Here is a 112,330-nt window from a genome sequence, read left to right on the forward strand (position 1 = left end):
GGAAGTTTTTTTTTGTGGACCTACAACCTTCAAGGGACTGGGTTGATATCACTTAGACTCCATTCAAACAGAACCAGAACAGCTGACAAAGACAGCACAATCTCATCCCACCACTATGGGTTGGATTCTGGCCCAGATCCCAAACAAGCTGATGAAACAGTTGTCACTGAGCCACCCAAACCCCTTACCAATTCAATAACTCAGAATATAGTATGTCAGTAACAGACAATGGGTCCAAGAACATTTTCTTCAACAAAGTCTACAGCTCACCTTGATATCTTTGCAAAAGGCAAACAAAGACAGCAGCAACAACAGGGGCCTGTACTAATCTTGACAGGAGTATTTTCAAAACGTTTCAGGAATGCCTCATCACCTCCAAATTCTTCTATCATCATCTTCTGGAACTTATGGATAACAACTGCAAAGTACCTATAGCAATAATAACAAAATAATCCAAGAAACTTATCTGACAATATATAGTTCAGTTAAACGGCTGTGTATTCTACCTAGATGTTACATAATCCTGAATGTTTTAAAATGTCTCTCAGTTACCATGGCCTTGAAGTTCCGTGGAGGGTTCCGCTGGTCTCCCGCTGAAGTTAATGCTCAAGTCAGGGCCTATGTCTCATGCCACAAAAATTTCTAGTGCAAGATTGTGAAATTACCCATTTCAGATTAAAAATAACTTTAAAGCTATACGTCACCAATTTTGTTCCTAAATCTATCAACTATTAAGGTGTACCTCATAATGAAGAAATTACTTAAAAGGGAATTGTATTCATCTGCATTCTCATGTCATCTTAGATGTTATAAAGGGATACAGTTGCACATTTATTGGTGGCTCTGTTTTCTATTGTTTTTTGTTTTGTACCGGACATTATCCAATTCCATCTCCAATGACCATGAACATAATTTTTTTTGTAGAAAAATTAGAGGTTTGATTGAGGAGCTCCTGATAGCTTGCTGTAGACAGTATGTAATTTCAATCCATTTCTACTTTCCAGAATTTAATGTAGACAATTAAAATGTAGCGTATTCTAGGAGCAAAAAAACCCAAAAGAAATACATACACTGCTGTTGTCAAATCTGTGATCATTGATGCTAGAGGAACCCACATCCCAACACAAGATGTACATGCTATCACCTGAAACAAAAACATAAAGCAACTGTTACTTTTAAATATTCTAAAAGTTAACATTCTTAAATATTGTAAAACAGTTTCCAAATAAACTGTACAAAAATACAGCGATTTCCAGAATTGGTATTTGTGGATAGACATCCTAATGGTGTGTAAGGCATGTTGAATTTGGGTGTTTAGTCACATTTTAGATAGAAAGCTGATATATTTACTTTAAAATATAGGAATTTTGTTGAAATTCAGAATGTGCTTTTTATTTTCTTTGCCAGTAGCTTCCACTTGCATTATTTTATAATACTTAAAATACAAAATTGAGCACTCTTGTGAAGGACCTTGCAACAGGAAGGTCTTGAAGTTACACAAAAAAATAGTAACATAAAAACATTTAACACATTCATTTGAAATTTCTCTTCTCCTTTATTTTTGCACAGATATTAACTTGTTTAAAATAAATGTGTCAATACCTTGCTAAAATGAGGAGTGGGGGGGGAAAGAGAGGAATTTCAGACAAACACATTAAATGCTAGTATTCCTCAGTAATTTCAGGGCAACAGTTTTTAAAAACAGAATTCCAAACTAGGCCAGTACTCTTTATGTGGGCAGGTGGCTTTTCAATTTGAAAACCTGTAGGTGAAATTAATATATTAAAGCAGGACAGAAAAGGGGAGATATTTGAAATCTTATGGAAAATTGGAAGACAATTCCTGAAAAACATGGGAGTATGAATTTCCCAGCTAGATAGTGTAAAGTGCACTTACAGGTGCAGCCCCGCTGACCCACATAATAGTCGTTCTCCTGTTTGTGGGAGGGACTTTTCTCACCAGGTAGATAACTTCCTCAAAATACACGAGATTTGCAATTACAGCCATTAGAGTGAGAACACTGTACAAGATGATAGTGGGCACATTCAAATCTGTGGAAAGAAACAAAGTTAGTTACTTTAAATGAGCTGTCTCCATTGTCATTTTGATAAACCACTTCCTAAATGTATTTCTAATGTTTATTTTTATGATTTGAATAAATGCTTGACATTGGTTGGGAAATGATCAATTAATACTTTTTTTAAAGAAACAGGCTGTGGTATATTTAAACTTCTGTATGTAGTGGTGCAATTATATAAATGTATTTAGAATTTTCAACAGAAATTAAACTTATTACAGATTTACTTTGAGCAGATGCCTTATGATGCAGATGATATGATTAGCTTGATTATACCTAGCCATTTTATTATTGTTACAGTTGAAGATTGTTAATTGAGTGCCCAGATATAAAAGAAATCCTCCTATTGATTAGATTATATGCACTGAGCAAAGGCCTGCTATAAATACTGAAATAATGGCAGCCAAGAGGTCCATTAAGAAAGAACCATGGGAACGAAATTCCGTGCAATAACTTTTTTGCCACAATTAACAGGAGGAATTTCCTTATGTGCAGTCTAAAGTGGGGAGTGTGTTTTCTACATAGGTGTAAAATAATCATTTGCCCATGACTGAGTGATCACTTCAGGGAATTATCAAGTTTCTTTTCACTTCACTGAAGTAATTATAGAATTTTACATCACAAAAAGAGGCCAAATGGCCCAACGTGACTGAGCTGGCTCTCTGAAAGAGCTATTCATTTAATCCCATTTCCCGGCCAGTTCCTTATACTATTTTAAATTTTCCTTTTTCAGATATTTATCCATTATCCTTTTAAAAGCTATTATGGATTCTGCTTCCACTACTGTTGCTGGTAGGATATCTATATTCTAACAATCTTCTGTGTGAAGAAAATTTTCATAACCTTTCCATTTTATTGGAATTAGTGACAATAGAGATTAAAACATAAAAATACTTGTAACAAAAATACAAGAACTTCACAATAGCCACAGTGCACGTTATTAATAATCTGAACTTTCATTTCACTCAGCTATCTGAACTATTCTGAACAATAACTTGATGCTACAGTTCTTTTCTACGTTCCCAAATCTGTGAAGGCAAGTTGAAAGAGTTTAAAGGATTACTCCACAATAATGCACGATCGTAATACAGTCTTGGGTTTATCTTAATGTTCAACTACGGCCACATTAAATTGGGAAAATGGATCCTGTCAAGAACTTTTGGGGAAAATCTTGAAACATATAATGCAAGTTTGGATATCTGTAAACTCATATGCGGTTATTTTAGTGAGAATAGTTTATCTCAAAAAATGGCCCCATAGATTTTTTTTATTCATTCATGGGATGTGGGCGTCGCTGGCAAGGCTAGCATTTATTGCCCATCCCTAATTGCCCTTGAGAAGGTGGTGGTGAGCCATCTTCTTGAACTGCTGCAGTCCATTTGCTGAAGGTTTTCCCACAGTGCTGTTAGGAAGGGAGTTCCAGGATTTTGACCCAGCAATGATGAAGGAATGGCGATATATTTCCAAGTCAGGATGGTGTGTGACTTGGAAGGGAACGTGCAGGTGGTGTTGTTCCCATGTGCCTGCTGCCCTTGTCCTTCTAGGTGGTAGAGGTCACGGGTTTGGGAGGTGCTGTTGAAGAAAGCTTGGCGAGTTGCTACAGTGCATCTTGTGGATGGTACACACTGCAGCCATGGTGTGCCGGTGGTGAAGGGAATGAATGTTTAGGGTGGTGGATGGAGTTCCAATCAAGTGGGCTGCTTTGTCCTGGATGGTGTTGAGCTTCTTGAGTGTTGTTGGAGCTGCACTCATCCAGGCAAGTAAAGAGTATTCCATCACACTCCTGACTTGTGCCATGTAGATGGCTTTGAGGAGTCAGGAGGTGAGTCACTTGCCGCAGAATAACCAGCCTCTGACCTGCTCTTGTAGGCACAGTATTTATGTGGCTGGTCCAGTTAAGTTTCTGGTCAATGGTGATCCCCAGGATGCTGATGGTGGGGGATTCGGCAATGGTAATGCCATTGAATGGAATAGTATCAGCATATACATATCAGTAACTGTAAAGGGTCTCTAAAGATTATTAAGCAAAATGATAGTAAACTAAGAACACAAATAAATATCTTGTAGATGATGTGGTGAAAGGCAAGAATATAGCTATTGGTGGAGATGTCAAGTTAATGGAAACTCAAAGAGCTGCGAATGAGGATGGAGGAAGGAGCAGATATTGGAAGAACTGCTTTTCCTCAGAATATGAATGTCAGTCAGAATACAGAACAGATTTTTTTTAAGAAATAGAAGTTAACAAACTAAGTAGAAATATACTAATTTGGGATCTTCTATAACTGCTGTATTAGTATCTTCTAGAACAGAATAACTAGTGTCAAAGGGAAGGCTTGGGTGTGTGATAGGGGAAGGGAAGTACTGGCTATGTGGGAAGTCGGGAGATTTACTGAGTGACCGCATGAATGGTTCCATAGTGTATTATCGGCGCCCCCCTTTTGCCATGAGAGCCAGTCTACTCCTGGAAGCTAATTAGGTGACGTGATTCATTGTAGAAGAATGCAATATGCAATATTTCTTTTGGTAAATGTTCAATATATTCTGTTAATGTTTAAGTTAATGTTTATTTACTGTTGGTGTTTAAAATTATATATTTTATTATTTTTGTGTGATTCTCTAAGAATGTATTCAAAAATATTTAATAAAACAAAATGTTTAGGAAAAAGTAAGAGTAGCAGAATGAACACTCCATACCACGACCACATAACAATAGTCACTGCACTCCATAAAACAAATTCATTGTATGAAGTACTTTGAGACCACATGATAAATATCACATAAGTGCAAGTCTGATTTTCTTCCTTTCTCTTATGAAAAAGACTGGCTTCTTCTGTTAACTTAATGGCAGCCACATGTTTTGGCAATGTTTTGCAATCACTGGCAACAGTTATGTTGACACTGAAACAGTATGGTCCGGATGTGGTTGAAATATTTTTAATAACTATGTAGCCTGCCAAGACTTTCTTTTGTAAAGCAATTGAAGCAGTGAGCACATCAGTGATTGTATATAGAGCTCAGAAGTGTGGAGTTGTGCTAAGAAGCAGATCCAACCTGCACTGAAACACTTATTACCTATTAACTCTTTAAATTGAGGCCTTCAATATCAGTGCATTTTTCTTCGTTTATTTTGAAAGCAATATCTACTTTCTGCGATTCTCAGGTTTTTCCTAGTCAGTCAAGATGGCAAGCAAGTGTACTGCTCCAGATGCTTTGGCAGTTCTGTTTTTCAACCAACTGCTAGAAATTTGGGGGAATCATCAGTGGAAGCAGTACTTCTTTTACAAACAGTTGCAAAGAAGCATGACTAACTTTAACATCCTTTTTCTGTTTCATTTTTGATGTTATGGTACGTTCACATTCCACAAGTTCAGCATCAGTGTGAGTCAAAAACCTTCCCACCAATTGGAGCATAAATTAGATGTGATGGCCCAAACTGACTCTGAAATGAAGCAGAAGAAGACTTGGTTGCAGAGATTCAGACTTTATTTACACTTTAGCTGCAGCTAGGTGCCAAGTGAAACCACTTCATACTGACACTACAGTTGTAAATGCATCCTTAGTAAGTGCTGATGGCATTATTAGAGGAATCATCTGGAAACAAGTTACAAAACTGGCAACATAGAAGGTGGTTAGTTAAGCCTTGACCTGCTGTGTAAACTAGAATAGCATATGGTTAGCATAAGCTGTGATGGACAAATTAAGAGTTAACCACACAAAAAAAATCTGAAAAGGACAGAAAAAAAAAATTGTTGATAGAATCATTGAAAGGTTACAGCACGGAAGGAAGCCATTCGGCCCATCGAGTCCGCACCGGCTCTATGCAACAGCAATCCAGCTAGTCCCACTCTCCCGCCTTATCCCCGCAGCCCTGCAAATTTTTTCCTTTCAAGTACCTATCCAGTTCCCTTTTGAAGGCCATGATTGAATCTGCCTCCACCACCTCCTCAGGCAGTGCATTCCAGATCTTAACCACTCGCTGTGTAAAAACGTTTTTCCTCATGTCACCTTTGGTTCTTTTGCCAATCACCTTAAATCTAGGTCCTCTGGTTTTTACCCTTCCAATGGGAACAGCTTCTCTCTATCTACTCTGTCTAGACCCTTCATGATTTTGAATACCTCTATCAAATCTCCTTGTAACCTTCTCTGTTCCAAGGAGAACAACCCCAGCTTCTATAGTCTATCCATGTAACTAAAGTCCCTCATCCCTGGAATCATTCTAGTAAATCTCTTCTGCACCCTCTCTAAGGCCTTCACATCTTTCCTAAAGTGCGGTGCCCAGAGCTGGACACAATACTCCAGTTATGGCCGAACCAGTGTTTTATAAAGGTTCATCATAACTTCCATAGTTTTGTACTCTATGCCTCTATTTATAAAGCCTAGGATCCCGTATACTTTTTTAACCGCTTTCTCAATCTGCCCTGCCACCTTCAATGATTGTGAACATATACCCCCGGATCTCTCTGTTCCTGTATCCCTTTTAGAGTTGTGCCCTCTAGTTTATATTGCCTCTCCTCGTTCTTCCTACAGAAATGTATCACTTCACATTTTTCTGCGTTAAATTTCACCTGCCACGTGTCCACCCATGCCACCAACCTGTCTATATCCTCAAAGTCTATCACTGTCCTCCTCACTGTTCACTACCCTTCCAAGTTTTGTGTCATCAGCAAATTTGGAAATTGTGCCCTGTACACCCAAGTCCAAGTCATTAATATATATGAAGAAATGCAGTGGTCCCAGCATGAACCCATGGGGAACTCCACTATATACCTCCCTCCAGTCCGAAAAACAACCGTTCACCACTAATCTATGTTTCCTGTCACTTAGCCAATTCTGCATCCATGTTGCTACTGCCCCCTTTATTCCATGGGCCGCAATCTTGATGATAAGCCTACCATGCGGCACTTTATCAAACGCCTTTTGAAAGTCCATGTACACCACATCAACTGCATTGCCCTCATCTACCCTCCCGGTTACCTCATCAAAAAACTCGATATCAGGTTAGTTAAACACGATTTGCCTTTAACAAATCTGTGCTGGCTTTCCCTAATCAATCCACACTCGTCCAAGTGACTGTTAATTCTGTCCTGGATTATTGTTACTGAGAGTCTGGCAGCATCTTCTTCCTGTACTCATTTAGTACCTCAGCCAATCCCTCTGCCTCCATGAGTAGATCTCCTTTATGGTCCCTAATTTCTTACTACCCGTTTACTGTTTACATGCCTGTAGAAGACTTTTGGATTCTCTTTTATGTTGGCCACTAGTCTCTTCTCGTACTCTTGTGGAAAACCATAAAGACCACATTAATGTAGAAATACGTGAACAGTTACTTGACCATAAAAAGAGAAAAGCATGATGGGTATTTGACCAATGTTAACTCCTTGACTCCCATACATAGGGTAGTTACAATTTCACTCACACACACAGAAAGACTCAATTGTCTTTGGTACGTTGATAATTAAGTTGGCTGTCCAGGTGCTTGGTACTGTCTGGCCTCCCCCCCTCCCCCCGTGCAGATAAGGGTATTGCTGGCTTATAATATAATGAGAATAGTTTCTTGAGAGGCCCTGTGGCCTTGATTCTGACTTCAGCCCTACTGAATAACCAGCTTTGGAATTTAGGGAGGTGGTGTTCTCGGGCCTGCGAGGCCTACTACGTGCCAAAACAGGAATGAGCTATGGATGTCCAGAGGAGGCAGGCTCCCTGCTTGATTGACTAACCACTTGAACTAATGGGGAATGTACATGTACACCCATATTCTATGATAGACAGATATTGCTGATTGAACTGTATAAATGTGAACTGTGTCCTTTGTCCAGGGAAGTGGTAGTTCTGACCATCGTCAGAGCAGATCTTCCCTTGAGCTCAAGTTTCTTTCAATTAAAATTCTTACTTGTCTGAAAATAAGTGTTTGGAGTTAATGCATTGTGTATAATAGGTAATTAAGTTTGCGACACTCTCTCTTTGCCCCTCTTATTTTCTTTATCACTTCCCCTCTGAACTTTCTACATTCTACCTGGTTCTCACTTGTGTTATCAACCTGACATCTGTATACACCCCTTTCTTCCATTTCATCTTACTCACTATCTCTCTTATCATCCAGGGAGTGCTGGCTTTAGTTGCCCAACCTTTCTGCCTCATGGGAATGTGCCTAGACTTACCCAAACCATCTCCTCCTTAAAGACCGCCCATTCTTCAATTATAGTTTTGCCTGCCAATCTTTGATTCCAATTTACCCTGACCAGTTCTGTTCTCATCAAAATGTTGAAATTGGCCCTCCTCCAATTGAGTCCTTTTACTTTAGAGTGGACCATGTCCTTTTCCGTAGCTATTCTAAACCTTATGATATGATCACTGCTCCCTAAATGTTCAAAGAATAAGCCCAACTATCCAAAACCAAAAATGTACACATTGTATTACTGCATGGCTGGATGGGTTTACTTGTTGCGCTGGTCTAGGGAAGTTCAGAAAAATTGAACTAACTTATTTAGAGAGGGTAGGGACCACTCCCATGAAGAGGCCGCAATGGTAGCAGCGGCCAGGCAGGGTCCGTTAGTTCAGAAAGCCTGTGGGGTCTCTCATAACTACAGCCACAGAATTGCCCACGCCCGGTACTCCCGCTCGTCCTCACCAGCCGCTGCTCCCAGCCTGCGGCATCTACTGTTCACTGGGGGGGAGGCAGTGCCCGAGCCGCCGGGGTCTCGTCCTCCTCCCCCCAGCACATCCCTTGGACTTTAGTTCGGGGCCCGAATCCCCGCGGGTGCGGCCACTTCGGTGTCAGAAGCGAACCCCCAAACCGCTTTACATCGGCACTAAATAAAAGGGAGCAGCCGCCCACTGGGGGAGTTAGAAGGACCTTCACCATCTTCTTTCCAATGGGTGATTTACAAGTCCCAATGTTCACGGATTATGCCGGCAAGGACTGAATCAAAGACCCGCAAAGTAACTTTCATTTTGTTTACTTACTCATTAAAATATCGCCGGCTTTGGGTGGGCTGGAGCCGCAGTAAAGGTCCAAGGTCTGGTTTGCCGCTTCAGTCATCTCTCGACCACACACTGACTTTCTGTTATTATGGAGGAGACAGGCTGAGAACCCCCGGCTCCGCGTCTCTTACACACCACGCCGCCGCTTTCCCAACCAGCCTGACTGCAACTTGCACAGTGTTCAGCTGCTGCCCGCACCTTGATTCATTTTCGGTTCTTGGGAGTTCACGTTCTTCAGAAGGTAAACATCAACTACGGGAGTTGTAAAGCAATCGGGAGATTACCAACAAACCCTTTTAAAATTGAAATGTAAATCCCGCCTCTCCCGGCAGCTAAAAAAAAACTGGGTCAATGATCATGTAGTATAGGTGATCCAAGTGCAATGGCCTGTAGTGCAGTAACTTCCAACACCTACAACTAACCACATTGGTGCCAACAGATTGCCTAGGTTTATACGGTCCACCATCTCCACCTGGGATATGGTGTCACTAGGTGCTGAGTTTCTGCCTGTCCACTACACTCAGAAGGTTGGGTCTGGCCACACTGGCCGAGCAGATACAGGACGTCCTGTCCAGCTGGACTGTATCCCACCACCTGTCCCAGGTGGAGATGTTCCTGAAGAGGAACCCTTTCGACCACAAGGCCGTCAGACAGTGGTGGGTACGTAACGTTCTGGGGGTCCTGCAGGGAAAGGAGAGGGTGGATCCGATCGGGCAGTTCCCTGACCAGACGGTCAAAGCCATTTGGCAGAATGTCTCATCGCCAGAACTGACCAACAGGCACCAGGATGTAGCTTGGATGGTGGTGAGAAGGGCCCTCCCAGTGTGGTCTTTCCTACTTGCACGGCATTTCAGCGCCACCGCAAGCTGCCCTCGAGGCTGTTATGGGGACGAGACCGCCGTCCATCTCCTGGTGGACTGCTCCTTTGCACAGAAGGTGTGGACAGCGATGCGTTGGAATCTGTCCTAGTTCATCCTCAATACCTCAGTAACACAGGACGCCATGAATAACACCGCAGGAGATTCACTAGTACAATATATATTGTCTGTATTATTTCACAGTAATCAATCACAGATTATCATTTTATAAACTTGCAGTAGTTGTATTGCAGTGATTACCCTTCAGTGAAGATATTTTCGTGCATCCACTGTAAGAGTTCAATTGTTTATTTTAAAATAATAAGATATTGCATGTAGTTGAGGGGTCCAGTTGATTGTGTCTATCCTGGTCATATCTTACAAATAGTTTAATAAACAGGTACATGGTGAAGAACAGCTGAATAATAAAAGGAAGTGTGTATGTATTGAAGAATAATCTTTTAAAATATATTTTTCAGAAGATCTTTATTTTAATAAGTATAGTTCAAATAAAAACAGCAGTGTTGCGTTATTTTAGGACCAGTACTTTCTACGCCACAATTTAAGGTAATAGTCATTTAAGATCAAATCCACGCTTTCCATCTCATGCCACAATAAATTGGTTATCAGTTATTGGAATGATGGTCGCACATAAAGTTCTTATCATTTATGATCAGTTATCTACTGAAGATATTGCCTCTGGTAATGTGATCCGCCGCTGACGCCTGTTGAATTTTACTGGGTCAGTACACTACCTGCTTCTGCAGTACCGTGATGAATGAGTGTGCATCAATGCAGTTTATCCTGGAGCGTATGGCAGTTCCATGCTGATTTGCAGATGAGACAATAAGCCGATCTTAACTTTACATAGAAATTATAGCACAGAAACAGGCCATTCAACCCAACTGGTCTATGCGGGTGTTCATGCTCCACACGAGCCTCCTCCCACCCTACTTCATCTCACCCTATCAGCATATCAACTTCTACCATGGATGCTCTGACTGCTGTCAGTGAGGCCTTTGCACCAGAATGGAGAGAGCTATCTCTTCTGGCCTCCAAATTACTGGGACACAAATACACAAGTATCTCTTAGGAATTCAACAAGCTGATTGGTAACATTCAGGCAGCATTCCCTCTGATGAATGGCCAAGCAGAGCCAGGGCCCAGTAGTAATGGCCAGGCAGTATGCACTCCGATGATAATATTGTGTCTCAGGACAATAAAAGATATGTGCTCTCCTGCTAGGCCCCTCAGATGTCACCTAGTGGCAGAAAGGAAGTGAGGCTGGGCTGCCCTTGCAGCAACACAAGAGATGTAGCCTGCAGCATGTCCCCCTCAGGACTCAGCTGCCCTGAGACAAAGATCCCCTCACTCCCCAGAGCTCCCGAATAAACACAGCAGCTAGCCACTCCTGCCACTTAGGAGAAGCAGGATGCTAGGTTTGAAGCACCAAGGGGAAGCATGGTGGAAAGAATTAATAACGCGATAAAGAATGGGTGCTCATTAAAACTATCAGTTACACTAAAGTTATTTGTTCCGATGTTTTTGGCAAGAAATGAAAATGTTGGAATGGTTTTGAGGTAAACCAGGATGGTACAGGAGTGATGGGTTCATCTCAACCTGGCAGGAGCAGGTACACTAGCTGCCAATATAAAAACAAATATCTAACCAAGGTTTTATACTAGCCTTTGGGGAACAATAATACTAAGAGGGGATTGCAGAGCACAAAGAAAAATGTCAATAAGTAAACACTGGGGAAAAAAAACAAAGGATAAAAGAGAGAGAGGAGGATAATAACATTTTTATACGAATGCTAGCAGCATGTGAAACAAGATTCCAGATTTGGAAATATATATGTTGAAAGAAAAATACAATATACAGTATTCAGAATAATGGAGACCAGATTAAACCGGGAGTTGCCTTGGAGATTCAAATAGCAAGATATGATCTTGGAACCTGCTGCTGCGTGCTATATAGGGATTATCTGTGGATGACTAAAAGTTTATGGGAAAATTAATTTGAACTTCTACAATCGCTTAGTTTTTGCAACTGGAGTAATTATGGTGGGAGTCCTTCAGAACGGCTGAGGAAATTCAGCCCCAGTGTTGCTGAAAGTGTTCTGGGCCACTTTATTTTGTACATTTGGAGAATGCTTCCTTAAAGAGGAAGCTTTGGAACTTAGCTAAATGTATCTTATATAGCACTTAGAACACCAGTCTACCTGGATGCACTGATATTTCAGGAGCTACATCCTTGTGCTTGATGTCTGCCTTTCCTCCTCCATGGTTAATCTTCTTTGTATGGCAAAGTTATGGAGCGTATGACAGATAATGCTGATCCTAGAGACCATGTGCTCGATTTTAAAACAGAAGTGTGGGTGAGTTGGGGGCGGGGTGGCGAAGATAGTCGGGACTTCCAGGAACAGGCAGAAATCCCGGCTCCAGCACACCTAAGAATGCGCACGACCCAGAGTCGTCTGGGTGCACGCGCAGCACCGTGTTGTGGAGCTACAAGTAGCAGAAGTGCATGCCATGCCTGGCGAGGATGTTCCTCCCCCTAAGATGTACTGGTGAATGCAGCCATCGTGCCCCCCATCCTGATGGTGTCAGTTTGAGGGAGTCCTGAAAAGTTGGTAAATATGTGCATGCGCCGTTCCCGAACCTGGAAGCCCACGGGACGATATTTAAACAGGGAATTCAAGTACTTAAAGTACTTTAAATGTACATAAATCTAATTAAGAACCAAGGCAAGCGATTTCAGCGCTGCCTCAGCATGTTTCCCGTGCTGTTTGAAACACGACATGGGGAACAAGTCGTGTTTCAGCCGGCAGCCACTTGGACATTTAAATCCCCGTTTGACAGATGGGGATAAAAGGTGAGTTATTACAGCAGGGCACTCAGTTCTCTCAGACAAACTTTTGGCTGGGAGATCTTTGTGATTAGACTGAAAATTCTTGGTTTCCACTCAGAATTGTTCTGTTTACACAAATTTACCAACTTTTCAGGACCCCCTCAAACTGACACCATCAGGATTGGGGGGGGGGGGGCGTGATGGCTGCATTCACCAGTACATCCACGGGAGAGGAACATCACCATCACCGCCAGGCACAGCATGCACTTCTGCCACTTGTAGCTCTACAACACAGTGCTGTGCCACAGGCACCTGCACAAGAGCACAAAGGGAAACAACAGAGGGAGTGACGTCGCAGGAGGCACTACCCTTGTCAGAGGGTCTACAGACCGAGGCTCATCTTCCTGGACCTCTCTGAGGAGCAGTGCATACGGAGGCTGAGAGTGAGTCGCCAGGTGGTTGCAGGCATCTGCAGCCTCCTTCATGCCAACCTGCTCCCGGGTGGGCCTGGCGGCATCTCATTACCCGTCGCAGTTAAAGTGACCACTGCCCTCAACTTCTTCGCCTCCGGATCATTCCAGGGTGCCACCGGTGACATCGCCAGGGTCTCTCAGTTGTCTGTACAAAAGTGCATAAGGTCACCGATGGTTTGTTTCGCAAAGCCTCGCAATAAGTCAGCTTCCCCGTGAATGACCTCAGCCAGACGGAGAGGGCAGTGGGATTCCACTCTGTGGCTGGCTTCCCACGTGTACAGCATATAGCAATCCAAGCACCTCCACACGAGCCAGGACTGTTCATCAACAGAAAGGGTTATCACTCCATCAAAGCTCAGCTCATTTGTGACCTCTGCAAAAGATTTCTTCATGTGTGCGCCAGATTCCCTGGCAGCTGCCACGATTCCTTCATTCTGAGGGAATCCAACATCCCGGGCCTCTTCCATACACCAATCACCCTTAAGGGCTGGCTCCTCGGAGACTAGGGATACCCCCTGCACACGTGGCTCATGACACCTCTGAGGAATCCCATCAGCAAGCAACAGTGTCGATAAAACGACAGCCACATCGCCACCTATAATTGAACATGTGATAGGACTGCTGAAGATGCGATTTCGGTGCCTCAATCGTTCTGGGGAAGTGCTTCAATACGCACCATCGAGAGTGGGTCGCATTATGGTAGTGTGTTGTGTCCTGCACAACATGACGCAACAGAGAGGGGTACCGGTTGATGAGGCCCAATCCCCTTTTCCACCATCCACATCTGTCATCCACATTGAGGAGGAGGAGGAGCAGGAGGAGGAGAAGGAGGAGCAGGAGCAGGAGGAGGAGGAGGAGCAAGAGGAGGAGGACGAACCCATAGGCAGAGCAGCGGCTCACCTGGCTGTTCGTGAGGCCAGGGAGTCACTCATATGCGGAAGGTTCTAGTAAGATCAGAAAATGAGAAGAGTCAGGTCCTCACACCACCTGGAAAGACCAGCGCCAACACCAGCCCTCTCCCCTCCCTCTCCCTGCACAAAACAGTCCTGGAACTATACATACACCCACTGTAAAGTGACCCACTGGGTGGCATCAAATGTCGCCGTTCATGATGAAGCACATGATAGGGCGCTATCACAAAAGCCAGTCAAGAATGGGTACGACATGGCAGTAGTGGTGAGAATGATAACATTTAATGTGACTTTAACAAAAAACAAATATAAATGAAAAACATGAGAGTCTGTCAGACACCCTTGTGCGTACCCTACCCTTTGTGATCACAAATCCTTAGCCTTTCTCTTCCTACAGCTTCCACGTGGTGCATCCCCTGTGACTGCAGCAGAGGGTAGTGGCAGGTTGCTCATGTCCATGGCCGGACTGCTTAGACGCTTTCAGCCTACTCTCTCTGGGTTTTGGAGCCCGTGAGGGCCCCGCCAAAGACTGCTCCACCTGCACCTGTGCAGGGGCAGACTCGGCCACTTGGAGAGGAGGCATCATTGCAGGTGCTGGTTGAGAGGGGAGCAACGGGTGAGACGTGGAAACACTTTGAGTAGGGTCCCCACTTCCATGTCCCCTTTCACCATCACTCCTCTCCTGGACCAGGCCCATATCACTCCTACCACCCTGCTGGAGAACAGTTTGAAGGACATGTATAATGCCTTGGAAGACCACTTCTAAAGTTTCTGTCTACCCGTTTAAGGCGGCAGAATGTTGTTCACCATGAGGCCGAACGGCCATTGTCAGGGCCTGAATGGACTCATTTGTGAGCCGTGCTTGAAGCTCAATGGAGGATAGCCTTCTCCCCGTCGCAGAAATTCCTGCACTTACCTGCGACACTATCTCAGACATTTCCGCAGTTACTTGCGACACTATCTCAGACATTTCAGCAGTTACGTGTTACACTATCTCAAACAGTTGCTCATGTCCCTGTGACACTATCTCAGAGATTCCCTCACATACCTGTGCCACTATTCCACTCATGCGGAGTTGGACTCCTCCATCCTCTGTGCTATTGTGGAGAGTGCGCGTGGCACCTGTTCCAGTACCTCACAAATGTGCTGCTGTCCTTCGATCATTCTCCTTTTTAAAGATGGCCCCCGGGATTCAGCATCTGCATCCAGCTGAGGAGTGCTCCCACTGATGTGGACACTCCACAGCTGCCCCTACCACCAGTGTCTGCTCGTGCTCACTTGTGTGTGGTGAATCATCAGGTGCCAACCCAACTAACTCATTACTAGGACCCACCGAGGTGTGAGTATCTGCGCTAGTGGATGGCTCACTAGCATGTGATGGTGCACCTTCAGAGGCCGGAAGCTCCTCTGAGGAATCACCCTCTCCTGTCACTGCGGTCGTTGAACAGGCCTGTAAGAGAACAGAAGGCAATATTAAGCATCATCACAGATGTGTCATGTTGTGATGTGTTCAACATGCCAAGCATTGTTAATATCAATTCATGTTGTGTGCGATAAATGTTAAAGTTGTATCATCAGACGTTTGTCAGGTGCCAGTCTCAGCATCCCCGACGGACAGGCATTCGGGAGTGTGGCTGATCTGCAGGGCCTCCTACTCCACGTCTGTGAGGACCACTATTAGTCCTCGCCCTCTCGTATGCATTTTGTGCTCTCTTCTCCTAGAAGGGGAGATAGTACAGACCTGTGAGTGAGTGATGGTGAAGAGGTCAGCCAATGAATGCATTGCTTTTGGTGTGGCTAACCGTGAAAGAGGTGCATCAGAGGGTGAGTATGAGACAGAGACATCACGTTAGATGAGGATTGGTGTGAGTGGCAGTGGTGGGGTCACAAATGGGGAGGTGAGGAAGTGCTCAGGAAATGAAGGTAAGTTGAGGATGAGCCTTAAGTGGGTGTGAGGAGTGATGTGATGGAGTAATCTTGGCAGTGCTGAATGAGTTGGCAGTATTGGGGGGGGTGTTGTTGATGTGCAACACGGAATGCAGGAGAATCAATAAGTGAACTCACTTTTGCTGACCTGGTTAGGTCATTGAAACGCTTCCAGTACTGGACACAGTGCGGGATATGTTGCTGCTGCTGGTGACCTCCTCTGCCACCTCGAGCCAGGCCTTCTTGTTGGCCGAGGCAGGGCGCTTCCCCCTGTCAGCCGGGTAAAATAGTTCCCTCCTCCTCCTCACCCCGGCCAGTAGCTGAAGTGAGGCACCGATGATTCTTGGAGCAGCCTTGCCTCTGTGCTACTCCATTGGGTTTTCTTGCTCTTTGCTCCAGCAAAATCCACTAGAGCAATGGCCCTTTAAATCTAGGCGATCCAGCTGACAGCCTGTCATGCGGTTGCACAGTCCACCCACTGCGCAGCTTTTGGATGTCAAATCCGGAAGCAAGGTTAAGGGGCACCAATTAAGTCACAATCACGTGGGGAACAGTAAGTTTTTATTATTCGGGTTTACCGCGCGCCCATTGACCACCCCCCACCCCCCACCCCGCTGCCATCCAGCCGCCCTTTTAAAATCGAGCCCCTTATGTGGGCTGTATTGCTGTGCATCCCCTAATGTGTATAGACATTCAAAGTGCTGCTTCAGGATGCCAGTGATACGCTCAACAGTTTGGCCTCCACCACCCTCCTCCTAACAACAAAATTCACCAACTTGCACACTTACCCCGGTGTCCAGACACATGTACCTACCTTGCGGACCCCCTCAGATGTACGTCTTCCGGATGGGGGCCGCCATAGTTGCAGTCATGACCTCCTTGGAGGGCGAACAGCATCACCAGCCTCGCCGGCCATGCCGTCCACCTCTGACACGTGGAGCTCCACAACACAGTGCTGTGACACATCCACCTGCACAGCAGGAGGGACGGCAACGGCAGAGAGAGATGTGTCGCAGAGGGCACTACCCTCGCCACAGGGTCCACAGATCAAGGCTCTGCTTCCTGGACCTCTCTGAGCAGCAGTGCACACGGCGGCTCAGAGTCATTTGACATGTAGTCGTGGACATCTGCAGCCTCCTTCATGCCGAGCTGCTCCCGGCTGGCCCGAGCACCATCTTCTTACCTGTCGCTGTCAAAGTCACCACTGCCCTCAACAACTTCTCCTCCGCATCCTTCTGACTTCTCTCAGTCGTCTGCACAGAAGAGCCCTGCAAATACACCTACACCCACTCTGCAGTGACACAATGGGTGGCATCAGTTGTGGATCTTCATTGTGATCCTCAGGAAAGGGCATTATTGCACAAACCAGACAAGATTCGCAAAGACGTGACAGTAGTGGTGCCAATATAATATGTAATGTGAGTTGATCAGAAATTAAATATAAGTAAAAACCATGACAAACCCTCAAACACCCTTGTGCATCCCCTTCATGCTCACGACACGTTTGCCTTACGCTTCCTACTGCACATATGTGATGCAGGCCCTGTGGCTGCAGCACAGTAGCGGCAGGTTGAGTGAGGCTGACTGTGAAAGAGATGCATGAGAGGGTGAGTATGAGATAGAGCCATGAGATTGTATGAGGATTGGGTTGAGTGGTAGTGGTGGGATGAGTACTGGCGAGGTGAGTAAGTGCAGGTAAGATGAGGATGAGGTTTGAGTGGGTGTGAGGGGTGATGTGACAGAGTAGTGTTGGCAGTGCAGAAGGAGATGTGGGGTGGGGGCGGTGATGTGGCAAACGGAGTGTAGGGGAATGAGTAAGTGTACTCACTTTGGCTGACCTACTGAGGTCATTGCAGCGCCTCCTGCACTGTATGCAGGTGCGCGATATGTTGGTGGTGCAGGTGACCTTCTCTGCCACCTCAAGCCAGGCCTTCTTGGTGGCAGAGTCAGGCCGCCTCCTCCCGCCCACCGGGGGGAAGATCTGTGTCCTCCCCCTCCTCCTCACCCCATCCAATAAGAGCTTGAGTGAGGCATCATGAAACCTGGGAGCAGCCTTCCCCCTGGGCTGCTCCATGCTGTAATTTTTCCTATTTCTTGCAGCATCAGTCAGTGGAGGACTGCCCCTTTAAATAGAGCTCCTCCAGCTGACAGGCCTTACTGCGCATGCGCAGTCCGCCTGCCACGCAGCATAGCAGCGGGGAACCCGGAACAACAGGTAAGTGGATCCAATCAGCCTGCGATTGCGCGCGGGGCAGACTGATTTCACTGGCCCTAAGGTTCTGTCTATGATTGTGATAACGGTGTCATTAGCCAGGCCTGAAAAGGGTAGCCTTGATCATCCAGGAACCATCTTTCCGGTCTCCTTTCATATTCAAATAAGCCTGGCATAAATGATTGGCAGAAAATAAAAGCAATGTGGCTGCATCTAGGGAAGTGGGCATTGACCTGCATGATATGGTGGTCATGATATTGATAGAGTAGAACCCTGTTCTGTTCATGTAGGTCTTTGCATTATGGACAAGTGGCCAAATGGCCATATGGGGGCCACCACTCGCCTTCTGTACTTTAGAAAAATCAATAGTCTTGTAAAATTAGGCAGCCCTGTTAAGCTGCTGTTGCTGCTCAGTGGGAAAGGAGATGACGATGCAGGCCCTCTTGAATAAAGCATCTGCAAGTGTTGACATTGTCTGCAGTAGCCTAGATGGAGCTGGAGGCATAAAAATTGTATATCAATTGTAACCATGATGGCCACTGACAGTGTCATCTCTTTTGGCAAGGTTAACTGCAGATTATTCTGAAGCCAGGTGGCACAACTGCATAACTGCCTCCCTGCTAACTGTCAACCTCTAGAGGCAGTGCTAGTCAGTCATTGCCAAGTAGTTTGTCCGGTCATGTAGATCCAATAGGTGTCATAATGGCAGGTGTGGACAGTATGCCCTTGATGCCATCTGACAGACCTTCATTGCTCCTGATTGTCCTACACAAGTATGTCATGTGCCAGGGAGCACTGAACTTTCTTTCACCAGAAGCTCAAGTGAAACAGCAGTTCCCTTCAGTATCCCTTTACGTGAGAACTTGGCTCAGCTGCAATGTGTGTAATTTGGCGTGCTATGCTCTTATTGAACAATTATACTGGTAACAACTATAGCAACAGAGCTAATCGGAAGATAGGAACATAGGAACAGGAGTAGGCCATTCAGCCCCTCGTGCCTGCTCCGCCATTTGATAAGATCATGGCTGATCTGTGACCTAACTCCATATACCTGCCTTTGGCCCATATCCCTTAATACCTTTGGTTGCCAAAAAGCTATCTATCTCACATTTAAATTTAGCAATTGAGCTAGTATCAATTGCCGTTTGCGGAAGAGAGTTCCAAACTTCTACCACCCTTTGTGTTTAGAAATGTTTTCTAATCTCAGTCCTGAAAGGTCTGGCTCAAATTTTTAGACTCTGCCCCCTACTCCTAGAATCCCCAACCAGCGGAAATAGTTTCTCTCTATCCATCCTATCTGTTCCCCTTAATATCTTATAAACTTCGATCAGATCACCCCTTAACCTTCTAAACTCTAGAGAATACAACCCCAATTTGTGTAATCTCGCCTCGTAACTTAACCCTTGAAGTCCGGGTATCATTCTAGTAAACCTACGCTGCACTCCCTCCAAGGCCAATATGTCCTTCCGAAGGTGTGGTGCCCAGACTGCTCACAGTACTCCAGGTGCGGTCTAATCAGGGTTTTGTATAGCTGCAGCATAACTTCTGCCCCTTTGTACTCTCGTCCTCTAGATATAAAGGCCAGCATTCCATTAGCCTTATTGATTATTTTCTGTACCTGTTCATGACACTTCAATGATCTATGTACCTGAACCCCTAGGTCCCTTTGGACATCCACTGTTTTTAACTTTTTACCATTTAGAAAGTACCCTGTTCTGTCCTTTTTTGATCCAAAGTGGATGACCTCACATTTGTCTACATTGAATTCCATTTGCCACAGTTTTGCCCATTCACCTAATCTATCAATATCGCTTTGTAATTTTATGTTTTCATCTACACTGCTTACATGCCACCAATCTTTGTGTCATCGGCAAACATAGATATGAGACTTTCTATGCCTTCATCTAAGTCGTTAATAAATATTGTGAATAATTGAGGCCCCAAGACAGATCCCTGCGGGACTCCACTAGTCACATCCTGCCAATGTGAGTACCTACCCATTAACCCTACTCTCTGTCGCCTTTCGCTCAGCCAACTTTCTAACCAAGTCCGTAATTTTCCCTCGTTTCCATGGGCTTCTATCTTAGCTAACAGTCTCTTACGTGGGACCTTATCAAATGCCTTCTGGAAGTCCATATAAATAACATCCATTGACATTCCCCTGTCCACTACTTTAGTCACCTCTTCAAAAAATTCAATCAGGTTTGTCAGGCACGACCTACCTTTCACAAATCCATGCTGGCTCTCCCTGATTAACTGAAAATTCTCGAGGTGTTCAGTCACCCTATCCTTAATTATAGACTCCAGCATTTTCCCCACAACAGATGTTAGGCTAACTGGTCTATAATTCCCTGGTTTCCCTCTCTCTCCTTTCTTAAAAAGCGGAGTGACGTGCAATTTTCCAATCTAGAGGGACAGTTCCTGAATCTAGAGCACGCCTTAATTTCAGCAAGGCACTTTCAATGTCTCCACAACAATTTTGGAACAAGGGGAAACCATGTGGTAAGTGAACTGCACTCACCACATTGCTAGCCATTATTGCACATTGCTGTCAGCATGAAGGTTTGTGCCAAAAGCGGTTTCTGGACTATACAGTCAACAAAAGAGAAAGATAAAATAAAACAGAGGAATGGTAATGTGGATAAGAGAGAAACTTTCACAAAATCATGTAATTTAAATGCCTTATCTAAGAGAGTGCAGTAAATGAAAATTTGTTGTTGTTATAGACTTTCTTATCCAGAGGAAAGTACAGCCAAGAAAATGTTTTCTGGGTCATGAAGGCCTGTAAAAAAAATTCCAGTATATCAATCATAGGGAATTACAATTGCTCAGATGTTTAACACGAAAATAGGGGAAAAAAAACTCAAGAACCATGAATGTTTCTAGAGATGATGCAGGATTGCTTCCTTACTCATTTGGTCAAACGGCTGACAGAGTCTGTTGCTATTTTGGATCTAATCTTCAGTAATGATCCACGTATGGTAAATAAGTTTGGGGTGCTTCTAGGATCTAATGGTTGTGATATCATGACAACTAAAATGATTGTGATAGTATGTAAAAAGGACAGTGACAAAAATAATTAACTTTAAACAGAGTAGTCTCTGACTGAATGCAAATGACAGTTAAAAAAGGTTAATTAGAATGCAGTAATGGTTCGGACAACCACAGTAGAAGAATAGGAAGTATAAGGTAATGTCAATCAAAATTCAATCCAGCGAAATCAAAACAGAATCAAGGGCAACAGAGACCAATGTGGTTAACTAGGAATACAATGATGGTTGTTACTTAAGCAGAGACTTACAAAATGTACAAAAATCCAGTAGACAGAGAAAGAAACACTTGCATTTATATAGCCTTTCATGACCACGCCCCAAAGCACTTTACAAGCAATGGAATACTTTTGAAGTGTAGTCGCTGTTGTAGGAAACACAGCAGCCAATTTGCACACAGCAAGGACTGACAAACAGCAATAAGATAATGACCAAATAATCTGTTTTAGCGATGTTGGTTGAGAGATAAATATTGGCCAGGACACTAGGAGTTCCTGAGGAGATTTAAAAAACTAATGAGAAGGCAAGAGAAACATTAGATGTAGGATTTCTGAAAAGATCTGAAATAGTAATTTTAAAACATATATATGTATATATACACACAGTAAACAAAGGATGAAGGAAAGTATATTTTTTGTGGATCTTGACTTGAGCCAAGATGAGCAGTGAATCTGTATGATTTCTGAAAGCCCAATATGCACATACACTACCGTAGGGATCTGCTTCAGTAACTTTAAAAAAAACAGAAAAGCCTGGCTGGCAGTGACTGTGTTTGTTAGTTTGTGCAAGTCTGGCCACTTGTAAATGTCACTTTCTTTATACATTTCTTGCCACAGTCCAGTTTCTTTTGTGTGGGAATGAAACCAGGGTAGTGACTGGAAAAGGCCTCGAGATGATGAGAGACACAAAAAGACAAAAGGAACATGTATTCAGGAGGCCAAACTTATTTCCAAATTGAATATCTTGCCCAAACTTTTGCTTTTGTCTTTTTTTTTAAACATTTCTGGCATTAATCCTCTTTCTCTGCTTTTGTTTGATTTATTGCTATGTTTCAAGAAAACAACAAAGGAATAAAAGTCAGCCTATCTACAAGCTATGAAAGAAGTGACTAAGAAACCAGGGATTGTCAGAACTATTATATGGGGAAAGGGGACAGGAAGAGAACAGCTCACTGGAAAGGTTGTGATTAACAGCAACTGGAGAAATGGCTGCAATATGGTTGTAGATGCCAGTAGAGTAAAAATTAACCCAGGAGTTACAGCATGGAGTGACTATGGGGAAAAAGTAATCAAAGCATAACAGTTTTTCAGACTGGAGGGAAGTGTGCAGTGGTGTCCCACAGGGGTCGATATTGGGACCGCTACCCTTTTTGATATATATTAATGACCTGGATTTGGATATACAGGGCATAATTTCAAAGTTTGCAGATGACACGAAACTCGTAAATGTAGTAAATAGTCAGGAGGACAGTAACAGACTTCAGGAGGACATAGACAGACTGGTGAAATGGGCAGACGAAATTTAACGCAGAGAAGTGTGAAGTAATTCATTTTGGTAGGAATAATGAGGAGAGGCAATATAAACTAAATGGTACAATATTAAAGGGGGTGCAGGAACAGGGAGACCTGGGGGTGTATGTACACAAGTCTTTGAAGGTGGCAGGACAGGTTGAGAAGGCTGTTAAAAAGGCATTCAGGATCCTGGGCTTTATAAATCGAGGCGTGGAGTACACAAGCAAGGAATTTATACTAAACTTCTATAAAACACCGGTTAGGCCCCAGCTGGAGTATTGTGTTGCATTCTGGGCACCACACTTTAGGAAGGATATCAAGGCCTTAGAGAGGGTGCACAGGAGATTTACCAGAATGGTACCAGGGATGAACGACTTCAGTTACGTGGACAGACTAGAGAAACTGGGGTTGTTCACCTTAGAGCAGAGAAGGTTAAGGGAAGATTTGATAGAGGTGTTCAAAATTGTGAAGGGTTTTGATAAAGTAAATAAGGAGAAACAGTTTCCAGTGGCAGAAGGGTCAGTAACCAGTGGACACAGATTTAAGGTAATTGGCAAAAGAAGCAGAGGTGACATGAGGAAAACATTTTTACACAGCGAGTTGTTATGATCTGGAATGCAATGCCTGAAAGGGTGGTGGAAGTGGATTCAATAGTAACTTTCAAAAGGGGATACTTGAAGTGTAAAATTTTGCAGGGCTATGGGAAAAGAGCAAGGGAATGGGACTAATTGGATAGCTCTTTCAAAGAGCCGGCACAGGCGCGATGGGCTGAATGGCCTTCTTCTGTGCTGTATCATTCTATGATTCTATGATAAAAGCAACATTCTGGATTTTTGCACAATCATATTTTCCTAAAAATTAAAGAAGGAAATTTCTGTTATTGCGAGAATGAATGGTGGTTTTCTTCAGCAGTTTAAATGCTCTTTCAATAACTATTGAGTACATTTAACTTGAATACTTCTAATACAAGGAATGTCAGATTATATTTCCACATATACAAAAAAGTTTTGCAAGACTTAAAACAACATAAATTCAGTCCCATCACAAACTTTCATCACAAACTCAAGGTGACATTTTTTTATTCTTACATACTTTCCATCAGCATTTTGTATGAGTTGAATCATAGCTAGTATTTCAACAAAGATAAATGTGAGCAATAAAATGATCCCACAGATGGTTATCTGTATGTTCTCCAGAGCAATGAACCTATATGAGTTTAATGTTTTGTCTATGGCCTAGGAATTTGATCGCGCTATGCCACTTACTAAGCCTCCAAAATGGCGGGCAGGAAGCACACGTGCATTTCCAGCCAGACGTGAGCCGCCCGCCATTGTGGATCAGGCTTTTCCTTTGGCGTTAGGAGCGCACATCAGAAGTATTTAAAGTAATGAATTATTATTTAAATTAGGGTCCTGCGGTTCTTGGTCCCTTTTCCGATTTTGGAATGCCCCAGCGCCTGATTCACCACGTGATGAGCCCGCCCAGCAACACATGGCACTAACCAGCAGAAATGAGCCCGCACCAGCACTATTTAAAGGGATCATGCAGAACTTACAGATTAATTGCTGGTTTGTCATTTCAGGCTGCTGGTTAATTTCTGGGCATTTCTTAATGCATTTTATCACACTGGAAAGTTCACTTTGCACAAAACAAAATTTTGCTGGTGTTGCACTGCTGTTGGCTGCCTCATAAATAGTTTGACTGCAGTCATGGGTGATCTCACAAGGCTAACTTCGGGATTGAAGGAAGATGGGAAGCACCAGGGAAGAGGGCAGAGAGCAGGTGCAGCTGCCACACAAAGTAGCAGGAGGAAGCGACTGCGAAGGAGGGGATATCCATAGCAGGCATTAAGGACGCACTTCTACATTAACTTAACTGAGGAACAGTGTATGAGGTGCCTTCACTTCACAATGGAGGCTGTCATGCAGCTATGTCACCTGCTGCAGCCACAACTCGAGCCTCAAGCCAGGGGTTGGACAGCACTGCCTGTGGCTATCAAGGTCATCGTGGCCCTTAACTTTTATTCCGCAGGTTCCTTTCAGGCTGCAGCAGGTGACATCAGCAACATAGCACAGTTCACAGTCCACTGCTGTATCAGGGAGGTTACTGAGGCACTCTACGCAGATCGCCTACATTTCATTCCCCATGGACAGAGCGAAGCAGGACAAGAGAACACTAGGCTTGACCCGCATTGCAGGCTTCCCCAGGATGCAAGGTGTCATGGATTGCACATACATTGCCTTGTGTGCTCCCTATTACCAGCCTGGCATCTTCACTCCCTCAACGTACAGCTGGTTTCCAACCACAGGCTGCACATCATGTAGGTCTGTGGCCGGTATCCTGACAGCAGTTATGACTCTTTCATCCTGTGCCAGTCCTCTGAGCTACCTTTATTCCAACCAGGTCATCAGGTTACAGGCTGGCTACTGGGCAACAAGCACTCCTGTCAAGAACCTGGGCACAGCTGCAGAGCTGGCCTACAATGAGAGCAATGTCGTCATGAAAAATGTGATCAAGTAAACAATCGGCGTGCTCAATCAACACTTCGTCTGCCTGGACCATTCGAGAGGATCTATACAGTACACCATTGAGCAGGTATCCAGATTTGTGGTCATCTGTTGCATGCTCCACAACTTTGCCATCATGAGGGACCAGCCCTTACCACCATCTGGGTAATGAGATGTGCAGCAGGAGCAGGAGGAGGAGCATGATGAGGAAGAGGAGAAGAAGAGGCATCGACCCCCAGTGCCCTGAGCTGCCAGAGCTCTCAGGGAGCAGCTCAACGAAGAGCACTTCACCTAAACCATCTCTCCCATCTCCAATACACCAACGGTCCCACAATCCTTATTACCACTGTCCTTACTACCACCATGTGATTGCCTTCATTCAATCCAGCTTTATGGGTCTTGCCCTTACATCACTACAAAGATAAACACCCAACATCAAATATTTATCAAACAACTCAATTCCACCTCCATCTAATAGTTAACTGAAATAATTATGAATCACCCTTGTGAAAGCCCTTAGTGCTTATCTTGTGTGCTCGTTTATCTGTCCTAATGCTCCTACGAGGTGTTTCCCAGTGGCTATACCTTGGGAGGCGAAAGGATGCTGAGCTTCCATTGAGGCCGTGGTGGCCATTTCAAGGACTCTATTTCAAGTCCCTCCTCCTGTCCACAGCCTGGACCAGGGCCTGTAAAGCACCACCCGAGAACCTGGGGCATGATCTGCAGGTCCAGTAGCCACTTCTTTCCTTCCATGTGATTTCCTGGTGTCCACAGCTGGGATGCACCTCCCTTTAAGAGGTACTGGCTGCCTTTAAGTGGCAGTAGAGATGCCCAATATCTGGCCTCACCCAAACAGACGAGCAACCAATGATAGTGTGGGTAGCGCAGCCTCCACGCCTGAGTTATGATAACAACAATAGCCAACGTGTGCAGTGCACACCGAGCCCCCTGCTTGGGCACGATCGAATTTCTAGGCCAAAGTCTTTCTGTTCATTTAATTTTCCTACATCAGCTTTTAACAAGACAATCAAGATTCTTTTGTGTTAATGTATCCAGATATTTTCAGGATGTACAAATAGGGCATAACTTTGCAATGGACCGTCCATTATTACCATCATTTCTTCATCTTTGGTTATTTCACTTCCATGAAGTGTACCGTAACAAGGAAATTCAGACTGATTATATGAAAAATTCACATGGAGCATCAACCTTCCCTCCACAATTTCCATATAACAAAATGTCAGAAATGCACATTGATTTGTATTATATACATGTGACGTCAAGCATCATAACTAGATATCCTTTGCTGTGTCTATTCTTAACATTTTAAAAAAGGAGTGTGAACAACTTCTGTTGGCAAATAATAATTAAATGAATGCATTTAACTGTCTTGTAAATATGGACCAACATTTCTAGGATATTTCTTCAAGAAAATATAAAAAAATGTTAAAATCTTACTTCAGATATCAAAAGTTACAGCAATTTTAAATTAAACTTAAAATTAATTTTAACTAAAGATGACTGGAATCAGGAGTTGATATGACCATGTAATTTCTCCTACTATTTAATTTTTCCAATGTTAAATTACCAAAAAGAATGGTTAAGAATTTCTTGATCACAGTGGGAAATATTAGTATCTGAAATTCAACTGCTGGAAAAGCAAAGGTCTTTGCCAGAAAGGGACTATCATATAATGCAAGACCTGATGAAGCTGCAGAGTTTTCATCCCAAGGCTGTTTCGTGGTTTTCCATTTTCATGGAAGAATGCACAGAATCTCAGAATATGAACTCTAAAGCAAGAGTAAAAATCCGAGGATCCCATGAAATCAAAGCATAATTTGACTTTATCGGTCACTTTAAAGTCGTGGTCCAATTGATATCGAAAGGCTTAGGTAATGCAAGTATTTATTTTACTACATACCACAACTAGTATTATAATCTTGGCTGCTCTTTGTTTGAAGATTCCATTAGAAAATTTGTTTCTATTTGTCAAAGGCACAACTATATACACTTTTAGTTTATATTCTATCAATTGGCCTGTAACTCCTGAGCTGTGTAACGTGTTAATCATTTACGAGGAATATCTTTTTTAACTCTTGTAGCCATAAATCCTCTCAGTGGAAACCCTTATCTAATTTCAAATTAAAGGTTAATGGCACATAACTAATGAAAGTGATACAAGTATTACAACAAAATAATGTCTCAGAACTGCATCAAAATTGATGTACTTACTTACTGCTAATTTAACCATTTAAAGACTACAATAGCAGCTCTGAATCAAACTCATATAGAATATTACAGCAGAGCCCACACAAGAGTCACTTTCATAATAATACATTGCAGCTGTTACCAACTTCAAAGTCTTGTAGTACATTTACATTAATATTTTCATACACAAAACAAATTATACATGTTATATGTAAGCTTGATATTCCCTTGTATTATTCAAATAAATAAGTCGCTATATCATTGCTTGCCAAATTATGTGTATCAATTATAAGATGCTTAAACCATGGAGACCATGTCTGGAGTACTGTGTACAGTTTTGGTCTCCTTACCCGAGGAAGGATATACTTGCCCTAGAAGCGGTGCAACAAAGTTTCACTGAATTGATTCCTGGGATGAGAGGGTTGTCCTATGAGGAGAGATTTGAGTAGAATGGGCCTATACTCTCTGGAGTTTAGAAGAATGAGAGGTGATCTCATTGAAACATAGAAGATTCTAAGAGGGCTTTACAGGGTAGATGCTGAGAGGCTGTTTCCCCTGGCTGGAGAGTCTAGAACTAGAGGGCATAGTCTCAGGATAAGGGATTGGCCATTTAGGACTGAGATGAGAAGAAATTTCTTAACTCAGAGGGTTGTGCATCTTTGGAATTCTCTACCCTAGAGGGCTGTGGATGATCAGTCATTAAGTATATTTAAGGCTGAGATAGATAGATTTGTGGACTCTAAGTAGATCAAGGGATATGGGGATCAGGTGGGAAAGTGGAGTTGAGGTGGAAGATCAGCCATGATCTTATTGAATAGCAGAGCAGGCTCGAGGGGCTGTATGGCCTACTCCTGCTACTATTTCTTATGTTCCTATGTTAGAAGAAAAATATTATTGCTTGGATAAAATTTGAACTTAAGCATAACATGATCAGATTTCTAGGTTTTTTGTTGCTTTTTATGCTGTTAAGGGAATACTGTACATATAGTTATAATGCATCTTCATTCCTCATGAAAATACCTTTTTAAAAAATATATATTTAAATAATTGGAGAATCAATGCCCTTATCAGTGCCCAATACTCTCCTCCCCACCTCTAGAATACACCATCTTATTTTACTACCTATTGCTTAAGAGTCAGGCTGCATGGACAGGGAAGGTAGAGCTCGTCTGCTGAGCTCCTGCACAGAGTGGTGTTTCTAGAATGGCGGGAGTTTGCAATTCATTTTAGTTAGAATTGCTTTCGCAGATTGTTGCTAGGATCTCAATATTGATGACTACCACAAACGATGTCAGGTTAAGTCAGACAGCTTCTTTATTTGGAATAACAGGTATTAGCCTGAAAAATGTAATTTATTTAGTCAAATCAATTCATACCTGAGCATAAAATACATAAGATCCTCAATGATATTTTCTTAACCAATTACATTTAAATTGGCAAACTTGTTACAAGTCCATTTCCAAAGGATTGTATTTACTTTTTGGAGTGACTTTCGGTTCTGGTAGACCCTGCTAGCAAACTTGGTGCAAAGTTGTGCTGCAACTTTCACGTGGCGCAAAATGGTTTTGGACGTGCATCAGTGCAAACCAGACAAGTCAGATCAGCAGTTTGATTCCTAGCCATCCAAAGTGAAGAGCTATAACACGACTACCAGAAGGTAGTATCAAAGCATGTGCGCTTCACATTGGCCGCAGTATAACTACTGTCCGGTACAAAGTCTTATTATAAAGTTCCCATTGGGATGTCTGCAAACATTTAAAATTTGAGTGTTTTCCATGTTAGACTGACCGTGACCTCTCGTCTCTTTCCTAACATTATAATTTAACCAGCTGGGAAGTGGAGCTCTGCATGTGTGCTGGCACAAAGCTGCAGAGTTCCTTTGTTGTTTGGCAGTGTGTGTCTCAGAGCAAACAGCATAATTCTAGTCTGCCAACTCTGCATCACACTCTACAATTACAACTGGCTCCTAAAACTTTTTTTTTGCCCTTCAGCTGAATATGTTTTTGCATTTGGCCAACTATACAGCAAAGAAATTTGTCACAGCTTTGCTAGCTGCTGAGATAGGGTCTAGATTAGGACACTTGTAGTTGCTATGAACAGGAGTAAAAGAAAAAAACTTGCATTTATATAGCACCATACATGACCTCAGGACCTCCCCATTCCATTTAAGAGCCAATTAAGTACTTCAAAAATGTAGTCACTGTTGTAATGAAGGAAATGCAGAAGCCAATTTATGCACAGCCTGGTCTCACAAACAGCAATGAGATAGTGACCAGATAATCTATTTTGGTGGTGTTGGTTGAGGGATAAATATTAGCCAGAATACCAGAACTTCCCTGTTCTATTTTGAATAGTGCCATGGGATCTTTTGAGAGGGTAGACAAGATCTTGGTTTAACATCTCAACCGAAAGACAGCACCTCCAACATTCCCTTGGTACTGCACTGAAGTGTCAGTCTAGATTATATGCTCAAGTCTCTGGAGTGGAACTCAAAGCTTCCGACTCAGAGGCGAGAGTGCTATCACTGAGCTAAGGCTGATACCTTGATTGATACTGAATTCTTTTCAAATACTATATTTAGAGCAAAAAACAATGTAGAAAGTTAAACCACAAAAAAATGAGTAAGACAATAATGACTTGATACATTGTGTGAAAAACATGAAAATATATTACCGAGTAGATTCTCAAGCCATGATTAAAAAGTCTTATAGTAATAATACTGCGATGTGGAAGTGAGTGAGGGATACACATCTCCATTGAAAGGATTTGGAAAGAGGTTTTTTAAAAAAAAGATAAAAGATAAGCAGTGTTTTTTGATTGATTCCTGGAAAAATATTTTCCTTACCCACTAGAGGTAGACAAAATTTGTTCCCTTTACACCAGTTACATAAATAAATACATGTCTTCATGCAACATGGGGGAGCAGTTTAGGGCATGGGTTTTTACAGTGAAGACCAAGAAATACATAAAGCTTAAAAGATTAAACTAATTTGCATATTTTCATTTTACCAAATATTTCTGAAACAGCAGTTACTATTACTAAAAGATCTGCTTAAATAAATGTTCAAATTCAGGGCCTTTAAGAACCTTGCTCTTGAATAATGATACAATTATTCCATAATTTCCACAGGTTATATTTTTTGGTGGTTATTTTTGATTTCTCAAATAAACTTAAATAAGAGCATTGCAGCTGATGTAACCATTTAGATTAGATTACAAAATATGAATATTAACCAATCCAAATTTTCAAAATACAGAGTGCAAAGTTTAATATGTAACATGCTGAATTTGTTAAGCAGCCCTGAGAATAACCAGCCTAGGTTATAGTGTGTTTTTTTAAGCAAAGTCACCACAAAAAAAAGTTGCAAATTCATGCTTTATCTTGTTTTGGGAAAAAAAAACTCATTTTACTTACTTTCACTGCTGCTAAAATGGTTTTAGCCCTCAGAAATTTTCCATTGATGGACAAGAGCAAAGGGGGTGCTTTACAAACAGCAAGTCCTGGCATGTCTGTGAATGGCCAATCTTGCTCAGTACTATGTTTCTAGGAGTTGTAGATACAAATGCATGTTGGAACTATAGTTCGCTACTTTATTGAGCCTCTTCAAGTGCGTGTGATAATTCCAAGCTCCATGAACTTAAGTTTTAGGCTTCTCAGAGAGGCACAGGCCTTTGACAGAATATATTGTTGGAGGTATTTCGAACACAGAAAATACTATTGTATAGACACATTTAATAAAAAATACAAAATTTCAAGAAAAGTATGTCTATTTTACAGGAAGTTTATAAGGCACTTGTGCAGTGGAACATCTCCAAGTGCTTTACAATAAGAAAATGGATACAATGAACATTGAGCTTGGGAAAAGGGGAAAGGAATAGGTAGACTAGGATAGGCAGCCAAAGGCATGGTCAAACAATTTTGCTAAGGTTTCTGAAAGCAGGGAGGGAGGTTGTCAGGTGAAAGAAACTAGGCTGGGAGTTCCAGAGGGCAGGAGCATAGTGGCTGAATGAGCAGCCATCAACATTGGAGTACAGGGAGCAAGGGGTGAGGAAAAGCCTGGTGTTAGGGAGTAGAGGGTGTATGTGGAGACATAAGGCAGGAAGAAATAGTAAGATAGGGTGAGACGATGCCATGGGGAGATACGGAACTTGAAGAGGAAAAGGGTGATGGGACTTTGTCTGGATGAGGTCCTTGGAGAGATTGATAATATAAATTTGCAGGGTAGACTAATATGGTATACATGCATCAAGACTTTGCCTACTACCTTCACTGAGTAATGAGAGAGATGGGAAAGAATATTTTCACTGGGATGTTACTGAGAAATAACCAGCCTAGCTATTACATATGTTATGTACTGGACTAATGATCCACCTCCCAAGTTTTTGACTTCAGGCTATCAACTGGTCTATCAATGGAAATGAGAGATCATAATTAAGCTGGTAAATGGCTTATTTTGGGAAGGGGGGGGGGGGTCTAAGTCCTCTGACCATCAACTCAAATTTAGACTGCAGTTATCAGTACTGTCCAGGTTGGTGGGCTTTGAAGTGCAATAATGATGGCTGCATCCTTAAAGATGCAGGCGGTGTCAAAATATGTGTGTGTGTCTGTGTTGGGTAAGGGGTTCTGTCGAGTTTCACTGCTCTTGGATAGTTTATCCTAGGCTCCTCCAGGAGGCCAGATGTAACAATATCTGTAATTTTCTTCTGTATTAAAATGGGGCTAATACCCTGTGATTTCATCATCCTAGTGCAGAAGTGATCTTGCACAACAACCTTTTCAGGATTTACCTCTGGAATATGTTTGTTTTGCCCATCCAGTAATCTAGAGCCTTAACTCAGTGACGCTCCAGGTTCTATTCACCTGTGTTCTAATGCAAGAGTGACAGCTCATGTTGACTGCCTTATCTTAAGAATTGATTTTTCCTGCCGTTTTTGCCTTATCAGAACCATTCAAGTGCACTAGTGCAAATATTACGCCCGAGCTATTTTTACTTCGGTCTCCCTGTGTAATGCCCCATTCCAGATACAAAACAGCTCAGGCACACTGCTGGGTAACATCTGAGAACAGCCTGTGGTTACGTCTCTAACTTATCTTATTTTGTCAGGAATGGAGGTGGGGGGGAAACTTCCTGGTCTCTGTTTTGAATCCCCTACTGATAACACAGCTGAGATCAGCTACTAACCATGTAAGGAACAATGATGCAGACCATCATCCTGCTAATCCATGGCACACTATATCAGAGGGTCAATACTCTACCAGTACAACACCTGTATGATCTTTCTTGTTAATATTGCTAAATGCATTTATGTTTAGGCTACATTTAATTTTTTTAAATTGTATTTGCTATTCCTTATAATCCCAAAGATTTATTAACTGTTAGTATTCATTACTAACAGTGAACAGCACAATTACTACCAATGCACTTACAAAGACTGTGGGGAAAATTCAGTAAATGATGCAACGGAAAATAATCTGAATTTTATTTGTTTACAGATTAGATGAAGTACATTGTTAAGTACAATAATGTCACAGAGGATGGTTTAGTTTACAGGCACAGGGACAAAACTTCCTTCTCAAATCAGCTGGCTTTTTATAGAACAGTTTACATTTTATCCCAGTAAAAAAAAATTCTGCACCCATTCAAAAATTTCCATCGGCTGCCCCCAAAAACTGATCAAATCCGTTAAACAATTCAATTGTTTAACAGCTAAAATTCTTTTTCAAAGCATGTAATTATGTCTGCAGAATAAGCAACTATTAACGGTATATGTCTTTCATTTTTAAAATAAATTTTAAACATATACATTTTCTCTTATTGCCCCTTCTCCATCACTTTTTCATTATTCTCCAAAAGTCTTAATAAATCGGACCAGCACCATTGTGAGGATGGTGTGCACCAAAGCCTCTGGCACTACAAGTATAATGAGTGCTCAAGCTCGAACAATAGCACAGCATCTGTTGTTGGTGTACAGTTTAAAAAGTTTTTTTAAGTTCAGAGTAGCAAATTTAACACCAACTATGTGTTTCTGATGAGACAATAACTCAACTAAATTTCAACCAAGTACAGTGGATATTATGAAACTCATGAATATCCATTACAAAGCACAACAGAGAGACTGGGGCATTGTTGCAATATTAGGCTCATATTAATTTGAAAAGGATGGGGGGGTGTGGGGATGAAGATAGCCAAACAAAATAGTAGAACATTTACATAACTGCTATGTAGCATCTATTTCAGTGCACTGCAAAATCTGTTATTTCAAGCAGGTACCAAAGAAATAACAGCAGTTTACGCTGTGTATTTTGTAGTAAGGAGGAGGTCAAACATCAATTACAAAGATTAAAAAAAATTGCAATCTTTTTAGTACACCTCACACACCAAAGCATTCTGGAATGATTTCAACAAATTTATTATTTAAGAATTAAAAATTCTTCAAAGCATTTTCCTCAAGGATAGAATATGCTACTTTAGATGACTGCTTTCTGAAGAATTTAAATGATGGTTAATCACTGTGCTTCTGAAAATCTTTTACTGTAATGGAATGTTGTCTTGTACCATGTTTCCTTTTAAATGATCTATTTTCCCCCATTTTCAACCAAAGCAGTCTAATTACGTTGAGAACATGTAGAAAAATTAGAATTTTGCCAGTTATATAATGATATAATTTGTAGCACTTCCATTTTAAATTTATTTCAACTTATATGCCATTTATATGTTGCTGATGTACATAAAGACCAAATTATTACATTTCAGACCTTGCAGGATGCTGTACAAATTAGAAGTAGCACATTGTCTCGAGGTTGTAAAACAATTTTTAAAAATTATACAAACCTGAAATTCCTGAATTATATTGCGATTTGCTTTATTTGTCTTAACTGTCCAATTTTATTCTGTTTCTCAAGTGTATTTGAAGGTTGCTTCAGAAGGTTACTCCACTTTGTATTTTTACCCAGCTGTGGTTTCTCAATACTTTAAAAGTTGCATCCTTTTTGTATTTGCATTGTAAAGATTTGGTTAGACAGATAACACCAGTCTCTCTCTTCACGCACCCCCCCCCCAACCCCCCACTATGACCAGACTGAGGTACATTGTGTGAAGTAGGATACTGCATGCATCTGCATTATCTGTTTTAAAATATAGTTATTGCAGCTTGTGCAGAATAGGTACTACTAATACGTACATCTTTTTCCTTTAAACTGCTAATTTAAGATTAAGCTGCAGTATACTACAGAAAGCACTGGACTTTTTTTTTAAAACATAGAGTGCTATTTGTTTTATTTATACAAGATACAGACATTGGCAAAATATAATTCTGGAAAAATGTGTACACTTGTAAAAACATGAGCGATGTCATTCTTTTTACACAATATCTGGAAGAGTAAATTAGCTGAGAGAATTCTGCCACAACGATACATTGCTAGACCACACTTCACACAGGAATGAAGCACATCTGGAGATACAGGTAAAATGCAGTAAGGCTCAAGATTATGTCAGTGAAGTTTTTTCTCTTTTTTTTAAAAAACATGAAATTGCAATAAAAATTGAAATCCAAATAAGGACTGAAAACATACTATTACCAGAATACATTGCAGCATCAGAAGCATAGGTGAAAAAATAAAAATGTAGCTCGAACACCAAATGAAATATTGAAACACCGAAGGATATGCTGAAAACATGGATTTCAGCCAGTTAGCAAATAAGCATATAAACTGTAGCACTCCAACAAAACTGAGCAATGAGACAAACTGATAAAGGGCCACATTTGCCATCAATAATTAATCTGAAGCTAAATTGTTCTTGTATAAAATAGCTAATTTTGGGTCCAGTAATTATATAATGGCAGGGACCATAAAACTGTAGCTGATTGGTTGCAACTAGCTTGTTACTTTCATCTCTTAAAAGAGCTGACACCACGTTGCAAAAAATGTCCATTTAATGGATTTCTAAGTCAAGGGACATACAGCGTTTCAATTTAAGCTAGATCTCCAATCTATGGCAATACAAATGGAGAGGGGCGGGGGGGGAAAGTTAGTTCAGTAATCAGAGTGAACTTGAACTTCCAAGTCTTTAACTATGAATGGACACATATACTCTTTATCGTACAATGGATGTACTAGAAGTAGGTGCTTCCTAACTTGAAAATTGTTCATGATAACCCTTCAACCAAAACAGCATCCTTATGATGTCGAGAGATATGCTGGTTCTTTTCTGAAGGCCTTCGGAAGCCTTTCTTGCAGTAATCACAACGATGGGGATAGTCCTTTGTGTGAATAGAAATAACATGCCGTTTAAAGCCTGAGGCATCCGTAGTGCTATACTCACAGTACTCACACTGATAAACCTTTTTGCCACTGTGGGTCTTCATGTGCTTCTTGAGCTCAACCTGTTGCCGAAAGCCCTTTTTGCAACGTTTACATCTGAACGGCAGATCCTTGGTGTGAACTGAAAGAATATGACGGCTAAGAACAAAAGGGTCTGCAATTTTAAAGTCACAGTGCCTACACTGGTGCAGTTTTTTACCCTTGTGAGTTGACATGTGTTTCTTGAGCTCCGAGGGTCGATGAAAGCCCTTGTCACATACTTCGCACTTGTGAGGGTAGTCCTTGGTATGGACTGAAATAATATGGCGCTTCAGATCACTGGAGTTGGAACTCCTGTGATCGCAGTGTGTGCACTGGTGGGTTTTGTGTCCCTGATGAATGATGGCATGTTTCTGCAGTTCTTTGGCATCTGTGAATGTCATCAAACAATGCTCACACTTGAATGGCAGATCCTTGCTGTGCTTTGTCTTCATGTGGGTTTTCAGGTTTGAGGCATCAGCTGACTTATAGTCACAATACTGGCACTGGTAGGGTTTCTCCCCAGTGTGGGTTCTCATATGCTTCCTTAGCTCTGATGGATGGCGAAACCCCTTGCCACACTCCACACATATGTGAGGGAAATTCTTGCTGTGCACGGCCAAGAGGTGGCGATTCAGAAGCCCCTGCTCCGCAGTCTCATACTCACAAAATTTGCATTTGTGCATCTTTGTGGCTCCCTTTTCCCGGTGAACCAATTTATGGGAAACCAGTGCTCCTGGGTGAGAAAACCTCTTGCCACATTCATCGCACTCATAGGTCTTCTCCACTTTGCTCATGAGCATGTGGCTCTCCAGGTGGTTGTGTAAACTGGTTTTCTTGTTGGTAGTGTAATCACAGTCAGTACACTGGTATTTTTTCTTGGTCAGCTGCTCAGGATGATTTTTCATGTGTCTCTTCAGGAAGCCTCTGGACTTAAACTTTTTTCCACAGATCATACATGGATAAACAGTTATAGGATGTCCATCAGGCCCTATGATGATTGCTGCACCAGAACGAAGAAAAAAAGGTCAACACCGCCAGCATTCTGCTCCAAACAATTTTATGTTATGCAACTGTTACTTTGTATGGTTAATTAGCTCACGAGTTTCCAAGAACAAAAATTGGAATAACATGGCAATGTGTTTCACTAAAAGCTTCAATACAGATAGACAGTTAGCAATTTTCTGTAATTAAATTTTAATTCTCAGCATCCCTGTAGCAATCTTTTTTAGATACAATATTTTGTATAAACTTTAAAATTACACCTTTTACCCAGAATCTTGGTTTGCAACCTTCTCATCCACAAGTGCAATAAAGCAAATTAAATCAACTTCTTAAAATAAAAATAAAATCTCCATCCTTCCTCTCTAGCCCCCAGGAGTGCTGAAAGGGAAGGTTGTGTAGTTAAAAATGCTATACGGTAGCCCCTCCCCCATATCTAGATTTACTAAAATGATTCCAGGGATGAGGGACTTTAGTTACGTGGATAGATTGGAGAAGCTGAGGTTGTTCTCCTTGGAACAGAGAAGGTTGCGAGAAGATTTGATAGAGGTATTCAAAATCATGAAGGGTCTAGACAGAGTAGATAGAGAGAAACTGTTCCCATTGGCGGAAGGGTCAAGAACCAGAGGACATCGATTTAAGGTGATTGGCAAAAGAACCAAAGGTGACATGAGGAAAAACTTTTTTTTTAACAGTGAGTGGTTAGGATCTGGAATGCACTGCCCAAGGGGGTGGTGGAGGCAGATTCAATCATGGCCTTCAAAAGGGAACTAGATAAGTACTTGAAAGGAAATAAATTGCAGGGCTATGGGGATAGAGTGGGGGAGTGGAACTAGCTGGATTGCTCTTGCATAGAGCCAGCACAGATTTGATGGGCTGAATGGCCTCCTTCCATGCTGTAACCTTTCTATGATTCTATATTTCAATTGGTTCAACAATACAGTTCATTCTGTTAGCTGACCTCAGCCAGACTGGCATTAGGGGTGCTACAGTTGGCCTTAACATCCTCTGGCTAGGGAAGGGGGAGAGAAAAAAAGTAATGGTTCCCATTCTTGATTGCAACCCAGTGACCTCTGCTGCAAAGTGGATGGCAGGTCAGAACAGGATTGGATAAGCTGTGATGCACATACCCAGGTCCAGTAGCCTGTCAACAATTACTCTCTGGGCTCACATATTAAGAAAAGCTGCTTGGATGACATATCAGAGAGCCCCTGAGGCCTATGAATCTATACACCAGTGTAAGCCAGTGCCTTCAGAAGAGGGGGAAAGCTTAAAAAAAACCCATAAGGGAGCGCATGGAGGCATACAAGTATCAATGTAAACTTAAAAAGCCAGATACATGAACGCTGTCCTTCAGGTTTACCAGCGTAGTGGGAAATGGAAAAGGTGGATTTTGTGCCTGCCTAATTTGAAGAGTGCTGATCCTGTAGAAACTCCCAGAGTTACTATAAATGTGCTCCTGGTCCGCATTGGAAGCTTGTCAGGGGGAAGGAGTGGCAAAATAAAATATACGTCCGCAACCCTGAAAGGGAACATTTGAAAGGACACAGCCACAAAAGGTAAGTGGCCATTTACGGGGGAAATTAGTTTTTAAAAGGACTAAATATCTGAGGCATGTTTGAGCCCAATAGCGAATATTGGCAAAAACATGGCTGGTAATATCCAGTGACCGGCACAATTAACGTGGAAGAAAGAAACTGAGTCAGTGGGCTAGTGATGGAGCAGCACATCACCTAACTCCCTGTTTGATGGCTGGTGTACTGGAGGTGCCCTTGTATGAGGTGGGTGCGAGGAGGGTTACCATGTTTGCCACTCCAGAGTATCCTCCGCAGAGATCAACGGGGCAGCATGTCTAGCAGGTGGTGGCCAGGCTTAACAGTGTATGCACTACCTACAAGATCTGGAAACAAAGGTGGAAGATGGTGCACATTATGGAAGCTAAGGTAAGCCTGTGCAACTGTTCCATTTACCAGGTACATGCCCTGCATATGCATGCGCCAAGGTACTACTGAGCCATGCCGAGCTCTCACACAACTTTACAGCTTTTTCACTGCTGACCATGCATGTGCACATATTTCAGCTGTAATTTATAACAGGCCATGGCTCGCATCTTCACAGAGCTTCACGCACAAAAACATAGTACAGCCGCTGCACATGAATTGTCACTTAACGACACCAACGATGGGCTACAGTTTTGGCGTATGTTTCTGTCACTGTTTCATGTGTTCCTTCAATTCATCGTGTCAAGACTACATTAGTGCAACATGACAGCAAACACAGGCAAGTAGGTCCAAACAAGAGAAGGCCTCAAAAATGACAAGCCCTTAACTCCTTTGGAGGATGTCATCCAGGATGACCTCGCCTATGAGCATTGAGGGGGTAAAAGAAGGCGAGTCCATAAGCCTGCCTGTATCTGCTGACAAGAAAAGCCTACTGCACTTGGTAGTCCCAGGCAGTCTCCCAAGTACGAACCAGGCTTGACTCTGTTTTGCTTCCGAGATCAGAGGGGATCGGGCGCTTTCAAGTGGTGTGGCAGTAGACCAATATTTGGGGGGGAGGGGGGGGAAGGTGCAAAAATTGAAATTTGTAATGACAAATAAACAAACAAAGTTCCCATAGTGCTAATTTTGCTTTAACTAATTCTGGAGTCTGAAGAATGAAGTTAGGTTGAATCTAACTTGAGGGACAATTAAAGGCTCTTAAATATATATGTAGGCTCGCAGCAAGTTGCTGCTCACAGTGCAGGATAAAGTGGCAGGATGCAGAAGTTTCACTTTGTAATCCGCACATAGCAAGTTCTTATCCACTCTGCCAGAGGATGTGCCAGGTGCAGATTAGGTACTTTCCCACAAGGATTGAGGGAGAACATTTTTTTATAAAGAAAATGAATGACAAAATCTCCCAGCATTACTCTCATGTCGTTGAGGTCAGTGTAAGGATAATATTGGCAAAGGTTTGGAAGTAAGTTATCGTTCAGTCAGGGAACAGTGCAATGATATGTGGTTAAAGGGAGATAATAACATTTTATAATGGAATGGGAAAAACAAATTAAGGATATGTATGTAGATAGTTTCCAGTTCTCCTCTTATCAAAAGGAAACAATTATCAGAGAATGCTTCCCTCCAAGTTTAGCATTTTACAGTTTTGGGATCAACAAGTGAGTGTTCAAACAGAGACTGTGATTGATAGTTCCTTGCACAATGAACTTTAAAAAGGTAACAAAAGATGATAGGCAATCCCTTTAAGTTTGAAGATGAGCTAAAGACATCACTTTCTGCAGATTCGTTAACAGGAAAAGTAGCCAGTTTTGCTAGGTTTGAGTTGACCATTTATTAAACAGCATTGTAAAAAAACATTTCTCTACTATCAGCAATGAATAGGTATTAAAAATTAATGAGGAAAATTCTGCACCTGTCTGATACTGTCGACTTTCAAGTCTTTTCCTTTTCCTTGACTTTGGTTTTGCCAGCCGGGTAAGCTCAGCTGTTCCATCTGCTTGTAGAAGGTGGCTGGCAGTTCCATTCTTGTTCTCTACAGTATCAGAACTATTACCTAAGAGAAAACAAAATAATTTGTTTCTAGCATTCACTTTAAATATTTTATTTGGGGATTCTAATTAATTTTTTTGAAGTTAATGTATTTTCATATATATATATATATATATATATATATAGGCACAATCATCTCATTATTATTACATTTAGCCACTACAGTCTAAACAAAAGACCAGGCATATATCTAAATAGTTGTATCAAAAATAAATATGATCAACTTGGATCCTGAGGCACTACTGAACTAGATAATCTAGTTTGATTTACTGTTTTAGATATTCAACTAATTACTTAAAAAAGTCAAAAAATTATTTGATTTTTAATCTGCCCCCATTTGTACTGGGTTGCATATCACCACCACCTTCTCAAGGGCAATTAGGGATGGGCAATAAATGCTGGCCTTGCCAGCGATGCCCACATCCCATGAACGAATAAAAAAAACCCAAAAGATTATTTATGTTAACTATTAATCTGACACATACTAGCAAAATAGTAATAAAGAAACATGAGAAGGTAAAGTGGAGTCATAAGGAAGCTGCAAATATTTTTACAATTTTATAGATTACATTAGATAGTCTCCCAGAAATGATTAACTTGCTCACAAAGCACATGTTAAATGGTCCCTACACTGTTTCCAACAAGTTGGAACAAATCAGGAAATTGGGTGTTTACAATATCTCGAACATTTTAAATGGATCTTCACAGCTAATAAGTTGGCACTCAATAGACCAATCCAAATTCCCCCTACAATTGTCTTTCTTGGTGCCTTGCTCTATTTTATTTATCATGATACAAATACTCGTGATCTGCACTCATTACAGGGCATATTATTGCAGGTTTTACAAATTTGTTTGAATATATATGTAGTTAACAGGTAAATAATTCTATAGAGCAGTTTTGTATCTAGTATAAAAAGTTCAAATATTGTGTAGGCTTTACACACAGGCTAGTATTGAACTTATTACCATTACTGCTATGCTGGGATCAGTATACAGGACACCAATTCTATTTCACTGCAATACCAATTGAGTCAGAGACATCAAAACAGAACCATTCCATCCGGGAAACTCAACATGGTGGGTTTCCAGCAGGCTGCTTTTTAACAAATACAATGCTTCTCTCCCTAAAAACAGCTTGGGTTGCTGCTTTTGATCACTATCCAGCGACCCCTGCCGGACAGTGTATCAGATAATGACGAGGATAGAAACAAGCTAGGCTGTGGATAAAGAAAAAAAAATGTACACGATTTCATGGCGTCCCAAAGTGCTTTACAGCCAATGATGTGTAGTCACTTGTAATGTGGGAAAGGCAGCAGCCAATTTGCTGCCTTTCCCACATTACCCACAAACAGCAATATGATAATGACCAGATAATCTGTTTAAGTGTTGTTGGTTGAGAGATAATATTGGCCTAGATTTCACGCTTAAGTCTCTGGAGTGGGACTTGAACCCACAATCTTCTGACTCTGAGCCATGGTGACACCTGTGATGCTGTCTATGATTAAACCTGCTGACACTCTATAGGCTCATGCATGAAGAATAGGCAATTAGCCATGTTAACAGACATGCATGGGTTCAAAAACTGGTGTATGGAAAAAATGATGATCAATTTGTGTTCAGTGAAATTCACATCTTAGATTGGAATTACTGATCTAATCCAAATTGTCTTGGAAGCAGTACCCAATACAGAATAAAAACGCTTCCATTGCACAACCTACTGACCAGTTCAAAAAAAAAATGGCACAGATGTCAAAAACTATCACTGACCATTGTTTCGGTCAATCTTCAAATTATACAGTATGCTACAGAACAAAAACTGTAGCTTCGTAAGCATCAGTATAAACATCTTTGATTTAATCTTCATATCCAAACAATGGTCCCAAATAACAATTAAAGTTGCAAATTTGGATTATCTTTTTTCAATAATCTATTGAATTTGTTCTTCCCCTTCTAACTTCCACCCCCAACCTATGCATCTCCACATGTGCCCCAAGTCACCCTTTCTGTTATTATTTATATGGGAGAGACATAAAATGTCCTGAAACTCCATGTTTATGCTGCCCTGTGCTAGCTAACAGGACCTCTTCTGCAAGTAGGCCTGATCTTGCCTTCCTACTGCAGTATCAGTACAAGACTTGGCCACAAACTTATGACATTGTCCAGGGAACAGCAGAGTTCAAATGCTTGTTAAGGGAGAGATTCAAACTTTAACCCTCTAGGTGGAAGTACAATGGTTAGCTATGTTGCAACTACTTACTGAAACTTATGTATAGGTCTCACCCACTCATTCCTTTTGTTGGCAAAAGATAACTTGTAGAAGTCACACCGATATTTACAGGCCATAAAAACTTGCATTTACACAATAGACTTTATGGGAGTTATAGTTTGAGTGGTTTAGTACATAGAACAAAAAGCACCCAAATGGATTTTTTCTTTCCTACTTTCATAACATATAATGAACTTCACTAAGAATTTACCACATGCCATGTTTCTTGCTTAGTTTGTAGGATCTGACCCACTGTCAGTGCGGAAAGTGAAGTGAAGCAGAACTGAAACACTCCACCCCTATTTATTACACTGCTCTTCCTAATGGCTTGCTAAAGAAACGCATTAGCAGCGCCCTCAAATGGCTCAGTGCTCCATTGCATCAGAATGGTGGTAGGGAGACCTGAATGAGTGGATGATTCAGCAACTTTAAAATGGGGGAACAAAATGAAGACTGCTTAAGTTCATAATGCCCTTTCATTCAAACCTAGAATGATAGAAGTCTCCTTGTTCTGTCGACTACAGGGAACACTGTTGAGTGGGTACAGGAAACCTTACTCTGCATTTAACCCGTGAACTGCCTTTAGTTGGGGAAAAAGTTTCTATCCCTAGCATAGAGATGCTGCACCTTGGTAAGTGCAAAATGTGAAGAAGAAATTCTATTATCTTTCAATCAGAATCAAATGTATAAATGTATACCATTGCACTGACAATAATCCCATTGTATTTTTGCAATTAAATAAATCTTAGCTGATAACTGCTTAAAACAATCTTTTAAAGATATTTACCATATGCAGTAGCCCAAGCTACAGGCACAAATGTTTTGCTAATGTCTGTGTCCTCAATTTGTTGCTCATGACCTACTGTTGCATCATCTTCCCCTACGATGACTTCCATGTAAACTTCATCTGCAATATCAGCACAACCTGTGAAAAGCAGAGAACAGACATGAGGAGGCATACAGAATATCTCTCAATTAAACTCATCTCACGACAAATCTCTTGGAACCACAAAACTGTTATGCAGATAAACATACCTCTTAAGAGGTTTGCATTTTCAAGATGTTTGGATCATTAAGACCCAGTGGTACTGAAATTTCAAACAAGCTGCCTCAGCATCATTGCAATTCCAAACAGGAAGGCTTGATGTTCCACGAGGTCGGATTTGTTTTTGTTGAATTTGAATTCTGTGGTTTCACCTGATTTCCCAATGTAACTTTGGTGCTATAAATTGGTAAAGCCCCCAAAGAAAAGGCGTAAATAGTCATATTTTTAGTCAGGGGTTTGACTGATTTCCCGCTAAGGAACCCCCTTCCCGCCCCATAGAAGTTCTATTTTGGTTTACAGTGGGGAAAAAAAAGGATTTTAATGAATGGGGTAAAAATAGCCTCAGCTAGTGTTAATTTGGGCCTCATTTTTCATCCATGGTATGGTCACACATATTTTCCAATGTCCCAATATTCAACTATTTTTACCCGTCGTTAATTTTCAATTTCTGCATTGGTCAAGGTTGTCACTAATATTTTGGGTGAGAGTTATCAAACAACATATGAAATATTTGCTTTGTTCACATTTACTTTTTTTCTTTTCCCTCCTCCGCCACTCACTTTTGTTTAACTCAATTTCTTGCCTGCTTTCTTTACAGTTGAGTTCATTTCATAATTAGTGAGAGTGAAACTGCTCTACTGAATATGGTGATTACAGAGCAGTTTTACTCTTACCATTGAGTAGAAGTAAACTTCACCTCCATTAACATGAAAGTGACTCGCAAGCTGTAGAGGGAGAAGTACATCATCATTTAAGCATATAATTCCACGTGCAATGTTGACTTTCTCGTATCCAGCCTGAAATGTTTCATGAGCCAAGCAGCAACAATAATATCTTTCTTCCTGCAGGTGCCAGATTTTTTTCTTCCAGTTCTTCATTCATTCATGCACTCTTTCTGTGCCATCAATTGTGCCACCAAATGACACCTACTCATCAACACTCAGTTCATGTTCCGCCAGAACCATTCAGCTCCAGACTGCATCACAGCCTTGATCCAAACATGGATGCAACAGCTGAATGCCACAGGAAAGTAGCTTCCCTTGACATCAAGGCTGCATCGACTGAATATGGCACCAAGGAGCCCTAGCAAAACTGAGTCATACCCAACACAAAGGAAGATGGTTGTGGTTGTTGGACGCCAGTCATTGCAGCCCCAGGATATCATTGCAGGAGCTCCTCAGGAAAGCTTCCTTGGCACAACTATCTTCACCTGCTTTATTCTTGACCTTTCCTCCATCATGATTTGAACATTATCCAGGCTTGGGCCAACAAGTGGCAGATAACATTCGTGCCACGCAAGTGCCACCTGGAACAAGAGAAAGCCCAGACATCTCCCCTTGATCTTCAACTGCACTATCATCGGCAAGTCCTCCACCAGCAACATCTTGGGGGCGACAGTTGACCAGAATCTTAATTGAACCAGCCATATCAACACCATGACTACAACAGCAGGGCAAAGGATAAACATTTTGCCATGTGTAGCTCGTCTCCTAAGCCGTCAAAGCCTCTCCACTATCTACAAGGTGCAAGTCAGGAGTGTGATGGAATACTCACCCGATGGGTGCAGCTGCGACAACATTCAAGAATCTCAAAAACCATCCAGGACAGAGCAGTTCACTTGATTGGCACTTCTGTTACTAGGCTCGGTATTCAATAGCTCCCCCCACCCCACATCACTGGCATACTGTGGCTGCAGATTCTACGATCTACAGGATGCACTGCAGTAACTCACCATGGTTACTTCAACAGCACCTCCTTCCCCTGTGACCTCTGTCACTGAAAAAAACAATGTTGTAGGTACAGCGTCACCTCCAAATTCCCCATCAAATCACACATTATCTCGACTTGGACAAATATCACTGTTGTGTCATTATCACTGGGTCAATATCCTGGAATTTCTCACCTAACATCGTTGTGGAGTACTATCACCACAAGGAATGCAGTGGTTCAAGGAGGCCCACTTTCTTCTCAAATAATTTAGAAAGGTATGTGTTGCACTTTCATACTAAAACTAAAAAATTACGCCCAGATTACAACCAGTTAAAAGTTGTAACTGAAAGATTAATTAAATTGAAGCAAATTTAATATAAAATTTTATATTCTTACATTTGGTCAAGTTTTGGGCCCCTTGATAAGCCTGAGACTCTAGTTACAGTCAGTAGTATCAGCTGCTGCACCTACTCAATTCTAAATTTTGTCTGTAACTAACACAAGAGATCAACTGATACTGAAATAATTTATGTGATTACATTCAACAGATATCATGCAAATATATGATGATATCCTTCCACAAATTTTGTCCAAAATTAAACCTTGTCAACTAATATGCATCCTGTGTTTTGGAGTAGAAAGTACAATGTAAAATGTACATGGAATACAGTTTAGAATAGTCACATGCAAAGTAGCTGTACAAAACAAAGCATTAATTTAATAAACCACACAATCATCGTTCTAGGGCTGTCCAAACTTAGAACTCACAATTTTGATACATACAATAATAAAAAAATGGCACTCACTTGCTTGAAGGTAGCAGTTCTCCTCGTGTTGTGTTGTATTCACTATGACATAAGCAAGTGCAAGTTATTGATCACTTGACTGAAGGACATTATATATGTACAATAGTCATATCTTAAATTATTAAAAGAAACACAGCTTTTTCCTAAGTTTAATCAGAGCACAATAATGTAGTGGTTACGGTACTGACCTCGCAATCCAGAGGTTGAGAGTTGAAATCTCACCATAGCAAGTTATGAAACTGAATTCAATAAATCTGGTAATTCTGGCATCAGAAAAATGACTGCGACAGGTGCCAGATTACCATAATAAAACTAGTTTACTAATCTCCATCAAGGAAGGGGCCCTGCCACCCCACCTAGCCTATATGTGACTCCACTCTACATTAATGACTTTTAATGCTCTCTGAAATGGTCATTCAGTTGTAAGAATAATTGCTCAAGAAGTCGTCCTACCTTCTCAGGGCAACTAGGGAAGGGCAATAAATGAGGCCATGCCCATGTTGCCCACATCCCAAGAACAAATAAAAAATTACTTTGACAAAACTGAGCAGATACATCAGGGCTAATTACATTATGTAAAAGAGGTTCCCCCAGAGTAATATCATAAGCATTTCAACACTTCAAAAGCCACCTAAGTTATTTATTATACTAGTACTTTTCATTAGAATGGTGTTCATTCTGGTAGTGTTTAACTCAAATACCTAGTTACAATCTTGTTTTTACAAAAACACACATCTTGGACTCAAATTGAATACTAATTAGTATTATGATTGACATCACTCAACATTAGATTTCCAGCAGCATTAACCATTAAGCACTATTTCCCTACAATTTAAGGTTGGATTGCCAGAAGAGGTCCAGGAAACAATAAATCTATTTTGATTCATATGTTAAAGTTGTATAGAACCATGGTTAGACCACACTTGGAGTATTGTGAACAGTTCTGGTCTCCATATTATAAAAAGGATACTGATGCACTGGAGAAGGTGCAAAAAAGATTTACTAGGATGATACCAGAACTGAGAGGTGATACCTATCAGGAAAGACTGAACAGCTGGGGCTCTTTTCTCTAGAAAAGAGAAGGTTGAGTGGTGACCTGATAGAGGTCTTTAAGATTGTGAAAGGTTTTGATCGGATAGATGTAAAGAAAATGTTTCCACTTGCAGGGAGACCAGAACTAGGGGCCATAAATATAAGACAGTCACTAATAAATCCAACAGGGAATTTAGGAGAAATTTCTTTAACCAGAGAGTGGTTAAAATGTGGAATTCGCTACCAGAAGAAGTAGTTGAGGCGGCCAGCACAGATGCGTTTAAGGGGAAGCTAGATAAACATATGAGGGAGAAAGGAATAGGATATGTTGATGAGGTTAGATGAAGTAGGGAGGGAGGAGACTCGTGTGGAGCATAAACACTGGCATGGACCTGTTGGGTTGAGTGGCCTGTTTCTGTGCTGTACATTCTATGTAATTGTATGTAAATGCATTTAATTTGTTAAATCTTTACTTCGTTAAAACTCTGGAAGGATTGTACTGAATATACATTTTATTTTAGTTCAATGCAAAAATTAATGTTAGAAATTTACACAAGCTACTTACTTATATCCTCATCCTCCTGGTTGGGGTCATTAACAGTCATGTAAACCATCTTCTCTCGTGATATTCTGCCCACATTGCCCTGATCCAGTAATCCGACTGCATGATCATTATCAGGTTCACTTTCGCCAATATCCACCGTTCCACCTTAAATTGCAAAAGTAAAACTTAATAAGTGCTCCGACATCACTCACATCCAACACTTCCGACCATTTTCAAGTTTCAATTTCTTTTAATTTTCCCCACATCAATCATATTTCCTCATTATGTAAAAAAAAAATTACTTCCTATTCCCCCTGAAATATGTTCACTCTCTCAGACACCCAGCAAGTAAAATTTCACAGAAAGTGACTGCTCAATTACTTAACACAACGCAAGGTTACAGGTTGTAGGAATCTGCTAGTGTGGGCGTTGTAGACGAAAAGAGACTTACAATTTGAACTTTGCAGGCATCTGATGTACAGACACTGAAGTCCCAGCAATTATTAAGAATATATCTCCAAGAGAACAATAGAAGTGAGCAGTACAAAGAAAGGACAAATAGGAAGGGCCAAAAGCATCGGTCTTAATTTTCAAAAGTTTATGCTTTTGTGGAAATTTTACTTATTTTCTACTGTCTTGGCAAGTTGGGATTTTCCACTAACACTTATAAATGAGAGAAGCTGTATTTTTTGTAGGTTTGTAGCAATCTAAGTTCCATACAAATACCATAATAATACCACTATATGCAAGAACTGTAAATGATGTGAAAAAGTACATCAACAAATAAGTTAGTCTCCCTTTCACTAACTCTTCCAATTATTTCTTAGTCACTCACACAACAAAAAGCCTAGCACCGTTACATAAAATCCAAGAAATTAGCTTAACATTTTTGACAAAAGTAACCTAGTTCAATCACAAAATTTTGGTCATAACTCCCACTCCCCCCTCCTAAATTTATGCTATTGGGTTTTAGTAGGCCACAAAAAGGAACATTAAAATGGCAGTATTACAGCCAATTACTCACCCAAATCATCATCTCCATCATCTGCTTTGAAAATGTAAACTTTAATGACTTCAGAGCAAGTACCATCTGCTTTTAAATGGTCGCCCTGTGCTGACAATCCACTTTCAAGTTTTAGTTCACCATTTCCTCCGTGTCCAATCTTTCCTCCATCATCATCCACTTAAAAAAAAAGTACAATTTTCTATTAACTGCATCAATGTACACAGCAAGAAAACGCACTTTGGCTATGACACGTCTCGAAACTTGCAAACACAACACACACCGACATGCTTCTTGCAAAACATGTAGTGCTCTGCATCAAAATATACTTTAGAATGGTTTGATTTTTTTCCAATAAATTAGCATATTTTATACAAATCAAAACAATATATGGCTTTCTGCTGATAAAAATATACACAACAGAATTTTAAAATACGATATGACGAAACAAGTTTATTTATAAAAAGTAACATTGGTTGACAACTTTTAAAACTATTTCCAGATAAGTAAAAGTTTCCTGGTACCATTTCAGTCTTTCCAGGGAAACTATGTAATTGGAAAATCCTAAAATACTGAATTGGAAACAAGCTTGCATTGCATTCTAAGAGTCAAGAGCTGGTGATGAAACTCCGCTAGCCTGTGCTTCCAACTGTAACCACATTTAGGGTGGCAGATGCGCAATTTAGTGGACATGTTCCCAACAACTCAACCACATATGGTTATGTAGTTGGTTTACACATGACCTGTTCAGGATATATACAGAGAATATTGAATGGATTTAAAAACTAATCTTCAGGCTTGATGACTCAGTTGGTGAATGCGCCGCATGATATAGCACTGAGGCAGATAGCCTCAGATTTAATTAATGATTTGTCCTGAGTCAACTAATCTTCGCAGGACTGCGGCTGTCTACGCACATTTGGATGGAAGGCTACTATTGGATTCAGCATTGGAGGCTTTGTGAAGGAGGGTGTGGGTGGCAAAGGGAAAGAAAAAGAAAATAATATCTCAACCAAGACATTCATTTTATGACCTATGGTGGAAAGGATTATTTATGCATGCTGGATAGGGATAGGGTCAGACTTGGCTGTGATGATTCCCACAGTCAATTAGTCACTGTCCAGGCTTGCACATGAAGAAAGAAGGCTGTCAGTATCACTTGCGGAAACATATTCCAAAATGAGGAGAGGCTAATGGAGAAAAATGAAAAGAAAAAAAACTAAGCTTTACAATGCCATAATCAATGAACAGTAATAATGCTATAACTACTGTAACCTAAAATCGATGCTTTAAAAAAATCCTCATGACAAATAAGATATGTCAGAGACAGCTATGGAAATTAACAAGAACAGTTGAAATGTAATGAAAATAGCACACAAGAGAAAGTTTGCACCATCTAGGTGCATATATGGCATTTTAAGATATATGGAGCTTGCTAGCCAATCTGCATCAGGTAAAAAAAAACTCAGGGCACTTGACTAGTTGACCAATCCAATTTCGGACAGTATGTGCTCCTTTGCCCCACTCCTTCTTCAGTATGACTTATGCAAATATACAATGTAAAGCTTGGAAAAAAAGTGGGAGAGAGCTAAATTCTTAGAAAAGGAAACAGACCAGACAATCTTCTTGGTAAGAGCTAACGGGACACTCTAGATACCAACTGATGAAGGATGATAATCCCACGTATATGATTAAAATTGAACATAGGAATAGATAACATAACAAAATGTGCATAATGAAATGATTCGTTTTGATAACAATTATGTATACGGGATCTCCTTATAAAATTAAGCTTTTGATCTGCTATATGCTTTGGAAGCTGAGGTCAAATAGTCTGCTGACACTCACTGTCTATGCTCACACATGACGAATGGTCGCTGAGTGAGAGGTACTTCAGGACTGCTGGTAGCTGTGGAACCATACCCCAGCAGGAGTCACTGCCTTCTGAAAGGATATTAGAAAAACAAAAAAAATGTAAAGACCCATTTAAATCACTTAGAGCTCCCCCAATGGCTCAGAAAGTTCATCTAAATAGCCAAGCCATACAGACCATGAAGTACCAGGGCGCGATTCCCAGTCTATGTTGAGTTAGCTAATCTGAGCTAGAGTAGCTAAAAGAGTGCTAAAATTGGCCGAGTGCCCCTGGGTTAGGGAGGGAAAACTGGTGAGGGACCCTGTTCCTGATCATTATCCAGGATTCCTGCTGGAAGTGCATGTGTGGACATTGAACAAGGACAGAATCGGGCTCAGTTGTAGTGCCTCCTGCAATTGAATAGCCTGCCAATGTTCAGTGTCAAGACTCACACATGAGTAATGACTACTTCGGCAAGGTACTTGAGGGTACTCAATGCTTTTGTAGTCATGCTCCACTGAGGAGCCAACACCTTGGAAAGGAGAAAAGTTGTTGAGAAAAAAAAAATCACTTGCAACTTAAAATAATCTGCTGAAGAGCTTAAGGCACAATAGTAGAAGTGTGACTTTTTCACGTGTCATGACTATATTCAACTGACCACAAATCTGCGTTGGTGGATTTCTATGACCCATATATTATTGAAAAAATGCAAACAAATAAAGTAAGTTAATTGACCCAATTGCTGGGAGAGAATTAATATTTGACCTGGCTATACATTTTGAAAAAAGGCTAATGGTTTATAAAAATAAAGGAAAAACGAACTTGCAGAACAGGAGTGGAGTCATTATTGGCCTGTCCTTCAGGATGTGGTCAGACAACGTCTCCAAAACATGTCCCTCTGATGTAAGTATGACTTTCAATAGTGCTGGAGCCTGGAATGGTATTGCCGTGACCAACCCGCCCAAGCTCTTCTAAACATTGTAGCACGTCAATGCTTGTTGGTGCCACCCATTATATTGGAACCACATTATTTAATTAGAATTAAATAATATGGCGTCTTCAATGACCCAGATAGTCCCAAAGCACTTTACAGCCAATTAATTATATTTGGAGTATAGTTTTTTAGGCAACCATGGCAGCCAGTCTGCACATAGCAAGGTCCCACAAACAGCAATGAGATTAATGACTAATTAGTATATTTTTGGCAGTGTTAGTCGAGGGATAAATGTCGACCAGGACACAGTTCTTCTTCAAATAATGCAATGGGATCTTTTACGTCTGAGAGGACTGACATCTCATATGAAAGACAGATCCTCCATCAATGCATCACTCCCTCAGTACTGCACTGAAGTGTCAGTCTAGGTTGTGTGCTCAAGTCCTGTAGTGGGACTTGAATCCACCACCTTCTGACTCAGGCCAGAATGCTACGACTGAACCAAGGATACACTGATTATTTTTAAAATCAAGGGACAATTTGAATGTGGCATTCAGGATTAAAAACACAAAAGCTGGAAAACCCCACCGTTCTTTATTTAACACAAGTACTCTAAGGAGCTGATGGGGTTGAGGGGTAGGAAAAAGAACCAATCTCAAAAATTTCATGTTAAGAAACAGTGGTCATATTTGCAAGTGGGTGCTCCTAATTCAGTTATTGTATACCTGCTTTTTGTAACTGAACAAGAAGCTTCTAACTTGATTGAGTTGAAATATTATTTTATGGGATATGATTTTACTCAAAAATATTTTCATAATGCCCATATAATGCAGAAAATTGCAGTGCATGGCACCAAGCCATATGGACCAAGAACACCCTGAGTTCAACTTCAGCTTCAATTTTAACAATCTCAGCCAGACCAGGTACTAAATTTACCTCAGCTTTCCTGAGCTAGGGAGGAGGAAGGAGGGTGAAAAAAAATTGGCCAGTTTTCCTGACTCCTACTTACTAGACAACAGTTTAAAGTCATTTTTAGCGATGAAATATTTGCCTAATGCAAATTATTCTACAATTTAATGTAAATAATACAGCAAAGTGGAATTTAGTACTAAAAATGAATTATTAGCTAAATTGAATTAAACAACTTTAAATTAGAGTAGTACATTGTAAAGACAGTGAAGGCTGGGTTCACTTATGGTGACCTCTATGATCCATTAATTAGGAGCTTGTTTTAACTGCTTAATCCAAATATATGATTTAGAAGTAATGCAGTTTCAACTCATTACAGAATAGTGCAATTGAAGACACACACATACTACTGTTCTACATATTTGCTTGATTCAATGCAATAAAATTAATTTAATGTTGAGAATTATGGAGTTTCTTCTGCAGCTGTTATACATTAAAATTATGCCAATTTCCAAAGCTGAGGGCATTCAATACTTGAAGGTGTAAAGTTTGGTTAAAATTTATTGAAGGAAATAAAAATATTTTCCACTCTTATGATGAAGAGATATCATAAAGCAGTTTCAACTGATTTTCTTGCTCCCCAAAAAGATTCAGCTGAAAATCTACTAGTTTTATGTATCTTAGGTCATGGCTAGCCGTGCAATGGGATTTATTATCTTTGCTCACGGGCTCATTTGGAGTTTAGTTATTGTAGGTCATGGCTGGCTATGTCATTATTTTAAAAAATACATTCCATTCAATTTTGCCATTTTACTGGACAAGTGTAATATTTTACAGCCTCTCCCAAAAACTTCCACAAGAAGCCTTATACTCCTCCCTTGTCGTCTGATCCTCTGCCCTTCTGTGCATCCTCCACTCCATTATTGGCAGCAGAATCATCAGACTTACTTTCTGGAACTCCATTGCTAAATCTCACAGCCTTTCTACCTCTTCCTGTCTTTAAAAGCCTTTTCAAAATCCACCTCTTTGGCCAAAATTTCAGTCGTCTCTCCTAACGCTTTCGAAAAGTCATGGATGTTGAGATAAACGGCTTGTTTATCTCACAACAACTATTTGCATTTATATGCCACCTTTAGCATAGAAAAATGTTTCGAGGTGCGAGTGAAACAGGTGCCAAGCTAAAGGAGGAGATTATATATCATGTTAGAAGCTGGTCATGGAGCCAAGGGAAATGGTGGAGAGGTGAAATAGTCTCAACAACGTACTCCTGATCCTGTGAAGTCACTGAGGGGCAGCATGTCGATGATGAAAAGGAGGGAACGAGGGTTGGATTCTTGGGGAAGTCTGAAGGTGACCATGCATGAGCAAAAAGACAAACCACTGCTGGAGTTGCACTGGCTGCGTTGGGCCAGCTATGAGTGCAAAGGAAGTCCCACAGAAATAGAGATGCACCACAGAAACGAGGCAACGGAGGAGGATGGTGTGGACGATCACAATGAATGCTGCAAAGAGGTCGAGGAGGGATAATGCACTGGGGTTGCCGTCATTCAGAATGTTATTGTTGACTTTGTCCAGGGTGGCCTTGATGATGTGAGCAGGGCTGAAACTGAACGGAAGAGATTCAAAAGGGCAATTGTGAGCACAGAGCTGAGGCGACAATGCATTCAAGCACCTTAAAAGGGAAAAGGAAAGTCAGAGATGGGGCAACAATTAGAGGACGGACAGGTCAAGGGTAGGCTTTTATGGAGGTGATGGGGGCAATGAAGGTGGTTTGAAATGAAGTGGGACAATCCCTAAGCAAATGGAGCCTTGAAGAATGTTGGTCTGGTATTGTGAAGAAGGAAGGTAAAATAGTCAGGAATTGGGTGGGTCTTGTGAAAGATGAATTTGCAGTGTGTGGAGAGATGGGAGAGAAGAGATGGCAGCTGCGTAAATGGTCTCAAACTTTGAGACAAAGTCTATGAGTTCCTCACAATCGGTGTTAGAGGTGAGGGTCAGGGGGTGGGCCAAAGGGATCTGAGGAGGCACTTGTCGGAAAGAAAAATAGCTGTGGATTCTCCTTACCCACCAGAATGATCTTAGATTATGCAGATCATTTAGTAATGTTCAACATGGTTGAGTCAGATTTTACACTGGATGACAAGAGAATCATGCCAGAAATACACAAGTCTGCAGCGCTCAGAGTTTAGGGTTTGGAGGTGGGAGCTGCAGGAAGTGAGTTTGTAAGGAGTTCTATAATTACAAAACAAGTCTTACTGAAATGAATTCACCTTACATTCCCTTCCTTACATTCCAATCACAAATTAGCAAAGTTTCTCAGCCCCAGTATTGTCAATACAACATATTATGATACACTGAACAATTCATTCAGCTAGTTTTCAGGGCTAAAGCAATAAAATCCATTAATACTTCATTTTCCATGTGCCAAAGGCCTACCTCTCTCGTCACTTACAGGAAATCATTAAATAATCCTCGCTGGTGCCTTTATTTCCTACAGGAGCCTCGATCGTGACAGGAACTGTCTCCTGACTCTGAACGTGTAAACCTCGCGTGTCTACCACAGTCTCTGTGGCAGAGTCCGTCACCAGAACCTCTTCTACATCAGGCGACAAGGTGTCCGTGACTATTTCAGCTTCTGTGACAGCAACGTGCTCAACAGTAGCCATTTCAGACACATGTATCGACTCACTTGTCAGTACATGTTCTGCTACACACATGGCCTCTGAGGTGATGTCAGAAGCCAAAACATCCTCAGGGACTGTGCCCAAGGTTTCCTCTGTGGTAACATCTGTGTCCAGCACTTGTTCAGGAATAATGATAGTTTCTGGCTCCTCAATAATATCAGGGCAATTAACATCTTCAGCAACAACATCTTCAATGACGTCCTGTATTATAACAGAGTCTGTATCATCAGAGACAAAGTGGGATCCAGAGGTAATACTGGAATCTACAAAAACAGTTTCTTGAACTTCCACAAGAATATGGTGTCCATCAACGTGTTGAGAAGTCACTTCTTGAACTGGAAAATGAAAAAGGAAAATTTTATTTTCACAACATTCTATTAACATGCAAAAAAATAACATTTGAGTACAATTAAAAGTAAACGTCTCTATATTCAGTTATGCTCTCAACATTTACATGGGGATTATTCTGTACTCATTACATTTAACAATCTATTGTTAACAAGCTAATCTATGTATATAGAACACATATTTTTCAATATCTGGTGGCTACAGTTGAATTTTTTTTCAGAATCATCTTTTATGTTTGTAGAAGTACTGTTATCATGACCAAAAAAACATGTACAATTCATGCTAATCTGTCAAAGTACTTTTCGCATTACTAATGGCACTTTTACATTATAAAAATGGTCCAGGAAGTGGTCCTGGAGAAGCAGTGTACCACAACTTCTGTGCATTGCTCAGCCCTTCGCACTTTTTCTCCTACAACTGCTCCAAATCAAGGTCTTGACCTTCAATTCCCTTATCAAAAAAGAAAGGAATCCAACTTTTAACCAAACACCCAACAGCAACTTGTGGGTTGTGGGATAACAACAATGTGGGTTTCTGATACCATTGGATTCTCAGGAATTCATATATCAGAGTGCCACCATTCTAAAACCCCTTCCAGGATATTTCTAGCTGTGCTACTGCCATTTTTCTAATGAGTAAAATAGAATCATAGAAAGGTTACAGCACAGGAGGCCATTCAGCCCATCGAGTCCGTGCCGGGTCTTTGCAAGCGCAGTCCAGCTAGTCTCACTCCCCTGCCTTATCCCCATAGCCTGCAAATGTTTTCCTTTCAAGTACTTATCCAGTTCCCTTTTGAAGGCCATGATTGAATCTGCCTCCACCACCCACTCTGGCAGTGCATTCCAGATCCTAACCACTCATTGTGTAAAAAAGTTTTTCATCATGTCACCCTTGGCTCTTTAGCCAATCACCTTAAATCTATGTCCTCTGGTTCTTGACCTTTCCGCCAATGGGAGCATTTCTCTCTATCTACTCTATCTAGACTCTTCATGATTTTGAACACCTCTATCAAATCTCCTCTCAACCTTGTCTGCTCCAAGGAGGAGAACAACCCCAGCTTCTCCAGTCTTTCCACGCAACTGAAGTCCCTCATCCCTGGAATCATTCTAGTAAATCTCTTCTGCACCCCCTCTAAGGCCTTCACATCCTTCCTAAAGTGCGGTGCCCAGAACTGGACACAACACACCAGTTCTGGCCGAACCAGTGTTTTATAAAGGTTCATCGTGACTTCCTTGCTTTTGTACTTTATGCCTCTATTTATAAAGCCCAGAATCCCATATGCTTTTTTAACCACTTTCTCAACCTGCCCTGCCATCTTCAATGATTTGTGTATATATACCCCGAGATCTCTCTGTTCCTGTACCCCTTTTAGAATTGTGCCCTTTAGTTTATATTGCTTCTCCTCATTCTTCCTACCTAAGTGTATCACCTGCATTAAATTTCATCTGCCACGTATCCACCCATGCCACCAGCCTGTCTATATCCTCCTGAAGTCTATCACTATCCTCCTCACTGTTCATTACACTTCCAAGATTTCTGTCATCTCCAAATTTGGAAATTGTGCCCTGTACACCCAAGTCCAAATTATTAACATATATCAAGAAAAGCAGTGGTCCTAGTACCGACCCCTGTCCAAAAAACAACCGTTCACCACTACTTTCTGTTTCCTGTTACTTAGCCAATTCTGTATCCATGCTGCTACTGCCTCTTTTATTCCATGGACTTCAATCTTGATGACAAGCCTATTATGCGGCACTTTATCTAACGCCTTTTGAAAGTCCATATACACCACATCAACCGCATTGCCCTCATCTCCCCTCTCTGTTACCTCATCAAAAAACACTATCAAGTTGGTTGAACATGATTTGCCTTTAACAAATCCATGCTGGCTTTCCCTAATCAATCAACACAATTGATTATCCACGGATTATATATCTTCTATGAACTGTAAACCTCCCGATCTTAAACCTGTACACAAAAATAAACACAATTCTGTCAGTGCAGTATCTACTTCCAAGTAGATTATTCTGAATTTCTACAATTTTCAAGGGTAGAACCAGATGAAAAAAATCCATTTACCTATAATTGCTCACCTAAAAATCTTACAATTCACATTTCAATGTAACACTTCGGCAAACACCCAGGAGAATTTTAAATTGGATAGTAAACATATAGACAAATATATTAATATATAAAACATCACTAAGCTGTGTAAGTACAGCACATGAGGAGGCCATTTGACCCATCTTGTCTGAGCCGGCTCTTTGAAAGAGTTATCCAATTAGTCCCATTCCCCTGCTCTTTCCCCATAGCCCTGTAAATTTTTTCCCTTCAAGTATTTATCCAATTCCCTTTTAAAAGTTACTATTGAATCTGCTTCCACTACCCCCTCAGGCGGTGCATTCCAGATCATTACAACTTGCTGCGTAAAAAAATGTTTCCTCATGTCGTCTCTGGCTCTTTTGCTGATCACCTTAAATCTGTGTCCTCTGGTTACTGACCCTTCTGCCACTGGAAACAGTTTCTCCCTATTTACTCTTACCAAAACCATTCATGATTTTGAACACCTCTATTATATCTCCCCATAACCTTCTCTGTTCTAAGGAGAACAACCCCAGCTTCTCCAATCTCTCCACATTACTGAAGTCCCTCATCCCTGGCACCATTCTAATAAATCTCTTCTGCACCCTCTCTGAGGCCTTGACATCATTCCTAAAATGTGGTGCCCAGAATTGGACACAATACTCCAGCTGAGGCCTAACCAGTGTTTTATAAAGGCTTAGCATAACTTCCTTACTTTTGTACTCCATGCATCCATTAATAAAGCCCGGGATCCCATATGCTTTTTTAACAGCATCTCAACTTGCCCTGCCACCTTCAAGATTTGTGTACCTACATCCCCAGGTCTCCCTGTTCCTGCAATCTCTTTAAAATTGTACCAGTTTATATTGCCTCTTCTCATTCTTTCTACCCAAATGCATCACTTCATACTTTGCAGCGTTAAATTTCATCTGCCACGTGTCTGCCCATTTCACCAGTCTATCCATGTCCTCCTGAAGTCTGTTACTATCCTCCACATTGTTTACTACATTTCCGAGTTTCGTGTCATCTGTAAACTTTGAATTTTTACCCGCTATACCCAAGTCCAGGTGATTAATATATATCAAAAAGAGCAGTGGTCCTAATATCGACTCCTGGGGAACACCACCGTACACTTCGCTCCAGTCTGAAAAGCAACCATTCACCACTGTTCTCTGCTTTCTGTCCCTTAGCCAATTTTATATCCACGCTACCACTGTCCCTTTAATCCCCAGCTTTAATTTTGCTAACAAGTCTATTATGTGGTACTTTATCAAATGCCTTTTGAAAGTCCATATATAAAACATCAACCGCACTACCCTCATCAACCCTCCCCATTACTTCATCAAAGAACTCAATCAAGTTAGTCAAACACGATTTTCCTTTAACAAATCCGTGCTGACTTTCATTCATTAGCCCATACTTTTCCAAGTGCCAATTAATTTTGTCCTGGATTACGGTCTCTAAAAGTTTCCCCATCACTGACATTAGGCTGACTGGACTGTAATTGCCAGGTTTATCGCTCTCCCTTTTTTTGAACAGGGGTGTAAGATTTTCAATCCTCCAGTCCTCTGGCACCATCCCCATTATCTAAGGAGGACTGGAAGATTGTGGCCAGATCCTCCGCACTTTCCACCCTTACTTCCCTCAGTAACCTAGGATGCATCCCATCTGGACTGGACGACTTTCTACTTTGAGTGATTCAGTTTACATAAAAGTTTTCGAAAACAACTTAAAACTATCCTGTACCACATACTTTCAGCTGGTGGTGTCTGCTGCATAATCCCACAGTTGTCATGTTAATACATTATTAAAATAAAGACCTTCAACCAAAGCAACCATAGTAGTTTAGATTTGAAGGTAACTTTGCACAGCATGTTTTATTTATGGGTTGATCCGTTTTTACCGTTCTAACCAAAATGGGCCAATAACAAAATTTGATTTATGTAAAAGATGATCTTTGGCTGGGGTAAGCACAATCAAACACACTAACACAGTACAGAAGAATCAATTGCAGACATTTTTTTTTAAATGTGAGAAATGGGGCAGCCATCTATGCCAAAAATGGTCAAAGTAATCTTATCACTGAAGACTGGCATGATTGGTCAGCCAAATAGCTGGACCCAGAGGTGCTCAAGCCTATGTTCAGTAACAGGAAAGACAGTATTCGATTAACTTCTGATACTGAGGTTAGATGCAAAGTTCATTCTTGATGAATCAGATAATGGACAGTTGCCCAAGGGTTAGCCTATTCCTAATGGAGTTCTAACGAGAACTGACTTGATGAATCCCACTCCAGGACATGGGCACTCAATCTAAGCTGATACTTCCGTGCACTACTGAGGAAATGCAGCAATGTCAGTGGTGCCACCTGTTAGGTGAAATGTTAAATTAAGGCCCCATCTTCCTGTTCATGTGGATGTTCAAAACCCCATGGCACCATTCAATGCGGGACTAGCAGTATTGCAGCCAACTTTCATACGACAACGAATACCAATAAAATAGATTAATTGGTCACTTTACTGCTGTGCACAAATTTAACTGTAAATAATGGAAAGACCAAATGTCCATCAGGACCAAGAATGATTCAAAGCACTTGACTATCTTTTGTACCTCTTTTGTTTCTATCGTCGATCCAATAATTATTTTAATTTGATGGTAGGCGGAGGATGTTGAAATGAAAAGTAACTTTTAAAAAACCTTTGTAAACAATTTTACAACACCAAGTTATAGTCCAACAATTTTATTTTAAAATTCACAAGCTTTCGGAGGCTTCCTCCTTCCTCAGGTGAATGTCAAGAAATCCTCGAACCTCTCGCATTTATAAATCACAGAACAATACCTGGTGATTACAGATAGTCTTTTCAACTGCCCGTTGCCAAGGCAACCAAAGTGTTCAGACAGATAGCTGTTACCAACAGGGCCACCGAATATACAAACGGCCAGAACAAAAAAAAAAGAGAGGCAGAAACATAGAAACATCCGGAAGGAAAAGACAGCAATTGACCCGTTATATTAAAAACAGAAAATTTTTGTTCACTGGTGGGGTTACGTGTAGCGTGACATGAACCCAAGATCCTGGTTGAGGCCGTCCTCATGGGTGCGGAACTTGGCTATCAATTTCTGCTCGACGATTTTGCGTTGTCGTGTGTCTCGAAGGCCGCCTTGGAGTACGCTTACCCGAAGGTCAGTGGCTGAATGTCCTTGACTGCTGAAGTGTTCCCCGACTGGGAGGGAACCCTCCTGCGCGGTGTCCGTTCATCCGTTGTCGCAGCGTCTGCATGGTCTCGCCAATGTGCCATGCTTTGGGGCATCCTTTCTTGCAACGTATGAGGTAGACAACGTTGGCCGAGTCACAGGAGTATGAACCATGCACCTGGTGGGTGGTGTCCTCTCATGTGATGGTGGTATGTGTCGATGATCTGGCATGTCTTGCAGAGGTTACCGTGGCAGGGTTGTGTGGTGTCGTGGACGCTGTTCTCCTGAAAGCTGGGTAATTTGCTGCGAACGATGGTCTGTTTGAGGTTGGGTGGCTGTTTAAAGGCGAGTAGTGGAGGTGTGGGGATGGCCATAGCGAGGTGTTCGTCGTCATTGATGACATGTTGAAGGCTGCGGAGAACATGGCGTAGTTTCTCCGCTCCGGGGAAGTACTGGACGACGAAGGGGACTCTGTTGGTTGCGTCCCGTGTTAGTCTTCTGAGGAGGTCGATGCGATTTTTTGCTGTGGCCCGTCAGAACTGTCGATCGATGAGTCGAGCGTCATATCCCGTTCTTACTAGGGCGTCTGTAGGTGTCCATCGCTTTCCTCCTCGTCTGATCAGACCATGTGTATTCGCAGGGCCTGTCCATAGGGGATGGCCTCTTTGACGTGGCTAGGGTGGAAGCTGGAAAAGTGGAGCATCGTGAGGTTGTCCGTGGGCTTGCGGTAGAGTGAGGTGCTGAGGTGCCCGTTTTTGATGGAGATTCCTGTGTCCAAGAAAGAAACTGATTCTGAGGAGTAGTCCATGGTGAGCTTGATGGTGGGATGGAACTTGTTAATGTTATCGTGTAGTCTCTTTAGTGATTCTTCGCCGTGGGTCCATAGAAAGAATATGTCGTCGATGTATCTGGTGTATAGCGTTGGTTGGAGGTCCTGTGCAGTGAAGAAGTCCCGCTCGAACTTGTGCATGAAAATGTTGGCGTATTGGGGTGCGAATTTGGTCCCCATGGCTGTTCCGTGTGTTTGGGTAAGACCATTGGATAAGACCATTTGGGTGACCATGCAGACGCTGCGACAACGGATGAACGGACACCGCGCAACAATCGCCAGACAGGAGGGTTCCCTCCCAGTCGGGAACACTTCAGCAGTCAAGGACATTCAGCCACTGACCTTCGGGTAAGCATACTCCAAGGTGGCCTTCGAGACACACGACAACGCAAAATCGTCGAGCAGAAATTGATAGCCAAGTTCCGCACCCACGAGGACGGCCTCAACCAGGATCTTGGGTTCATGTCACACTACACGTAACCCCATCAGCGAACAAAAATTTTCTGGTTTTAATATAACGGGTCAATTGCTGTCTTTTCCTTCCAGATGTTTCTATGTTTCTGCCTCTCGCTCTGTTTTTTTTTGTTCTGGCCGTTTGTATATTCGGTGGCCCTGTAGGTAACACCTATCTGTCTGAACACTTTGGTTGCCTTGGCAACGGGCAGTTGAAAAGACTTTCTGTAATCACCAGGTATTGTTCTGTGATTTATAAATGCGAGAGGTTCGAGGATTTCTTGACATTCACCTGAGAAAGGAGGAAGCCTCCGAAAGCTTGTGAATTTTAAAATAAAATTGTTGGACTATAACTTGGTGTTGTAAAATTGTTTACAATTGTCAACCCCAGTCCATCACTGGCATCTCCACATCTTAAAAAACCTTGGGAGCTGTGCCCTACGCAAATACAATCCACGATTTGGACTGATTATACAAATAACATTGACATATCCAAAAGGTAACTCCTCAACAGTTTAAACCCTATTTTAACAAGTTCTATTCTTCTTCATCAAGTTAGGACTTATATATTGGAAATGGTGCCTTGAAAGATTCCAGTGTAGTATATAAATATCACTTAAATATTCTTCAAGTTACTTAATACATATCTGTATTTGGATTACCTGTGTTATCAAAAATCACCTTGGGCTCTTGTTGCTGCAGTTCAAGCCCTCCTACATCTTCATCCATGGTCTGCAAATTTCATCAGTCACTGCTAAATCTGTTAAACAAATCAAGATGCTTTAAGGAATTTCTCACCACTTGCATTACTATACACAACATTATTTGTTTTTCACATCAGTAAATGCATAAATAGTAAAAGAGTTTACAACCATTGCAGACTGCTAACTGAAATCCAAAGTTCGGATGAATTTGACAATTTTGCCTTCAACACTCCACTGGATTTCATTCATAACGTCAACCATGCCTATCAAAGCAGCAACATGACCAGTTTTATGCCATGGACTTGTATTCCCTGGCTGTTAAATGAAAACAATATATTAATTTCTACTAAATTATTTGGCCATTATAACTTTTATATAATTGGGCATTACTGGGAATAGAACACTGGAATTCTATAGCTGAATTAGATTTATTCAGACTCCACTGACTCAGAATTTGGAGAATCCCAATGGCTGGGGTATATCGTGGATTAGCTTTTTTTTTAAACCATACTATTTAATGGCTAACTAGAGTGACTATATCCAAACAAAAGTCGATGTGCACATTTCATTTCACACATACATTATATATAATCAGTCGTACTCATTTAGCAAAGCTTCTACTAACCTAGGGATTCCAGGCATTCCAATAATTTTAATGATGGAGTTTCAGAATCCCTACAAGAAATGCGAGCTGTAAATGGCATAAAACTGTATGCTTACATCTGTAAACCCCTGCAGTCAAATTACCCAATCTCAACTCTGCTATTGTAAGGAGGAAGCAAGCAGAGGCTAATCATTTCCCCACAGGGAGAAAAAGAAAATTAATGGGGAAAACTTTATCCCTAGACCATTCTTACACACCTCATGGCATTTAATTTCAAAGCATCATTAAAAAGGGGTCTGGAAGCAGGTTACTTGACCTCTCTATAGCAGATGGTGTTTGGAAACTAAAAAAGGAAATGGGGAGATAAATACTTTTTAAAAAAAAACTGAAGCTCTCCCAATAATGTAGTGGGTAAATATATCATGTGGTTTATACTCAGTTATAAGGACCAGAGAAATCCCAGATTCAAATCCAATCTCAGCTCTGATATCCTCGTAGACGTAAAGAAGATGTTTCCACTTGCGAGGGAGACCAGAACTAGGGGCCATAAATATAAGATAGTCACCAATAAATCCAATAGGGAATTCAAGAGAAACTTCTTTACCCAGAGAGTGATTAGAATGTGGAACTCGCTACCACAAGGACTAGTTGAGGCGACTAGCATAGATGCATTTAAGGTGAAGTCAGATAAGTACATGAGGGAGAAAGGAATAGAAGAATATGCTGACAGGGTTAGATGAAGTGGGGAGGGAGGAGGCTCGTGTGAAGCATAAACACTGGCATGGACCTGTTAGGCCGAATGGCCTGTTTCTGTGCTGTACATTCTATGTTATTCTATGTAATCCAGCAAAGGAAAGGAGAATGGGAAAATCAGTTACAATTGACTTCAGCTTCCTTGGGCTAGGGAGGGAGAAAAAGTACAGCCAAGGTATCCACCTCTGGTCATTGTCCAGCTGGAAGAGCACAAGTAGATAGATTAGGCACAAATGTCCTTTGGGTGTCCTTGTACACGAATCACAGAAAGTTAACATGTAGGTAAAGCAAGAATTAGGAACGCAAATGGTAAGTAAAAGGAAGTCTTGCTGCGATTATATAGGGCTCTGGTAAGACCACACCTGGAGTACTGTGTACAGTTTTGGTCTCTTTAGGAAGAATATACTTGCCTTAGAGGAAGTGCAATGAAGGTTCACTAGATTGATTCCTGGGATGAGTGAGTTGCCCTTTGAGGAGAGATTGAGTAGAATGGGCCTATGTTCGCTGGAGTTTAGGAGAATGAGAGGTGATCTCATTGAAATGTACAAACTTCTTAGAGGGCTTGACAAGGTAGAGGCTGAGAGGCTGTTCCACCTGGCTGGAGAGTCTAGAACTAGAGATCATAATCTCAGGTTAAGGGGTCAGCCATGTACGACTGAGATGAGGAAAGATTTCGTCACTCAGAGGGTTGTGAATCTTTGGAATTCTCTACCCCAAATGGCTGTGGATGCTCAGTCGCTGAGTATCTCAAAACTGAGATCGATAGATTTTTGGACACTAAGGGAATCAAGGGATCTGGAGATAGGGTGGGAAAGTGGAGTTGAGGTAGAAGATTGGCCATGATCTTACTGAATGGCGGAGCAGGCTCGAGGGGCCGTATGACCTATTCCTACTTCTTATTTGCACTTAAATAGAGGCAGTAAATATTTATGTCTCCCAATCTTTAAAAATTTCTATTTTAGATTTAAACATTTAAAAAAATGATTTCTGAACAATGTGTACGAGACACAGGTAACAAAACTCAATCAAACTGGCACATAAGTCACACCCTCACAGATCATGAGAATCTACATGAATGTATGATTTACATTGCATGTTATTTGGAAAACAACATTTGGAGACACATTTATTTGTTCAAATTATTGTGAAACATCATCTACTGGGTCCCAACATAAAAATATTTGCTCCCAGATCACAGACTAGTGAGAATTTTTAATGAAATAATCATCCAGGATAAAGTTCCATAACAAGTTCAACCTCAAATATTCCTGTGGAAAAAACCCCACCCAACATAACTTTTTAAAAAAAAACTGAGCAAGAACTAGTCTTCTGATTAAAACTACCTTCTTCACCATGTTTAATTACAATACTGGAACAAAACATTTCTCACCTTAGCCTCACCTTCTCGCCCCTTCTTCAAACAGTCACTGCTGAAAGCTGAGGTTAAATAAAGAAATTATATTTTACCATCCAGTCTCAGAAATGTGGCAATGATTGTAGCCCAAATGAAAAGGCCAGCTAAGTCGCTGATTTTTTAAAAATTATGTAAATTTTTAATAAACAATCAGATATTTGTCTCAAATTTCTAGCCATAACTTGAAATAGCCCGTAAAACCAAGGGATATATTAGGCTATGGCTAGAAATTTAATCTGAATACCCTACTGGATTTGATCTTCAAAATGGTAAAGCAAGCACTCATCATAAAATACATCTTTCAAGATATACTTGCAGTCTTGAGGTTTCAGATTTAAGTAATTTGTTTAGAAACACATCCCCATTGTACTTACCATTAAAAATAATTTTTCAGTGAATATAATTAAAGATCACCAATTATGGCATGCCTATCAAGGTACAGCTAAATGAAGGAGCCACCTGTTAAAAGAAGGAAATAAAGTCCAATTCAATTTCACCATATATTTGCACCCTTCAGAAACTGTACACCTGATTTACAAAACACCTTTACAATATTGGGACTGCACCCTACTGAGTTTTTGTATATTAAAATTTGCAGTTTTATTATCTTTAAAATGAAAAGTGAAGCAAACATTCTCTCTTTGTACATACAATATTAGTCTGAGGGCTCTGAAGGACTAATGTGGATATTCTTCACAACATTTTAAGTAAAGATGATTTTTTTTTTAAATGCACTCGCCCTAAATACTGAGCACCTTTCTCTTTAAAATATAGTGGAACTGAAAAGATATAGTGCATCCCTTCCATTGCGTTTCCTACATTACAACAGTGACTAGACTTCAAAAAAGTAATTCATTGGCTGTAAAGTGCTTTGGGATATCCTGAGGTCATGAAAGACACTGTATAAATGCAAGTTTTTCTTTCCATTAACAACTACAGATAAATACCTTCTGACAGTGTGTACATATACAATGAGGGAACCGCTAGATACATCCAGGTTAAACACCTGCTTGCCAGCTAGATGCCCAATAAAGGTGAACCCTCTGTCCAGATTTAAAGGCCTTCTCTGGCATCAACACATCAAGTCAAATGCTGCTATGACTAATAATCACCCACCTTCAAAATTGGGTATACTGATATACTTGTCAGGGAAATTAGCCAATAAGTAGACCATGATCAGAGAATTTATGACGAATGGAAGATCCATTCAGGACTCAGGATAAGGGGTCAGCCATTTAGGACTGAGATGAGGAGGAATTTCTTCACAGAGGGTTGTGAATCTTTGGAATTCTCTATCTCAGAGGGCTGTGGATGCTGAGTCATTGAATATGTACAAGGCTGAGATAGATAGATTTTTCGACTCTCGGGGAAATCAAGCAGGAAAGTGGAATTGAGGTTGAAGATCAGCCATGATCTTATTGAATGGCGGAGCAGGCTCAAGGGGCTGTATGGCCTACTCCTGCTCCTATTTCTTATGTTCTTATCCAGTAGTAAAACTATAGTTCTATTGTTATAACATAGGGAAGCACGGCAGCCAATTTGTGCATAGCAAGATCCCAAAAACCGCAATGAGATACTGACCAGCTAATCTGTTTTTAGTGATGTTGGTTGGGTGATAAAATTTGGTCAAAGTACCGAAAGAACTCCCTGCTCTTCTTCAAATAGTGCCATGGGATCCTTTACACCACCAGAGAGGGCAGACGGGGCTTCGGTTTAACATCTCATCCGAAAGACAACACCTCCGACAGTGCAGCACTCTTTCACTACTGCACTGATTATGTGCTCAAGTCTCTGGAGTGGGACTTGAACCCACGACCGTCAAAATCAGAGGCGAGAGTTCTACCAGTGAGCCACGGCTGACGATTGCTAACTGCAGCAGTTTCTTTTTTAAAAAAAGAAAAATTCTGAATATATAGTTGCCTGGCTAAACCGCGACTTACTACTTCTCCATTGAAGAGTATTTGTAGGTTTGCCAAAGTACTGTAAAGTTGCACAGATACAGCTATATAGCAAGCTGATAAAATAGTCGAGGATCTGGATCCCATAACCCTGAACCTTGTGCTGTCCTTGTTATGACACCAAAGGAAGTTCCAGAATATCTGCCGCAACTAAGATTTATAAAGCAGAGAAACAATAGTTACATTTCTGATAGCCTATATCCAAAGTTAACATTCCGTTAGTCTACTGCAATCTATTCACGCAATTTTAACAAGTTTATTACAATCAACATAACTTGCATTTAATTAAAATTAGATAATTTAATATTAGTCAGTAAGTAATAAAAGGTATCTAAGAGGGATAAAAGGATGCATGAAAAAAATAAATGGGATTTTATAAAAATGAAAATGTCACTTTATTTTTAAATTGTTGCCTAGGACCCCTCATTACAGGCAGCCAGAGATGAACATGTTATCCCAAACAAAACTCAATTTGTTGCATGGGTAACTACATCACTAAGGGTTTTGTTAATCAGAATGAATAGTGACATGGGATTACAACTTCGTTTCAGGCCCGCCAATGAAAAGCACGTACGGAGACTCCTCCTCCTCCTCCTCCGGTTTAGCCTTCCCCTAAACGCTTTGTTAATTTGCAATCTATTACAACTGCTCCTTTTTTTAAAAAAAAGCAGTCCTCTCTTTTTTTAAAAACTTCTATTTAACAGCTTAGCTCTTGTTATTTCTGAAGACGCTGACTGCACCAGTGGTGAAAGGTTTACTTTTATGTTTTACCCCTTTCTTTTTTAAAAATTCTCTAACCAGCAATGTATATCCTATTTTACACATCTTAAATAATATTTCCCTACAAGAAAGCTTTAATTATCTCAAAATAGTTTCACTTGTCTGAGACAAGCAAACTGGCTACAGTATCCAACTGAAGTACCAGGATGCAACCTTGTGAATTAGTTCTACCCATATGTATTTACATTATATTAAATGTCATTTTTCTATGGGTCTTTAATCTCACAATGTGCCTTTATTACTGTATAGAGTCAGGCAGCATCTGTGGAAAGAAACAGAGATAAAGGGAGGGAATTTTAACCCCCCAGGATGGGCACAGGTTAAATTCTTAAAAATCTGAAACCCGACCCCAACCCGCCGTGAACACACCTACTTCCGGTTTAACCAGGGTGGGCGAGTAACCTGGTCTCGAGAGGCAGCTCAGTAATTTAAGCATGTTAATGAGGCTATGTGCCTCAGATTTTAGCAGCTGTTTAGATTTAACGGCCAGAAGCAGGAGTGCTTCTCCCTGGCACCCAAAGCTAGTCTGCCGCGTTCGCCCCCTCCCTGCGATCTCTCTCCCCACTCCGGGCCCCGACTGCTGCCTTGTACCACAGGCCTTCCCGCCCGAAAGCCAGCCAACCTCTCAATCTGGCTGGCTGCCGGCCGGGAAACTGAGAAAAAAAAATTCAAATGAAGTCCTGCCGTTAAATTCAGCAGGATCTCTGTTTCCCGTACTTCCGGGTCTCCCGGCCGCTACAAGTCGCTCCCACTCCGTCCCTGCCTGCCTCCCCGTAAATATCAGGTCGATGGCATTTCGTCCGAACTGGAAGAAGTTAGAGATTTAACAGTTTATAAGCAAGTACAGAGTCGGGGAAAGAGGTTGGGGGGAGGAGAGAACAAAAGGGAATGGCCTGGGTGGAGGGCAGGACTCATTAAATGAGAAAAGGGATGATGGAATAAAAGCAGAAAATGCTGGAAATACTCAGCAAGTCAGGCAACATCTGTGGAGAAAGAAACAGAGTTAACGTTTCAGGTCGATGACCTTTTGTCAGAACTGCCGGGATGATGGTGCAAGGAAAAAGGGGGTGGTAATGGGACAAGTAAAGAAACAAAAGATGGATCTAGAGGAGCTGTAAATGGCAACATCAGAACCATTACCAGCACCAGCTGTCTGAAAAAAATGGGAGCAGTGGTTATGATATGAAGTTGTTGAACTCAATGTTGAGTTTGGAAGTCTCTGTTTGGAATTAGGCTTGGTGCTGCGAAAGAGTAGAGGGACTTGTGGGTACATGTTCACAGAACATTAAACGTCACACCTCAGTTTGATAAGGCTTTAAAAAAGCTAATATAATTCTAGATTTTACCTTGAGGTACAGAATATAAAAGCTAAGAGGTAATGATACCATGTATTAGGCTCCTCATTGTAGGAAGCATGTTGAGGCTTTAGAGAGGATACAACGCAGATTCACTATGAAGTTGCCTAGTCTAAGGAAGTAATTACTAAGAAAGACTTGCAAAGCTGTCCTCCTTTGTTAGATCAATGCAGATTCCAGGGCAATAAAATAGAGGTATTTAAAATTATTAAATAATGGGACAGGGTAGATAGAAGCAGACTTGTTTCCAGTATTTGAGGGATCAAGAACAAAGAGCCATAGATACAAGATTACCTGAAAGAGGAGGCAGTTAGTTGGTTGTTCTGGAGTCTGGGTTTATCGTCAGCCTCCAAAATAATCCTGGAGGAGGAGGAGGAGAATTTGACCTTGCAGAGAGAGGTACAGTGTAGTATCAGACAGTCAAATATTGTGGTGGACAAATATGTTAGTGGTGCAACAGGCATGCTGTTAAGTTAAGCTACACTTAAGTCAGCATTAATGGCTTGTCTAATGGCTCTGGGAGTAATTGCACTACATAGCATGGTACTGAACCATAAAGACAAAAAAAGTGCCAGATTTATGTTTAGTTAGCAAATCTCCAGTTGGTAGTGGGGTTTGCTACAATTGACCTGGAGTGGAGGAGGGTGTTATCAACCAGGGATCACAGTCCTGTTTGCCATCCAGTGAACCTGGCTGGAAAGTGTGCACAGTCACAGGCAAGAACAAGATCTGACATGGCTGATGCTCCTCTTGATCGAGCAACCAACTCAAACCTACATTCTCCTTTCTTGCTGTTATTGTGGTCAGAATAGCTACTGGTAGCTTTTAAAACACATCGAAATGAAAATGGGCTGTTTACATCTAATTTCCAGAGGTCAGCATCTGGTGTAAGTTGGGTGGATCCCAAGAGCCGACTTGTGGTGAGAGAAGAAAAACTGCATGCAAGTCACATTTAAAAAGGGATGAAAGAACAATTAAAACTGGCACCGTAATAGAAGGGACAAAAATTCGAAAACCTCTTGGAGTGCCTCAAAAGGCATGTCAACCCATTAGCAGCTACTACCAATGCTGAAAGGACAGAGAGCTAAGATATGCAAAAATGGAAGCAAAAGAAACCCAAGTTACAGGCCCCCAAGTCTGCAGGCTAGTGATCACACAGCCTTGCTCAACCCCATTTGATGGCTGTTGAAGCAGAGGTGGTGCTGCATGAGGTAACTGCGCAGAGGGTTGCCCTCTGCTACTTCATGGTACCACCCCTATCTGCAGTTGTGAGTATGCAGGTAACAGTTAATGGGCTCACAGCACCTTCTGCAGCCTGACCTGCCCGGTGTCCCTCCATAGGTCACCCTCTTCTTCCAGATGTGACAGGTAAGGAGATTTATACTGGGAAGCCCATTGGTACCAGTGGTGTTGCTGGGATGGGTGAATAATTACTTTACCTCAAATGACATAAATGTTCATGAGAACCTAAGTACCAAAAGAAAAAAAAAGCTAAAGATGAAACTTCCCTTTATATTACTGTTATTTCCAAGATACCACTGCTTAGCAATGCTGGATATCCAGTTAAAATATGCTTTCTTCACATTAGATGTCCTGCACACCAAAACTGTGGGAAATAGCATGCAGGATGGCCACATCCCTAAAGGAATGAGGCCTTCTACTGCTGCTGGTCTTGTTCAGTGGAAAATGAACCAGCATGCTGCTCTGGTTGGGATGGGGTTTCCCCAATGTCACCATATCCAGGAACCCAATAGGCAGTAGATCCAGATTTCACTGTCTAGACACCCATATGAAGAATAGCAACTTGAGCAGGGTACCAGAGGGGTGCTGAAGTCTGTAGAAAAAAATGCCTCTCTATCTTGGGTTTTTGTATTTCTCCCTCATTTTTCCCTATTTCTTCTATGTTTACATATCACTCAGAACAAAGCCAGAAACTTTGTTGCTTTTCTCATTATACAGAAGTACTTGTGCAATGGAACAAACAGGTTTTGACAGTTCTAGTGTACAGACATCTGCAAGTCATACTGTTGTTTAAAAATTGTATGAATGTCAATGCAATGGAGCTCCATTCTGTTGTACCACAAAGTGGTTAGATACTGTTTGCCATCCACGATTCCTCTAAGAATTCTTGAAATTAACAATGCTGTTGAGAAAAGATGCAATGAGGAGGAACAGCATAAGGGATAACATTTTGAAGGAGCAAAAAAGAAACCAACAAGGAGCACTAACCACAACAGTGTTGATAGAAGAGACAATAAAGGTTGCCAAAAGAGTGTGGAGATGGGAAAAGATTTTACAAGGATGATACCAGAACTGAGAGATTATAACTATCAGGAAAGACTGAACAGGCTGAAGCTCTTTTCTCTAGAAAAGAGAAGTCTGAGAGATGACCTAATAGAGGTTCTTAAAATTATGAAGGGGTTTGATAGGGTAGATATTGATAAAATGTTTCTGTTTGTGGGAAAATTCAAAGCTTGGGGTCATAAATATAAGACAGTCACTAATAAATCTAAGAAGAAATTCAGGAGAGACTTCTTTACCCAGAGAGTGGTTAGAACGTGGAACTTGCTACCTCATGGAGTAGTTGAGGCGAATAGCATAGATGCATTTAAGGGGAAGCAAGTACATCAGGGAGAAAGGAATAGAAGGGTATACTGATAGGATTAGTTGAAGTAGGATGGGAGGAGGCTCGCGTGGAGCATAAATTCAGGCATAGACTAGTTGGACCGAATAGCCTGTTTCTGTGCTGTAAATTCTATGTAAGACAAGTGAAGGCAGGCAGCTCAACAAGGAGAGAAAAAGTTTGTTTCCAATTTTACAAATCTGAGAAGTCACGACTCATCACACGTACACGCATCACATTTTTGACATTTTGATTAAAAGACACCACCAATATTATAATCTAATTATTACAAATCTAAGCATCTGTATTTATAAACTGACAATATATGTGGATGCTGAAGGGGAAATTTTTTTAGGGTTACAATTTGTTCAGAAGAGTATAGGTGACAATCTAAAGTGGAAACAAAAACAAAAAGTGCTGGAAACACTCTGAAGGTCAGGCAGTGTCTGTGGAGAAAACAGACAAGTTGACATTTTGGGTATGGACCCAAATGATCAAATTATTCATCTGTAATATCTTCCAGCTCTGGTGAAGGGTCCATACCTGAAATGGCAACTTTACTGTTCTCTCCATAGATGCCTGACCTGTTGAGTGTTTCAAGCATTTCCTGTTTTTGTTTCAGATTTTTATTTTCGGCAGTATTTGCATTTTGTTCATAATTGGACTGTGGCTTATTAAACATTTGTGTGTAAAGGCAAATCTGTTATGAACTTGCAGGAAGAACAGATGGTGCTAGATGGCACTCTGTTCCAGTTTCCTCACCAATAATAAGATTTATCTCTATATTCTCTGGAGTTTAGAAGAATGAGAGGTGATCTCATTGAAATGTATAAAATTCTTAGAGGGCATGACAGGGTAGATGCTGAGAGGCTGTTTCCCCTGGCTGGAGAGTCTAGAACTATGGGTCATAGTCTCAAGATAAGGGGTCGGCCATTTAGGACCAAGATGAGGAAAAATTTCTTCACTCAGAGGTTTGTGAATCTTTGGAATTCTCTATCCCAGAGGGCTGTGGATGCTGAGTCGTTAAGTATATTCAAGACGGAGATCGATAGATTTTTGGACACTAAGGAAATCAAAAGATATGGGGGTTGGGCAGGAAAGTAGAGTTGAGGTAGAAAATCAGCCACGATCTTATTGAATGGCGGAGCAGGCTCGAGGGGCCGTATGGCCTATTCCTGTACCTATTTCTGCTGTTGGACTATAACCTGGTGTTGTAAGACTCCTTACATTTGTCCACCCCAGTCCATCACCGGCATCTCCACATCATGGTTCTTATCTCTGGTAACAGTAAATTAACAAACTGAGAAAACTTTTGTTACCAATAGAGGGCATGTACATCCTGATATAGTGGTACATGATCATAGTAGAACTGAAATTCTTTGTATGGTAGCTACAAAGTGCAGCATTGGCAATCAGTGTCAAAAAACAGTATGGACAAATGTGTGTAAAATGTTTTCAAGTGTGGCTAAGAACACCTTACACACAAAACAGTTCCAGGTTCCAGCATAGTACAAACTCATTTTCACTTAAAATTTATATTATTTGATTTTAAAGCTTCATCTTCTTCCTCAGCAATTACTGAATGATGGTAAAAAAGTTATGTTTTTCCCCCTGCAAAGTATGTCCCAGACCATTCTGATTGACAGAACCACGAAATGTTCTGGCTCCATGCTTCTGCCAATCTGATCATCAGTGATCCATTAGTGTGTTAACTACGTCATATAGTCATTTGGTCCTCTGCCCCAATTTTCTCCACTCCTACTATGAATGTGGCAAATCAAACTGGATACAGTTTTATATAAGCACTGGTCTAGCAATCTAGCAATGCATTTACCTACTGAGCCATCAAAAAAGTTTTATGTATTAATTTTTAAAAATTCACCAGAAGTGAACCTGGTAAGTTATCAATCTGCCTGTCCCAGGTCACTAATATTGCTGATCACAAAATCAGAAAATATAAAATGACTTTGGAGCAGTGGAATAGTTAAATAATTTACTGGTTGAACAATTTACTGCTGACATGAACTACATGACTCACTCACACTTCAGCCTTCTGATTTGTGCAGTCTGACCTTACTGATCCAAAGCCATATATCCCTCAGACATGGGCTGGGTGATGCAGGCAGTTAGAATGTTACCTCTTTAAGCTTGGGGACTTGCTGAGGCTGATTGGATAAAAATGTCCCCTCCCTTTCTGCACTAACTAAAAGGTGCTACAAATTTAAACAACCGTAACCCATCATCAGCAATAGAGTCCTACAAGACAAAATTATGCATAAGCAAAAAAAAAAATCTATTAGCAAAAATCTCAGTTCAAAACGCTAAAAAGAATTTTTGTGTGTGTGAGAAATGGAAATAAAATCACACTAAAGGGTATTCTTTGAAGGTGGAAATAAACAGACATTGGCGGATCCCAATAGAAGTTTTACTTTATAACTAGCAATGGTATATCTAACTTGTAGTGCCTCATATAGTCATTGAGTATCCAAAAACAGGAAAGTATTACTTGCTCCTGGGGTGAATACAAAAAAGTACCATTGTACAATCTCTGTCTTTCAAATACCAATGTAAACAATTAAGAACCACCGTAGAAAACATATTCCATCCCAGCAGTGGAACTGGGATACAGAATTTTCATTATACCTTTTTGTTGGCAAGAAGCAGGTTCTCAAATGTGACAATAGAAACAAAGATACTACTGAGGTGCTCAGCAAGCTTTGGGAAATGCAATCTTTCAGTTAACTCAGTGATGATGGAAAAGGACTGGACTTCTCCATTTAATCCCCTCCTCCAGTCACAACAAATACATAACTTCACTTTACTTCTGATACCTAACTTATAATACAGACTAGGCTGCAAAAGTAGCTCTGTGCTGATGAAGTTTTAACTCTCAGTGATTAAACCCCTCCCCTACTTATGTTCACCTGATGGCTTAGAGGTAGTCTCTTAACCATAGAGAAAAGGAAAGTTCAAGGATCAACCCCCAGTCTGTGTTGAATTAGTTGCTCTCAGCCAGGACAGTACTAGGTGTGTACAACTGCCAGAATGCTCTGGGTTAAGAAGGAAAAATTCATAGGATCAGCTATGATGACCCTCAGAGTTTAATAACCTGCAGATAATCACTTCTACTTAGGCAAGCTAATGGAGGGCAACTGCTGCCCATGAAACCATATCCAGCGAAAGTATCAATGCCTTCAGAAGAGGAGAAAAATGATCACTGCCAACTTGCCTGAAGTGCTCCCACTCTCCCCACCCCCCCATAACGGTAGTGTAGCAGTTTTATGAATGCTAACTGGTAATGTGGGGAGGGGAAAGAGATGAACAGTAGAGGAAGTTTAACAAATAGCGTTTGTGCATACATATATTGCATTTTGTGTGTGTTTTAAGAAGTACTCCAATTGTTTATTTCAAACAAACGTGAGATACATTATTGGTAAATGCAAGTTTAGCTGTCTAACAGTCCACTGACTTCATCAGATGCACCATCATGCTAAACAGTGCATGGTGACAAAGTGAAGTTTGAGCTGTGCCTCCCATCTAACTTAGCATGCCCAAGAGTTTGCAGAAATCCATGCCATTTTATAGTAGTAATCAGGAACCAATGTGCTCATGCAGCTCCAGTTTGGTAGTATAAATGGTATAATGCGCTTACAGTCTGCCACTGAAATGACTTCTTAGCTTTTCAAACTCTTTAGGCACTATTTTAAGTCTTCTAGGTATATATCAAGCCGCAGAGCTTTAAATTCATAATAGATCAATCAGTTGAAAGAAGTATTCTGGCAAAGCCACACACACAACTCATGCATTTGATACTTCATGCCTACTAATTTCCAAGGCAGCAGTCAATCCATTCTGCAGTGGCAGCATTTGTGACAAAGTCAGGGGTATTAAAGTTAACCGATAATCATAGTAACAATAGACCCCCTGTCCATGCAAAATCATAGAATTTTACACACAGGAGGAACTTCAGTCCATCTGTGTCAGCTCTCTGAATGAGCTACTCACTTAGTCCATTTCCCCATTTAGCCTTTTAATTTCTTTTAATGTATAAAGAGAACATACACCAGAAAACAGCAACATCTTTGGTGTATTACATGAAGAAGGAGGACTTTAATAACTCATTCAGTCAGGGTTCATACTGGAAAAAATCTGCAATATCCTTCATTTACCTTTCAAAATACTTGGAATTACATAAATGATCAATTTAGGCCATCCACAGATAATTTTGCAATTAAATAAAACTACCATGTAGAAGCATATGATCAATAAATGATAATTGTGAGCACTGCTTACGTTTGCAAAATCTGATATTTTCACCCAAAAGATTCTGATCACATTTAGAGCCACTGTACTTGGTTCTGACATATATTTTATCCAAAGCTGAGAGTTAAAATACTAATGCACAGAACCAATGAGGGAAAATGAACTTTTCATCCATCATCTGGTAATTCCAGATCTGAGACAGACCAAATGGGTGGGAGGGTAATCATGTCTGAGTGGTTCTTAGTATCTTATTGTAGGTGTTAGTAGAGCACTGCGAACAGTGATCAACCTTCTCAGCCAGGCATCCAACTGATTCCATGCCTGTGGAATTTGGAGGAAAGAGCAGCAAGAGTGGGAGACACATGACAATTCACAGCAACAGTAAACCAATTAGTTGGTACTCCCACACTAAAGCATACATCATCCTTACCCTTGTCCTTGCCAAGATACACTGGCAACTTGTATCTCAAAGAATTAACTTTAAGATTCTTGTCCTAACCGTCACATCACTCCACAGCCTCACCTCACCCTATCTCCGTGATATGCTTCAGCCTCATTTCTCTGCTTGCACGCTCCAGTCCTCTATCACTAGTCTACGCATTGCCTCTTGCTTCCTCTGTTCCACAACTGGCATTCCCTCCTTCAGATGCCTTGTCCTCTGGAACTCCCGCTCTCAGCATTGCCACACCCCTCCCATTAAAAATCTTAAGACCCTCCTCTTCAACTGTACTTGTGCATCTCCTCACCCACTTTCCTTTATTCCCCACAACCTGTGTTCACTCGCTACACACTGCCCTGTAAAGTGCTCAGAGATATCTTTCTGTGTAATGAGCACTATAAGTTGTTACAATACAGAAGCCTCCCAGGAGCAAAAGCGCAAGGCTTTTGTACTAAGGCATCTACTATAAAAAGCCACCTATATCTTTCAGATTTTCATGTTTCTCCTGATCCTGTTGGCTCTCTTGCTCCAAATTTTGCTGCTGCCTGAGTGTCCAGTCCCCCCCACTGTTTTTTTTAAAAGTTTAAACCTCTTAAAAAGAGGGGGCAGTTAGGTACAATTGCCTTCCTTCACTGGTGACACTGGGGCAACCCATGTCATCCTGATAACTCAACCATCAAAACTAATCAAGTAATAATTTTATTATCAGTGTGAACTATGCACTCCAGTCCCTGCTGTGTCCACCGGTCGCAGAAAGCTTCAAGTGCACCAGCAGACACCGCGTGCTCTTTCTCCAGGGCCACCAGGGCGCAGAGAATACTGCGGAAGAAAGGTAGTCTTCTTGCTGGTGGATGGCTGGTTGCTCAGCTTTATCTTCTGTTCTGCTCCAGCTGTGGTCTTTATACCTCATCAGACAACGTAAGTTTGCTGTCTGTCTCTAAACGTGTGCTGTTTTTAAAATCTACAACTGCTGCTGTTGTGAGATTTCTTAAAACATAAATTTGAGTGGACCATTTAATAATGCATCATGGAAACTGGACCAACTCATCATTCTCTTGCTACAGAAATTTACGTTAAAAGAATTGCTGAATTTTGAGGACCCTGCCTCTCACTATAGAAATTACTTGACCAGTTAAACTTGAAGATAACTGCTAATTTCATAAGACGCTTAAAAAATTTGCATTTTAGTTTTTTAAAAAAAAGATATGTATACTTGCACAGGTCATAAAAAGAAAAAAAACTACTGAAAATGTAAGAGAACTTGCGCCATGGTGCAAATGATTTACAAGCATGGACAATGAACAGAAGAATTTTCTAATTTGTACAGAAATTTAGCAAAACCCAGTTTTTTCTTCATCTTTGGATATATTTTCTTAGAAATGAAACATAAAGCATTTTGTATCCACAATATACATAGGGAAGTGGAAGAATTGGGTGGTGCAGCTAGTTAGACATTGGCCTTTCACCTCTGGAACCTGGATTTAATTCCAGCCCAAAGACATACAGAAAAGATGCATAACATTAAATGGGATCTCTCTTCGCTGCATGAGTCATATACAAAATGAACTTGGCTAGTCTCAATCCAGTTCCTACAGAGTGTGAGGCACAAGACTAGGGCAAAGCAGAGGGAGGTATCTAGCATTGTTTGAGTGTTTGATGCTGAGATTGGGTGCTTGCTTCTACTGGAAAAGTTCCAACATCTTGAGCATGAAATTTCAAAAAAGTACAAGGCGCCATTAAAAATAACTACTAAATAATCTGTTTTTTGCATCAAATTGCTACGGGTTAAGAGAGCATTCTCACAAAGATTTCTTTTGCAGAAAAAAGGCCCGACCGTCAATTTTATCAAACCAAAACGATTGAAAGTATTAACAGATGGATAATGAGCTAGTTCCCCCGTCCCCAAACAAATTCTTGAAACGATAGGCGCCCGTTACCCTGAAAGAGTAAATCCATCAACAAATACGATAAAAGGTATTGAGCACTTATATCCCGGCTTCTTCCAAACAGAACTGGATTTCCGAAACATTTCAATCCAAATTTATGTTAAGAGCCATCCCTGCTTTTGCATTTATCGAGATCACCTGAAATAAGCTGTCACCAAAAGTACTCTTAACGTTAGATACGTGAAATCATTGGTTTTTTTAAAAAAAAACAATATTCGCTCCGCTGCATGGGGGCGGAGGTTTAAAAGCCGAGAGTGGGTAAAACGCAGTGAGGCGCAGTGTGAATCTATAATAAAAAGCAGTAATGTGCAGCGACTGGCATCCATTTACAAAGGAGAGGGCGCGAAAGCTGCTGCAGTGTCAGCCGGTGACGATAATGATGAAGAGAAATGGCGGCCAGTGCAGGAGTCTGAGAGAAGCCCGCACGGCGCCGTCTCTCGGGAGACGAGACACACAGCGAGGAGGGAAAAGGAAAAGACAAAAAAACACGACACGGGATATAACGGCGTGCATAGCAGCGGCTCATCTGTACAATTTTTTTTTAAAAAAAGAAAAAAAAATTCGATCACAACACAACGCGCGGGAATTTTTTTTTTCCGAAGTGACCCGCCCGCGAGCTCCTCTCCTCTCTGGGTCCGATGTGAAAAAAAAAGGTAACTTAGGAGCCAGTTGGGGGTTGGGACCGACTCCATGCTGCCCCTCAGTGAGAAAACCACTCACCGCCAAGATGGCGCCCGACGCCTTCCTCCAACCCTGCTCCCCAACCGACATTTTGTCTCCGCCATCGGCCGCACAATGTGCCTTTACGGCTGCTCCTTTTCACCAACATATCCCTCAAACAAAAGAAAATACGACCTGGACCTTCGATTTCGGTTATTTTTTAAAAAAAATTTTTTTAGTTGAACAAATCTATGCCGAGGCCTAAATCTCGCACGATGCGAAACCCCTGTGTAGGATTCTGGCCGCTTGAGGCCTAACTGCGGCCTCCTCGAGGCCTACCAACCGCCATTGATTCCAACGGCTGGACTCGGGCTGCAGCGCGAGCGCCCACGCGCCGCTTCCCACCGGAAAAACGGCCGCGCATTCGGAAAGGGACGTCGAGCGGGCCGGAGCGGCGCCTCTGCTCTTACCTGGTGAGTCAATCCGGCCGCCAATGGCTGAATTTTGGGACGTTTCGACTCCTTCCTGGCTTGTAAGGCTCAGCCTTTCCTGGCTGGGCCGAGCGCTGGCGGGTCGGGTCGGGCCTAGCCCTGCCAATCAGGCTTTGTTGTTTGATGGCTGCGGGGAGGAGGAGGAGGGGCTGACTCGACTCGGCTCCTCGCTCCCGCCGCTGCCGTAATACGTAACGTCAGAGCCTAACCCCTAGGAAAATGCGGAAGAAGCAAGCGCAGTCAGGCCAGAGATTGAAAAGCAGTAAAAACCCGTCGATATTTAACGTCCCTGTCAGCGGTGGTCGGTGAAACCGAGCCCGGGACGCTCCTCGGGATAAAACCCGCGGTTTCACGGACCGTCCTAGGGTTTTTTTGTTGTTGTCGGAATAATAAATACAAACGCGTTAATATGGCTACGACAGGAAGCAACTTGTCAGCCCCGAAGCAGAATCTAAAACATGGGTTATTGTTGAAACCGTCGCCCAAACGCTAAGCGAATGGATCGTTTTGTCTTTGATGCCTTTTTATAAAGATGAAGGAGGTTTAATATACGTGTGAAATCGAACCGACATCAAACTCCTCTCGAAAGCTCAAAAATAAGGCCAGTTCGGGGGGTGGTGGATAATGTGGGTTTGTCTATCATTAATGAAGTTGGTCGAGGCACTGGGTCATTTTGTATTTTTTAATGAATTACCGCTGCTGGGGAATTGGACAAAAGCTTCCTTCATCATTGTAACCCCACGCCCGCCATTTTCCCTTCAGTCCACCATTTTACCTAAGATCAATCTCGCAACATCACTCCTGTATGGCATGTATAGTTTTCTTGATGCGTAGGAGCTCGTAATTAAATTATTTTCTTGAAGGGACTTGCTTGTCCATATTTGATTTCCCCCCCCCCCCTTTGGGCAAAGAATAGTCTGGTGCAACCTGAGGCAGTGACTGGTGAGGGAGATGGAATCTGTGGCAAAATCTAATGGCCACTGCAGTCCGATAATACTTGATGTGGTCAAGCCAGATCTGTTGATGAATGGCTAAACTAGTTGTGCACCTGATACACTTAAGTTTGTCCCCCTTGGACTTGAGGGAGTGAAGGTGGAGGCCATACCAGAGAAATAACTGGGATGAGAGAGGGTGTAGCTAATTGGGGAAGAAGGCAGCAAAAGATGGAGCTGAGGGAGTGGTTGAGCAAAGCGGGTGCAGAAGTATCATGGCAAAAGGAGGGCCAACGGCTAGAGTGTTTGAAAATGACTTGGGAAGAGTTTTTTCAGGGGTGGACCCAGAAGGAAGTGGGGTTGGAAGGGGCGGTGTGAGTGGTGAGGAATATATGAATGTGGTCGGAGATGGCTTTGTTGGTCATCAAGACTATGGAGTAGAGAGGCCATGGGAGATGGCGAAGTTAAGGGGGTGGCTGTGAATATGGGTAGGACAGTTTATATAAAGGGAGAGGTTTAGGCAGGATAGAAAGTGGTGAATTCTAAGGAGAGCTGAGATGAAGATATCTGTGCAAGCATCCACTATAAGGTCTTAGATGACAAGGGCCTTGTTCTCGAGTGAACAGACATTCTGGAGGGAATTGCGGCGAAGGGCATCTGCCAGCAGATAGTTGATCTGGCAGAGTCCAAGGTGGCAGTGGTGGGTGGGTTGAGTGGGACAGGGACAAGGTTGGCAAGGTTAGCCCCAAGTGGGCATGCTAGGTGGGAAGATTCGCAAGAGAGGAGAATGGGGCAGTTGGAGTTGCTGCTCATGTGGAAGCAGTTATAGATGACTCTGGCCTTCTGGAGAATGTTATGACGTGATGGGTGACACGATTGCGTGACAGGAAGGGGAGGAAACTGGAGAGAAGGGGGAAAAAAAGGAAGGGAGAAACTATGTGCTCGGGACCAGGGCAACAACCAAAATGTGCGTACAAATAAACACTGGGATTTCAGGTTACATAGACGTGGCAGAGATTAGAAGTGACATATCCTGGTTATAGAACAAGGAGGAGACGATATGTTTTAACAGATTTGCGTTTCCTAAGGATTCAATTTCTTTATATAGTTATACAATGCCTATGGTATTATCGCTTAAGGTAGCAATGGCGAAGATGGGTAAAAAAATGTTGTCCCTTCACGGATAATTTTTGAAAAATTAGAAATCAAAAGGGAGCTGAAATTTGTTTGACAGAATTCATATATATTTGATTGGGCTAATCATGTCTGACTTTAATTCTGTCAGGATCTTTGTACAAGCTTTATTTTAAGTTAAATTGATGCAAGTTTTAATAAATCCACATGATACACTATACCACTGTTAAATGCACAAAGATATTGGAGAAAAAAGTAAAATGGAGTTTGGAGAATTACACAGTTAAAGGATTATGTCTGTGATTTTTGAGATCTAAATTGATTGTTTTCTTTTCAATTGGGCAAAGTTTCTTTTAAATTTACTTGAAATCTGCAAGCTGCAACAGGCTCTGCCCCTTTTAACAGACAGTGCTGCAGAGAAGTTAATCTCTGACAGGTAGCATGATTTTAATTTTTAGAAACAGAAATATAGGAGCAGGAGTAGGCCCTTTGAGCCTGCTCCGCCATTCAATATAATCATGGCTGATCCTCTTATCTCCATACCATATTCCCGCTCTCTCCCCATGCCCCTTGATGCCTTTTGTGTCTAGAAATCTATCTAGCTCCTTCTTAAATATATTCAGTGACTTCGCCTCCACAGCCTTCTGTGGCAGAGAATTCCACAGGTTCACCACCCTCTAAATGAAGAAATATCTCCTCATCTCAGTCCTAAATGACCTACCCTGTATCCTGAGACTGTGACCCCTCGTTCTGGAACCCCCCAGCCAGGGGAAACATCCTCCCTGATTCAGCCTGTCTAGCCCTGTCAGAATTTTATGTTTCAATGAGATCCCCTCTCATTCTTCTAAACTCAAGTGAATACAGGCCTAGTCGACCCAATCTCTCCTCATATGACAGTCTTGCCATCCCAGAAATCAGTCTGTTGAACCTTTGCTGCACTCCCTCCATGGCAAGTATATCCTTTCTTAGGTAAGGAGACCAAAACTGCACACAATACTCCAGGTGTGGTCTCACCAAGGCCCTGTATAATTGCAGTAAGACATCCTTGCTCCTGTACTCTCATCCTTTTGCAATGAAGGCCAACATACCATTTGCCTTCCTAACTGCTTGCTGCACCTGCATGTTTGCTTTCAGTGATTGGTGTACAAGGACACCCAGGTCCCTTTGTACATCAACATTCCCTAATCTATCACCATTTAAATAATACTCTTGCTTTCTGTTTTTCCTTCCGAAGTATCAGACTAGATTCACTAAATAACAACTTTTGCGGAGTTGCATTGCTGAATAAGATATCAGACATTGTAAAAATATAATTAAATAAATTTAGTGTCAGGACTTAATTTGAGCGGCCATATACAAGTTCATGCTATGGAGTTAACCCATTGAAGGGCTCCATAAGAGCCACAATGGATTTTCTGTTTTTTTTGTAACAGGTGACCATGTTTTCAGGACTGTCAGTGGCGGATTGAAGAGAGTGTTTCTTTGACATGGAAGTAGCTCCACAGAGTTACGGAGCCGCCTTTGCTGGAAAATTGTTGTTGCATAAAGGAGATCAAGTAGTGTTAACCGTTTGAAATCAGTTCTGTGGAAGAATATTATCAAATGTCACACCATGGTGACAAGCTGGACTAAGATTTCGCCTCAGGCTCGGCTTTAACCCGTTCAAGGTCCTATCTCATCTTCCAAGACAGAGTGCTCGAGGGGGAAAGGACACGGGAATTACCTACTGCAAGCTCTCCCGTTTGCTGTAAAACCACCAAGCTTGGGCATCATTTGTTTCTGAAATTGAAGTTAAGATATATTGATACGAGTTGCTGTGCAAGCACTCGAAGGGTAAAAAAAATACCTGAAGGGTTTAATAGGGGATAATCAATTTTTAATTTTTTTTTGTGTCCATTCTGGGTGGTTCCTGTACAGTGCTGTGTATAAAGTAGGAATGTATTTTTAGGGGGAATAAAATTAACGTGGGTATGTCCTGTCAGACCAACAATACCAGCCCAGTGTGAACCTAATCCTAATATCGAGGGGGAGCAGACTGTTGTGTTAAAGCTAACTAACATCCCACCTCTTGCACCCGGAATTGGTACGATATTGAAAAGATAAAATGGACTCAGGCACAATATAACGGAATATTTCGAGGGGAAAATAGGTTCAAGGAGAGTTTAAGCAAAATAAACAAATGTATTGCTACAATGGACCAAACTTTCAATATTCCTCCAGGGCTCGTGAATGAGATGGCAAGATTGTACGATGGGACATGTAAATTGGACGAGACGAAGTGACTGAGTGTACAAGGTAGAAACAGAAAAATTACACCACCAAATGGGGTCTAACGTCATTGCTCTGGGTGAATTTCAGGAACCTGAGCAGAAGGGATTAGAGAAAGGATGTGTGAGCACCCATGAATAACACAAATCACCAAAATATATCAATGTACAATCTAGTGAAAGTCATGAAAGTGTAGTTGAGAATAGTTAATTGATAGATTTCTCTTGGAGATGGCTGTGTCCTTGCCTATACTGATCAATGAGAAAAATGCATTTGATAGTTTGGCCACCACCCTAGACATCAGGACAATGTAGGGGGAGATAAGCCAAGACCTCCAGATACCTCCCACCCTGATCTTTTGATAAGATAACCTGAAAGCACAGGAATGGCTTACATTTGATGCCACGTGGCATGATGTTGGGTTACTGCTGTCTGTGCAATTGTGATGTGTTGCCTGTGAGGCAATTAATATGTGGAATGCATGAAGAAGATGCACTGAAGAATGGTTCTCAGACATGCTCAGTCACATTGACAACACCACTACGTAAAATGGTTGATGTAGCTCAGGAGAGTGAAAACATATACTGTATTGCTACTCATTTAAACTTTTTAATCAAGGCATTGACACATGCTCCATAGAGAAACCAACTTTATAATGAAACAATCCGGATCGGGTTGACCGGTACGTATCAGAGGGATGGAAATTCAAGTAGTGAAAGACAGTTCAATCAAGGTGAAACTTAACAAAGTTGGGGAGTTGTACCCATTAAAACTAAAGTTATTGATAGGGGGCATGGGAAGGGATTAGGTAATGTTATGGAGCATGCGAGTTGTCACGTACCAGTTATGAAAAGGGGGTATAAAAATGGGTTTCAGGAGAAATACCTCACAATTCATTATGGTTTGATCAAACTGGAAAACTTTAAGCTCGAAACTGTAACCTGTATTGGATTCTCCGGTGAACTCTCGTAATTTTGCTGTAAGTGTTGCTGTTAAGTGTATGTTTAGTTATTGTCAATAAAGTTATTACTGTATGCTTGATACTCTGTGAACGTCAACAATAAATGCTGTGAACCCTATTATTTTGAGGAGTAACTTTTTTATTCATTCATGGGTTGTGGGCGTTGCTGGCAAGGCCAGCATTTATTGGTGGTGGTGGGCCGGCTTCTTGAACTGCTGCAGTCCGTGTGGTGAAGGTTCTCCCACAGTGCCGTTAGGTAGGGAGTTCCAGGATTTTGACCCAGTGACAATGAAGGAACAGTGATATATTTCCAAGTGAGCATGGTGTGTGACTAAGAAGCCATGGCGATTTGCTGCATTGCATCGTGTCGATAGTACACACTGCAGCCACAGTGCGCCGGTGGTGGAGGGAGTGAATAAGGTGGTGGATATGGTACCAATCAAGCGGGTTGCTTTGTCCTGGATGGTGTCGAGCTTCTTGAGCATTGTTGGAGCTGCACTCATCCAGGCAAGTGGACAGTATTCCATCACTCTCCTGACTGGTGCCTTGTAGATGGTGGAAAGGCTTTGGGGAGTCAGGAAGTGAGTCACTTGCCGCAGAATACCCAGCCTCAGACCTGCTCTTGTAGCCACAGTATTTATGTGGCTGGTCCAGTTTAGTTTCTGGTTAATGGTGACCTCCTCCAGGATGTTGATGGTGGGGGATTCGGCAATGGTAATGCCGTTGAATGTCATGGGGAGGTGGTTAGACTCTTGTTGGAGATGGTCATTGCCTGGCACTTGTCTGGCGCGAATGTTACTTGCAACTTACCAGCCCAAGCCTGGATGTTGTCCCGGTCTTGCATGCGGGTACGGACTGCTTCATTATCTGAGGGGTTGCGAATCTGTTCCAAATCTATCCCATTTAGCAAGTTGGTAGTGCCACACAACACGTTTGATGGTGTGCAATCATCAGCGAATATCCCCAATTTTGACCTTATGGTGGAGGGGAGGTCATTGATGAAGCAGTTGAAGGTGATTGGGCCTAGGATACTGCCCTGAGGAACTCCTGCAGCAATGTCCTGGGGCTGAGATAATTGGCCTACAACAACCACTGCCATGTTCCCTTGTGCTAGGTATGACTCCAGCCACTGGAGAGTTTTCCCCCTGATTCCCATTGACTTCAATTTTACTAGGGCTCCTTGATACCACACTTGGTCAAATGCTGCCTTGATGTCAAGGTCAGTCATTCTCCCCTCACCTCACCTCTGGAATTCAGCTCTTTTGTCCAGGTTTGGATAAAGGCAGTAATGAGGTCCGGAGCCGAGTGGACCTGGCGGAACCCAAACTGAGCAGCGGTGAGCAGGTTATTGGTGAGTAAGTGCCGCTTGATAGCAATGTCGACGACACCTTCCATCACTTTGCTGATGATCGAGCGTAGACTGATGGGGCATTAATTGGCCAGATTGGATTTGTCCTTTTTGCGGACAGGACGTACCTGGGCAATTTTCCACTTTGTTGGGTAGATGCCGGCATTGTAGCTGTACTGGAACAGCTTGGCTAGAGGCGCAGCTAGTTCTGGAGCACAAGTCTTCAGCACTACAGCTGGGATGTTGTCGGGGCCCATAGCCTTTGCTGTATCCAGTGCACTCAGCCGTTTCTTGATATCACGTGGAGTGAATTAAATTGGCTGAAGACTGGCTTCTATGATGGTGGGGATCTCGGGAGGCGGCCGGGATGGATCATCCGCTTCAGCCTTGTCTTTTGCATTTGTGCTCGGCTCTGCCATCTTTGAAGATGGGGATGTTCACAGAGCCTCCTCCTCCCGTTAATTGTTTATTGTCCACCACCACTCATGATTGGATATGGCAGGACTGCAGAGTTTTGATCTGACCCATTGGTTGTGGGATCGCTTAGCTCTGTCTGTAGCATACTGCTTCCGCTGTTAAGCATACAAGTAGTCCTGGGATGTAGTTTCACCAGGTTGGCACCTCATTTTTAGGTATGCCTGGTGCTGCTCCTGGCATGCTCTTCTACACTCATTGAACCAGGGTTGATCCCGGGTTTGTTGGTAATGGTAGAGTGAGGGACATGCCGGGCCATGAGGTTACAGATTGTGGTGGAATACAATTTTGTTGCTGCTGTTGGCCCATAGCGCCTCATGGATGCCCAATTTTGAGCTGCTAGATCTGTTCCAAATCTATCCCATTTAGCAAGTTGGTAGTGCCACACAACACGTTGGATGGTGTCCTCAGTGTGAAGACGGGACTTCATCTCCACAAGGACTGTGCGGTGATCACTTCTTCCAATTCTGTCATGGACAGATGCATCTGCGACAGGTAGATTGGTGAGGACGAGGTCAAGTAGGTTTTTCCCTCGTGTTGGTTCTCTCGCCACCTGCCGCAGGCCCAGTCTGGCAGCTACGTCCTTCATGGCTCTGCCAGCTCGATCAGTAGTGGTGCTACTGAGCCACTCTTGGTGATGGACATTGAAGTCCCCCACCCAGTGTACATTTTGTGCCCTTACTACCCTTAGTACTTCCTCCAAGTGGTGCTCAACATGGAGGAGGACTGATTCATCAGCTGAGGGAGGGTGGTAGGTGGTAATCAGCAGGAGGTTTCCTTGCCCATGTTTAACCTGATGCCATGAGATTTCATGGGGTCCGGGGTCAATGTTGAGAACTCCTAGGGCCACTCCCTCCTGACTGTATACCACTGTGCCACTACCTCTGGTGGGTCTGTTCTGCTGGTGGGACAGGACATACCCAGGGATGGTGATGGAGGAGTCTGGGATGTTGGCTGAAAGGTATGGTTCTGTGAGTATGACTATGTCAGGCTGTTGCTTGACTAGCCTGTGGGACAGCTCTCCCAATTTTGGCACAAGTCCCCAGATGTTAGTGAGGAGGGCTTTGCAGGGTCAACTGGGCTTGGTTTGCCTTTGTTGTGTCCAGTGCTTAGTGGTCCGATGCCGGGTGGTCCGCCCGTTTTTATTCTTTTTATGACTTTTTGTAGCGGGATTGTACAACTGAGAGGCTTGCTAGGCCATTTCAGAGGGCAGTTAAAAATCAACCACATTGCTGTGGATCTGGAGTCACATATAGGCCAGACTGGGCAAGGATGGCAGGTTTCCTTCCCTAAAGGACATTAGTGAACCAGATGGGTTTTTACTACAATCCGGTAGTTTTATGGTCACCATTACTGATTCTAGCTTACTATAAGGAAGAACACCCATCCTCCCTAACAGGGTAGAAAAAAATAGCATTTTAGAGAAACAACTGAATGAAAGCCTTTATTCTCACGTGTTCATGGGAAAAACATTTCTCCTTTTCATCAATTTGAACAAAAAGTGTTTTCTGAGCTAAAACATTTTTAAAAGATCCTTTATACCATGGTGAGTTATGCAGTATGTAGCTGAGCCATCCAGATTGGGACAACATCAGGTTTGATCTCTAGTTTGTGTTAACTGATCTTTGCCTGATTGCCATTCAGTGACCCTTGCTGTGGATGTTAGGTGAGCAATAGTTGAGAGGGTAGGCATGAACTGTCCAATCCCCAGCTAGAGTGGGGTCAGAGGTCAAGTCTTTGGATCCATGTCTGGCTGGGACATGTTTTTACTTGGAAAAAATCTAATGATGAGAACTCCCTTAACTTTAGAGGCAATTAGTTTCAGAGAACTAGTCAAATAAATCGATTTAGCCCACTACAGTAACAGTGTGGCATACTTTGTTACTTTCTGTATTATGAGTGTTATGAAACAGATTCAAATTCACTGTAAATATTCTATTTTTTCCCATAAGGAAAATAAATCAGCTTGTTGGTTTACAATTGGCCTCATCTCACTGCAGTGTTCATCAGTCTGCCTTGTAGAAGATAGGAGAAATGCACATAGGGGCATATGCAAGCTTATGGTATCCATTTCCAATGAGGTTTTTTTAATTGTTATGACCCCCTATGACTAGATATTGGGCAGTAAAGGTAAACTCCTGATCGTAAAGAACACGAGGTCTGCTAGCAGGAGAGAATAGATGCCGAACCCAAGAGACTAGTAGTCTCCAAATTTGTAACAATACATGAGAACATTAAACATCCAGTGGAGCAGAATGTTCCTTATATTTAAACTAGAACATTGTTCCAGTTCATTTTCCCTGACATGAATTAATAATATTTACCATACACATTGTAGATCCACCATCTATTTGTACATTATGTATCTGCCTCAGTGCCATTAGTCTATTCATCCCAAGCCACGGTTCTTCTCAAAGAATGTAGCTGTTTTAAGGACAAAGAATCATAGAATCTTACAGCACAGAAGGAGCCTGTCGTGCCTGTACCGGCTCTTTGAAAGAGCTGTCCAATTTAGTCCTCCGCCCCAGCTTTTTCCCAATAACCCTGCAAATTAGTCCTCTTCAAGTACATGTCCAATTGCCTTTTGAAAGTTCCTATGGAATCTGCTTCCACCACCCTTTCAGGTTTGTATGATCCAGATCTTAACAACTTTCTGTGTGAAAACATTTCTCATTTCCCCTCTAATTCTTTTGCCAATTATTTTAAATCTATGACCTCTGGTTAACTTACCAGAAGAAATGGTTTCTCCCTACTTGCTCTATCAAAACCCCTCATAATTTTGAATACCTCTATTAGGTCTCCCCTTAACCTTCTCTGCTCTAAGGAGAACAATCCCAGCTTCTCCAGTCTCTCCACATAACTGAAGTCCCTCATCCCTGGTATCACCCTGGTAAACCTCCTCTGTACCCTCTCTGAGGCCTTGATATCCTTTGTAAAATTGGTGTCTAGAATTGTGCACAATACTTCAGCTGAGGCCCAACCAGTGATGTGTAAAGGTTTAGCATAACCACCATGTTTTTGTATTCAATATCCCGATTCACAAAGCCAAGTGTCTATACCACTTTCTTATCCGCCTTATCAACTTGCCCTGCTACCTTCAAAGATTTGTGACTATGCACCCCCAGATCCCTCTGCTCTTGCACCCTCCTCAAAATAGTACCGTTTAGATTGTATGTCTCTCCAAATTGTTCCTCCCAAAGTGCATCACTTCACAGTTATCCACATTAAATTGCATCTGCCATGTGTCTGCCCCTTTCACCAGTCTATCGATGTCCTCCTGAAGTCTGCTGCTATCCTCATTATTTACTGCGTTGCCAAATTTTGTATCATCAGCTAACTTCAAAATTGTACTTCCTTTACCCAAGTTCAGTTCATTTATACATAACAAGAAAAGCAATGAAAAGATTGGTTACGATTATGCCAACATAATCAAAATAGTAGCAAAATAGCTTTCCAACATTCACTGTCTGAGCTCACATCTAAAGATTGGCCATTTGGGTGAAATATTGGAGGGTGATTCATGCCTGTCGCACTTGAAGAAGAACAACACTGGGTTTTGGTATCCTGACAACAATATGCCGAGAAACCAGACAAATCCATATCTCCCAGCATGGGCTGAGGAGTTAGTGGTGCCTGGAGAGGTTCGTCAGATGGTCCTTACACTAACCAGTTTGGATTAAATTTAAGTTTTAGTTCAATCCTAATTAGGATACCTACAAACTATGGAGTGAAGGAATTAACCCTTGCCGTGTCATCAAGGAAGACATCAGACAACTGGTCATGCACTACAAGACTCTATTGATTACAAAATAACAATTTAAGGTTAAAGTTGGGTACACAAACAATAGATATGAATAGATGTAATCAGAGTTATCTGGCTCTGAATCACAAATCATTAATGGACAGTTACTTAACAAAATGAATGGCCAAAGTTACGTAGGCAATTCAGAGTATCACTATAAATCGTCATTAGTGGACACTGAGTATTAATTATAGCAGTGATTAGAGTCTGAGATTATTAGGGATAAACCCCTAGATATCTGACAAGTTAATAGCTTTGCTAGCCAGTTTATTGGATAGATTATCATTTAGATACTGGTGATTAGCAATGTTTCAAAGCTTACACAACCTCATGTTTATGAACAATGTGGTTGAGTTGGTCTCCTTCCTTCCCTGTTCCACTTGGAACTTCAGTTCCAGCTGGACCCACCTTACGCATGATGGACGATATCTGAACTGGCTTCACTCTCACCTTTCTCTGATCTCGGACACTTTTCTCTGCTGGCAACTGGCTAGTACAGCCTCACAAGGTATCTCAGTATTTTACTCCCTGTACATGCTGCACCTGTAAAGGCACCTTTCTGCATCTAGTTGGTAAAGGTTTTTACGGAACAAAGAACGTAAGTCAACTAACAAGAGAAATTGCTACTTCTACAAAAACAATGAGAGACAGCTTGCTGTTTCTAGAAAAGAATCCTACAGGCTGCCCACTACTGCTACTACTGACTACTGATCGTCCACCACTGGAAGGGCATAAGAGCCCTCTATTTGATATCTTAATTTCAAAGGGAAGTGTCCCAACACACACTTAATCCATCAGGGTGACAACTATGCCAGAAGGTTCAACCCCCCCCCCCCACTTCTGCCAATAAAATCTGATAAATGTGGAGTCCTGTGACTGTCATTGAATCACTGGGGCATGGCTTTCTCCCCAGCAAGACAGACTTCGGTCTACAATTTTTACAACCCTTTCCCTATCAATTTTGCATTTCTCAAAAGATTTTTCACACAAATGGGGAGAAGTAACATGCTTATATTCCATTAGGAGTTGCACTTGAGGCTTGTGTCTGGGATGATGGGGTCTCTTACTAGTAAGAAATGTCTGTAGTATAAACATTTTTTTCATTATTTAAGACCTTTTATGGCTTTAATTGCTTTATGGCCTTTCGCTTAGAAGATTTCTATGTCCAAATGATTTGGGAACTTCCATGGCCAAAAGCCTAGGTGATGGTTTGAATTAGCTTCACCTGTGTTAGCTAAAAGCCTTTTCCCAGCATTCAGTTCAACAGCTGAACTCCATTTTTCATGGTCAGCTTTCAAGCTAAACTCCATTTTAGACACATTTTAGGACACTTCCCCAACAAATCTCAAAAGTACCCTTCGGGCAATTTACGGGCACGGTTCCTACAGACTCACACTCTGACATGAGTCGCTGCCTTCAAGAGAGAAGTAGAGAATATTCTGGGGACTGGATCAGGGTACTTTCACTCCATTAGTCTGGAATCCCTGTCCCATTTTAATCCGTTTCAAATGAAATCATCCAGATTCCTATGCTGCCAATGTTCAAGATGAGGCCTGTGGGCAAAATCTGACTTGTGAGTTCCTTAAACCTAGCCCACAATTTTTTCCTTCTGTTTGTTTGTTGAGTAGTTCTACCTCGATGGACCTTAAGGATTCGAAAAACAGCTCCCTGATTGCTGTTCCTTCATTGGTCTCAATGCACCATTTTTGCACCAATCAAGAAGTAGCTTCCAGGCCCAGGAAATGTAAAGAAATTAAAGACCATGCACTTTGCAGGGTAGCAGAAAGAGTAGATGGTGGCAGGCCAGGCCAGGTTAGGCTGCAGAATGGGAAATAGGGGAGCAGACTGGTTCAGGAACAGCAAAAAGCAATGTTTTTTTTTAGGGAGAGTCTAGATTTCTACTGCATAACAGGACTTGGATTTTTTTTTACATGCGGGGTTGGATTTTTAGAATGGGGGGGGGGCTTCAATTTTTAAAGTGGGGTATTTGGATTTTGTATATGGGTGCTGAGATGTTTAACGAGAGGTTTTGATTTTTAGTCCTATGTGGTGGTCCACTCAATGGTTGTACCATGTAAATCCAGACGCTTATCCTTGCTAATAATTAGATAATTAAATTTAATTGATGAGCTGTTGCTTCAGTGGAAGGTAATGGGTCTGTTTACTCAGGACAGAATAATACATTCAGCATTCAGGAGAACATTTGAACAGCTCTTAACTGAATGGATGTGACAATCCACGAGTTGAAGTATTAATATGCTTCCCAAAACAGATCCAGGTCTGAAATAAAAAAAGTTTCTATGGCAGCACCTCAGCATTTTGTACTAATCTAAAAGAACCATACAGAATGTTAGCTGCAAATCTTCAGATAGTATTTTTACCTATGGAAATCTCTACCAGTGTCATTATCTGGAATTGTAACATCAATCATATAAAGTCTTTAACGTGACAAAATGTCATAAGGCACTTCTTCCATGACAATGTCTGATTGGCAGTTGGACAGCACAGTGTCAATTGTGGAATCAAGTATGATAGCGGAGAATTAAAGCTTGGGATTGTCAGCATTCATATGGAAGCATGCTCCCGTGCTTACAATGATGCTGAGAGGTAACATTTAGATGAGGAATAGGAGAGGGCAAAAGATGGACCTTTGGGGCACTTGAGAGGAGATCATGTGGATACAGGAGGAGAAGCCACTGTAGAAGATGTCTTGACTATATGGGAACAAGTAGGAATGGAACCATTTGAGGGCATTGCCAGAGGATTGGCAGTGGAAGATAAAAGCTGCAGAGAGATTAAGGAAAATGAGGAGGAATAATGCACCTGAGTCAAAGTCATGTAGAATGTTGATAACTGGTACATGGAAGTTCAAATGTAGCCTTAATAATGACTTGCTAAACCAGTCTTGGGTATTTATATGGGAAATTTAAAACTTTTCTTTTGGTACCCCAGTACAATTTTTCCAAGTCTTTCTGAGCTCCCAGCAACAAATTTGTGACATAGTTAGTTGTCTCTGGATGGCCCCCTGTTGTTACACCATAAGTATTATAAAAAGAAACAAGGTTTTCAAGGTAATTGGGCTGATTTTAACCCCCGTGCCTGGCGGGAACAGCGTGGGCGGAGGGGGGTAAGATGGTGGTGGGTTTGCACGCATTTCCGTCCAATACCATTTTTACTTACATCGCACCATTATAACTGCAGGCATGACTATAGCCTGCAGGGTATCCAGCCCCACCCCACCCCCCCCAGCAAAAGCAGATGGTAGCAAGGATCCAGGCCCAGGTAAGTTCCTAAAAAATGTTGTTTTGAAGGTTCCTTGTGGGCCAGGCAGATTAGCGGTGCTCCTTCTGTCCCCACAAGAGTACTTTGGGCCTCCCCTGCCCTGGGTTTCGCCACCTCCCTGATCGCGAACTGGTGGTCCCCCCCCCCAATTCATGGGAACATAGGAACAGGAGTAGGCCATTCAGCCCCTCATGCCTGCTCCGCCATTTGATAAGATCATGGCTGATCTGTGATCTAACTCCATATACCTGCCCTTGGCCCATATCCCTTAATACCCTTGGTTGCCAAAAAGCTATCTATCTCAGATTTAAATTTAGCAATTGAGCTAGTATCAATTGCCGTTTGTGGAAGAGAGTTCTAAACTTCTACAACCCTTTGTGTGTAGAAATGTTTTCTAATCTCGCTCCTGAAAGGTCTGGTTCTAATTTTTAGACTGTGCCCCCTACTCCTAAAATCCCCAACCAGCGGAAATAGTTTCTCTCTATCCACCTGATCTGTTCCCCTTAATATCTTATAAACTTCGATCAGATCACCCCTTAACCTTCGAAACTCCAGAGAATACAACCCCAATTTGTGTAATCTCTCCTCGTAACTTAACCCTTGAAGTCCGGGTATCATTCTAGTAAACCTACGCTGCACTCCCTCCAAGGCCAATATGTCCTTCCGAAGGTGCGGTGCCCAGAACTGCTCACAGTACTCCAGGTGCGGTCTAACCAGGGTTTTGTATAGCTGCAGCATAACTTCTGCCCCCTTGTACGCTAGTCCTCTAGATATAAAGGCCAGCATTCCATTAGCCTTCTTGATTATTTTCTGCACCTGTTCATGACACTTCAATGATCTATGTACCTGAACCCCTAAGTTCCTTTGGACATCCACTGTTTTTAACTTTTTACCATTTAGAAAGTACCCTGTTCTATCCTTTTTTGATCCAAAGTGGATGACCTCACATTTGTCTACATTGAATTCCATTTGCCACAGTTTTGCCCATTCACCTAATCTATCAATATCGCTTTGTAATTTTATGTTTTCATCTACACTGCTTACATGCTACCAATCTTTGTGTCATCGGCAAACTTAGATATGAGACTTTCTATGCCTTCATCTAAGTCGTTAATAAATATTGTGAATAATTGAGGCCCCAAGACAGATCCCTGCGGGACTCCACTAGTCATATCCTGCCAATGTGAGTACCTTCCCATTATCCCTACTCTCTGTCACCTTTCGCTCAGCCAACTTCCTAACCAAGTCCGTACTTTTCCCTCGATTCCATGGGCTTCTATTTTAGCTAACAGTCTCTTATGTGGGACTTTATCAAATGCCTTCTGGAAGCCCATATAAATAACATCCATTGACATTCCCCTGACCACTACTTTAGTCACCTCTCCAAAAAATTCAATCAGGTTTGTCAGGCACGACCTACCTTTCACAAATCCATGCTGGCTCTCTCTGATTAACTGAAAATTCTCGAGGTGTTCAGTCACCCTATCCTTAATTATAGGCTCCAGCATTTTCCCCACAACAGATGTTAGGCTAACTGGTCTATAATTCCCCGGTTTCCCTTTCTCTCCTTTCTTAAAAAGCGGAGTGATATGTGCAATTTTCCAATCTAGAGGGACAGTTCCTGAATCTAGAGAACTTTGAAAGATTATAGTTAGGGCATCCGCAATGTGCTCACCTACTTCCTTTAAAACCCTGGGATGGAAACCATCTGGTCCTGGGGATTTGTCACTCTTTAGTGCTAGTATTTTCTTCATTACTGTTGCTTTACTTATGTTAATTTTATTGAGTCCCTGTCCCCAATTCAATATTAGTTTTCTTGGGATTTCCGGCATGCTATCCTCCTCATACTTATCTTTCTGGCAACCGTTTCTGTGGGTCTCCATAGGTGACCTAACCCACCACCAATTTTAACTCCCACCCACTGGCGATGGCGGAGTCCCACATGTTTGGGTCGGGAGTCAGAGGAGGGATATGCAAATGCACCCGGGAGTTAAATTTTTTCGGGGCTCACACTCCAGGGGGCCGGACAATTCATCACCTGGAAAAAAACCTCTGATTTTACCTAGACTTGGTGTAGTACTTAAAGCAACAGATATTAAAATAATATTTGACACAAAACATCTTCCTCTTTTACCCTGCTTCCCCCAGACATGGAACAAATTGGAGCTAATCTCGGGCCTCAAACAATGCAGCTCTGAATGTGCTACTGAGCATATAAGCACTGAGCTGACCGATGCTTCTCTGTTTTTGTGGAGAAGTATCTGAAACTTGTTTGGCACTTTTCCCACACAATATGGTTGAGATCATAAACTTGGTAGTATTGGAAATTTTGGGCATAAATCTACAGCCCCCCAGTTATATTATTGGTGCTCCAATATACTGCATTACTGTGCCACTACAGCACAACTGTTTTGAATGAGGTGCTGTGTGAAGATGAGATACTTTGCCAGAGGCAAGTCACTTTGCATCAGTCACACGCATCCTTTAACAGAATAGCATTAGTAGATAGTGGACAGAAAAGTTGTTGGCTACAATTTAATGCCAAGAATGGTGCTGACACAGGGGAAAAATAAGCCAAACTTAACTGGCCAGAATTTGCTGAAAAAATAATGGCGTTCGAACAACGCTTGTCACTATTAATGTGCAAAATGGCCAGCAACTTGTGGCGAGGAAGAGATAACCTGCGAATTGCGAATTGCCACAAAAGTTGCTGGATGACTTGCGCCGCTCCGCCGTTAGCTTCATGCGAATGGCATCTCGCACTTAACCTTCCCGTGAGTTTCATGAAGTTGCTGCACTTGCACATTAATTGTCCATTGAACTGCCCACAGAAAGTTAAGTCTAGTAGTTAATAGAGCAAGTACCCTTTTAACGACATGATAATTGTTAATAAAAAAGGCAAACCAAGCACTGGGATTCATTTCTAAAGAGATAGAATTGAAAAGCAGAGAAGTTATGTTAAACTTGTATAGAACCTTGGTTAGACTACACTTGGATAACTGTGCACAGTTCTGGTCTCCATATTATGAAAAGGAAATAGAGGCATTGGAGAAGGTGCAAATAAGATTCACAAGGACAATACCAGAACTGAGAGGATATACTTATCAGGAATGACTAAACAGGCTGCGGCTCTTTTCTTTAGAAAAGAAAAGGCCTAAAGGAGATCTAATAGAGGTCTTTAAGATAATGAAAGGGTTTGATAGGGTAGATGTAGAGAAAATCTTTCCACATGTGGGTGAGTCCAAAACTAGAGGTCATCAATATAAGATAGTCACTAGTAAATCCAATAAGGAATTCAGGAGAAACTTCTTTACCCAAAGAGTGGTAAGAATATGGAACACGCTACCACAAGTAATAGTTGAGGCAAATAGCATAGATACATTTAAGGGGAAGTTAGATAATCACACGAGGGAGAAAGGAATAGCATGATATGCTGATAGGGTTAAATGAAGTAGGGAAGGAGGAGGCTCGTGTGGAGCATAAACGCTGGCATAGACTAGTTGTGCCAAATGGCCTGTTTCTGCACTGTAGACTCGATGTAACTCGATGACTGCCAATCAATCTCTCTGGTCCAGAAAGTGAACAATTAAAAGTGTGGAGACTCATTCCTTCATGTAATGAATTGTTGTTGGAGATTTTTAAAATGTCAAATTTAAAATTTTAATTTTTTCTTACTTTTCCTTTCTGTCTTTTTTGTTTCTTAATCTAATCTTTCTTTCCCTCTCTTTATTTCTTTTTCTGTACCTGATTTGACATTGAATTCACCCATTCTAATTCACCCTCATTCTCAGTCCTTCCTCTGTTTATTCTTCAATTCTTTAATCTCATTGGTTAATGAGATTAGTCCCATTGTTCGCCAAGGTCCCAGATGCCCCATTACCCTCACTGCCCCGTCATCAGCTCGCACTTCCAGGGCAAACATTTTTTAAGCTGAAGGATGCAGGAAAAAGTCTAACTAACCGGGCACTCCATGAAATGCCCTGGTCCAGCAAATTCTGGCCCAACATCTTTGTTTAAAAATGAAAAAAAATGTAATTTTTTATTGCAGAAGTATTTTCTTTTTATTTTACTTTTAATAGAATAACATTGTGATAAAAATAGGAATGATTGTATTGCCATAGTAGGGTATATTTTAATCAGATCTGTTTAGTCTGTGCAGATATTGGAAAATTAATTAGATGAAAAGGTTGATTAAGATGAGGGATTTTAAGCTAAGCTATCACTTACAGCTTAAAATGTAAAGTGAATTTATGTATAGTTCGTGATACAGTGTAGAGCACATGTAATTATGGGTTGACACAGCTGAGAAAGAAATCAGCTGTCTAGGCTACAGGTGCACCTTAAAATTTAAAGCCCATGTCATTATCTATACGTTAAAGATTCATAGGTCAGGATTTTGCAATGTTATCTTTAAGTAATCTGGGTAACTGTGTCATTGTTCATTTTTAATGGATATTATTGAAGTTTGATGGGAAGCTGAATAGTAAATTAAACAGCTGCTCGTTGAACTGAGCAGAATCAGAGAGATTATTTTAAGAGCTCAGAGGTCATGAAAAAACAATTTCTTTTCAGAAGAAAACTTTGAAGAAACTTTAAAAAATTGCTGAAGAAAAACTATTTTAACAGTGATTTTTAATGCAAGATATATGCAATATATAATGCAAGATATATTGCATATATCTTGCATTTATATAGCACCTTTATAACAATATTGCCTTGTAATTATGGTAATTTTCCAATTCATGAAGTTCTATGCATCACTTAATTTGTAAATAAATATTGCATTCATTTTAGCTGATTCAGTCTGGTCCTGAGTGTGGTGTTTCTTCCTATCTGAATAGACGGAAGATAGTGAGAATTCTACATAAATTCCACTACACAATTTACTGCAATTGGATTGTAAAATATGGACTTCCTGTTTGTGAAAGACAAGCTTTGCTTATGGGAAATGCAGTACAAGAGTTGAAATAGAAAATTGTTTTAAAAGCAGAGGTCCACTTACATTACAGGGCCAAGGTGGCCAAAAGATTGTAGTGATGGGTTGCTAATCCATTGTGCAAGAGGCAAGGGTTAAAATCCCAGACCTGTCAACAGCGCAGTGCTCAATGTCTGCACTGTGGCATTGCATTCATTTGAATAAAATCTATGAGCACTTAATTCACCAGATAGCATTCAAATATTCAAGTCCCGCCCTACTATACCCTATTTCTAGCAGAAAAACACATTGGCCCTAAATTTGCTATCAAAATAACGGTGAGGCTAATAGCACTTGCCGTTATTTATGCGCCAATGCTGCTGTAACTTCAGGCGAGGGCAGATGCGCAATCAAACACGGAAATCGAATCGTTGCTGTCAGAGATGTGCCACTCCACCATTACCTTATTGAAAAAGGCATCTCACTGCCTAGCTCCCCATTCAAATGCATTGAGCAGCATGAAATTCCTGCACAGTAGATATGAAGTAAACTTGCCACAGAAAGCTAAGTCAAGTCATTTCAAGTCTGAGTACTCTTTTAACGACATGATAAGTGTTAATTACTGCCAGTCAGCCTCTCTGGCACTGAAAATTAACTATTGCAAGTGTGGAGTCTCATTCCTTCAGGTTTTAATTGTTGGAGACTTTCTTTTTTAAAAAACTTTTTGTGTCCTTTTTCTCTTTCAATCCAATCTTTCTTTCCATCTCTTTATTTCTCTTTCTGTATCTGATTTGACATTGAATTCATCCATTCTAACTTACACTACCTTCTCAGTCCTTGTGCTGTTAATTTCACAATACTTTAATCTGATTGGTTAAGGCGATGCATAGTTGCTTGCCCTGTACATTCAGATCCCAGATGCCCTGTAGAGGGCGCCGTGCAATTTCCATCTCCCACTTCCAGCAACTTGCAGTGCAAAATATCATGGAGATTAAACGGGCAGTCTAACTGACGACGGGCGCTATTCATTGCCCTGCCACAACAAATTTTGGGCCAATAAATAATTTCTGATTATTACAACAACTTGCATTGTGAAGCGTCTTCAATGTAGTAAAATGTCCCAAGGCCTTCACAAGAGTGATTTTCAAACAAAATTTGACACATAAGGAGATATTAGGACAGGTGACTAAAAGCTTGGTCAAAGTGGTAGGTTTAAGGAGTGTCTTAAAGAAGTGAGATGTAGCAAGGCGGAGAGGTTTAGGAAGGAATTCTAGAGCTTAGGGCCTAGGAAGCTGAAAGCATAGCCGCCAACGGTGGAGCGATTAAAATCGGGGATGTGCAAGAGGCAAGAATTGGAGGAGCGCAGAGATCTCTGAGGGTTATAGGGCTGGAGGAGGTTACAGAGATAGGGAGGACCGAGGCCATGGAGAGATTTGAAAACAAGGATGATAATTTTTAAATCAAGGCGGTCCCGGACCAGGAGCCAATGTAGGTCAGGAAGCATGGGGTGATAGGTGAACAGGACTTGGTGCGAGTTAGTATACGGGCAGGAGAGTTTTGGATGAGGCTCAAGTTTATGGAGGGTGGAAGATGGAAGACAGCCAGGAGACCATTGGAATAGTCAAGTCTTGAGGTAACAAAGGCATGGTTGTGGATTTCAACAACAGATGAGCTGAGGCAGGGCCGGAGACGGGTGATGTTATGGAGGTGGAAGTAGGCGGTCTTGGTGATGGAGCAGATATGTGGTCAGAAACTCATCTCGGTCAAATAGGACACCAAGGTTGTGAACGGTCTGGTTCGGTCTCTGACAGTGGCCAGGGAGAGGGATATTACCATATTTTTGTAGTAAGCTTGTGACACTAACATTCTATTTCTGTAATTATGTTGGTATGTGATAAAGCAATTCTTCCTTTTCCTTAGCTCCTGAAGCCTCGAATGGTACTGCTGGAGTTGCCAAACTCATCCCAGGTGTATTAGGCAGATTTAAGCAGATGTTCTAGGTGAGCCTAATCTGTACCTAATGGACTAGTGTCACATAATTACAGCAGAGCTACAGTCATTTGACCACAAATACAGAAGTGGTCCTACTCATAATGGAAACTTAAAAAAAATTAAATCACAGCTTTATACATATATTAGATCATTATTTTGAAAATCCATCTGTAACTACGATTACATACAACCAAAGTAATGTAAGACAGAAACAAACATTACTGAGCTCCCCTAGAAGTCAATGGCCCGGAATTTGCTGGAGCAGGGCATCTCACGGCGGGCCCTGCTCCAGCAAATTCCGTTAGACTTGTCCCTGCACCCTTCAGTTCAAATTTTTTTTGCCCTGTAAGTTGCTGGAAGCATGAGCTGATTATAGTGTGGCCAGGGCAATGGAGGATCTGGGACCTTGGTGAACAATGGGACTGAGGAGGGTGAATTAGAGTGGGTGAATTCAATTCAAATCAAGTACAGAAAGAGAAATAAAGAGTGGAAAAGAAAGATTGGATTAAGAAAGAGAGAAAAAAAGAGACAGAAAGGAAAAGTAAGAAAAAAAATTGACATTTTTAAAATCTCCAACAACAATTCACAACCTACACTTATAACTGTTCACTTTCTGGGCAAGAGGGGTTGATTGGCAGTCATTAACAATTATCACATTGTTAAAAGGGTACTTACGCTATTATTAGACTTAACTTTCTGTGTCGAGTTTAATGGGCAATCAATGTGCAAATGCAGCAACTTCCTGAAAATAATGGGGAGGTTAAGGGCAAAATGTCATTTTTGCAAAGCTAATGGCGGAGCACCGCAAATCGGCCAGCAACTTGTGGCGATTCGCAATACACTGGATATCTCTTCCTTGCCCTAATTAGCTGGCCAATTTGCACATTAATAACAGCATGTGTTGTTCACATGCTGTTAATTTTTCAGCAAATTCTGGGCCATTGTCTCTGAATATTCCAGATCAGATTCCTACCTTTTATCTGTGGTCCGTGCTGAGTAAGAAAGCTACTACTGAGGAGTGAGTTGGTTATGATAGATTGGGGAGCTTCATTTAACAGCATGATGGTGGATAGGCAATGGCTAACATTTAAGGAACGAATGCATGAATTATATATTCTTTTCTGGTGCAAAAGCACAAAAGGAAAAGCGGCCCAACCGTGGCTAACAAAAGAAATTAATGTAAGGACTTGCACAACACTAGGTTATAGTCCAACAGTTTTATTTTAAATCACAAGCTTTCGGAGCTTACCTCCTTCGTCAGGTGAGTGAAGGGTTCTAAAAACGCATAGCATATATAGTCAGAGAACAATGCCTGGTGATTACAGATAATCTTTCCAACTGCCCCCTATCACATCTCGGCTGGGAGACGTTCACACCAATCAAAGGTGTCGTTGGTGTTCAGACAGGTTAGCCATGGAAAACATTACATCCCAGTATACTGAATACACAATGGGTCAGATTACAAAGACAGAGGGAGAAAGAGAATGTCCAGTTGTATTAAAAACAGATAACTTTTTTTCGCTGGTGGGGTTACGTGGACGACGAAGGGTACTCTGTTGGTTGTGTCCCGTGTTTGTCTTCTGAGGAGGTCTATGTGATTTTTCGCTGTGGCCCGTCGGAACTGTCGATCGACGAGTACCCTTCGTCGTCCAGTACTTCCCCGGAGCGGAGAAACTACGCCATGTTCTTCACAGCCTTCAACATGTCATCGATGACGACGAACACCTCGCTAAGGCCATCCCCACGCCTCCACTACTCGCCTTCAAACAGCCACCTAACCTCAAACAGACCATCGTTCACAGCAAATTACCCAGCTTTCAGAACAGCGTCCACGACACCACACAACCCTGCCACGGCAAACTCTGCAAGACATGTCAGATCATCGACACAGATACCACCATCACACGAGAGGACACCACCAGGTACATGGTTCATACTCCTGTGACTCGGCCAACGTTGTCTACCTCATACGTTGCAGGAAAGGATGCCCCGGAGCATGGTACATCGGCGAGACCATGCAGACACTGCGACAACAGATGAACGGACACCACACAACAATCGCCAGACAGGAGGGTTCCCTTCCAGTCGGGGAACACTTCAGCAGTCAAGGACATTCAGCCTACGATCTTCGGGTAAGCGTTCTCCAAGGCGGCCTTCGAGACACACGACAACGCAAAATCGTCGAGCAGAAATTGATAGCCAAGTTCCGCACCCATGAGGACGGCCTCAACCAGGATCTTGGGTTCAGGTCACGCTACATGTAACCCCACCAGCGAAAAAAAGTTATGTTTTTAATACAACTGGACATTCTCTCTCTCTCTCTCTCTCTGCCTTTCGGGTCTCTTTCTCTCTGTCTTTGTAATCTGACCCATTGTGTATTCAGTATACTGAGATGTAATGTTTTCCATGGCTAACCTGTCTGAACACGAACGACACCTTTGATTGCTGTGATCGTCTCCCAGCCGAGATGTGATAGGGGGCAGTTGGAGAGATTATCTGTAATCACCAGGCTTTGTTCTCTGACTATATATGCTATGCGTTTTTAGAACCCTTCACTCACCTGACGAAGGAGGTAAGCTCTGAAAGCTTGTGATTTAAAATAAAACTGTGGGGACTATAACCTGGTGTTGTGCAAGTCCTTACATTTGTCCACCCCAGTCTATCACCGGCATCTCCACATCAAAAGAAATTAAGGATAGTATTAGATTCAAAGAGGAGTCATATAAAGTTACCAGAAAAAGCAGCAAGCCTGAGGATTGGGAGCAGTTTAGAATTCAGCAAAAAAGGACCAAGAGATTGATTAAGAGGGGAAAAATAGAGTATGAGAGTAAACTTGCAAGGAACATAAAAGCGGACTGTAAAAGCTTCTACAAGTGTGTAAAAAGAAAAAGATTAGTAAAGACAAATGTAGGTCCCTTACAGTCAAAAATGGGAGAATTTAAAATGGGGAACAAAGAAATGGCAGAGCAATTAAACAAATACTTTGGTTCTGTCTTCACGGGAGAGGACACAAAGAACTTCCCAGAACTACTAGGGAACCAAGGGTCCAGTGAGGAGGAGGAATTAAAGGAAATTAGTATTAGTAAAATAAAGTGCTGGAGAAATTAATGGGACTGAAAGCTGATAAATCCCCAGGGCCTGATAATCTGCATCCCAGAGTACTAAAAGAGATAGCCATGGAAATAGTGGATGCACTGGTTGTAATCTTCCAAAATTCTATAGATTATGGAACAGCTCCTGCAGATTGGAGGGTGGCAAATGTAACCCCACTATTTAAAAAAGGAGGGAGAGAAAACAGGGAACTACAGACCGGTTAGCCTAAAATCAGTAAGAAGGAAAATGCTAGAGCCTATTATAAAGGATGTGATACGAACATACGAATTAAGAGCAGGAGTAGGCCATTTATTCTGTTGGCCCCTCGAGCCTGTTCTGCCATTGGATAAGATCATGGCTGATCTGATTGTGACATCAACCCTAGCAGGACACTTAGAAAATATCAACAGGATTAGACAAAGTCAACATGGATTTATGAAAGGGAAATCATGTTTGACAAACCTACTGGAGTTCTTTGAGGATGTAACCAGTAGAATAGATAAGGGAGAACCAGTGGATGTGGTGTATTTGGATTTTCAGAAGGCCTTTGTAAAGTCCCACATAAGAGGTTAGTGTGCAAAATTAAAGCACATGGGATGGGGTAGTATACTGGCATGGATTGAAAATTGGTTAACAGACAGGAAACAGAGAGTAGGAATAAATGGGTCTTTTTCAGGGCGGCAGGCAGTGACTAGTGGGGTACCGCAGGGATCAGTGCTTGGGCCCCAGCTATTCACAATATCTATCAATGATTTAGATGAGGGAACCAAATGTAATATTTCCAAGTTTACTGACGACACAAAACTAGGTGGGATCGTGAATTGTGAGGAGGATGCAAAGAGGCTTCAAGGCAATTTAGACAAGTTGAGTAAGTGGGCAAATACATGGCAGATGCAGTATAACGTGGATAAATGTGAAGTTATCCACTTTGGAAGGAAAAACAGAAAGGCAGAGTATTATTTAAATGGTGATAGATTGGGAAATGTTGATGTACAAAGGGACCTGGGTGTCCTTGTGCACCAGTCACTGAAAGCAAACATGCAGGTGCAGCAAGCAGTTAGGAAGGCAAATGGTATGTTGGCCTTCATTGCAAAAGGATTTGAGTGTTGGAGCAAGGATGTCTTACTGCAGTTATACAGGGCCATGGTCAGACCACACCTGGAGTATTGTGCACAGTTTTGCTCTCCTTACCTAAGGACATACTTGCTATAGAGGGAGTGCAGCGAAGGTTCACCAGACTGATTCCTGGGATGCCAAGACTGTCATATGAGGAGAGATTGGGTTGATTTGGCCTGTATTCACTCAAGTTTAGAAGAATGAGAGGGGATCTTATTAAAACGTATAAAATTCTGACAGGGCTAGACAGACTGAAGGCAGGGAGGACGTTTCCCCTGGCTGGGGGGGGGGGGTCCAGAACGAGGGGGTCATAGTCTCAGGATACAGAGTAGGACATTTAGGACTGAGATGAGGAGAAATTTCTTCACTCAGAGGGTGGTGAACTTGTGGAATTCTCTACCACAGAAGGCTGCGGAGGCCACGTCATTGAATATATTTAATGAGATAGATTTCTAGACAAAAGGCAGCAAGGGGTATGGGGAGAGAGCGGGAATATGGTATGGAGATAGAGGATCAGCCATGATCATATTGAATGGTGGAGCAGGCTCGAAGGACCGAATGGCCTACTCCTGCTCCTATTTTCTATGTTTCCATGTTACTGAAGAAATTGGCCAAGTTTCCCACTCCTAATTGCTATCAATTGATCGCCTGCTGGAAGCCAGCACATGTAGAAATACAGCTTGGACAGAATCAGCCTGAGTGATGTCTTCTATAATCAAATAGCTTGCCAATATGCACTGTCAAAACTCACGCTTAAATTATGGGTGACAGATTGGAGCGTGGCTAATGTGTGCGGAACTGTATCCCAGCATCCTGTCGATGCCTTGAGAAGAATGGGAGAGAATTGGAGGAAAAAAGAAACACGAATGGGAGAGAGAGAATTGGAGGAAAAAAGGAATAGACAATCCCTACTCCAAAAAATACAAAAGTCAAATGGATAAGTCTGCAAAAACAAGGAAATAAGGCAATTCTGTATTTTAATATTAATATAACCTTTGCATGCTTAATCTTTCACAATGCAAGCATGCTCTGTAGGATATACAAAACTAATTTTCTATAAATTAATTTTATATTATAAAGTCAAAGAAGACAAAGCTAAAAACAGAACAAATATTGATGCAGTATTCCTGAAGAAACTGGTTCTGTTTATTTTGATACGGAAATAGTCCCCATTGACTTGAAAAGGTTTGTGCAGAAAGTGGCCTATGTAAACCACCTAGTTGTATGCATTTGCACTCTCCAAGAATGTTAGTATCGATGGCAGAATGCTACTCCCCATATAATACAGTATGTTAAGCTCCTAAGTATGCATAAATAGAATCATAGAAGTTTACAACATGGAAACAGGCCCTTCGGCCCAACATGTCCATGTCGCCCAGTTTATACCACTAAGCTAGTTGCCTGCACTTGGCCCATATCCCTCTATACCCATCTTACCCATGTAACTGTCCAAATGCTTTTTAAAAGACAAAATTGTACCCACCTCTACTACTGCCTCTGGCAGCTCGTTCCAGACACTCACCACCCTTTGAGTGAAAAAATTGCCCCTCTGGACCCTTTTGTATCTCTCCCCTCTCACCTTAAATCTATGTCCCCTCGTTATAGACTCCCCTACCTTTGGGAAAAGATTTTGACTATCTACCTTATCTATGCCCCTCATTATTTTATAGACTTCTATAAGATCACCCCTTAACCTCCTACTCTCCAGGGAAAAAAGTCTCAGTCTATCCAACCTCTCCCTATAAGTCAAACCATCAAGTCCCGGTAGCATCCTAGTAAATCTTTTCTGCACTCTTTCTAGTTTAATAATATCCTTTCTATAATAGGGTGACCAGAACTGTACACAATATTCCAAGTGTGGCCTTACTAATGTCTTGTACAACTTCAACAAGACATCCCAACTCCTGCATTCAATGTTCTGACCAATGAAACCAAGCATGCTGAATGCCTTCTTCACCACCCTATCCACCTGTGACTCCACTTTCAAGGAGCTATGAACCTGTACTCCTAGATCTCTTTGTTCTATAACTCTCCCCAACGCCCTACCATTAACGGAGTAGGTCCTGGCCCGATTCGATCTACCAAAATGCATCACCTCACATTTATCTAAATTAAACTCCATCTGCCATTCATCGGCCCACTGGCCCAATTTATCAAGAGCCCGTTGCAATCCTAGATAACCTTCTTCACTGTCCACAATGCCACCAATCTTGGTGTCATCTGCAAACTTACTAACCATGCCTAAATTCTCATCCAAATCATGAATATAAATAACAAATAACAGCGGACCCAGCACCGATCCCTGAGTCACACCGCTGGTCACAGGCCTCCAGTTTGAAAAACAACCCTCTACAACCACCCTCTGTCTTCTGCCGTCAATCCAATTTTGTATCCAATTGGCTACCTCACCTTGGATCCCGTGAGATTTAACATTATGTAACTACCTACCATGCGGTACCTTGTCAAAGGCTTTGCTAAAGTCCATGTAGACCACATCTACTGCACAGCCCTCATCTATCTTCTTGGTTACCCCTTCAAAAAACTCAATCAAATTTGTGAGACATGATTTTCCTCTCACAAAACTATGCTGACTGTTCCTAATCAGTCCCTGCCTCTCCAAATGCCCGTAGATCCTGTCTCTCAGAATACCCTCTAACAACTTACCCACTACAGATGTCAGGCTCACCGGTCTGTAGTTCCCAAGCTTTTCCCTGCCGCCCTTCTTAAACAAAGGCACAACATTTGCTACCCTCCAATCTTCAGGCACCTCACCTGTAACTGTCGATGATTCAAATATCTCTGCTAGGGGACCCGCTATTTCCTCCCTAACCGCCCATAACATCCTGGGATACATTTCATCAGGTCCCGGAGATTTATCTACCTTGATGCGCATTAAGACTTCCAGCACCTCCCTCTCTAATATGTACACTCCTCAAGACATCACTATTTATTTCCCCAAGTTCCCTAACATCTATGCCTTTCTCAACCGTAAATACCGATGTGAAATATTCATTTAGGATCTCACCCATCTTTTGTGGTTCCGCACATAGATGACCTTGTTGATCCTTAAGAGGCCCTACTCTCTCCCTAGTTACTCTTTTGCCCTTTATGTATTTGTAGAAGCTCTTTGGATTCTCCTTTGCCTTATCTGCCAAAGCAATCTCATGTCCCCTTTTTGCCCTCCTGATTTCTCTTAACTCTACTCTGGCAATCACTATACTCTTCAAAGGATCCACTTGATCCCAGCCGTCTATGCATGTCATATGCCTCCTTCTTCTTTTTGACTAGGGCCTCAATCTCCCGAGTCATCCAAGGTTCCCTACTTCTACCAGCCTTGCCCTTCACTTTATAAGAAATATGCTTACTCTGAACCCTGGTTAACACACTTTTGAAAGCCTCCCACTTACCAGACGTCCCTTTGCCTGCCAACAGACTCTCCCAATCAACTTCTGAAAGTTCCTGTCTAATACCATCAAAATTGGCCTTTCCCCAATTTAGAATTTTAACTTTTGGGCCAGACCGATCCTTCTCCATAGCTATCTTAAAACTAATGGAATTATGATCACTGGTCCCAAAGTGATCCCTCACTAACACTTCTGTCACCTGCCCTTCCTTATTTCCCAAGAGGTCAAGTTTTGCCCCCTCTCTAGTCGGGCCATCCACATACTGAATGAGAAATTCCTCCTGAATACACAACAAATTTCTCTCCATCCAAGCCCCTAATGCTATGGCTGTCCCAGTCAATGTTGGGAAAGTTAAAGTCCCCTACTATTACCACCCTATTTTTCTTGCAGCTGTCTGTAATCTCCTTACATATTTGCTCCTCAATTTCCCATTGACTATTTGGGGGTCTGTAGTACAATCCTATCAAGGTGATCTCTCCCTTCTTATTTTTCAGTTGTACCCATATAGACTCCGTGGGCTAACCCTCGGATATATCCTCTTTCACTACTGCCGTGATGTTCTCCCTAATCAAGAACGCAACTCCCCCTGTCAAAATTGATAAGCTGTTTTCAAAACATACAGCTGCTTTTTATTTGTTTTGTGACACTTTTGCTACATCTTGATATATTGTCGATGCAAGTTATTTCACCATAATTAATTTTGGGAGATCTTTGTACATATTATGCTTTAGTAACCCCTATATGTCATCACTAGGTTCTGAATCTGCCCTCACTCAGGTTGATATTTTTATCTCCTATCCAAGAACACCTATGCCAATAATTGTGTCACCTTTGTTCCCTTTTCTTGATGAGCCTGCAATTTCCTTTTTAGGAAATTGGAAATATTAAAATTAAACTTACTATCTGAAATGTAATCACAATGTTGTTGTTTCTTTTTATATGTGAAAACATTTAGAAAATTCTATTCTTATTAGTGATAGTCTAAAAGTACTTTGAATGTGCCCCATTTCTTCTAAAATATAAGATCCAAGACTAGAGATCCTGTGGGACTTCTCCAATACTAGCAGGATCATAAAGGAAAACTTGTATTACAACAGGATAGGATTGGGAGTTAAAACAGCATGAGGAAGTATTCAGAAATTTTAGTTTTCTAAGAAATTGGGCTAGATAGAAACAAAACGATATTTCCACATGTTCAGGGATCATAAGATCAGTTGTAAACCCAAGGGCAAAAGAGTACTGATAACTGGCTCTTTTTATTAAACCATACATGGTTCTAGAAAAGCAAATGGCAACATGAGGAACAATACACTCATTCAGAAGTATTTAAAGTGAAAATACTTTATGCCCAGAGCTATAATTGGACAATGAGTTCCTTAAGACATCGGTGAAAGGTAATGGACACATTCATTTCACATAGATTAATGCAACCAAAATTCCAGAGGATTTCGGTCGCTCTTAACTGTTTAAATATGCCAGCCAAAACTACCAGTTAAAATGAAAGTGATGCAATCTTGGGGTCAGTATTTCAAATCCATTGATTGATCAAAAGTAGCTCCTAAATTCCCCAGTAAGAAACTTAGCCTCGAGGTGGGTTTTCTGTAGCCATCATATTGTACTTTTAATATCAATGCCAGGTTGCAAATAATTTTAAGCTGGTACCAATAATGTTGCCAGTCTCTTATCTCTGCAGTAGAAGTAAACATGACAATCTTCCAAAGTCCATCTCACAACTGTTTTGCTTCTCACTGTCCATAAACTAACTGGTGTAACTACAACCAGTAGTCGTCCTTTGTTAAAGTAATCATTGGCTATTTTCTACTGATTAAAAAGAGCCAACTATCCAGTCAGAAATAGAAAATACAGCATCAGGAGTGAAGGCCAAATTCCCCATCAAGTCTGTCTGAAATGTGCCCTGTCTACTGAGGCCTCACTGCATTTTATTTAAACCTTGCCTTATTTACAAAGCAGCAAGTAGAACCTTCATAATCATTACGCATTTATCCCATCTTTTATGCTATACATTGGTATATTCAGTACTGTGTTGGTACCACAATTGAACTTTTCAATTGAAAACAAAAGATTATTGTTAATGCATGTGATGTTGTCCAGTGGGAATTAACATTAATAAATTTAAAACAAATAGGAAAGGATTTAAAGTCAGTTTTAAAGTTCACATTAGAAATAATCTTACATTATCACTAATCCAAATCATATGGTACTAAGTATGAATCATAGAAGACATATCAAACCAAAACTCTAGTTTTCAGCCAGCTACGAGATGAAGAATTAACTTGTTTATGGAGACTTAGAGACTCGAGATGCTTTGTCACAATGAAAAAAAGTGCAATCTAATAAATAAACAGGTCTGTTGGCTTCTGTAGAGGACAAGCGATGTTTTAAGTGTAGACGCTTCCTCAGAACGTTCAATGAATATACCTGTGTACTTCCAGCACTTTGTTTTTATTCCACACTCCATGTTTATCTCAATATTTATTTTACTTTCTGACCCATACATTGCAAGGAAAAACTGATGTTATTTTACTCTGCTAGAATTTCACTGCTAGGTACTAACAGGTCATTACAAAAGATGGAGTGCTACATACTTAATACAGTAACAGAATTAAAATACTTCTTTTAACCAGCTGAGCCATGTGAGATCAAGGCTTTTGTTTCTTTCCTTTTTGTCAATTTTCTCCCCCTTCTCTTTTGTTGCTGGCTGGTACAGTTCCATAATCTTTGGTACTTCATCAAAGTGGCCATTTTTGATGAGTGAACCTAGATATTGTGTACTGACAGTGGAGGACATCATAGTTGAGCTTGATCTCGTCACCTAATGTACTCTTCGAGAGCTACAACCCTGGCTGTTTTCCCAATAACTGCCCTGAATGAATTCAGCATAGATTGCTCTCTATGGCTCAACTACGCAGTAGCTTAACGAGTTGACCACTGGGGGAAATCAAGCAGGTTATACAATAAAGCATTTTCAGAAAGGATAGTCACTTGAGAAAGGAGGAAGAGAAAAAAAATCTAAATAGAATTTTCTGAATCAACCCAAATCCTGTGTTCAAACAATGCCATCTATGGCCAGTTACTGTCAAAAACAAATGATATTTTTTATGCAAACACTTGAACAGTAAACTCCCATCTGATATCATATCCATTTCGTTTACTTCATATTAATGAGTTTGAAACGTCCAACCAATAGCCACACGATTCTGGCAATCAGTCTAACTTTTTAAATATGGAATGCAGTCAAAAAAATGTTGTCGCTATAAGCTGCACGTTGATGACAAAATCAAAACACTTCAATTTTCACCAACCAGGATTGACAGCCCAGGTCAGGCATTTTATGAGCTATCTCCACTCTACCTCAACCGCAGAAGAACTCTCCCTACTGCACCACACCAGTGTGATATTTTTCCATTTCTCATTCAAACTTTCCTTGTAGTGAGCGTGAGACTGGCAATC

At 41.5% G+C, this 112,330-nt stretch overlaps 2 protein-coding genes and 1 long non-coding RNA gene across 9 annotated transcripts in view; 1 reads left to right on the top strand and 2 right to left on the bottom strand.

Moving 5' to 3' along the window:
• slc51a (solute carrier family 51 member A) overlaps positions 1-9,401 on the bottom strand; it is a 16,834-nt gene extending 7,433 nt beyond the window's left edge. Inside the window, exons 1-4 of the mRNA XM_067992819.1 lie at positions 9,041-9,401; positions 1,897-2,051; positions 1,071-1,144; positions 271-429 (exon numbers count right to left, since the gene is read on the bottom strand). Of these exons, the coding sequence (XP_067848920.1) occupies positions 271-429; positions 1,071-1,144; positions 1,897-2,051; positions 9,041-9,116 (464 nt within the window). The 5' untranslated portion in view covers positions 9,117-9,401. The remainder of the gene's footprint in view (positions 1-270; positions 430-1,070; positions 1,145-1,896; positions 2,052-9,040) is intronic.
• Positions 9,402-33,027: 23,626 nt separating this feature from the next.
• On the bottom strand, positions 33,028-80,293 carry LOC137327221 (zinc finger X-chromosomal protein-like). 6 transcript variants are annotated; one of them, XM_067992816.1, is made up of 12 exons: positions 80,118-80,293; positions 65,998-66,082; positions 65,600-65,646; positions 63,478-63,527; positions 62,811-62,908; positions 55,010-55,576; positions 48,884-49,042; positions 47,881-48,024; positions 46,284-46,325; positions 43,510-43,647; positions 40,318-40,458; positions 33,028-36,907 (listed from the first exon to the last, which is right to left on the bottom strand). In XM_067992816.1, the coding sequence occupies exons 5-12, from the start codon at positions 62,875-62,877 to the stop codon at positions 35,712-35,714; spliced, it is 2,454 nt and encodes an 817-aa protein (XP_067848917.1). In that variant the 5' UTR covers positions 62,878-62,908; positions 63,478-63,527; positions 65,600-65,646; positions 65,998-66,082; positions 80,118-80,293; the 3' UTR covers positions 33,028-35,711. The 6 variants fall into 6 exon arrangements, with proteins under 6 accessions (XP_067848917.1, XP_067848915.1, XP_067848914.1 ...); XM_067992814.1 differs by lacking the exon at positions 63,478-63,527 and adding an exon at positions 70,011-70,102; XM_067992813.1 differs by lacking the exon at positions 63,478-63,527.
• Positions 79,327-85,551, top strand: LOC137327223 (uncharacterized). Of its 2 annotated transcripts, none has more exons than XR_010964391.1 (2): positions 79,327-79,640; positions 83,638-85,551. It is a non-coding gene; the product is annotated as an uncharacterized lncRNA (long non-coding RNA). The 2 variants fall into 2 exon arrangements; XR_010964390.1 differs by lacking the exon at positions 79,327-79,640 and adding an exon at positions 79,647-80,120.
• The last annotated feature ends 26,779 nt before the right edge of the window (positions 85,552-112,330 follow it).

This window comes from Heptranchias perlo, chromosome 11 (assembly GCF_035084215.1).
Source record: "Heptranchias perlo isolate sHepPer1 chromosome 11, sHepPer1.hap1, whole genome shotgun sequence".
NCBI lineage: Eukaryota > Metazoa > Chordata > Chondrichthyes > Hexanchiformes > Hexanchidae > Heptranchias > Heptranchias perlo.

What these genes read in the sequence shown, in the direction of transcription:
- LOC137327221 (XM_067992817.1), bottom strand. Translation starts at nt 62,877, where the DNA reads ATGGATGAAGATGTAGGAGGGCTTGAACTGCAGCAACAAGAGCCCAAG. An exon ending in GAACTGCTACCTTCAAGCAA is followed by an intron (nt 43,648 to 46,283) that starts GTGAGTGCCATT and finishes TGCTTTTCACAG; the next exon opens with GTTGTGCTGATATTGCAGAT. An exon ending in AAGTCGACAGTATCAGACAG is followed by an intron (nt 36,908 to 40,317) that starts GTGCAGAATTTT and finishes GTTCTGGTGCAG; the next exon opens with CAATCATCATAGGGCCTGAT.